The sequence below is a fragment of the Vicugna pacos genome, chromosome 18, assembly GCF_048564905.1.
Source record: "Vicugna pacos chromosome 18, VicPac4, whole genome shotgun sequence".
NCBI classification, from domain to species: domain Eukaryota; kingdom Metazoa; phylum Chordata; class Mammalia; order Artiodactyla; family Camelidae; genus Vicugna; species Vicugna pacos.
Window position 1 is genome coordinate 38,592,587 of NC_133004.1, and position 117,177 is coordinate 38,709,763.

The window sequence follows — 117,177 nt, forward strand, 5'->3', positions numbered from 1 at the left end:
GCACATTTGCAGGGAGGCAAACCCTCCCTTGCCGGGGTTGCTAAGCTGGGACTGCTATGGGGAGCCACTGATTTGTTTTTTTTCTCTTTGTTTTTCTTAAGCCAATTTGAGTTGGTTTTCATCAACTCAAATTGTCTAACTTTGAGTGGACCCCAGGAGTTAGGCTAGTAAAGGCTAAATCTAGCAAAGTGAATGCTCCTGCCTGGTCAGGGAGGCAGTCAGCTCTGAGCTGTACAGTTTTAGAGCTAGAGGAATAAAATGATGCTTATTCCCAGCGTATTGAAAGCCACGGAGACCATGTCCTACGTGCAAAATCAGAAAGACCTGGGGGTTTTTAGCCAGGAGAAGAGAAAGCTCCTGAGGCTGAAGAGAGGTGGGATTTACCACCCACTTGTTGAGAGAACTGGACTTGCATAATAGCTGGAAAGATACAGGAGGAGGGAGGATGGGCCCTATCAAAGTTGTCTGAAAATGGAGGGCTGCCTTGTGAGGTACTGAGATCCCTGTCACTGGAAGTATTCCAACAGAGGTGTAATATGAATCAGGAATAGTGATGAGGCAATTCTTGCCTTGGTTATAACAATTTTCCCCAATAGAGGAAGTACTGCTCTTCCCAGCAGAGGAAATATGTGGGCACTTTTTTTTTTTAATTTGCAAAATGTCTGGGGAGTGCAATTGACATTTAATGAATCTGATTCTTTGGACCAGCTCAGACAGTAGAGATTGCCTTAAATGCTAAGAATGCTGCTTTTGTGTGGAGAAAAGGGAACCCTCCTATGCTGTTGGTGGGAATGTAATTTGGTGCAGCCACTATGGAAAACGGCATGGAGATTTCTTAAAAAACTAAAAATAGAGTTACCATATGACCCAGCAATCCCACTCCTGGGCATATATCCGGAAGGAACTCTAATTCGAAAAGATACATGCACCCCAATGTTTATAGCAGCAATATTTACAATAGCCAAAATATGGAAGCAACCTAAGTGTCCATCAACAGAGGACTGGATAAAGAAGATGTGGAATACTACTCAGCCATAAAGAAGAATGAAATAATGCCAGTTGCAGCAACATGGATGGACCTAGAGATTATCATACTAAGTGAAGTAAATCAGACAAAAACAAATATCATATGATATCACCTATGTGTGGAATCTCAAGAAAAAGATACAAATGATCTTATTTACAAAACAGAAATAGACTCACAGACATAGAAAACAAACTTATCATTACCAAAGAGGAAAGGAGTGAGGGGAGGAATAAACTAGGAGTTTGGGATTAACAGATACACACTATTATACATGTATGTGTATAACTGAATCACATTACTATTTATAAAATAAACAACAAGGTCTTAATGTATAGCACAGGGAACTACATTCAATATCTAGTAATAACATATAATGAAAAAGAATATTAAAAATATATATATTTGTATAACTGAGTCATAATGCTATACACCAGAAACTAACACAACACTGTAAATCAACTAGACTGAAATGTAAAAAAAAAAAAAAAAAAAAAAAAAAAAAAAGAGTGCCTTTATTGAGAAACAGTCAGGGAAAGGGTTAGATTAAAACAGTAGGTTAAAATTGTGTTTTAGTTGGAGGGAGAGGGTAGAACTCAGTGGTAGAGTGCATGCTTAGCATGCACAAAGTCCTGGGTTCAATTCCCAGTACCTCCATTATAAATAAATAAACAAACAAACAAACCAACCTAATTACCTCCCTCCACCCTGCCAACAAAAACAAAACAAAACAAAAAAATGGTATTTTAGTAATGAAACAAATCATACAGAACGCTAAAACAGAACAATCCCACTTTCAATATTTAATAAACAGATAGACTCATACTTGTGGGGAATTTCAGCCCAAAACTGGAAGCAATTTAAATATCTATAAATTATGATTCATTCACACAGTGGTATGCCGTGCAGCCCTAAAAACGAACAAGGTATCCAGTCATAGGTACATATTTATCAGGAATACCTAAGAGAATATTGTTCATCAAAAGTCATGTACTAGAATAGTCACTGCAGCACTAGTAGGTATAACAGAACCTTGGAAGACGCCCAGAAGCCCATCAACAGTAGAAGGGATAATTAAACTGTCATGTGTTCACTCTGTGGAGTAGATCACGGACGTGAGAATGAATCAGCTACAACTACACACAATGTGGATGAATTTCACAGACATAATGTTGAATGAGAGAAGCCAGACATGAAAGAGAACAGACTGAGTCTATTTATATAATAAAGTACAAGGGCAGGCAAGGCTAAACTCCTGGGTTAGAAGTCGGGATAGCGGTCACTTTCAGGGCAGCACGTGCTGGCCTTGGGAAGTGGTCTTCATCTGGGTGCTGGTCAGATGGGTGTGTGAAAATTCATTGAACTTTTTTCCCTTATGTGTACTTTTATGTATGTATATTATACATAAAAAAAGAAGTTGCAAAAAAAAGGAATGAGAAACTTTTCCATGTCCTGGAATGAAGATATTTCTGAGATTCTGAGTTGGAAAGAAAAAAAACAGAGGAGTTTGTGCCCAGTAAAAATAAGTGTGTCCAGGAAGAGAATTAGCCTCCATCTGCTGGGGGAGCTACAGCATAACTGTTTGTGCCTTTTGAATTTTCTACCATGTGAACGTATTTCTTATTTAAGAAAATAAATGAATTTCGGATTGGGCTTTAATGAATGTTACGGAGCCCCTGCCCTAAGCCAGGCACTGGCTGGGCCAGGCTTCCTGCAGTCTTTGTAAGGGCAGGTGGCACTGCTGTCCCCTCACCTGAGGGGGCTTAGAGGGCCCGCACTTGCCTGCAGGTACCCACAGCATGAGTGATGGTGGCCGTGGGGCCTGGAATGGACCGTCCCGCTCCATTCCCGTGATAGGGAATTTCAGAAGTGTCTGGATCTCAGGTTTTCACATATGTGCTTTGGTGCTTCAGGATTCTGGAGAGGGGCTACGGCGGCCACCCCAGCTTTAAGCACTGTGATTCTAGTCTGTATATGTGGTTCTGTGAAGCTATTGTTTGAAAAACAGTTCCGTTGCTAAAAGAAGTTCAAAAGCCCCTTTTCTAACCAAGCCCTTGCCCAGAAGTTCTCAACAGCATCATGGGTACACAGCTCTTTTTACGGGACTGTTGCAAGGACATCGGTGCCCACAGTCTATCAGCAACATTTGCAGTCACTGTGACAACCAAAAGCACTCAAAGTATCCAGCAGGCGTTGGGGGCGGGGTGGTGCTCTAACCTGAGCAAGAGATTCCTCGTCAGTGTACTTGATGGTCCTCGAGCCACCCCTGGAATACCGCCAGTGACCCTCACCACCACGCAAGGCAGCCCGTGCCAGCAATCAGCAGCTCCGATCTCTATACACAGCTTCCTTTTCCCCGTTACATCCACCAGTCAGTTCCAGGTATCAGTCTAAACACGGAGACTAAACTCCTTTCCCCCGTGCACACTGTGCCGCTCAAGAGATGCTTCTGTAAAAATGCTTACCTTGAGCCCAGTCAAGCCTTTATATTTAACTTCCTGTTCCCTTTACAGGAAGTAAAGGGGATGGAGGAACGAGCTAAATGACACCTCAAGGAAACATGACAAATCCAGAAGGTGGGACTTTATACAAGACAACTGGCCTGGGACAAAAAGCGCCAGGGACAAGAGGATTGGTGGGGGAACAAGAAGAAAGACATACAACAAGCAAAGTTGCCCCAGAGCCTTGAATGGATCCTGATGTGACCAACGGAGGAACAACATCAAAACAGCTATAAAATGCTTAGCTGAGAAAACTGGGGAAACTGACTATGGACTAGCTATTAGATAATACAGGGAATTATTGTCAATTGTTAGTTTTCTTGAGTCTGATCATGGTTTTGTCATTTTGAAGAGAATGCATTTTTAGGAGACACATGCTAACATATCAGATGTATTCGGGAAGTGAAATGTTATAATGTCTGCAAATTAACTTCAAATGTAGCTTTGCAATATCCTCTGAAGTCGGGGAGGGTTATACTCCAGCTTAGTTCTTTTTCTTCAGTATTGCTTTGATAAACTGGGAATTCGGGATTTGCAGATACACACTACTGTATATAAAATAGACAACAAGGTCCTACTGTATAGCACAGGGAACTACATTCAGTATCTTGTAATAACCTATAATGAAAAAGAATATGAACAAGAATATATATATTTGTATAACTGAATCACTAAGCTGTACAACCAGAAACTAATACAACATGGTAAATCATCTGTATTTCAATTTAAAAAAAATTTCAAATGGTTCAGCAAAACCAATCAACCAACCCTATAGATACACAGGTGACTGTAAACAATTGTTGAATATAGGTGGTGGGCTAATTACCTTCCCACACCCCCAAAAATATAGATGTGGGCATAAGGAACTCATTAGCCTATTATTTGAACTTTTCTTAATATTTGAAATTTATTATAATGAAAAGTTTGCAAGAAAAAAATCCTTCCTCAAAAGGACACTGTTTTATACTCACGTGTGTGTGTATGGTCCCGTATGGTCATTCTTATGTAAACTAATAGGACCAAAAGCCCAATTATATGCAGAAAGGTTTGGGAAAGCAGGATCTGTTTGGGAATCATGAGACCAGAAAGCTGTGCTTCTCAGGGGAAGAAGGACTGAGGTGCAGCTGGAGAGGTGGCCTGTGTGGAAAGCGGAAGAGCCTTGAATGCCAGGTTGAAGAGGCTGATTTCCTCCGCAAGGACCTGGACAAGCTGCTACATGGCAGGGTCAGCTTTGGTTTCAGTTGGGAGCAGTGAGGATGATGATGGACTGGAGAAGGGCCTTGATTTCAGTGCCTTGAGCGGCAAGGCAGGCTGGCTGGGGTCTGTGATCATCAGGGGAGAAGTGAGTCCCCTCTGAAGGGAACAGCTGCCACCTGGGGACAGCTGCCGTTCCCTCCAAGGGGGTGAAATGCATCTGGGCCCAGCAAATTTCTCAAGAGCAGCCAGAATTCTTTCTTTGCATGTGGAATCTTCTAGTCTATGGTGTTGGCCCATTTGAAAGCAAAAACAAAGAAAACCACTGTTGGAGGCAAAGAAAGTCTGAGGCCCTGATCAGGCTCAGGGGCCACCAACCCTAGACAAGAGGCTGGAGGTGAGTCAGGAGGTATGATAATCCCAAGGGCTGTGCCAGTGACTGACATCAGGTGCTGGTGCAGAGGGAGGGTGGAGGGCAGAGGCCTGATTGCAGACATACCCAGAGGTGGATTCCATTCAGGAGGCTTGGTGACTGAACAGATCCAAAAGGGGGAGGGTGGAGTCCAGGGTGACTCCCAGATGGTGTCCAGCATGGGTTGGATGGGTAAGGATGACACTCTGGAGTTGGAATCACAGAAAGAAGGCAGGGTACTGGGGGAAAGGGGAGTCTTTGTGTCTGTGCACATGAACTTGAAAGAGCCTCTGCAACAGGCTGGAGACTTGGAGAGAAGACGAGTTGGGGGCCCTGGGGTGGGCAGCCATGCTGGAGGAGGAGTTCTCTGGAGAGAGAGTCAGGAAAGGGCTGAGAACAGAATGGAGTGGGGAGGGGATGGAGAAGGAAAGCTGAGGCTTTAAGGGGCAAAAGAGGCCATCCAGGGTCCTGTCACTCAAAGCGACCCTGTGTCATACCCCAAATAGATAACTAGGTGGGGCCTACTACAGGCCTCCTGAGGCACCCCTTAGGGCCTCTCCTCTAGGCTGACTGGCCCATTCAGCAAGCATAGGTGGGTCCAAGTCCGCAGAATGGAATCTAGGCCAACCCACATGCTTCCTACTTGACCTCCATCAAGGTCATCAGAGACCTGAACCAAGGCTGGGATGCAAGTTGTCCACTCTGAGATTAGTGAGGTTAGTCTGACCTGAGCCTGCCAAGCCCATGGGCTGATTGTGAGCTCCTCCACCCTGTTTTAGGGGAAGGGAAAATAATCTTTATTGAGCAGTCACTGTCTAGTTTAATCACCTATCAGACCTGCACAATGGGCGTTATGCTGAGCACAAGGGTCGGTCAGCGGATCATTCATGTATTCATGCATTCAGCACACATTTACCCAGTATCTTTCTCGGGCCATGAAACTGCATTAGGCACAAAAGTCTAACACACCAGGAACTGAATCAGAGCACTAGGGAAGTGAGTTCTGTTGTTTTTCAAATTACACAGGAAGGATCCACACTGCCACCCCATTTCTGGCCCCACCTCCACCCAGATTTTGGCACGCTCCCTAGGGAGCGTTATCAAAATTTTGGCAGGGGAAGAGGGACTATGAAACATGTTCTGAAAAACCTCCCCATATGTTTCTGATTTGGCAGCTAAGATAACCAGAAAACTCTACTAGTAAAATTCTTTGAAATGTTTGATTAAATTAAATTTTTATTTTAAATGCACAGCTGAGTTTCCATGGAAGAAAGAGAAAACCCAAGAGTCCAGAAACAAAGAGAGGACTAAACACCATAGATGACAGTCAATGAATTGATAATGTATCTTCCCTTAGGTGTCAGTCAGGGTCAGCAACCAGGAGTGACAGGAGATGAGGCCCTGCACTAGGGTTGCAAGAAAAAAAAAAACAACAGAGTAATACAGGATGCCTACTGATATAATAATATATGTGCATATATACATTATATACATATAAACAAGTAAATAAATATAAACAAAGCACTTTTTGGTTAAGTATGGCAGCCTGCACCCACCTACAATGGAAACTGTACCCATGATTACAGTTAAGAAATGTCAAAGCCCTTAAACAAGTTTTCACATGTGAGTCTCCAACTTACAGTTAGGAAAACCAGAGCCCCTACATCTTGAGATTAAACAAAAACAGCATGGAAGAGAACATAAAATTCAGTATGTTGAAAATTATTAAAGACATAAAATATGAAATCCAAACTCTAAGAAAAACAAACACTAAACCCCTCAGACTTTGACAAAGAATCAAATAAAGTTTCTAAAAATGAAAAAATGTAGTCACTGAAACAAAGAGCACAATAAAGCCCTCAGTGGATAGACTGAACAGCAGACTGAACACAGTACAAGAGAGGATTAGTGAACTGGAAAAGAGATTTGAAGAAGCACAGAGAGCTGAGAGGATGAAAAAATGAAAAAGAAGTTAGCAGACACAGACAATAGAATCAATATTCAACATATATCTAGTAGAGACTCCAGAAAGAGTATGGAAAAATGAAATAGAGATAACATTTGAAGATACAATGACTAAAGATTTTCCAGAATTGTTGAGTCATGATTCTCAAGAATGAAGGAACATTGTGAATCCTAAAGATAATTTAAAATAAGTCCATATAGATTCCGATGGTAGTGAAAAGCAGAAAAAAGTTTAAAAACTCTTACAGATCCTTTCTGAAAGAATTGCGAATGGATGAACTTCAGGAAGAAGAAACCTTTACCTGGAGCACCATAAGAAACAGTGAGGAATGAGGAGGGGATTGACAGGGGGAAGATCTTGGCAAATCCTCTCCTCCACAAAAGCAGTGATAAAGCTGGCAATTTATCTAACACGTTTTCAGTACTCTGGAAGATAACCAAAGGCATACAACAAATTGAAAGGCATTTATTCGAGAAAAACTCCTGAACCTTGGTAATAACAGTGGGTCTGTGACATTTCATCTCTGGACAGCTTCTACTTCCCTTTTCCCATCCCCAGTGCCATGACACGGTAGCCATGAAGACTGGCAGCCTCACTTCGGCTGCTGGAGGGGCTGACCTGATTTGGAGCTCTGCCAAAAAGCTCATGGGCAGGCGATGTGGAAAATAATATCAATTGGTGGCAAACAATTGGGAAAGGCCAATGTCACAGTTGCCCAAGCCTACAGTGCTGTCTGGGGCAAGCAAGGGACCAGTTGAAATTCTGAAAAGGAAAGGGGATGTAGGGCACAAGAGAGGTATAGGGGGCTTTGAGAGGCTCTGACATGTTCCCAGGGATCTAGAGGCATGTACACACATGTGCATGCAGTTGAGGACTCCCAGCCCAGGTCCCTGGCTGACCATGAGGCCTCGTGTAAGCAGATAGTAAAACCAAAGCTGGTGTGTACCCTGCCTGAACTTTGTGTGCCCCAGTCCACACATAGATCCACTTGGCAAATGGTGGAAGGCATTGGCTCAAGGAGTTTAAGGAAACTTCAGACCAACCATTGGCTGGCCACTAAGCTATGCTGAACCAGGGGTGACACCTAGGATGTCAGGCTTAAAAATGAACACAAGAATTAAACACACACACACACAACAAAGAATAAAACTGAACAGAGACTTTGGTGGCAGCACACTGCAGGGAAGGGAAGACAAACTGTAAAGAATCAATCCAAGCAAGTCACTAAGTCAACCAGTCAGCCAACCAGCAAACAACAACAATGACAAGATCTACAACAGCAGCCCCTGGGAGATCAGAATCCAGAGTTACACAATGTATTACCTAAAATGGTCAGTTTCCAGTAAAAAAAAAATTTTTGAGGCAGATCTCATTTAATTCTCTGAACAGAGGTATCTCTAACTCACGTTTGGGGAAAATGAGGCTCAGAATGATAAAGTAGCTTGCTCCAGACCACACAGCTAGGACATGGCTGAGCTGGCACACAAACTTTGCTCTGCCTGACACGTAAAGAAACAGGAAAGTATGGCCCAAAAGTAGCGGGGAAAGCAGTAACAAGAAACTGTCTGAAGGGGCTCAGATGCTGGATTTAGTAGACAAAGGCTTTAAATCATCCCATTATAAATATGTTTAAAGAACTAAAGCAATACGTTTAAAGAATTAAAGGAAAGTCTGACAATTATTTATCAAATAGCAAATATCAATAAAGAAGTGGAAATTGTTTTAAAAGAACCAAATAGAAATTCTAGAGTTGAAAAGTACAATAACTGAAATTAAAAATTCACTAGGGGGACTCAACCACACGTTTGAGTTGACAGAAGGCAGTATCAGCAAACTTGAAGATAGGTCAATACAGATGATCCAGTCTGAACACTAGACAGAACAAAAGAATGAAGAAAACTTGGCAGAGCTTCAGAGCCCTGTGGAACACCATCAACTGTATCGACATACATGTAATAGGAGTCCTGGAAGCAGGGCCAGCTAAGTAATTTGTGGGTCCCAGTGCAAAATGAAAATGTGAGGACACTTCCTTTTTTCCACGGTCTTTCTGTTGACTTTTCATGGTGTTTTAAAATGTGCTATTTACTGCTGTGCACTCAGTCATAGAGATACTTGTGGAACCTGTAAATGTTATACTGAAGCAGGATCTCTGCAGATTTGGTTAAAGTGACATGGGGAGATCATCCCGGATTATCCAGGTGGACCCTAAATACAATCACATGGATCCTTATAAGGGGAGGAGGGTGCAGAGAGAGACAATGTGACCAGGAGGAGAGTAATCAGAGTGCTGCAGCCACAAGCTGAAGCATGCTGGCAACCAGCAGAAGCAGGAAAAGGCAAGGACCAATTTCTCTCTTAGAAGGACTAGAAGGAGCATGGCCCTGCTGACACCCTGGTTTTGGCCCAGTGACACTGATTTTCGGACTTCCAGAACTGTGAGAGAAAAAAGTTCTGCTGTTTTAAGTCATCAAGTTTGTGACTTACCAGCCACAGGAAACTAATACAAACACTAAATATAAACACTGTAGGGTGTGGCTATAGGAGTGTTCAATGTACAATTGTAAGTACATGTATGTGAAAATAAAAAAATACATATAAAATAAGAAACAGCAAATAAACTCAAAAACTTAGAAAAAGAAAAACGGAGTGAATGCAAGGAAACTAGAAGGAAGGAAGTAACCAAAAACAAGAGCCAAAATGAATAGTAAAGAAGCTCTATAAATAGAAACCTGCGGCAGAACTGTCAAGAAAAAAGAGGCACAGACGAACATTTTCAGAAATGATAAAGAAGTCAGAGGGATTTAAACTATCCATCATTTTCTAACAATAATTTAAAAATCTTAGGCTAACCGGTAAGTTTCCTTAAAAAATGCAAATTATCAAAACTGACTCAGGATGACATAGAAAATCATCAAAGTATAAAACAAAAAATGTTGCTCACCATCCAATGCAAGGATCAGGTCATGAGGCACTGCAGTTGCTGACCTACTGGTCACCCGTTAAAGAATTCAGGATGAAGCACTCTGTGCTTCAGGAAAACAGGCCGAACAGGCCCTTAGATAATTAGATATACTAAAAAAAATTCTTTATGAACCCGGATTCTTACATCTTCCCATACTTAGAAAAGCACTAAAATCATTAACTGAGATATCACTTCCTCGTGACCAGCAGCAACCTTCTACCGAGACATACGCTTAACTGCATGTACCTTTTAGCTAAAATCATATACATACTGGCTTCTCCCCCACCTCTTCAGAGCAATTTTTCAGAGCCACCCGAGAGTCTGTCTCCTGGGCTACAATCAAGGAATTTCACAAGAGTGTAATATATCTTCTTCTAGAGAACAGAAAGAGAAAAAACCAAAAGGAACGGTACCCGCATATTCTATGAGGCTGGTACAAGCTCAGTGCCAAAACAAAGCAAGGACAATAGGAGAATGGAAAGTAGAGGCCTGTCTTCTGAATTATGGGTGTTAAGTATCTTAAAAAAGTCTTACCCAGTAGAATCCAACAGTATATTCAGAAATGAATACATTATAGCAAAACTGGGATTGTTCCAAGAATGCAAGCTTTTTAACATTTAAAAAATTAATGTAACTTACCACATTGTCAGTTTTAAAAAGAAAAAACTATAAGCATCTCAATAGATGAACAGGAAATATTCCATACTTTTCAAAATCTATTCATGCTATAAACTCTTAGCAAATAATGAATAGAAGGAAACTTCTTTAACCTGATACAGAGTATTTACCAAAACTCTATAATAAATATAAATTTTTTTTTATTGCTTGACATTTTATTTGATAAGTATAATTTTCGAAAGAGAGATATTGAAAGTATCCCTTTAAAATTAGGAACAAGAAAAGCCTGTTCACTATCATGACTTCTGGTCAACATTGTAGAGGTGGTACTACTTAGTACAGCAAAACCAGAAAAAAAAACTAAAGGTATTTGAACTGGAATAGGTCATGTTGGGTCACACACACACACTCCACACACACAACAAACTATATGTTCATCTATCATTGAGAATTCTCCTACTTATGGAAGACTTACCAAAATTTGCAAAATTAATTTGTAATTGGCATGTCTGAGCATCTTAATGTAGAATTTTAAAGTTTTTCATGAGTGGTTTTGGGCCAACCTTAGAAGGAAACAGAACCCATTTTATATACATGTGATGGCTTTGCTGTATTAACTCAGCAGCTTACAAGAAGGAATGCACTCTCAAAGAAGGAAATGATATAATTTAAAAAGACATTAATCTGCATAAAACAGCTGACTCTGCTATAAGTTCTGGCGAAAAGACTTAGAAATTTGATTTCATACTTGACTGGTATTTTTGCGATGGGAATTATTGTTAAGGTGATATATGATTCCAACAAACACAACATAGTTTTATTGTATTACAAAGTACTGTATTGATTTGCCAAAATTTTGTAATTGGAAAAGGAATTATCTTCTTTAGGTTTGTACTTCCAAAAGTCTTAACAATTTAGAAGGCTGTGTTATAGGCTGATTATGTTCACTGAGATCTACTCCTACATTTTGCACAACGCTAAACTTAAGCAGAGGAACAGCTGTTCACATCTTTCAACATTTTATATTTGCCTAACTTGTAAAATTGCCATGTGTCAAAAATCACACTTCTGTAATTGCTAAAGCACGAAATATCAGATTATTTTCATATAAGCACATTTTGAAGTAATTGAGACCACAAAACATTCTTTTCAAAAGGAAATGGGCATTATTTGACTTATAAATCGACTCCAGCATAAGTTCTAGGTATTTAATGCTGTAAATAATACAGTGTCACAGCTGGAGAAAAAGAATTGACTTAAGTTAATCACTAGATGCACTGTAGTGGCTTTTATTGATGGGAAATCCTTATTTCTGATTACTGATGGCCAAGCGCCATCTGGAAAACAATACAGTTAGTGAATTTTGTTTACTATTTCAGGGCATATAATTGACAACCATTAAATAGTATTTCTCATACTGGCAATTGTTGCATACACAGTATTTTGCTAATAGGCAATTAGCTTTTGCCTTTATTTTATTTTTTATTGAAGTATAGTCAGTTTACAATGTTGGGTCAATTTCTGGCATACAGCATAATGTTTCAGTCATACATAGACATACATATATTTGTTTTCATACTGTTTTTCATTATAGGTTACTACAAGATATTGAACATAGTTCCCTGTGCTATACAAAAGAAACTTGTTGTTTATCTATTTTATATATAGTAGTTAGTACATGCAAAGCTTGAGCTTCCAATTTATCCTTTCCCACCTTGCCTTTATTCTAGAATGCTTAATGCTAGCGATCAACGTACTGGTTTCCTATCAAAGAGAAAGTTAATTATGCATGCAAACCACAGAAATGGATACTAACCTATATGAAAAGTAGTGTTTTTTTCTACCCCGTGTGATCATCTCCATAGATACAGAAAAAGCGCTTGACAAAATTCAACATCCTTTCATGATAAGAACATTCAACAAACTAAGATATAAGGAAACTTCCTCAATCTGATAAAGGGCATCTATGAAAAACCCACAGCTTAAGATCATACGTAATGGTGAAAGGCTGAACGCTTTCTAAGACCAGGAACGAGACAAGGCTGTCTGTTCTCACCACTTCGGCTCAACCTTGTACTGGACGTTCTAGGCAGGGCAATCAGGGAAGAAAAACAGATAAAGAAAGGCATCCAGACTGGAAGGGAAAAATAAAAATTATCTTTACTTGCAGATGACATGATCTTGAATATAGAAAATCCTAAGAAATCCACAAAAAATTGGTAGAGCTAATAAAAGAGTTCAGCAAGGACACAAGACAAGCAATGAACAACCCAAAAGAAACGAACAATCCAAAAAGAATATATAGGAGTAAATTTAGCAAAAGAAGAGCAAGATTTATACACTGAAAACTACAGAACGTCATTGAAAGAAATTTAAGACCTAAGATAAGTGGAAAGACACATTCATAGATTAGAAGAGTTAATACTGTTAAGATACCAGTACTCCGATACTCTTCACTTGATCTACAGATTCAAAGCAATCCCTATCAAACACTCCAGCTGTTGTTTTTTCTCCAGAAATGGACAAGCTGTTCCTAAAATTCATATGGAAATTCAATGGACCCTGAATAGCCAAAACAATCTTGAAAAAGAACAAAATTGGACGGCTCACATTTCCTGATTCCAAAGGTTAATAAAAAGTAATAGAGATCAAGACTGTTGATACTGGCATAAAGATAAACATGTTAATCAATAGAATAGACTGGAAATTCAGAAATAAACCCATATGTATGTGGTCAATTGATTTTTCAAGGCTGCCAAGGTCATTCAGCAGGGAAGGACTAGTCTCTTCAACAAATAGTGCTGGGACAACTCAGTATCCACACACAAAGGAATGAAGCTGGGCCTCTACCTCCACATGACATACGAAAATTAACTCGAAATGAATCGTAGGCCTAAATGTAAGATCTGAAACTATAAAACTCTTAGCACTTTGAAAAACAGTTTGGCAGTTCCTCAAACAGTTACACACAGAGTTACCATATAACCCAGCAATTCCACTCCTAGGTATGTGCTGAAGAGAATTGAAAACGTATGTTCACACAAAAACTGGTAACAAATGTTCACGACAGTATTACTTGTAATTGCCAAAAGGTGGAAATAGTCCAAATGCCCATCAGCTCATGAAGGGATAAACAAAATGCAGTATTACATACAATGGGACGTTACTCAGCCATTAAAAGGAATGGATGAATCACGCTACAACGTGGATGAATTTTGAAAACATTATGCTAAGTGGAAGAAGCCAGACACAAAGGGCCACATACTGTGTGATTCCATTTATATGGAATGTCCAGAACAGGTAAATCCACAGGGACAGAAAGTAGATTAGTGGTTTTCAGAGGCTGTGGAATGGAGAGTGTCTACTAGTGTGTATGGGATTTCTTTTAGGGGTGATGAAATGTCCTATAATTGGTTATGCTGATGGGTATATAACTTTGTAAATATATTAAAAACCACTGGATTATCTGTAAAAGGATGAACTTTATGGTATGTGAATTATATCTTAATGAAAAATACATGTATAATATATTGCTTTGCTTAAGACTTATGAGTTCATTTGTAAAATCAACTTAAGTACGTTAAATGTTTGATTTTTTTTATTAAAAAATGTTTTTAGATCTTTTTTAGAGGGTAGGGGAGGTAATTAGGTTTATTTCTTTCTTTATTTCTAGAGGAGGTACTGGGGATTGAACCCAGGACCTCGTGCCTGCTAAGCGTGCACTCTACCACTTGAGCTATACCTTCCCTCTGATTTTTTTTTTTTAATTTTTGAAACAGGAGACTGGTTTTACAACACATTTCAACTAAACAAAATGTGGGTAGATACTTGTATTTGGAAAAAGTTCGTTTGTAGAATATGTGTAAGGTAAATGTGTTCTTAAAAAAAGTATTATGTTCTAATGATTATCTATTTATTTCTTAACACCTTTATTGTGGTATGGTTCCTGAACAGTAAACTACACATAGTTCAGATGCACAATTTGATGAATTTTGATAGATGTATATACCCATGAAACCACTACCACAATCAAGATAGCTAACATTTCTATCACAATGATCTGTTTCTTAAAAACAATTAAATAGGTCGAACAACCTAACAAACTTACAGTCCCCACGTCCTCTGGGAATTTTGTTGTATACATGATGGTGGGATTGAGGTTGCAAAGCAGAGAAAGTTGGCATAGTCTCGTGGTGCTCAGATTCTAGGACAATATTAGAGTTAAATATAAAAGTGGAGCAGAGCTAACCTGCAACTCCTGAATTCAATTCTTGACAAGATCAAAGAGATCAGTCCCTCCAAGACGGCAGCACTGAAAGTTAGGGTTTGGCCGAGGGCAGAGAGGTCTCCTTAATCCCATTTGAAAGGAGAGGTGAACTCAATCTAATTAAAGCTGCAGGCCATCCTCAGTCACCTGGGGGAACTGCAATGATCAGCCCCCTTCCCCAACATCCTGACAGGAAAGGGATTGCATCTCCTGAGAAATAATGAACAAATTATTATATATCAGCCTCTGCCTTTCTTTTATACATAATGTCCAGAACAAATGAAAAACTATGAGAAATATATGCAAAGAAGCAGAGAAATGTAACTTATACTCAAGAGAAAACAAAAGGTAGTTACTAGAAGTAGATTCACAGATGCATTGGTAGACAGAGAATTAAAAATACAATCACAAATATATTTAAAAATATGACTGTACTTCAATAAATAAATAAATAAATAATGTTGAAATCAGCTAAAAAATAAAATATATAGGAAAAGATCGGTAAAATCCATAGAAATGGAGAATTTCACAAGAGAAATGAAATCTCTTTTTAAAAACTGGAAATTCCAGAACTAAAAATTATACTGCTTGAAATAAAAATCTGTTGGATGAGTTTGAAAGCAAATTGAACAGACCCTGAAAATTAAGTCCAAACAGGGGGAAAAAAAATTGTAAAACCTATCTGATAAAGGACCTGAACCCAGAATATTTAAGAGTTCTTACAACTCAAAAATATGAAGAACAAAACCAGTAAGAACAAAACCAGTAAGAAAAGCTTTGAACAGATACTTTACCAAATAAAATACATGGATGGCAAATAAGCAAATGAGAAGATGCTCAAAGTAACTGGTCACTAGAGAAATGCAGATTAAGTTCACAATGAGATGTCAGTGGCTAAAATTAAAAACACTGATGGTATCTACTGCTGGTGAGGATGCAGAAAAACCAGAACTCTCAGACGTTGCTGGTAGAAATGAACTTTTGGCAGTTTCTTATAAAGCTAAACATATGCTTATCACGTGACCCAGCAATTCTGCTCCTAGAAATGTATTCAATAGAAATGAAAATATATATCATCACAATGATTTGTATATGAATGTGTAATATCCCAAAACCAAAAACAACCAAAATGTCCACTGACAGAAATATATATAAGCAAATTGTAGTATATTCCTGCAATGGAATACAAATGAGCAATAAAAAGAATAAAGTACAACTATATTCAACAGTATGGACAGACTTGGAAGGAATTAGGTTGAACAAAAGCAGTCAGATATGAAGAGCACATGTTGCATGATTCCATTTATTGAAGTTTAAGAACTGGAAAATGTGTCCTAGGGTGACAGAAAATGTGTCCTAGGGTGACAGAAAATGTAACACGGGTTGCCCATGGTTGGGAGGATTGATGGGGAAAGCTCCAAGGGAACTTTCTGGCGATATGAAAATGTACTGTATCTTGATTGGGGTGGTGGCAATATTGGTGTAAAATTTATTCAATTTCTTCAAATTGCATACTTAAGATTTGTGCATTTCACTTGTGTATAGATTTCATCTAAAAATTATCATGGCAGTTCCTTTTTCGTATTTTATCTTTTCTCTTATTTTTTTCAATGCTAATTAGTGGAATTATGTGGAGTCGGCTTGAAAATGCTGCTAATAAAGAAAATCTTAGAGAAGTATAAAATATGTGCTCTTGTCCTATATACAGCTGCAGAGATGCAGAAATCATTAAGGATCATAAGACTTTCTGGTAAAGTAGTAAATTGAGAGCATTTGCAAAGTATCAGTTCTGCATTCCTACCTGATGTGAGAGTTTGCACACATATGATCTTTGAGAAATGGTATTTGTTCAAATAAGTCTTTTAAGACACTTAGACTTCACTACATTCTGTGAACTGTAACAAATAATCCCTGAAATTCTGGTTATCTTATTTAATAATTTGTTGTCTTTGTAATAATGTTTAATTTGATGAAAGATATACATAATTAAGCTTCTTTTTGTTAAGTCAGGAAAGAATAATTGCCACTTTTTTTCCTTTCACTACCTGCAAAACTTTAACAAAATGCCAAATCGTTTGGATTTCTTATTCAGAGGACTGCAGAGTCTGAGTCTCATTTAAGTTTATCTGGCTAATGGATGGAAGCAGATAGGGGTTGATGGACTGGTTTGATGGAGTGGTCAAGAGGTTAACAGAGACAAAGAGCAAATGTTGAATGATTTAATTATTGAATGAGTAATTTAGTTGGTCAACCAGAGAGTAAGATGGCAGCTGGGAGTCCTAGATCTTGTAAGTTCAATTATGCATTATTTTTATTCATTAATTTTATCCAGCAAATATTTCAGTCCCACTCTGGTACCAAGTACTGTATCAATCAGGGACCAGTCAGGATAATGGAAACCAAAATTTATAACTTACCAAGACCTAGGAGCTCTAAATTGTATCTCCATATAGCTGGTGTTCAGAACCCCGAGGAAAGGGTGCCCTTGGGTGGTGCCCAGACTACTGGGGAGGCTGCATCATGCTGCTGGTGTTTAGACCTGGGAAGAGAGAGCTCTGGTCAGTCTGGGGTATGCTGGTTGCAAGTAGTTGGAGATAGGAGCCAAGTGTTTGCTGTTGCTTGAGAAATACAGACAATCCCTGGAAAACTCCAGTGAAGTCCTATTTCCTCTTTGTCCATCTTCCAAGGTCCCTTTAGTGCTTCCCATTGTCAGAAGTTAGAAGGAAGCCAGCTGGCAAGAGAAATAATAGACCTACCATGGTGGGATTGTGAAATTGATTTGATTACATCTTTGACCTTGAACTCAGTGCTGAGTACCTTGCCAAATGTGAATGGAATTCTGGTATCCCATTTCAGATAATCTAATTACCACTCATGGTTACTTGAAATGAAGTGCCTATTGAACCCAATGCCACGTGAAAAGAGGCTAAGGAAAACTAGAGGAATGGTGAGGTGAGCTGGCTATTTCTGACTGCACTGCAGAGTTACAGGAAGAAAGGGACTAGCTTGGGGCTTTAAATTCTCAGCTTAAGCCATGGTCAAAGAACCAGAGAAGTCTTAATGGTGGCTGTATGAGCTATCTATTGCTGTGTAACAAATTAGTCTAGAACTTATTGTCTTAAAATAATAATAAACACTTATCTCTCACAGTTTCTGAGGGTCTGGAATTCAGAAGTGGCTTATCTGGATAGTTCTGGCTGTCTCTGATAAAGTCTATTTTTTCCTTTCAGTTCTAGGGGTTTTTGCTTTATGTATTTCAAAACAATGTTTTTAGATGCATACACATTTCAGACAGTTATGTCTTCTTGGCTAGTTAATTCTTTTATCATTATATAACTCTCTCTTTATCCCTAATCATTTCCCCAGTTCTGAGGTCTATTTTGATTGATATAAATCTTACCTATCTAATCTAAATATAGCCAGTTCAGCTTTAAAAAAAATTGTGTTTGTGTGGTATATCTTTTCATCCTTTTAATTTTAATTTATCTATATCATTATTTTTCAAGTTGGTTTCTTGCAATCAGCATATAAATATTTTTTTTAATCCAACCTGACAATCTTTTTTTTTTTTTGGTAGGAACACTTACAGGTTATAGGATTCTTTGACTATTACATTTTTTGCAAATATTTTCTTTATGTTGCAAATATTTCTTCTGGCTTGCCACTTGCTTTGGTTAGAGTTTTAAAAATTATTATTTATAAAATTTACATAGAGTAAAACTGACTTCTTTTTCTACTTATAGTTATAGGTGTTTTAACACATTTATAGATTCATATAACCACCACCACATTGTATTTTACAAAGGAAAAGTTTTAATTTTGATGAAGTCTAATTTATCAACCATTTTTTTTTTTGATTGTGCTTTTGGTGTCACATCTAAGAACTCTTTGCTTAACCCAGGCCATGCAGATTTTCTTCTTTGTTTTCTTATAAACATTTTATTCTTTAACATTTTACATTTAGATTTATGACCCATTTTGAGTTAATTTTTCTATGGGTTTTGAGGTTTAGGTTGGGGTTTTATTTATTTGTTTATTTATTTAGGATACATGGATGTCTAATTGTTCCAACACCATTTGTTATAAAGACTATTTTTTCTTTATTAAATTGCCTTTTCATCTTTGTCAAAAAGCAGCTGGCTAGGAGGAGGGCATAGCTCAGTGGCAGAGTGAATGACTAGCATGCACGAGGTCCTGGATTCAATCCCCAGTACCCCCATTAAGAACGTAAATAAATAAACCTAATTACCCACCACCAAAAAAAAAAGCAATTGGCTAATATGTGGGTCTATTTCTGTACTCTATTCTGTTCCACTGATGTACATGCCCATCCCATCACCAATACCTCACCGTTCTTACAGGTCATAAAATTGGGTAATGTGTGTCTTCCAACTTTTTTTTTCAAAATTAACTTCTCTAGTCTTTTTGCCATTTCATATAAATTTTAGACTCAGCTTGTCTATTTCTACAAAAAATACTCTTGGAATTTTTATTGGAATTGTGTGAAATCAATAGATCCATTTGGGGAGAATTAACATCTTAACTGTGTCGAGTTATCCAACTCATGAGAGCACTATGTGTCTCCATTTATTTAGGTCTTCTTTGACTTCTTTAGCATTTTAGTTTTCAGCATACAGATCTTATACATATTTTGTTAGATTTGTAAGCTTTACATTAGATTTTCTTAGATTTATTTCCTTTTGGGATGAACTATTATAAATGGTACTTAAAAATATTTTGGTTTCCAGTTGTTCATTGGTAGTATGTAGAAATACAACTTAGTGTTTTAGGCCTTGTATCTTCAGATTTTGCTAAACTTAGTTCTTAGGAAGTTTTGTTTTTACTTTGTAGATTTGTTAGGGTTGTCTACATGGACAATGATCTCTTCTGAAATAGGAGCAGTTTTATCTCTTCCTTTCCAACCTGGACACATTTTACTTCTTGTCTGTATCCTTGTCTTCCTGCAATGACCAGAACTTGCATTTCAATGGTGAATAAGAGTGGTGAGGCTGGACCTCCTTGTCTTTTCTCCCTGATCTTAGGGAGAAAGCATGCATTATTTCACCATTAAGTAGTGTGAGCTGTGTTTTTTTTTGTTTTGTAGCTGCCTTGAATCATTTTAAGGAAGTTACCTTCTATTTTCAGTTTACTGAGATTTTTTTTTTTCTTTAAAACAAGAACGGATGTTGAATTTTTGTCAGATGCTTTCAGCATCATTTATATGATCTGGTACGATGAATTACACCGACTGATTTTTAAAACTGAGATAATTCACATACCTTAAAATTCACCATTTTAAAGTGTACAATTCAGTGGTTTCTGGTATGTTTGCAGAGTTGTGCAACCATTGCCACTAATTCCAGAATATTTTCTTCATTCCCCAAATGAATTCCATACCAGTTAGCAATCACCTTCCATCTGCCCTTCCCCCATCTATTTTCTGCCTCTATGAATTTGCCATTCTGGACATTTCACGTACACAGAATCATCAACATGTGAATTTTCATGTCTAGATTCTTAGCATAATGTTTTCAAGGTTCATCCCTGTTACAGCATGCATCAGTATTTTATTCCTTTTTATGGATGAATAATATTCTACTACATATATATACCAGATTTTGTTTATCTGTTCAGCAGTTGATGAACATTTGAATTTTCCCACTTTTTGGCTATTATGAATAATGTTGCTATGCACATTCATGTACAAGTTTCATTTCTCCTGCTTATATACCTGAGATTGGAATGGCTTGGTCATAACTCTATGTTTACCATTTTGAAGAACTGTCAAACTGTTTTGCACAGCAGCTACACCATTTTATATTTCCAAGCAGAGAATGTTTCCAATTTCTCCACATCCTCACCAACACATATTTTCTTTCGTTTAAAAAAAATTATGGCCATCCTTGTGGGTGTGAAGTGGTATTTCACTGTGGTTTTCCATGGATTTATTTTTAAAATACTGAGCCACTACTGCATTCCTGAGATAAACCCTACTTAGTCATAGTATATTATTCTTTTTAGATATTGCTAGAATGATAATGGTGTGTAATTTTTCTCTTCTTGTACTGTATCTGATACTGGCATTAGGGAGAGAATGACATAACCGTGTACTAAGGATACTTGCATCTTGTTAGGTGGAAGCATGAAGTTGTTAAGAGTTGTATGGAAGTCAAATATGGTAGCAAGGGGTGATGAGCCAAAGGGATGAACTGTGCTGGTTGCTCATGGTACCTCGGCCCCAAGCCCACTCCACTCCATTTTTTTTTTTCTGTGATAGTGTTGCTGGACCACTGAAAACTACATTTCTCAGACTTCCTTGCAACTGGCTTCCTGTTGAGGTAGGCCTGCTAACAGGGGCCAGCTGGGGAGGCTGGAACGTGAAAGAAGGGAAGGGGCTTTCTTCTGCCCTCAAGTCCAGCGGGAGCAGACTTTTAGCTCTAGCACTGGCTATTTTTGCATCTATCTTAGGAGTTTCAGCACCAAATGGAATCCAACCCTTCCCCCCAGCACACATCAAAAATCTGACCACTGGTCCTCTGAGGCACCTCCCTCCAAATCTCCAGCTGGTTTCCAAGCTGACCCCAGTGATCCCTCCTGGTCCGGGTATTTGGGCCATGTGTAGACACCTCCCACGCTGAGTCATCTCCACCGTGTGACCAGTGGAATATGGTGGACATGACCACATATAACTTCTGAGAGTAGGTCCTAAAAGGCAGTGGAGCTGCTGCTTTTCTCTCTTGGGATGCTCACCCCAGAGGATGCTGTGAGGACACTCCAGGAGCTCTGTAGAGAGGTCTGGAGAGGGACTAAGGCCTCTGCTCAACAGCCAGCATCCACCTGCGGCCATGTGCTTGAGCCACATACAAAGGAATTGGATCCTTGGAGGTGGACCCTCTGGCCCTAGTCAAGCCCTCAAAGGGTTGCAGCCCCAGTCAACATCTGACCACAAACTCAGGAGAAACCCCAGACCAAAACCACCCACCCAAGCTGCTCCCAAATTCTTGACAAAGAAGCTGTGAGCCATGAGTGATCAGTTATTTCAGGCCACCAAATTTAGGAGTGAATTGTTACCCACCACCAGACAACTAAACTAACCTCCTCTTTCCTAAAATGCCCCAGCCAAGGGGTGGCAGCTGCTTCCAGCAGTTCATCAAAAGGGTTATCTCAGTATCCACTTTTTGCCCTTCCACTGTGTCTGGACACCTGTGTAAACAATTCCCTGGGTTAAACACCCTGTGTCTAAAATAACTAGTGTGGTTTCTGTTTTCCTGATTACGTTTAGAAAAAAGAAGGCATGAAAGCCATCCATTCCCTAATACCTCTCGCTTTCCTCCTACTCCTCCCCCCTCCCAAGCCTGGATCTGAAAAAGTCTTCACTGTCCCAGCTGGGCCACCACCTCCATCCCCACCCACCCCTCCATTCCTGGCCTCTCACCAGGCTTCTTCTAAGTCACAAAGTTCCTCTCTCCTATTTCCTCAGGGCCCCCAGACACACATCACCATGCGGGATCTGGGGGGGAGTACGGAATTTATTCTGTTACTCTGCGTCTGGGTTTTGTTCCTTAGACATCGGGATTCCTGGAGGGAGGTGACTGTGTCCCACCTCCCTGAGTCATAGTCCCATGGGCCTGTTTAGATCGTTTTCCAGGTTCAAAGTGCACTGAGAAGGCTTCACAGTTTTAATACTTCCTAGATGCTCAACTGAGGCAAAGTGACAAAATGGCCCCCCCACCCCCACCCGCCAAAAAAATAAAACCCCAAGCCCCCGGCAGCTGCTGCCGCAGCCGTATGAAAAAATAATACAAACTCTTCTTAAAAAATAGATTACACAGAAAGAACCCAGAGGACAGAGAGGCCTGGGGACGGGCAGGGGCTGCTCCAGCCACTGGCAGGGAGCCTCGAGGAGAGGCCCGGGAGGGGGCACTGAGATGAACTTCAGGGGGCTGGGATGCTGGTGGACACCTGCCTCATCCGCTCTGCCCAGCCTCCCTCTGCTGTTCCTCCCAGCAGCCCTGGTCCAGGGACCACGGTTCCCCTCTCCCTCAAGGGACCCTCCCGTCACCCTGAGGTGTGGTACCTGCTTCTCACTAAAGTGGCTTCAATAAAGAAATGAAAAGACCCAAAGCAAGGGAGGGCTGCTGCCTGGCCGGCGGGGACTTCCACCCCACAGGAGCAGACCTCTCTCTGCTTTAGGAGTTTGGATAATTATCAATACCTGCTACTACTTAGACACCCCGAGGTGGGTGATGGACCCCAGATTCCCTGTTTGGCTCCTGGGAACACGTGACGGGCCATGGTCTGAGGCTGTCCTTCAGCCCAGCCTCGGAGGAGCTGCAGACGGGTGGAGTGTGCGGGGCAGCCAGGGTGGCGGGGCACGGGATGGGGCACAACTCACACGGGTCCTCCAGCTCATGCAAGAAGCGTGAGGGGGTGGCCCCGCCAAGACAGAGGTAAGGCAGGGTGAGGTGGTGCTGTGTGTGCAGCCAGGCCAGCTCTGGGGCCGAGGGCAGAGACAGGGCAGGGGCCACGGCCCACAGGGTAGGAGAAGGCAAGTCAGGGCCTGGCACTGGGGATGGGTCTGGGTGTCCACCACCCCGCTGAGGGAGCCACATCCAGCCACCTGCTGCAAAGGAATCTGGTGCAGGGTGGATTCTCTAGAGGTGGGGACAGAAGTGGCTGGGTGGGCTGGGCTCAGTCAGGGACCTCGGGGTGGGCAGGCAGTCCGCTCTCGCCGCGTCGGTAGGTCTCCCAGAAGCCCCTGTCCAGCTGCTCCAGCTGTGGGCCCAGCGGCAGGTGGCCGGCCAAGTGCATGCGGAGGGTCTCCAGCCACTGCTCCAGCTTCACAAAGGAGGGCCTAGGGAGACAAGTAGGGGGACGACGGGTTCTGGTTCTGCCAGGGAACACCCTACCCTAAGCCTCCACCCCAACTCACTTACCTCTTCTCAGGGTCCAGATCACAGCAGCGCACGGTAATGGGGAAGAAGCTTGGGGGGCAATTTGGGGGGCAGTAGCGGTCCAGGAAGCCTCGCACATTGAGGCCAAAATCCATGGTGCGCGGCAGGTAGTCAGGGTCAGCATTCACCCGCCCGATGATCTGTCCAGCAGGAGGCCCAGCAGTTACCCGAGGGCCCCTGGGGCTGGGTGCCACATGGTGGGGCTTAAGGGCAGGTCACACTGGGCCTGCCATCAGCCTGACCACCACACCCCCAGGGATGCAGGTTGCTGTGGGCAGCCCTGTTCCCAGAGCCTCCCTTGCCTGGGGCCCCTGCAAACTTCCAGCCTGCAGCCTGGGAGTGTGGTGAACAGGGCGGAGCCAGCTGCTACCCGCCCCTAGACCTACCTCACAAAGGACGATTCCAAAGGAAAACACATCCACCTTCTCATCATAGCTGCGGCCTGGATGAAAAGACCACGGTTAGCAGGTGTGGCAGGGCCAGGGATGCCAACTGGCAAGGGCGCTGGGCTAGGGACCTGCCCACTGTGGGGATGCTCTGGCCAGGAGGCCAGGACCATGAGGCAGATGCTAGCAACTCTAGAAGGCCTTAGGCTCTGACCCGACCCGAGACCAGCTGGTCAGAGCAAACCTGCTGGGGGTGAGCATAAGTGCCCTGGGTAAGGGGTTCCACGCTCAGCTCAGTCACTGATCAGCTGTGTAACTCTGGGCAAGTCATGGACTTTGTGGTGGTCCCGAAAGAGAACCATGTCAGATCTCTGGAACCTGTGAACGTAACTTTATGGGGAAAAGGGCCTTCAAAGATAGGATTAAGTTAAATATCCTGACAAGTGGCAATCCTGAGTTTTTCTGGGCAGGCCCCAAATGCCATCACAACTGTCTTTGTAAGAGAGACTAAAAAGGAAAAGACACACAGGAGGAAGCAGCTGCGTGAAGATGCAGGCAGAGACTGGACCGATGAGGCCATAAGCCCAGGAATGCCAGGATGAGAACCCCACATGTCAGTGAGAAGAGGCCATGCTGCTGGCCGTGCGGGAGGAAGGGGCCAGGAGCCAAGGAATGAGGCAGCCTCTAGAAGCTGGAAAAGGCCAGGAAACAGGTCCTCCCTCCTCGAGCTTCCAGAAGGAATGCAACCCTGCTGACATCGGACTTCAGCCTGACACTGGACTCCTGCCCTCTAGAACCACATACTGAGTGGATTTTAAGCCCAGAGTGTGATCATCGGCTGCAGCAGCAAAAGGACTCAAGAGCCAGGACTCCAAGGGGAAGCTGAGGGGCAGAGGAGGCCGCTGCCCGGGACCCCGCCTGCCGGATGTGACGGCGGGGCCGCCGACCCACCGTTGATCATCTCGGGCGCCATCCAGTAGGGGTTGCCCACCACCGTGTACCGCTTTTTGCGGTCTGGCTTCTTGAGGCTCCGCAGGTCCTCGGGCTGCGTCTTCTCGTCCACCATGAGCCGCGCCAGCCCGAAGTCGGCCACCACCACGTTCTTGTTCTGGGGTGAAGGTGAAGCGGGGCCGCACTAAGACACGCTCCTGGCACCACCTGCCCGGCCCGCCCCCGGCCCGGACCCCGCACCAAACCACAGACGCCCAGAGAACACGTCTGACACCGGGGCTCCGAGGACCCCCTCTGCTCCATCGGGCACTGGTGCTGCCTCGTTGTGGAAGGAAAGCAGCGGTTCTAACTGGGGACCAGGCCCCACGACTGTTCTCTCTTAATCCTCCAAGGTTCTGGTAAGGTAACATGTTATTCTATCCCTGCTTTACAGGTGAGGTGGCTCAGGCCCAGACAGGTTAAGATAGCTGCCCAAGGCCACCCAACTGGTCAGCTCTAGTGTTTTCAGTTTGTGGGAGCCCCTCCCGGAGCCGGTCCAGAACCCCGCAGCATGGAGATGCTGACAGCCGTGTGTACCCTGAAAGCTGGAAAAATCAGGGAGGGGGCCAAGTCAGGCGGCTGGGGAGGTCCTCCGCAGGGTACAGGGCTGGGCCTCCTAGACACGGTGTCTGGGGCCCTGCAAGTCTGGACACTACCTGCAGCCCCAGGACTGACCACTGTCATGCAGACACCAAGGGGTGGGCACAGGGAGGACAAGGCTGCAGGGCCCCAGCCAGGTGGGGGTCAGGACCAGGCTCACTCGGAAGGGAAGGAACCTGTGCCACTTTTGGGAGCAACACAAACATGGATAGCTCCCTAGAGAAAATGCTACAAAGATGGCACCCAGGGGAGTGGCTGAACATGCGTCGCAGGTCCACCTCCACGGGGCCCCAGGTGACACAGTCCCCACTCAGGGCTCCATTTCCTCAGCTGTAATACCAGTGGCAGGTTGGTGGTGGTGGTGGTGGTGTCTTGACCTAGGATCCTCAGGCCCCCTCAGGGGTGGTTACTGAAAGTCAGGGTCCACCAGGATTGTTTAAATGCTGATTCCTGCTCCATCCCTTTCAGAAGGTGTTCAGGTTTCTGCACTTTTGACGAGTCCCCCGGGGCCTAATGGTACAGGGGTCTGCAGATCCTGCTATGGGAAACAGCTCTAGGGAAGCCAGCAAGAAGTACCGGATTCTCAAAGACTCCAAACTGTAGGCGAAAGTTTAGGTTGTGCAGAGATGGATTCTGGGGACAGGAGAGTTCATAACTCATCAGATTCTCAAGAGGTGGCCCCTGCAGGAGGATCAAGACAGCCATCGGCCACCCTCTCCTTGCCCTACAGAGGAGCCTGTGGCCAATAGGGCAGTCCGAGCGAGCTCCCTGGAGGCCCGCGGATCCAGCCCTGACCATCTCTTTGCTCACTGCCTGCAACTTCCCACAGCCCAGAGGCTCCCAGGGCTCCCCAGACATTCCCGGGGGGCTGAGACCCCACTCCATAATAAGTGACTCAATGCTTCCTGAATGGCCTCCTCCAAGACTGGATCTCAGCCTGCCTGGAGTGTGATGAATAGTGTCCCCCTGAAAACTCATGTCCACCTGAAAAGTCAATGTGACTGTATTTGGAAACAGGGTCTTTGCAGATATAATTAGTTAAAATGAGGTTATACTGGATTTGATAAACCTGAAATCCAATGACTGGTGTCCTTATCAGAAGAGAACACAGACACACACAGGAAGAATGCCATGAGAAAACAGGCGAGGACCAGAGTGGGGCGGCTACAAGCCAAGGAACACCAAGTAGTGCCAGCGGCTGCCAGAGATCAGGAGACAGGCCGGGGACAGATTCTCCCTCAGAGCCTCTAGAAGGAACCAACCCTGGCAGCAGCTTGATTTTGAACTTTCAGCCTCCTGGAGTCCGAGAATACACTTCTATTGTTTAAGCCATGCTATGTGTGGCAGTGTGTGGCAGTCTGTGGCAGCTCCAGGAGGCGAGGACCCACCTCTCCAGTTGGGCACCATCAGTCACTCCCTTCTCTGCCTTCAGGGGACAGCTTGTGGTCCCTCAGTCCCTGCCCCATAGACCCCGGGCTCCCTGCACTACTGCCCCCGACTTCAGTATATCCCCACAAAGCCTCTTTCAGGAAGTCTGCCCTGACCACCCCACCCACATGCACAGGCCGTCCTCCAGGCCCACAGCCGCTGGTACAGCCTGGTGTAGGCTGTGGCCGCCCTGCTGTGGGCCGTTCTCTGTGACTGCCAAATTCACAGCAGATGCCCTGAGCCTGTAAGTCTAGGAGTGCAGTGGGCGGGGCTCCTGCTGGCCCCTCCCAGCCCAGGATGCTCACCTCACGAACCAGGCAGTTGTGGGAGTTGAGGTCACGGTGGATGATGTTCATGGAGTGGAGGTAGGCCTGGGGGTGGGGGGCACAGAGGTCAGGGCGCAGCCATGCTGAGGGACCCCAGCCCCACCCTGGTCCCCCTGAAGTTCCCAGCTTCCCCTCTCCCACGGGATCCCCTTCTGTCCTCTCTCAAAGCTCCCTTGTGTATTCCATTTCTAAATTCCTTGTGGAATTTAGGTGAGCGGTAGAGAACATTTTTACAGGTGGGGTCAGATCACCCAGCCCACACCCACCGAAGCCAGAGCCTACTCACCATCCCCGAGGCAATGTCCTTGGCAAAGCTCACCCTCTGACTCCACGGGTACTGGCTGTCCTGGGGGCGGGGAGAATGGCCAGGATGGGCCGACCAGGCCACAGCAGTGGGACATTAGGTGTGAGACGGCAGGAGGGGTCGAGTGCCCTAGAGGGTCTGATGACTACCCCCCCAACTTTCTTCTGCACCCACAACTGTTTCAACTGTTTCTTCCAAGGGGTGTGAGTGAATAACTGGAAACAATTTTCTAATAGAACTGGTTCCAAACAGTAAGGGAGAGGGGATGCTCTTCTATAGTCCTGATCCGCCTCCTGAGAACAAAAGCTCTATGTAGCTTCCACAAAATCCCATTCTTTCAAGTTTTAAAAAATTTGAACCTACTTTCACGGACAGGCAGAGAGGGATGGGCCTGGCGAGGTTGCCTGCAGAGAACCAGCCTTGAGTCACTCTGCAGAGCAGAGCTTTGGGCTCAAGTCATTTGAGGAAACACCTCATTCTCTCCCTGCATCCCCCGGAGATCTCAAGTGGGAACTTGAGGACGTCAGAATGCATTCAAGATTCAGGGTATAGCCAGCAAGCCTGCGCTGGTGTAGCCCAGGGTTTCCAAACTGTTCTGGACTGCAGAATCCCTTGGGAAGTTACACCTGTTAGGGGCCGGCAGGACCACACTTTGGTGATCCAGCAGGTAATCCAGCCAGGTGGAGTGAGGACTTGGCGGCGCGGGATGCGAACACGGTCTCCTAGTCTGAGGGTGATGCTGGGGTGGGGAGAGCACTGCATCCCCGAGGCACCATCGGCGGCCCAGGAGGGCTGGGAACTCCCCTCTAAATGCTTTATTTCTAAAGGAGGTATTGTAATTTCATCCAAGCCCTTAAAGCAAATTCTGAATTTGACAGACTATGGCAAACAGCAAAAAATGACTTGGTTTTGCCAGAAGCAAAATAAAGGCCACTCTGCGGAGAGGTAACGGAAAGTACCTCTCAGGTGTACCGACCTGTGGCAGCTGCGCGGGGCCCTGCAGGACGGCTACCCCGGAACAGCCTGTGCATCCCCTCGGCCAAGCTGCCACCCTTCTCTGGGCCCCAGCTTCCCTGAGCTCTACACGCAGTCAGCTGATCCTCTATTCTGATTCAGAATCAGGGTTTGGAGGGTCTCTGAGATGCCAGCAGCTGCTCCCCAGTGAAGAACCCGAGGAGACTGGGACCCAGCGGGGTGCCACCAGGAGCGGCGGGGTGGGGCACTGCTCACAACTCACCATGCTCTTGATGATGCCCCGCAGCGTGCCACCCTTGATGTACTCAGTGATGAAGTTGAGCCTCTTGTCCTTGTAGAGCACCCCGATGAACTTGAGCACGTTGGGGTGCTCCAGGCATCGCATGACCTTCACCTGGCGGGGAGCAAACAGGCTGGGCCCATGTCTCCTTCTCCCTCTGCTGTCCCATCAGAGGCCACTGCAGACAGTCCCAGAGATGGGGGAGCCTCCACGCCCCCGGGGGCTCCTGCCACAACACGGGCTGCTGTGCTCTTTGCTGGGGCTGCTCCCACTCCCAGGGACATCCTTGCTCCTCTCGCCCTCCTGGCAGATACTTTCTCTTCTTCAACGTGTGGCTAGAGTGTCACATCCTCCCAGAGCCCTTTGCCACCCACCCTGTCAATGGGCGGGGGTGGTGGTGGTGTGGGAGGCATGGTAGGTCCTAAGAATCTGGTGCAGAGGGTGCAGCAGGCCCCTCACCCACCTCTTTGAGGAACGTCCGCTGGGTCTCCTCGTCAAAGCGGATCAGCTCCTTCATCACCATCACCTCGCCTGTCTCCCGGTGCGTCACCTGCATGGGGACACCGAGGCAAGGAGACTCAGCACCGACAGGGGCTCTGCTCTAGGCGGGCTCTGCTCTAGGCTGGCCCTGCAGAAGTCTCCCCCAATCCCAGGCAGATGGACAGATGGCTTCAAGCCTCTGTAGACTTTTCATGGGGTGCTCCCAGCCCCCAAGGGGATAGGATTTAAATCCTTTACAGGCTCAGGGAGGTTTCCTTCCAAGGCCCACGGTCACCCAGGTGGCAGGGAAGCGGAGTGGCTGGCGTTAGGGTCCAGGACCACCTTTCCCAGAGGCCAGCTCTCTTTTCTCTGCTGGGCTGTCTCCTGGAGGTCAAATGGCAGCTCTACCAGAGATTCTGACCAGGGACAGAAGCTGGAGGGTGGGGCCTGTCTGGATAAGCGGGCAGCCTGGCTGGTACCTTTTATATAATTCTGAACCTTTCAGCCTGGTCACAGCCAGATGACATTAGAGCCAGAAAAGGGCTCATGTCTTGCTCGGGGAGAGTGTGAAGGGGGTGAGCAGCCCAAGTCCCTGAGTGGGTGGACATCAGCCTCAGCAGGACGCCCCTGGGGAGGGGCCTTCAGGGTCAGTGTGGGCTGCCCTCCCATCCCCTGCCCCAAGCAGCCACTTTCCAACAACCTCCACCACAGGGTCTATCTGCAGTAGGTCCCCTCCCCGACTGCTACTAGCTCAAGGAGGCCCAGGTGGAGGAGAGCTGTGGCCAGGGAGTGTGGCAGCCAGATACCCTTCCACTGTGGCTTCCTGGAGGCACTGGTGGTAGGAGGTATGGGTCACACCCAGACTGCCCCCGGCTCCCCCTCAGCCCCGTCCCTGCCTGGGTGTGCCCCGTACCTTGATGGCCTGGCCAAAGCAGCCCTTGCCCAGCACCTCCCCGTGGATGAGGTCTGAAGGCCGGAAGATGCGGTGCGGCCGGCAGACCACACGGAGGGATTCGGAGCGACCCAGGTCCTTGTGCTGGGAGGCCGGGGAGCCCAGTGAGCTGGCGCCTGGAGACCTGTCGATGCTGTAGCTCCTCCTGGGGAGACACACCCAGCAACCAGTGCCACCGCGGGCAGTCGGACACCTGGTCAGGGCCTCCTCAGGGGAAGCTAGGCCTTGACCCTGCCCCCTTCCCCCATCTGCCATGACCCATCGGTGACAGTCTACATACACCCATCCATACAATCAGAAAGGGTGGCACGGGGCAGCTGTCCTGGGCAGTCATAAGCCTCTCACCCCCTCCTGACACCAGCACCCACTGGCCTGTCCCACTTGGACTTCCTGTTTGAGGCCTGGCATCCTGCAGGTGCCCTAGGTAGGAATGTTTGTCCTTGGCCTTCTCTGCCTGGTGACCCTGGATCAGATGCTTTGTCTCCCAGTATCTGAGTCCCAAGCCTTGGGGTGCAGTGGCAGACCACCTGCCTGCCCAGGACGCTCACAACTGCCACACAGGTGGCCGTGCAAGGGGGCCTGAACTCCAGACAAATGCAGGGGAGGAGGAAGCACGTGCCTCTGTCCCCCACTTGACCAGGAGTCCTGAACAGGCCTCAGAGTAAGAGGAGTGAGGACCAGGCTGCTTCTGGACTTCCTCCTCGTGCCCCCCGCCTCCCCTCAAGAGGGCACAGGGCCCTTGGCACCACCCGCCTGGCCCACCACAGCAGCCCTCTAGCTGTCTCTGGTCCTGGGCACCCTGCAGCACAGGGACCAGAGTGGTCTCTGTGAAAAACATCACTGTGCTGCAACACCCTTCAGTAGGGCCCCAGGATGGGCAAAGCCCAAACACCCCCACCTCAGAGCCTGCCCCCCTCAACACACCTGATGCCCCACCCTCCTGAGCTACTCAGCTGCTCCTTGAAGCCAGGGTGCTGGTCCACCCTAGAGGCGCCACCATCCCCAGCTCAGGGCGCTGCTTCTTCCCGTTTACTCTTTCTCATTCTTCCTCCTCTTTCACAGCCCCCTGCACCCCTTGCTGGTCTGTTTTTCCTTTTGCAGGGTTGACTCCATCAGACTGTGAGCTACCAGAGGGTGGGGACCAGGTCCCATCCCCGCCGAGGCCCCGCGGCTGTGAAAGTACATCAAGGTGCAGGGCTGACTTACAGAACAGGCTTCTGCCGGCCGGAGCTACCTGCCTCCCCACTGGGAGTGTGAGCCGGCGAGCCCAGGGGGCTGAGCTCAGGCCCCAGCCCATGGCCCAGTGTGTCGTGGGGGTCATGCTCAAGAGTCAGCTGGAGCAGGCGGCTGGTTTCCTGGATCAGCAGATCAATCTGGGGAGAGCAGGTGTGTAGACAGGTGAGTCCCAGGTGGTAGGGGCAGGCACGAAGGCACTACCTCCAATCCTGCTCACCAGACCCAGGACCCGTACCTCGTCCAAGGGCACGTTCCGGATGGGCGTGCCATTGATTTCCAGGATCCGATCTCCGACGTGGATAGAATTCTTCACATCTGGGCTCATGCAGCCCGGGTCCACTCTGTGGACATAAAGCAGTGGTCAGTCTCCTGCCTGCCTGTCCCCTGGAGCCCTGCTAGGAAACCAAGGCCAAGGGGATCAAGTCAGGGGTGTGAGTGCAAATCATTCTATCTATAGCAACTGGTAGGTGGCAACTGTCCAGAACACTGAATTCTGGTCTGGTGGGAAAAGTTCTGTATTAATTACTACGCCTGCCATGGGTGTGAAAATGGAGAAAAGTGGTACGCCCTCAAGTATTTGCCGCCCTATGCTGGGTGTTTAGGGGCTCCCGTTCAACAGAATGTCGTCTCTGCCATGGAGGACAGACTTCTCTTCCAACTGCCTGGTACACTTGGGGCAGGTGAGTGTCACGAGTCCTCAGAGGGTCTGACCCACTGGTTTCCTACCTGACTCCCACACTTGCCCTGCAGGACGAGGCTAGAGCTCCACTCCTCTGGGGTTGGCAGGAAGGGGTGAGCAGCCTGCCCAGAGCCACGGCTGCAGGGTGGAGACAGGGGCGATGCCCTCGGTAAGTCAGCCATATAAGCTAGCTCACAGAATGGCCAATGTGCCAAACTTACCTGCTTCTTAAAGACTCTTAGGTATTAATTACCTGATTTTCATTTTGTCTTCATAGAAGTTTTTAAAGGAATATTTACTTTGTCTCTGCCCTGAGACAGGGGCCGGCTGGGAGAGGGAGGAGTGTTGGACAGACTGGAGACTGAGAGCTTTAAGAAAAACTGATTCCTAGCAATTTTTTGTTACCATGAGTATACTGTCACATGGGGAGAAGCGCTTCCTTACATAGGAAAGTCAGGTAACAAATGCAGCAGAAAACACAGAGTTAGAAAATCACCATTCTGTAGTCATCATAGTAGTGACTGCTGCAGGTAAGAATTATCCATGGATGCTAGAACCATTTAGTGAAAGGCTGTTGGGACAGGATATTTACAGACTCAAATCTCACATATGACTTACTGATACGTTGCAAAGGGAAAAAAATTCCTTATAGCAGAGAGAGCGGACTGCACTTTAACCGAACAACCAAAGGTGACATCCCCAGTAAAGGGCGCACTTTACGGACTCCCTGAGTCTACAGGAAGATGCGTGGAGGATACAGCATCAGTTATCTGGTCAAAATGCATGACCTAAATCTAAGGAAGAGGAACCCTCTGTCAAACCCAAGTGGAGGCGCATCCTACTTAACAACTGACCTGTACCCTTCACAGGTGTCAAGGATTAAAAGAGCCTAAAGAGATAAGACAGTGTGATCCTGGACTGGATCCTGAATCAAGGGAGAAACGGCCATAAAGGACAGTATTGAGACAACTGGCAAAATCTGAATATGGAGTGGATACCTGATAAAAGTATCCATGTTCAATTTCCTACATGTCGTAATTCCACAATAAGATACAATGGACAATTATGTAAGACAATGTCCTTGTTTCTAGGAGAACGTCTAGAGAATGTGGAGGGGAGGAAGGGCCAACGGTGCCTACAACTTACTCTCAAATGATTTAGTAAATAAGGGCAGTCGTACATAGAGGTGTATGTATATGCACGTAAATAAGTGTACACATGCCCCCCCCCGACACACACGCAGAGGGAGAGACACACATGTAACTCAAATGCGGCAAAAAGTTAAAATTAGTGAACCTGGGTAAAGGGTGTACAGGTATTCAATATACTTATTATTTTAGCAATTTTTCTGCGAATTTGAAAATTTCAATCTGAAAAGTTAAAAAACTGTGAATATATCTTTGTAGACAGAAAATTTCTTGTGAATATAGCCTTGGCGATATATTCCTTAGGTTCCAGGGGGGCTAGGGCACAGATAAATTAAACTTTCCTTAAAATGCTGCTGTAAACAGAATGAAAAGTGGTCAGCTAAGACTCTTCAAACAAAGAAAGAAATCTGGCCAGCAGCCTTTAGGCAAGCTGGGCTGCTTTCAAGAAGCGTGTGGCCCTTTGCAGAAATTGTTGGGAAAGCAGATGTTGGCTGGAAAGAATGCTCGCCTAGTGAGGGAGGCAGGGAGGAGGTGCCATTAGCCCTCTGTTCCTCCAATTCTGCTTGGTTGTCAGGGGCCAGCTGGTCTGGGAGTTTCCCCATCTCTCTCACCAGCCCGTCTGCTCACTTGTATACATAAGGCAGCTGCTGGCCTGGCTGATGCTCAAGACGGGGGCAGGCGGAGATGCAGAGTCAAGCCCAGCCTCCTCCTCTTGCTCCTTCTCCTCCCCCAGCACCATCTTCACTTGTCCGCAGGGTCTAGGCATGGTGCCTGATACCCGGCAGGTACCTGAGAAACATTCACTGAATCCAAAGGAAACGGGCACTTGGCTCCCATACCCAGATGTGGGGGACATTTAAACTATTTCTCAAGAGTCCATAAGGCCCAGGAGAAATCTTAGAAGGCTCCAAGGTGTCCAACTTCCTTGTTGTTCAAAGACCCCAAAGTCCAGAGAGGACAAAGGAGCCACTCAATGTTACACAGTATGTTAGCAATTGGGCCGGCCCCTTAACTTTTATTTTTTTCTGCATCTCAGACCCTTTCTACATCCTTTAAGATGTCCTTTAGAAATGATCTGCTAGTATCAGATCTCATCTGTCTCAACGTGTCTTTATTTCACCTTCATTCTTGAAGGATTTTTTTTTAAATCAAGTATAAAATTCTAGGTTCATGGTTACTTTTTTCTCAGTGCATTGAATATACCATTTCACTAATTTCTGGCTTCCACTGTTTCTGTTGAGAAATCAGCTGTCAACCAGTTCTTTTTTGAAGGTAATTTTTTTCCCCCTATGGCAACTTTTAAGGTCTTTTCTTTTGCCTTTGGTATAGCAGTTTCACTAGGTGGGGTGATCCAAGGGTGGCTCTCTTTTTTTCTTTTTGGGATTTACTGGGCCTGAGTCTGTGGACCGGCATCTTTTATCAGCTCTGGCAAGTTTTCGGCTATTGTATCTTCAAATACTGCCTCTCTCCCATTCTCTCTCTTTTTCTGGGATTCCAGGCAAATGATCAGATCTGCTCACTGTCCCCTACACGTCTTAACCTCTCCTCCCCTATTCTCATCTTTCCATGTTTCTGCTTCTCTCTCCAGCTGTTTAGATCCTACTCAATTACTGACCCCTTGCATTAAGGTTTTCATTTTAATAAGAATTTCATTTTTAGGGGTTCTATTTGGTTCTTTCCCAAGTTCATTTGCTCTTTACTCATTTTTTAAAAGCATCTCTTATTTATTAAAATATATGGAGCAGTTACTTTACAGTGTTTCTGATAACTCCAGTATCTGCAGGTTTTGTAGGTCTGCTTCTGCTTCCTGCTGTTTCTGCTGCCTGTGGCTCACAGCACCTTGCTCCCTTATATGCGCTATGAGTTTTGACGAAATGGCTCATCTTCTTTGGGACACTTATCTTGGGAAATTCTATGAAGCCTGGAGGTGGGTTCCTCTAGAAAGGATCTGCATCTGACTCTGCCAGGGGGATATCACCAGTGGCGAAGTATCTTAAACTTTAACAATTTTGCCTGGAGGTTTTCTGAACCACCCTTCACGTGAATTTAGTTGGCAAACTTGAGTTTATGAATTCTCTCCCTCTTCCCTTTCATTCAAATTCAAGTCAGTTTATTTTTCAGTTCTGGGAGTTGGGTTGGTGGCAGCGGCGCTGATGGAAGGTGTGGTTTATTTCTTGTTCTTCCTCATCCTGAGAGCCCTGTAGGGTCCCAGCTTTATTGGGGGGGGGATCTCTTATTAGACTCACTTCCTTGAGCAAGGAAGGGCTTTGAAAGTCTCAGCCAGAAGATCTGAGAACAGAAGTTTAATTCCCCTAATTTAGATTTGCCCTCAAGGCATGACTGCTTTCTGTGCTCTGCTGACATCCCTGGGCTCCCTCCTTTATTTATTCCTGACCTGGTTACTTCTCTTTCTTATTAGGTTATGTAGGGATTAAAGAAAACATTTAAAATATTTGATCCAGCATTTGTAATGGTTTTGGAGGAATGACTGGGCCAGGAATGACTGGGCCAGGCATCTGGTATACCAGGTTGTTGGCGCTGCGGTCCATCTGGGCCTATGTGCTCACCCATTCTCAGGGACCCCCACCCCGGAGTTGGCCAGCCACTGCGAGCATGTGCCCACAGCCATACCCGCTGCAGCCTTGGCAGGCCAGCCACTCACCCTTGGACGCGGACGGTGTGGGAGTGCTCAGCACTGCAGCCTGGTGGGCCGTGAGGGGGGTCGATGGAGACTGAGAGGCCACGCTTGCCATGAGCTGAGGCTGGGATGGATACTAGGGTGACCGTGTGGGGCAGGTGGGAGCCGGGGGAGTCGGGCAGGATCTGCTCGATGACGGGGGTCACCACGGTCTGGTAGTAGCAGTGCCCGCTGTAAGAGCCCCAGGGGGTGGGGACCCAAAGAGTGGGAAGAAAAGCGTGTCAGGACAGTCACCAGCATCACCATTACCCCATCCCTTGGCCCCAGGCTTTTATCTCCTCCCACCCTTCCCTTACTGCTCCCCGTGGGGGGAGGAGGGTCTCGGCTGTCTGACAGGGCTGGGAGCAAGAACTGGGCATGCCCAGCCCAGCCCCGGCCCCCGCCCCTCTCTGGGGCTCAGTCATGCTGGATTGTCTACTCTGTCTGGTGGCCAGGACAAGGCCTGGGGATACATCCAGCTCCGGAGGAAGTCATTAAAAGTCCATCTGGGATCCTCAAAAGCCATGCAGCCCTCAAATCCAGCTGTATCGGTGTTGCTATAATAAAGAATTTGGTCTTTGTTCCTGACTCCTGGGTAAGAGGCTCTAAATCCTTGGAACAGGTGCATCTTCATTTGTCATGAGCCCTTCAGCACATACCTGAGTCAATGTTAATGAGCTGACTGAGGCAGGGAGGGGGCTGGTCACCAGAAAGACTGACTGTGTGATGAGAGGGCTGTGGCTGTGACCCAGCCTGACCTCGAGCAGACTGAGTTCAAACCCGAGCCCAGTGATTCAATCAAACACACTTACATAATGAAACCCCAATAAAAACTGGTGATGCCAGGGACGATGGGTCACACATCCTGATTCCAAGGGGAGACTGCATGGAAGCTCTGCATTCAAGACCCTCCTAGACCCTGTCCTTTGTGTCTCTTCATCTGGCTGGCCCTGATTTGTAGCCTTCAGGAAAAAACTGTAATTGTGAGTGCAGGGCTTTCCTGAGTTCTGAGTCACTTAGCAAAGTGTCAAACCTGAGGGGGTTGTGGGAATCCCTGACTCTGCAGCCAGTTAGTCAGAAGTGTGAGCAGCCCGGGGACGCTGAACTTGTGGCTGGTGTCTGAAGACAGGGTGGTCTTGTTGGGGACAGGTCCTGAGCTCACAGGGTTAGAGCTAACTCTGATGGTTGGTACCAGAAGTGTACGGCTGTGACGTGTCGGGAAGAAAGCTGGTGTCTGAAGCTTCCTCCGTCTGACTCCTGTGTCTATTTCCCAGCAGTTTCTACGCTGTCACGTCTATGAATGACCGTCCTCACATGAAAAGGGAAAGGGACTGGCCTGGCACAGGAAACCTGTGACATAGGAGGGCACACCAGGCTCAGGGAGGGGTCAGGCACTCACCAGTACAGCTTGGAGTGCTCCACCAGAGTGTAGGTGTCCCCATCACCGATGAAAGTCCCACACGTGAGGCAGATGAAGCATTCAGGATGGTATTTCAGCTCCCCTGCCACCTGGAAAGAGTGTGTGTGTGTGTGTGGTGGTGGTGGTGGGGACAGCCCAGCTCAGTGGCCCCTTCAGCCCCCACAGCTCCTCCCTTTGGCCTCCTCTCAGAAGGGCAGCTCCAAACAAACTTCGGGGGCCTGGCCTGCTGCTGGGCTCCCAGACAGAGGTGGCTCCACCGGGTAGGGGGCTGAGGGATACAGACAGACAAAGAGGCCCAGGAGCCACTAGGGAATCAGAGTCAGTGAGAAGAACAAGAGATGAGGGGGGAGTTGTGCAGCAGGGAAACCTGTGAGGACACACACACACACACACACACACACACCCTCCAAGTGAGGTGTGAGTCGAGGAGGGGCACTTACCATGACAAGCCCCTTGGTGATGTGCTCCGAGCACCCATGGCAAGACTCGCCATAGCGGGCCCAGTAGTCCTTCTTGCAGAAGAGCTGTCCATCCTTCTCGTAGTACTGGTGCGAAAGCGAGGCACTGCATTCGCAACACCTGGGGGAAGGGGATGCTGGAACTCAGTATGGCCTGCCTCTCCCCAACACCTGGGCCTGGCTGGTCTACAGGTACCTTTGTAAGCATTAGAAAAAGGTGTGCCCTCTGGACAGAAGCAGCCTATGTTGGGGCACAGGGCTTGGCAAGAGGAACGGGGGATGGATTCAGTGTCCCCCCTTTCCCTGCCCCGCCCTCGACCATGGTCCCTGGGCCAGAAGCCACAGTGCTGTGTGCTCCACCTGTACAAGCCAGGGTGGGCAAATGCAAAAACATGGGACCCCACACTGACCATTCCCAGGAGTAAGCCCCACTGGGTTCTGCAGATTCTGACTCAGGGTCCCAGTGTGCGCAGATATGTCTGGGCCGAAGTACCCATGGTGCAGAGAACGGCTAGGGAATCCGTCCAGCTCTGCTGCTGTTTGGGGCACTCTAGGTGATGTGCCAAGGTCACATGGGGACAGGAGAGGATGGCAGGAAAGACTGGGACTGGGTCAGAGAGCCCCACGCCCCAGGCAGCCGGGGAACCCTCGGCTCTACTGCAGCTTGCACGTGGCGGCACTCATTGACTGCACTCATTGACTGCTCCTGAGCTAGGGAACTGGGGAGGCGGAGGAGGGAGAGCACAGCAGCGAGAGTGCTGGTGGGACACTGTCCCTTTAAGAGGATCCAGCCAGTTCCCCATTGTCTGGGAGCCTGCGGGGAGGGGCTGGGGACCACAGCTGGGGGTGGGGGCTGGTTCGGGGAACACAAAACGCCTGGGTTTTGAGGCCAGGAAGGGGGGTCTGGTGAACCCTCTTGGAGAGGGTGGGGGCAGTGCGGGGAGAGCCTCTGGACACCGCGCTGGGATGAGAGGAGGAGGCGGCGGAAGCAGCGGCTGGACGGGAGCCATGACGTCATCTGCTGCCCCCGCAGCCTTTCCTGCCCCCACACTCGCGGCGACTGAGTGAGTGGGCATCTTATTGCAGGGTGGGCGACTAGGCAATGAAGGCACTGAGCCAGCAAGGAGGACGCCCAGAGATGGGGAGGTCCCAGCGCAGCCCCCAGGGGGCTCTAAGCCCGAGGGAAGGTGCACAGCAGGAGAGCAGGCTCCGCAAAGAGATGGGAAGCAGGCAGCGCACGATGACCTTGGGGCGCTACCCCAGGCCCAGTGCGGATCAGTGACTCACTTCGCCCTTGCACCGACCAGACGCGGATGGAGTCACAGGAGCGTCACCAAGGGAGTCTCCCCCTCACTCCCTGGCTGCAGGAAGCAGCCCCCCTCCTGGGTGGGCGGGTTGATTGAGGCTCAGGAGCAGCTGCCTCCCTCCAGGGGAGAGAATGCTCTTCTCCTGCCTGCAAACTCCTACTCCTTCACTCACACACAAACATTCATCAGTGCAGCAGCACTGGAGGACCCCACACTGATTGACTCAAGCTCTGAGTGCAGTCAGCTCTCTGAAAACCACTTCCTTGAAGCCTGCTCAGACAGGTCGTCCCACCACCACCATGCAGCCTGCACTGCCAGCCCCTGCCTTTAACCTGTGGGCTCCTTGAGGTCACAGGCCAGGCATCCACAAACGCTGGTCCCCGAAGAGCACAGAAGTGATTCCTGCCAGACTGGCTTGCTCTGTGCACTCAACCTGGAACAGTTCCTCAGAACCGCCTCAGGGTGCCCTCAGAACAGAGACAGGGGACTTCCATCTCAGACAGATCTAGCCCAGGCTCATGCAGCGGCTTGGTGGCTGGCACTCTGGGCCTCAGTGGACCTTTGCTGATAGAAGATACACAGGAGCCCCTGACCCTGTGCATCTCCTCAGCCCTCAGGCCCACATCCTTCTGGGAGTCAGAGGAGGCAAGTGGGGCAGGACAGGCCTGCTCTTAGGGGTGCCCCGGGGTACCCCACAATGCCCCAGCTCCCGCAATGGATGTCAAAAGAGGAATACCAGGTACAGTGTACCCCTCCCTGAGAACAGGTGAAGACAGAGCCAGGCTTGGCAGGAGAGGAGGGCACTGGGGAGGGCATGAATAGGCCAGCCTAGGAAAGAGTGGCGACCTCTGCAATGGCAAGTCCATCTCTCCCAGGGGTATGCTCTGTCCAGAGCCACATCCCTGGACACCAAGAGTGAGAAAGAGCAGCGGGGGACCAGCCCCAGGGGAAACTGCACCAGAAGGGCCTCAGTGGCCTGCTTCCCCTCAACAGGCAGCAACAGTGACCAAGGAGTTTCGGTTCTCCTGCCCCACAGCCTGGCCCCAGGTGGGTCTGTCCCACCGGGGCCTCCAGCCCCAGCCCTCACACCAGGGGCCCTGCCTGAGGCCTGGGATAGGCGGGGAGGGGGCTTTCCACTTACTTGGCCCCTCTGAGGAAGCGGTGTCTTCTCAGGGTCGAGGCCAGCATCCTTTGCAGCTACCTACGGCAGGGGGCTCCGGAGGCCTACAGGGAGTGCAGGGGTGGGCCCGACAGCCTGCTTCCCCATCCTACTCCAGACACTCAGGATTGGAGGCTGCAGAGGGAGGGGCTAGCGTGGCCACACAGCAGGGAGGAGGATGCAGCCATGTGGGTGCAAGGACTTGGTCTTAGCTCACAACAGGAAGCAGCTGAAGGGCCTACTGCCTGGGCTCAGGTGCAGGCAGGGAGGCTTGGCAGGCACTTGGCCCTCACCTACATACCCAAGAAAGGCACCCTCCATGCCTTTCGGCCTCTGCTTTGACAAAGGCACTGGGGACTCTGGGGACAGGGAGCAGCTGCTTCTTTCAGCGCTGCCCCCAAGGGAACAGAGGTTGACTTCCATGGATGGTTCATCCACCTCGCCTGAAAGTCCCCCAAAGACGGGGCATCCCAGCCCAGCCTCTGACCCCCACTTCCAGCCGTGCATTCACCCCTTCTTGCCCAGGGCCAGCCTAACCAGCCTCCATGGAGATGTTACTGGAGCTATGGCAGCCCCAGGGTGGCCCCAGGGCTCCTGTGCTGCAGGCTTCTGGGAAGGGACTTCCCAGGAGGCAGCAGCTGGGCCAGAGGGAAGCCTGACCGCTCAAGGCCTGACCACAATCTTCTGGGAGGCTGGAACAGAGAAAGGGTGACAATGGCACCTAGTGCTAATGGAAGAAGCATTCTGTGGGCCCACAGCAACTCTCTTACTGCCAGGCCTCAGAGCCCAGGGGCTAGTGGTGCCAACCCCACTTCACGGCACTGAGATGCTTCCGGGGAGAACCAAGTCCAGAGCCCGGATGCCTGTTACCCTGGGGCCCTAGACAAGCAGTGATTCCTCTCTGAGCTGCTTTCCTATCAGGGGGTGAGGACGCTGTTGGCCTCACCTAGATTCAGGGGCTGTTGGGAGAACTACACACCACTGGGCCAGAAAGACTGGGTAAGCCATGGAACAATGTGGAATTCGTGGCTCTTACTGCCTGGTGGGCCATCCCTCATTGTGGGAGCCTTACCTGTACCCCCTCACACGGAGTCAAAGCAAACATGCCTTCTCTCTACTGCCCAACCTGGGGCCTCACCCCTCTGCTGGTTAACAGGCAGGAATCCCTCCAAAGCTGGGTTCCATGCATCCTGCCCCACTGCTTCCCTTCTGTGGTCACATTTCTGCCCCACCTTCCATCTCCCAAGGCTCCACTTCCCACCCCATCCTATGCACAGGGGCCCCCAGAGTTCTTCCCTTGATCTCGGCCTCATCTCAAATCCCATTTGCCATCTTAGTGCCAGCCCTGAGTGGGCTATTCTCTCCGGCCTTCCCACTTCTGACTGGTCTCAGATCACCTTGGCCAGCTCCAGGCAGGGCACTGCCACCCTGGTTAGCCCACCACACCTCCAATGCAACAAGGACCGGAAACAACTCATCACCAACCCGGCCCCTAGCTCCACCAGGGCCAAAAGACCACTGCCCTCCTCCTCCCAGGATGAAAAACCAGCTGGCTTTAGATTCTGCCCCTGCCACTCACCAGCCCCCAGCTCCACCCCACAGCCCCTCGGGTCTTCAACTCTGCAGTGACCTGGAGTGAGGCTAACACAGGTTCGAGTCCCAGCTCTAGTTGTTGCAACTCTCAGCAAGTTACTTGACTTTTCTGAGCCTACATTTCTCACATGGAAATCAGACAAATAATGGTAACTCCTACAGTTATGGTGAAGGTTTAACAAAATGACATTACAAGAGTCACCAATAATGGTAGCTAACATGACTAATCCTTGCCAAATATCATCCCTTCTAGACCTGAAGTTCTCCACTCTTAGTCACTGTCCTAGGTCAGGTCTTATGAGCACAGATCCCTGAACTATTGTGACAGTCTCTTCCCAGCCACATGACCACCATCTGCCCACCGGGATGGCATTTTTCAATTGCACTTCTGCCCACACCCCTCCCCTGCTTTCTGAAACCATCTGCTTGCTCCCTACTGCCCTCAGAAGGGTCCTTATCTTCGTATTCAGGGCCCTTCACCAATTGATCCTAACTCTGCCTCCTCATTGTGTCCCTCGACTCATTCTGTTCCAACGAAATGAGCTGTTCCCAGCCCCACCATGGTTTGTATTGCCCCACTTCCTGTCTGTGCATGTGCTTTTCTCTGCCCGTTCAGAGCCTTCTTCCTCCCCAAAGGCCTCCTTCTGAACACCTGATCAGGAACCCCACCCAGGACGTGGAGCCCACCTGTCTTCCGGGTGGGTGCTGCATGTTCATCTCACTCACTGGCTGTGTGTCTTTGGTCAAGAGAATTAACCTTTCTGTGTCCCAATTAATGGAGACAACCCATATCTAACTATACAGAAGTCCTTAAAACAATGCCTGGCTCTTCCTAAATTGCAGAAAATATGAGACACTATTTTTAAGAAAGAACAAAAATCCTTGTCAGAGGCTCTCACTGCTTAAAGTAAACTCCTTCAAGGGCTGGTGGTCAAAGCCGTGACCCCAGCTGGACCTCCCAGCTTTACCTTCCCTCCTTTTCGGTGCTTTCCTGCTGAACTGCTGTTTACCGACTGCACCAGGCCCTGTCACCATTCTACTTTTTGTACCTGCCAGGCCCTCTGTCTGGAATTGCTTCCTACCATACTTCTCCACGGGGAAATCTCACATCCTTTGGACCCTGGCCCTGGCCCTGCAGAGCTATCTAGGGCTGTCCCCGGCCCCTGCTTCTCAGGATGGTCCTACTGGGTTGCTGGGCCACCTCTGGGTCCCCAAGTGCTCGGCCACGGCTCTGATCCTACTCTCCTACACTAGTGTGTCTGGAGGGAAGGGACTGGTCTTACTGGTTATGCATCTTCACAACCAGCCTGGGGCCGGAGGAGGAGGCCCAGCTTCCCCTGAGGCCTGGCTGGTCTCTCTCCTCTCCCTGGAGCACAAGCACCCAGAAGGCAGGCGCGCACTGCCCTCCACCTCCTCCCCTGCCGAGGTGCCAGCAGGCCTTGGTAATATAAGCATAATTGCAGGTCTCCCCTCTTCTCTCCTTAGAGGTCCAGAATGACAAAACAGAAAGGCCTCTAGGGATCTTCTAGTTCAAACACTACATTTTACAGATGAGGAAACTGAGGCCAAGGTCTCGCTGGAAGTCACAACCAGAGATGCCACCAGGAGGGATCGCCATGTCTCCAGCAGGCCTTACTCAGGGCACCCCACCCCTGGCCAGCCTGCCCTACCTGAAGCAGTCTGCGTGCCAGTCAGCATTCAGGGCCTGGAGGTACTGGCCGTCATAGATCCTCTGGCCGCAGCTCGCACACACGGGCAACTCGCTTCCTGCAGGGGTGGAAAGGGCGTTAGGAACAGTTCTCAGGAGGTACAGTTGGGTGCAGGCCTCGCCTGCCCTGCCCAGCCCCACGGGCACCTCCACAAATCCTCATATATGCACGCAGCATCCAGACTGAGCAGTCACTCTGCAGAGCAGAAGGAGAATATAGCTCTGAGAGTCTTGCTGAGACCAGGGCTAAGTTACAAAACCCCTCTGGGCCTCAATTTCTCTAGCTATAAACTGAGTCGGGGAGCAGATGTCTGCCCTCCAGCAATGGCATTCTTCAACTCAGGGTCTGGCAAAGCAAATAGGGAGAAAGAAAGAAAGCAGCATGATTTAGAAATAAGGCAGTGGGTGACACTCCTGTCACAGCCCCCTTTCCTCCACTGCCTGTCCAGGAAGAGGGCCCTTCAAAGGGCAGGGACTGGACAGGGCTGGGTTGGTACATCCTGCACTGAAGCCCCCAGGGAAGGCTTGGCTATGCTCTGACCTAACAAGGGGCGAGGGCTGCAGGGCTGGGCACTCCCAGACACCTGCTCCAGGGAGCCCTGGCACCTCTTCAAGCCAGCCACTAGGCATGCTTAGTCATCCTTGGGGCCTGGCACCCTTGGAGCTGGGTGGGCCCTGGAAGATTCCTCCAGCCTGCCCTTTCCCATTGTACAGATGGGGAGACTGAGACTTGGAGATGCTAAGGCTTGCTGGGTCACACAGCCAGGCTCCAAGGCCACAGTCTGCCCCTCTGTGAAGAGACCTAGGGGCTACCGTAAGATGGGGCTCTCCTCCAAGTGGGCCTTCAAGGACCTGGGGGGAGGGCTGGCAGTAGCCCCAGGGGAGGGAAGGGCTGGAGGGGCTGGCACAGTAGGATCTTTTTTGGACTAGGTAGGGCTACAAGATGGCTCTGCTGCAGAAACCTAGGAAAAGAGACTGCAGGGAGTGAATTCTGGGGGCCTTCGTACCCTAACTATCCTGCAAACCCAAGCCTGGGGACCCAGTAGGGAGAAGGGGTGGAAGAGGAGGCTAGGATGAGAGTCATCCTCCCAGCCAAGACGGATGGCAGGCACTGGGTTTGGTGCAGGGAGAGGGGGTGGGGGGGGGGCCCCAGCATACTGCCAAAGGTTCCCTGGAGGCGTATCTCTGCTCTGCCCATCCGGTCCCCAGACCCCCAGCCACCAGTACCAGGGGCCAATTATGTGGCCCCTAACTGTACAAACGGGGAAACTGAGGCCAGGCAGGTAGCACCTGGCTCAAGGTCACAGAGCCGGCCAGACGCGGGGCTGCGACTCGGACCCAGGGCTGCGGCTTTCCCAGCGTCTCTTTCCTGCCAGGCCGGTTAGAGACTGGATAAGTGGCCCAAGGGCGAGACACAGGGTGGACACAGCATGCAGATGGAGGCCAGGGCTGAACAGGCAGTGCCTGGGATTCCTCCCGGGTTGTCGTCGGTCGGGGGATGGGAGAAGGCGGAGATGAAAAGGAGGGGGGCCCTCCGTCCGCAGGAGGGCAGCCCACCGAGGCCAAGGAGGGGAAGACGGGATGGGAGTGTGTCAGGGAGGGGCCTGAGGGCTTCGGAAGGACTAGCTCATCCCCGAGGAGACAGGGGAGCGGCCTCGCGGCAGACCCGGCCTCCGCGGCGGCCCGGCCCGGCCCCCTCCCGTGCCCCCTACTTCACCATCTCCCCCGATGCGGCGCCCCCGCCCGCCCGGCCCCCACGTCGGCGACCCGCCGGCCCGCTCCCCGCGCACCTTCCTCTCCCATACGTTCTTCCCTCCAGGTGCAACAAAGTAGCGTCAACCTCATGCACTCGGCGGGGGGCGGGGCCCGGCGGGGCTGGGGCTGGGGGCGGCCCGGGCCCCGCGCGCTTGCCCGCAGCCGCCGCCGCCGCGGGCGGCCCGGGAGGCGGGGGCGGAGAGCGCGGGCCGGGCCGGGTTGGGTTCGGGGCTCGCGATGCCGCCGCCGTCTCTCGGACACCGGGTCCGGCACCGGCTCCGCGCCGCGGCTGCCTGGGGAGCAAGCGAAGGGGCGGGCCGGGGCGGGGCCTCCGAGCTGCGGCACGGGGGGGGCGGGGCGCGGGCGAGCGGAGGAACTGCCCTGCGCGGCCCCGCCCCGTGCCCTCGGCGGCGCCCCGCCCCGCCCCGCCCCGCTCTGCTCCTCCTTTCATTCATCTTTCCCAGAGCGACAGCTGTCCACTCTGCGCAGCAAGGCGAAGATGCGTATGCCGAAAACTGCGGCATAGGTGGGATGCATGCTCTGATGGGGCAACCTAGGGGGCCTCAGTTTCCCCGCGGAGAGCTCCTCTGCCCCAAGCTTGCTGGCTGGAGGCCAAGAACTGCGACTGGACCCGGAGGAGACTTTGTGGACCCTGAGGATCATAGTGGTTGCCTCGTGGAGAGGCGCTGGCCAAGTCCTCTCCCTCTATGAGGCCTGCAGTGAGGGCAGGCCCCGGCAGGGAGTGAGCAGGCCCCCACCGCCTAGGCAGGGCGCTAAAGGAGCAGGACCTGGGGGAGACTGTGACAACTGGGCTCAAGGATTTGCTCCTCCCAGTGCTGGAGACCTGGAGCTGGCTCCGCCCTGCCCGGGGTTCTGGACAAGGCACAGCTGAACCGGGTTTTGGCTGAGTAAAGTGGCCAGAGCAACTGGGCGGTCCCGAAAGCACAGATGCTCAGTCCAGCACCGGAAGCGTGGAGCACTGTGCCTACAGGAATCTCAGAATGCTGGACCTGGGGAGGGGGTGACCCTATATCTCCAAGGCCCACCCTCCCCCTTCATCCCACTGCCTGGAAGCCTGCGCAGGGAGAGGTTGAGCCACATACCCAGGCTCCCTCGGTGAACCAGGGGCAGAGCTGCCAATGCTCCAGCTCAAGCCATCAAGGTTGTATAGACATTCTCTAGTCAGGGCTTGGTCCTGTGGCTTGCAAAGTGTGGGTACTCACCCCCGGATGCAAAACAATTACCTGGAGGAGGGAACAAAATATTATAATTTTTCTTTCATTCCATTATTGATCCACTGCTTTGTTCCACAAAGGATGTCTGCAAGGTTTGACTTGTATTTCCCTGATGATTAGTGATGTTGAGCATCTTTGTCCATCTGTATGTCTTCTTTGGAAAGTGTCTATTCAGATCCTCTGCCCATTTTACTTATTTTTATATTAGTTATTTATTTTTATTTTTTAAATGGAGGTACTGGGGCTTGAACCCTGGACCTCATGCATGCTGAGCATGCACTCTACCACTGAGCTATATGCACCCCCACTCCCACCCATTTTAAAAATCAGGGTTTGTTGTTGTTGTTGTTAAGATGTATGAATTCTTTGCATATTTTTTATATCAACCCCTTATCAGATATATGATTTGCAAATATCTTCTCCCATTCAGTAGGTTGCCTTTTCATTTTGTCCACAGTTTCCTTCACTGTGCAGAAACTTTTTAGCTTGATGTAGTCTGATTTCTTCATTTTTGTTTTTGTTTCCCTTGCCTTTGGATTCAGACTCACAAAAACATGGCTAAGACTGATGTCAATGAGGTTACCACCTATGTTTTCTTCTAGGAATTATATGGTTTCAGTTCTTACATGCATGTCCTTACCATTTTGAGTTAAATTTTGTGTATTTGTGAGATAGTGGTCTAGTTTCATTCTTTTGCTCTGGCTGTCCAGTTTTCCCAACACCATTTATCCTTGCTAGAATTTTTATTTCTAATTAGAAAGAAGGTAGGCTTATAAAATACTTAATATTCAGATAGATGCTGGTGCCCTCACTCTGTCTGCGGGTCAGATAGCTCTAAAGCACTTATAGTAAATTGTCCCAAGGAGATGTTGAGGTCCTCGGGGGCTGTAGAGCAACATTTTTGCTTGTTCGTTGCTTTCATATAGTGTACATGTCAGGCAGGGTCCTGGCAGGAAATACTCAGTGGGGATTACTGAGTAGAGTTTAATTCAGGGGATTTTATAGTGGACTAGGCAGAGGTCCAGGGAACCCACAAGGACAGGCACAGCCTCAGGGGGTGGCAGCAGTTACAACCAGAGGTTGTAGGGGCTTGGGAGAGGGCCCCAGTGCAGGGCACAGGGGATACTGAGTGGACCTAGAGGGACCAAAACTCAAAATGAATTAAAGACGGAAATACAAGACTAGATACTCTAAAACCCCCAGAGGAAAACATAGGCAGAGCACTCTTTGACATAAATCACAGCAATAATTTTTTTTGAACCGTCTCCTAGAGTAATGGAAATAAAAGCACAAATAAGCAAATGGGACCTAATTAAACTTAAAAGCTTTTGCACAGCAAAGGAAACCATAAACAAGACAAAAAAACAACCTACGGAATGGGAGAAAATATTTGCAAACGATGAGACTGACAAGGGATTAATTCCCAAAATATATGAACAGCTCACACAGCTTAATATCATAAAAACAAACAACCTAATCAAAAACTGGACAGAAGACCTAAATAGACATTTCTCCAAAGAAGACATCCAGATGGCCAACAGACACAAGAAAAGATGCTCAACATTGCTAATTATTAGAGAAATGCAAATCAAAACTACAATAAGGTATCACCTCACACCAGTCAGAATGGCCATCATTAAAAAGTCTACAAATAATACATGCTGGAGATGGTGTGGAGAAAAAGGAACCCTCCTACACTGTGGGTGGGAATGTAAATCGGTGCAGCCACTATGGAGGACAGTATGGAAGTTCCTTAAAAACTAAAAATAGACTTGCCATATGATCCAGCAATCCTACTCCTGGGCGGGTATCCAGAGAAAACTCTAATTTGAAAATACAACTGCACCCCAGTGTTCACAGAAGCACTATTTACAATAGCCAAGACATGGAAGCAAACTAAATGTCCATCGACAGATGAATGGGTAAAGGAGATGTGGTATTATATATGGCGGAATACTACTCAGCCATAAAAAAGAATGGACCAATGACATTTGCAGCAACATGGATGGACCTAGGGATGATCATATTAAGTGAAGTAAGTAAGACAGAGGAAGACACATATCATATGATATCACTTATATGTGGACTCTTAAAAAAAAGACACAAATGAATTTATTTACAAACCAGTAATAGAGTCATAGACATAGAAAACCAACTATGGTTACCAAAGGGGAAAGAGATGAGGGAGGAGTAAATTAGCAGTTTGTGATTAACATATAAACACTACTATATACGACAGAGATAAACAACAAGGACCTACTGTATAGCATAGGGAACTGTACTCAATATCTTGTAATAACCTATAATGAAAAAGAATATATATATATATGTATAACTGAATCACTTTACTGTACACCTGAAACTAACACAACATCGTAAATCACCTATACTTCAATTAAAAAAAAGAAGAGCTCTGGTTTGGTATGTGTTAAATTTTAGGTACTCATTTACCATCCAAGTGGCAAATATATACATGATGTTTGCTCAAAAATATTTTGCTGATAGGGTTCATGATAAAAGTTTTCTACATGAGGGGTCAAGAACCCTTTGGGAAAGACTCACTTACTCCAGGTCAATGATTAGGATTTGTCAAAACTTGCCAAATTAGTGCCTGGTGAACACAAGCTGCTGACAAGCAAGAGGCTCCATGGGGACACTGTCACAGGATGAGTCCGAGACTGTGACCCAAGGCAGGGGCCAGACCCAAATTGTCCTACCCTAGGGACGAAAAGAGAGCTGGCATCACGGGATCCCAGCTGTCAGACCCAGTCTGCCCCCTCCTCACCCACGGTGGGTGACCTCACCCAGACATGTGGCTCAGGGACTCCCCTGCCCTCTCCTTGAACTGCAGATACAAGGACCCAAATGTCTACTTGGCATCTTCACCTGAATGGCAAATGGGTCCCTCAGTGCAACATCAGGCTCTTCATTTGTGCTCAGAGCTGCTCCTCCTCAGGTGTTTCTCATCTCAGGAAATGACATCTCCATCCTTTAGTCGTTCAGTCAAAACTCGAAGAGGTCCTTGACTTCTTGTCTCTCCCTATTCCTTTTCCTTGCACCTCTTACTGGCTCTCTGTACAAAAGATCCAGAATTTCACCACTTCTCCCTCCTCCTCGGTCTAGCTGTACAGTCCATGTCACCGGTGACCCAGAGCCTCTGAACACGTGGGTCAAAGTGTGACATTTTCTTGTTTTCACACCCAAAGCCCTTACTTCAGCTCTTATGGGACCTAGCCCCTGGCTACCGTTTTGCTTTTATTTCTTCTTGCCTTTGCTCTGTCTTGTTAACCATGGTGCACTTCTCTACAGTTCTAACTTCCCGAGCATCTGTTCATCACAGGGCCTTTGACCTGAGATCCGGTGCCCCCAACCATCCCAAGTAACTGAACATTCTTTCTCACTCTGTCTCCTTCCCTGGCTTTTAATCCTCATAACGCTGATTCACCTGACATTAGAGCTGATTGTTTATTCACTGTATTAATTTCCTATGGATGCTGTCATGAATTACTTGGTGGCTTAAAAACAACAGAAATTAATTTTCTTACAGTTTTGGAGGCCGGGAGTCCCAAATCAGTTTCATTAGGCCAAAATCAAGGGATGCATTCCTTCCAGAGGCTCTAAAAGGTAATCTGTTCCTTTTCCGTTCCAGCTTCTTCTCTTTTTAAAATTGTGGTTAAAAGAAAAAAACAAAAAACACATATTATAAATTTATCATCTTAGCCACTTTTGTTGTTGTTTTTTGTTTTCCCTTAACAGGGGCACTGGGGATTGAACCCAGGACCTCATGCATGCCAAGCATGTGCCCTGCCACTGAGCTACACCCACTACTCCCTCATCTTAGCCATTTTTGAATGTACATTTCAATAGTGTTAAGTACTATTGTGTAAGTTGGATATTAATCTATATCAAATGTAGGGTCTGAAAATATTTTCTCCCATTTCATAGGTGGCCTCTTCACTCCGTTGATGGCTTCCTTTGCTGTGCGGAATGTTTTGAGTTTGATGCCATCCCGTTTGTCCATTTTCACTTTGCTGTCTGGGCTTCTGGGGTCATATACAAAAAATCGTTGCCCAGACCAATGTCAAGAAGCTTTTCCCCTATGTTTTCTTCTAGTGGTTGTACAGTTTCAGGTCTTATGTTGGTCTTAATCCAATTTTGAGTTGACTTTTGTGTATAGTGTGAGATAAGGGTCCAATTTCCTTCTTCTGCAGCTGGATATTCAGTTTTTCCAGCACCGTTTATGGAAGAGACTATCCTTACCCCAGTGATTGATGCATTGTGTGTTTTCAGTACCCTTGTTGAAGATCAGTTGATCATAAATGCATGGATTTATTTCCAGGCTCTCTATTCTGTTCCATTGGTCTATATGTCTCTCTCTCTCTCTTTAAAATTACTGTAGCTTTGTAATATATTTTGAAATCAGGAAATGTGATGCCTCCAGTTCCGTTTTTCCTACTCAAGATAGCTTTGGCTATTTGGGGTCTTTTGCTGCTCCATATGAATTTTAGGATGATTTCTGTGGGAGAATGTTGGCTGAAGACCTCCTATTCTACCATTTGCTGATGTCATTTCTTTGTAGTTTTCTTTTCTTGTAGTGTCTTTGTCTGGCTTTGGTATCAGTGAACTTGGAAGCATTTCTCCTCTTCAATCTTTTGAAAGAGTTTCAGGAGAATTGGTATAAATTCTTCTTTAAATATTTGGTAGACTTCACCAGTGAAACCGTCTGGTCCTGGCTTTTCTTTATTGGGCGGATTGATTACTGATTCATTCTTCTTACTTGTTATTGGTCTCTTTAGATTTTCTGTTGATTCATTCTTGGCAGGTTGTGGGTTTTTCGGACTTTATTAAAGTTCTTGTAGGTTTTTCAAGTTGTTGGCATACAATTCTTTCAGCTTGTTTTAAGGATATGTGTGATGGCATTTAGGGCCCACTGGGATAATCTCATCTCAAGATCCCTAACTTGATCACATCTGCAAAAACTCTTTTTCCATATAAGGTAACTGTTATGGGTTGAACTGCATTTCCCCCTCAAATTCATATGTTAAGTCCCAACCCCCAGTACCTCAGAGAGTCACTGGGTTTGGAGAGGAAATTAGGTTAAAATGAGGTCATTAGAAAGATCCCTAGTCCACTATGATGGGTGTCCTGATAAGAAGAGGAGATTAGAATACTTCTATGTGCGGACGGCAGACCATGTGAAGACACACGGAGAAGACAGTCGTCTGTAAGCCAAGGAGAGAGACCTCAGAAGAAACCAACCCTGCGGTCACTTTGATCTTGGACTTTCAGCCTCCAGAACTGTGAGAAAATTTCTGCTGATAAAACCACCCAGTCTGTGGCACTTGGCTGTGGCAGCCCCAGAAGACTATAAGTAATATTTACAAGGTTCCAGGGATTGGGCCCCGGATATCATTCGGGCTGTTATCAGCCTAGCTCATTTGCTTACCACTCCCATCTCTCTAGCAGAGTGCGTAACTGGTGAAAGCAAGGAGTTTAATCTGTTTTGTTCTTAAAACAGTGTCTGTCCTCAGAGAGTTACATTCTGGTGTGGAGAGTCAGACAATAAACAAAGAAGCAAAAGGTACAGTGCTACGTGGTGACAGGAAGGGTGCTGGTGATGGGTGCTCCGGAGAAGGAGAAGGCAGGGCTGAGTGAGGGAGGAAGGTACAGTTGGCAATTTTCAAAAGTGGGTCAGAGAAGGACTTTCTGAGAAGGCGATGTTTGAGTCAAGACCTAAAGGACGTGAGGGTGCCAAGGTTGATAGCGGAGGGAAGAACATTCTGGGCAGAGAGACAGCAGATGCGGGGTCCACAGAAGAGTGGCTTGCTGCCTGCAAGGAAAGGGAGGAAGGCAGTGTAACTGCATGGCCTGGCCGGGGGCCGAGCAGCAGGAAGTGAGGTCAGAACAGCTGGCCCCTCTCAGGTAGGGGCTCCTCGGCCATTGCAAGGTCTCTGGCTTTGGCCCCGAACGAGACAGGATTTTAAGCAGATGCATGACCTGAGCTGACTTGTGTTTTAAAAGGATTGTTTTGGCTGCTGCGTGGAGAAAAGGCTGAAGGGGAGCCAGGGCAGAAGCAAGCAGCACAGTCAGGAAGTTCTGTCAGTCACCCAAGGCAAGAGCTGCTGGGGGACCTGGGCAAAGCCCTGGCGGTTGGCAGGGGTGACTGGACTCGGGTTATCTGCTGGTGGCGGGGCCGCGGGATTTGCTGATGAATCTGGTGTGGGGTGTGGGAGGAGAGCAGGGCTCCAAAGCTGCTGGTCTGAACTGAAGCTGCCATTTACCGAGATGGGGAAGGTGGGGGGGGAGCACATTTCGGTGAGGGTGTGTGTCGCGGGAACCCATGCTACCCATGCAGGCTTATGAGACTTCCAGGTGGAGATGTTGAGAACTGGCCGTGAATGTGCAAGTCCAGAGTTTGGGGAGAGGTCAATGCTTGGAGGTGTCAGCGTGGTAACTACCAGTGCATACCTGGTATTTAAAGCCATGAATTTTGAGAAACCGAAGAAGGGAGGGCCCAGGGCTGATGCTGGGGCAGGCCACATTTCAGAGGCTGGAGAGCTGCCGAGGGACCAGCAAGGGATTTTTGTTGTTGTTGAACAACTAAATGAATGAATGAATCTCATTTGTCACTACTCTTGGGCACGCTGTCACTCCTCACTGATACAGCACCCCCTGTGGTCTCCATCATCAACCCACCCCTACCGGCTTCTGATCCATCCTCTATCTTTCCTTGGTCTGTCTCCTCCCACCAGGCACTCCAGCAGTCTGTCTTGCCCTCTGGGCGATCAGAGGGTTGCTCTTCCTGCCTGAAAGGACTGACCCTCCTCTCTGCTCTGTTCTTTGCCTGGTAAATTGCTTCTGTGCTCTGCTGTCCTCTGGGAAGCTGTCCCCGAGCATCGCCCCACCCTCTTTTCTCTTTCCAGCCCAACGCCTGGCTCCACGAGGGTCCTTGTGTGCATGTGCAGTCTGCGCTGCAAACTCCACCCACACTTCCAGCAAACGGCTCCTTTGCCACCCGTCTGGCCTCCACATGTGCCCACTGGCCACCGGGTTCACTGTCAGGAGGACAGATGCAGACATGAGACCATGTGGGCCCTGGAAGTGAACTTGGTTTGGGGAGGAAATTCCAGAATCTGATACCCAGAGTGTGCTCTAGAAGGAAGCTGTGGACTCCAGGTGGGCACATCCCCAGACCCCTTGGATTTTTGGCCCAGAGGGGCCGATGGATGGCCCAGGGGGTGGGTGCGTCTAAGGGTCTACTGAGTCTCCTTCTCCTGCTGCCGTCTGCAGGGTGTCAGTTTTTAGGTTTTATAAGAAGTGGTGTCTTAACCGGCCATGTGTGAAAGTGAGTCTCTTTAGCGGAGATGTTTAGCGGGGAACATTCTTAAATGTTTTCTTGGGTCAGGCGGTTTCTTTTCTCTCTGTATGACTGTTCACCAAGGTCAAGAGTTTGGTCTAGACAGAAAAGTCATTTTTGTTTCCTCTACCCCGTCCAGCTGCACCCTCAGTGTTCGAAGGCCAAAGATTTGGGCCCAAGGGATGAAGGCTGTGGAGGAGTGGCTGTAGGGGTGAACTCACCTCCTTGGAGGGAGAAGACCTTCCATGGGTGGGCGTGTTTGGGGCTGGCCACACTGCTTCCTCTGCCAAGGGACTATTCTTATTAAAGGACATGCTAAACTTAGAAAAGGATCTATTCACCAGAAGCCGATGGCATCATTAGAAGGTCCACAGACAAGGGTGCTGGAGAGGGTGTGTGGAGAAAGGGGAACCCTCTTGCACTGTTGGTGGGAGTGTAATTTGGAGTGGCCGCTGTGGAGGGCAGTCTGGAGATCCCTTGAAAAACTAAACATGGACTTACCATATGATCCAGCAATCCCATTCCTGGGTGTATATTCAGAGGAAGCTCTGATTCGGGGGGGATATGTGCACCCCAATGTTCATAGCAGCGCAATTTACAATGGTCAAGACATGGAAGCCACCTAAATGTCCCCAGACAGGTGACTGGATAGGGAGGTTGTGGTATATTTATACAGAGGAGTGCTACTCAGCCATAGAGAGGGATGAAGTGATGCTCTTTGCAGCAACATGGAGGGACCTAGAGGTGATCATATTAAGTGAAGTAAGTCAGAAAAAGACAAATTCATATGATAGCACTTGTGTGTAGAATCTGAAAAAAATGACACAAATGGACTTGTTTACAAGACAGAAGCAGACTCACAGACATGGAGAACAAGCTTGTGGTTGCTGATGGTGGGGAGAGAGGAGGGATGGATTGGGAGTTTGAGATTTGCAGATGCAAACTACTACATGTGGAACAGATGAACAACCAGGTTCTGCTGTGGCACAGGGAACTCTATTCAGTATCTTGTGGTGACCTGTGATGAGGAAGAGTATGAGAAGGAGTGTGTGTAAGAATGTAGGGCTGAATCACTGTGCTGTGCCCGGAGGCTGGCACAGCGTGGGGAGTCAGCTATGCTTCAGTTAGGGGAAAAAAAAGAAGCAGCAGCTGATAGCAGGTGAGTTTGGTAAGCAGCCCCCCAAATATACCTTGAATGGGTTCCCCAAGGCCGAGCCCTGCTCCCCACCCAGCCCAGGAGATAGAGACAGATGAGAGATTACAAAGGAGGTCAAGACACAGTTTCCTTTAAAAGGTTTTCATTTATTAGTCTTTTTTGAAGCAGTTAATTCTCTTTTCTTATTTAAAAAAAATGTGTTTCATCCAGAGTTATACCAAAGTGATTAAAATGAATTTTCTACTGAGGATATAGCTCCCCAGATCAGAAAAGAGTTTTTTTTTTTTAATAAACCACAAAAATAAAACCAAAAGAGAACATCAACAATCAAAAATTATCTCCAAATATCCAGGACAAAAAATAAAATATTTATTGATCTATCACAGCGAGACACAAAGAGATGGGCGGGGCGGGGGGATGCTCTGAAGTACAGTGGCTCGAGGGAGGGACAGGGGATACAGTACTGCGTGGGGGGAAACCCAGGTTGGGGGGAGATTCCTGCTGCCCCAGCCGGCACAGCCCCTCACACCCTGGGATCAGGGCTCCTTCGTAGGGGTGTGTGTGGTGGGGCGGAGGCCGGGCACAGGCTGCCATGACAGGTTAACCAAGTTGATGATGGGGGCGCCCAGCCAGCTAGTGGTGCCAGGCAACCAAATGGGGACAAGGACGGATGGACGTATGGACAGATGGGTGGATAAATTCCACAAGAGCAAGAGGGCTATTTCCAATGGAGGGGGGTGTCTTCCGACCTGAATGTCCCCAGACATTGGGGAATAGCGATTGGTGGGGGAGAGGGGGCCATGGGGGCCAAGAGATGGTGTGACCGAATCCAGCTTGAGGGTTTCGATGCTTGGGTACCAACTGGACCACAGCCAGAGGTGGGTCATGGTGGGCAGGGGGAGGTGAGACTGCCCAGGAAGTGACTGCACCATCTTCAGAGGAGCCCCAGGGAGGGGATTCCCTAAGGGGCTGCCCTTCCCTCCTCCCTCCCCGCAGGAAGATGAGAGCACCAGCACGTAGCACCAAGTTCCCCTGGAGATGGAGAGTGTGTGGAGGGGGAGCTCCTGGGTGGGAAGGGGGTGGGGGTAGGGGGCCAAGCCCACCCACCCCTTGCCTCTGAAGGTGGGGGCCTCCCCGGGCCCACTTGGCCACCATTCTCTTGTTTCCTTGCCCTGTGGATTTCTGAGGCCGCCCGGCCTGCCCCGACCCCTCCCGGGGCGGGAACTTAGGAGGGGGCATGGGACGGAAGGAAGGAGGGGGTCACAAAGGGTTTACATTCTCCACCAAGCAGTAGCACCAACGTTGATGAGGTCGTGAGTCAGGGGTCCTGGGACGCTCACTTTCTCTTCCGGCCACAGGATTTCCCCAGGCAGGCCCCACCTGGGTCGGGGGAGGCACACACAATTGTCAGTCCCGCCCTTGCCCCTCCGACCAACTGCAGGTTATTCTCGCATCCACTTTATCACGGGGAACAGAGGCTGGAAGAAGCCACAACCCCAGGCCAAACTCTAAGGCATTCCATTGTACACGCTCCTTCTTCTGGGGAGGGTCTGGTTGGTTAACCTCGTTTCAGATCATCAAGGCACCGCCGTCTGGTAGTAGGGCCTGGTATTCTTCCCACCCCTCCCGGAGCTAGATGTGGCTCATTACCGCCACCTGGTGGCAGCGAGCAGCCAAGTGGGGCAGGACACCATCTCCGTTAAGCTCATCCCACAAGCATCAGCTGGTGCCTGACTGAGAGCTGGACACCCTGCTCTTGCCTCTGCCTCTCCCTGCGCTGGCCTGGGCTGCCTCATCTGTGTAGTGGGAAGCAGCTGGGGGTGGAAGGGAATCTACAGCCTGAGCAACTGCAGGGGTGGTACTGGGGCTTCTCTGGGTCTCTTGGGCATCATTGGGAGGTGCCTAGGGGTGGTGATCAGAACCCACCCCACACACTTCCAGAGGCATGTCTGCATCTTGGAGCCAGGGTGTGGCTCCAGGCCAGGTCTGCCGACCCTGCCTGGTCCGCCCCACTAGTCCCCCGACTCTAGGGCTTTCTATTCTCTCTCTCCTTCTCTGCCTTCCCAGTTCTTCCCTCCTCCTCCTCCCTTCTCTTTCTCTTGGCTCCTCCTGCAGGGGTGGGTGTGAGTATCAGGAGGGAGGGCTGCCAGGCCTGGCCTGGATAAGCCTGGAGGGTCCTGAGCCCACTCCCAGCTCTGTGTGTCTGTGTTGGGTGTAGAAGAAGGGATGGTTAAGGTGTCTAGCTCCCCAGCCTCCCTACTCTCTGCGAAGCCTTGTCTAAACACGCTGCCCCGTCTCTCAGGCTGATAGGCCCCACCCCTCCAACTGTCTTTCCCTCCCCTCCACTTCCAGGGGCTGAGTCTCTACCCACTTTGGTATCCCAGGGCTCCCAGGGCCCCTCCATAGGGCTTGGGAGGTTTCCCTGTGGAGGGAAGGTGGGGGCTGGGGAGGAGGCCTGGCCTCCCACCTCTCCCAGAACCTCCACCATGGGCCTCCATCCTGTACGGCAGGTTCCAAAGGCCTTTCTGCCGCCAGCCCAACCCTCCTGTCCAGCCAGGTGCCTTGCAGATGGCCTCCTGCCTCTGGAGGTCTGCGCAGCTCTACAGCGCCTCCTCCCACCGCAGTCAGACCCTGGCCTCACTTCCCAGTGGAAGCCTGGCCCCAGCAGACAGGTGCGAGGCTCAGCCTCCCTGATCACCTGCTTGAATGGACCTTGTTCTTTCCCTACAGTCTCTTCCCTTTTCTATGGGACCTTGTCAGTCTCTCCAGTTGGATCCTAAGACCTGGGTGACCCAGGCCCCTGTCTTGCTCCTGGTGCCCAGTCAAGTGCCAGGCTGGGAGCCCCTGGAATTGGGATCCTTGCCCCATCCCCAAATCCCAGGGCTGACTTTTCAGCTTCTGTGATTCCCCTGGAGGCTCCCTCAAGCGCCTACACCAGAGAGCCAGCCCAGGGCCATGTCCATGCTAGCTGCTCCCTCAACAGGATCTGCTCCCCCCACCTTCAGGAAGGAGCTCAGTGCCCTGCTTGAAATGGGACCCTCATTCTATGGCAGACTCACCACCAACTCCCAGGCCCCCGGCTCCAGCACCTGCAAGGCAAGGAGAGGGGCTGTGAGCGTGCCCACCTCTGGGGATCCCGCCAAGCCCTCTCCAGGAAGCATGGGCCTGGCCTGAGATGAGCCAAGTTCTGGGCTTGGGTGTTGGGAGCCCTCGGCTCTGCTTGCTCACTGTGTGACCTGGGCGAGTCCCTGGCACTCTCTGAACCTCAGTTTGCTTCATCTGAAACGTGGTGTTTTGGAAAAGCTGATGCTCCCTGGCCTTGCATGGGAAGGAGAGAAGGGGAGGCCCAGCTCTTTGCTATCTGAGGGCCTGAGGTCCACCCCCAGGTCCTGGCTCAGCTCTTTTGAGCAGGAGAAGAAGCCGGGGAGGAGGAAGGACAGGGCCAGAGCTCCAGGACAGAGATCCTGGCCGTACCTGGGAAAATAGGAGACAGTCCGAAGCCAGGCCTTGCTGCAACTCCTGTGGGAGGGATTTGCAGTTGGTGTGCGGCTGGCCCGACTCCAGCCTCACCACCTATGCCTCTCTGCCTGGGACCCCGTCCTCCCACTGCCACCTCTCCCAGTGTCAAAGCAGCTTTCTTAGCAAACCCTGTCCTGTCTGGTGTCCTGATAGGAGGCCCTATGGCCTCAGCTTGTCAGCCTGGTGTCTGAGGCCTGCCCAGGTGCCTCCTTTCCCAGACTGTCCCCTCCACCCTCTCTCATGTCCTTGTGCTAGATACAGCCCCGGAGTCCCCGCTGCTAGCCAGCCCTCCTCCAGGGCCAGGGACAACTGAGAATTTCACAGCGGAGGCGGCCCCTACCTCCAATTGGGAAGGGCCTAGCAGCTCCTAGGACACCTCCAAGGCCAGCGGCACATGAGAACAGGGCAGGTGGAGGTCAGGGCCAGGCATGTTTCAGGGGCCCTGAGCATCCCCTCTGAGGCCTGGGGTCAAGGATATTCTGGATCAACCTTCAGGGGTATTGTGAGCTGGACTGAGGCCTGAGCTGGGGCCAGGGCCATGGGGCGGGGAGTGCAAGCAGTCTGCAGGTTGGGGCACGAGGAGCAACTCACCGTATTTGGCTGCTTTAGCTGCTGCAGCTGGGGACACACCTGGGGGAGATGAGAAGCATGAGGGCTCAGGAGAATCCCCTCCTCCCAGAGTCCTGTCCCCCTGATGACCTGCTTGCTGATTTACCATCTGCCCACTGACCCATCCTTCCACCACCCCCTACCCTCCTTCATCCATCCATCTTTCCAGAAGTCTTTATTAAGCCCCTACTGTGTGATCAGCCTTATGGAGCACACAGGGAGAGACGTCAGGCCAGGTCAGGTAGGGAGACACAATGATGACCCAAGAAAGAAATGTCACTACAAGGTCTGGCCAAGATGGCAGAGACTTTGGGAAAGTAATTGCCCTCCAAGCTTCGCTTTTCCTCTCTGGAGGGTGTAGCCATCACTACCCTAATGGACTCCCACTTGAAGTGGGTGGGTGGGTTGAAAGAGAGAGGAGAGGGAGAGGATTGGGACACCCACGTGCAAGGGGCAGCCCTAGCCAAGCCGCTCAGCTCACACCCTTCCAAATGCTGCCGGAGCTGAGCTTGGAGAAGGGGGCGGGGCCCACTACGACCTTGAGTTGCTGATCAAGTGGGGATGGGGTTCAGGCAAAGAGGACAGCTTGAGCAAGGTGGAAAAGAAAGTCAGTCTCTCTCACTCTCTCCTCAGTTACACACACACACACACACACACACACACACACACACACACAGATTCCAGAGCACCCCTTACCTCCAAAGGGCCCAACCCCTGGGACAATTCCACCGGCCCCAAGACCTCCAACTCCCAGTCCTCCGACTCCGAGCCCACCGGGTACCCCCAGGCCTGCGGAGAGAGCTGTGTTAAGGAGCGGGAGAGGCTGGTGTGTCCGTGGAGGGTGGAGCTATCATCTCCGGACCCAGGTGGAGTCTGAGCCCCCAGGGCTTGGAGGGCCTAGTGGGGCCAGGAGGTGGGCTGGGCCCTGGGGAGACGATGCTGCCGAGGGCCCCAGGGGCAGGTCAGGGAATATATGCTCCGTGCTGCATTGTCAGAGGCCCCCCCCCCAAGGCCCCAGGGGCCTGGCAGCAGCCCCACCTCCAGCCAGTGCTCACCAAATTGGGCGGCTTTGGCGGCGGCTTTGGCAGCAGCAGCAGCAGCAGCGGGTCCAACTCCTGGGAACACAGAGGGAGCTCAGGGAGGGACTCTCCACGGGTCTGTCTGCCTCAAGGCCCAGCTTGTTCTGGGGTTTCAACTCACCTGCCACACCACCTGGGATACCGGCTCCACCAAGGTCTCCAAGCCCTCCGAGGGCCCCAATCCCTCCTGCTCCTGTGGAGAGAGGACGGAAAGTCAGTCTCCCTATTTCCAAAGGACAGGGTCTCCTCACCCCAGGGACACAGGGCAAGTAGACCGGTGGCCGAGGCCATGTGACACAGACGTCCATTCCCAGACACCCGGGTCTGAGCAATCAGGCCAGGGCAGACCCCCTTAAGCCTGGCCTGCCCATCTCCTCCCCTGCCCCTCGGGCTGACGCTGGGAGCCTCAGGGGCCCACAGTGGTGGCCACAAGCTGCCAAGAGGGGAGGACTAGTCTCAGGTTCTGACAGTTCTGGTTTTGAATCCTCTCTGAGCCCCAGAGCCCCATTTCCCTAAATGAGATGATGGTTGTTATCCTGATCACCTTATAGGTATTTTGAGGAGTAAAAGGACACACTGTCTGTGAAAGTCCTCTGAGTTCAAACCCCTGTCTGGTACAGAGCTGCTAGGAGCAGTAGCAGCAGGAGTAACAGCCGGCGCTTTAGGGAACCCTCAGTCCTTAGTGCTTCACCCTTCTTAGTCTGCTTGTTGTCTCATGCAACAGGAAGGTAAGCACTGTTATCATCCCCATTTTGCAGATGAGCAAACTGAGGCACAGCAGAGGTTAAGCAATGTGCTCAAGGTTCCATGGGCAGGAAATGGCTCCCAAGCCCTTAACTGCTCTGTTTCCCTGACAATGTCTGGCAGACGCAGGCCAGCAGAGCTGCCAGTAAGAAACAGGAGCAGGGCCCATGGGTCACCAGGCCCGCCGGGGGTGGGGAGGGGCTGAGGAAGCTGGGATTTTCCAAGGTGGAAATTGGCCCCAAGTGGACCAGCCAGGGCTGGTTGGCAGTTCCCTGGCAGAGGCCCCGGCCCAGATCCCAGGAGGCCAGGAATGCGGGGGGACACAGACAGCGTGGGTCTGGCCAGGCGGGGCTGCTTGAGTGCCAAGTGGGGGGGGCAGGCAGGTCTGCCACGTCCTCGTGGCTCGCAGCGGGTGCAGTCATGCTGACAGGGAGGCGGGGGCCAGGGCTCAGGAGTCCTGGCTTTCCTGGGACTGCAGCCCTGGCCCCTCTCTGGCTTCAGGCCAAATGAAACTGTCAGGGCCTGAGAGGTCTGAAAGACCCTGGTCCTCACCAAGATGTTACTGCTCCCTCATCCTGGGTGGGGCTGGAAACGTAAGGGGTGGTTTTGGTTGTCCTGGGGCTGGAGGCACGCTAGGCATTTAGTGGGTTGGAGCCAGGTCTGCGAAACCATCATTAATGTGTCCCAGAAACAGCCTTTTTCCATCTTGACTATCACAGCTCTGCGCCTTAGACTCTGGGCATTGGGTCCTGCCCAGGGGCAGAGGAGATGGGCGACCAGGTACTTTCAGGGATGCTGGGGTGTGGGGGGCGGTGTGTGGGGTGCACTTACCATATTTGGCTGCTTTAGCTGCAGCCAGGGGTCCAGGCACTGGGGAAAAGGGCAAAAGGAAAAGTGGGGAGGTCAGCAGCTGAGCTCTGTGCCTGGGGGTTCTGCTTCCCCCAGGGGGCCCACTTTGATTTCCTCAGCCTTCTTTGCTTCTCGCAAAGCCCTGAAGCTGTAGCTCCCCAGCCAGGAGTTCATCCAGCATATAACTGTGCCTCTACCAGTCTGGTCTGGGGGTGCTTGAGGGCTGAACTGTGCCTCCTCCTTCCACCTGTCCTCTCCTGTCTCCTCCAGGCCCAGTGTAGTCTGCCGGAGGCGGGACACATAGCAGGCTCAGTAACCAGTAGGTGAAGAACTGGAGTTCCTAGTGGTCCCCTTGTCAGCACTACGGAAGGGGAGACAGGCTGGCTCACCCAGACCCACTGACCCTAGGGGCCTCCATCCTCCTTTCCTGGGTAGTGGGTTTCTTCTCAATTTGGAGTCTTGCCACCCATCCACTGAGGAGACAGAAACTCTGAAATCTGGCAGCCTGGGGTCCCCTTCGCCTGGCCCTGCCCCCATCTGTCACCCTAGTTTTCTCTAACTGCTCAGGAGAACTTAACAGGGAATTAACTACCCACCTCTGAGTGAGGGAGCTTGGGCATGTTCTGGGAGATCTCCCTCCTCTAAGCTCAGGGGGCATTTCTGCTCAGCCCCTAGAAGACCCCTCACCTGCCCCTGCCCCAAAGCCAGGAACACCAACACCAGCGTCAAATCCAGGAACTCCGACACCAACTCCAAATCCAGGAACGCCAGCAGGAAGCCCAGCGGCAGCCCCTGGGGGAGATGGGGAGTTGGATGGCAGCAGCAGGCAGGGAGCAGGCCCTTTTGGGGGTGTCCTGCCCAGGAAGCTGAGTCAGGCCCCAAGAGAAGGGGCCTCCTCCCCCTGAATCTGCCCTCTACGCTGCTGCCAGAATGGTCTTCCTAAACCTCCCACTGGACCAGCGAGTCCAGCCCCTCCCCAGGCTGGTATTTAGGGCTGCACACTCTGGACACCAGCACCCTTTCCAGCCTAACTTCCTATTCCTCCCTCGTAGATGAACTCATTTATTTTTCCTAACAAGCTCCTGCGGCAGGTGCTGTCAGTATCCACACTTCACACAGGAAGACAGGAAACTTGGAGGCCACCCAGCTAGTATGCGCCCAGGACTCGAACCCGGGTCTCCCTTATGCCACATCTGGACTTTGGATCTCTCTGCCTGCTGCCTTGGGGGCCTAACAAGACTACAGGGAGGGCCTGAGAGGCTGCATATCCTGGGGCCCAGCTCAGCCACACTGGGCCAGCCCTGGGCTCTTGGGGTGTGGATGGCACTCACGGAACTGGGCTTTGGCGGCTGCCTTAGCAGCGGATTTGGCTGCAGCTGGGACCCCTGCTCCTGGGGGAAGAGAGAGAGGGTTCAAGGATGGCACCCATGGAGGATTCAGAGGCTCCCCAGGCCCACTTACTCACACAGCTTACCTATCACACCGCCAGGGCCAATGCCAACGCCAGGAGCCACACCAACACCGGGAGCCACACCAACGCCAGGAACCACACCAACACCAGGAGGCACACCAACACCAGGGCCTAACCCTGTAAGAGAGAGAAGAGCTAATCCTTAACCAGGTCCTGACCAAACTGGGCAGAAGCCAATGCAAACAGCAGTGGACTGGGAGTCAGGAGCCCTGGGTTCTTATTCCACCCAGGCCCAGACTTGCTGTGTGAACTTGGACCAGTTACTTTCCCTTGATGGGCCTTAGCCTCCTCTTCCTTAACATGAGATATGTGCAGGATCAGGAGTTCTTGACCTTTGGAGTTAAAAGGGCCCATCTGAGAATTCTGAGGGTGAAGGAGGCAGACTAATGTAGTAAATGGAGCTCTGTAAAACAGGCAGACCTGGCTTCAAATCTCAGCTCAGCCACCATTTAGCTGTGTGCCTGTGAGCAAGTCACTTAAGCTCTCAGAGCCTCAGTTTCCACATCTGTGAAATGGGTATAAACAGTACCAATTTCATAAGGTTGGTGTAAGGATTACCTCAGCAAATGGTAGTTTTATTAAAAAGGGTTGTTTGTCATATGTGAGTTTAGGGGTCAGCAGACCTGAAGTTAAGACTTCTCGGGCATGCAAGCCCCCTATCCCCCCAGCCCAGGGCCTGCCATACAGTTGGGTTCTAAAGTGAGCTGTTTTGTTGTGCCATTTTTCAGGAAGGTGTGGGAGCCTGGGACTACCCAAGGGCCCTCCGATGAAGCAAGAGATGGAGAACCTTGTCAGGGAGCAAGAATACTGCCATTGCTTGAAGTGGGTGGGAGCCCTGAGGAGCTCAGCAGCATTTGTTCCAGAAGCAGGACAAGGCCCCAGCCAGACTGGGAGGCAGCAGGGGCTTTGGGAAGGGTGGTGGCTGGGTCCTGGAGGGCTCGCCGGTGGTGCCTGCTGTCACTTTGTTTTCCTAATCAGAAACTTCACCCCCACCCCCGAAGTGGTCAGATGGGCCAAAGTCTGCGAGGACGCCCAGACTGTGACAGCTGAGGAGGCTGCCAGACCGCAGAGCAGGGACACGAGGGAGCAGGGCTCTAGGAAGAGGGCTGGAGGCAAAACTGACGGCAGGGACACTCACCAAACTGGGCTGCTTTGGCAGCTGCTTTGGCAGCGGCGGCAGCTGCTGGAGTCACCACTCCTGGAGACGTGAGGAGTGAGGATCAGGGAATGGCCCCCAGCACCCCTCCCCACGCTCCCCCATCCCCTACAGTGGAGAGACCTTTCAGAGACCACCTCTAGGGAACTAACCCCTCTCCTAGACAGCCCTCTCCACACCAGAGGCAGAGAGGAAGGAGGCAGAGCCCAACCTGAGACCGGCCTGCCCTGAGGATGGCCCACTCTGGGCCCGTCCCTTCCCTGAGAAGCTGTTCGGAGACTGCGACCTCCCAGTCCTGCCTGTGATGGAGGGGAGCCCAAAGCTGTGACTGGTAGAGGTGTACCTCTGCTCCTAAACCCCAGTCTTAACGATCTGGGGAGCTTTCTGCTGAAGGTGATGTTAATTATAAAAAGCTTCTAGTCATGCCTGTATCCAAAACTATTGGAGGAAACAGCTCATTTCTTGGGGGGAAACTCAAAAGGGGAATTTCCTCCCAGAAAGAAGAAGGAATGCAGAAGAGAAAACTTCTGGTGGGAAAAAATAACCATGGAAGGTAATTTAATCTCATTGTGATTCTTAATCTCCCTTTCGCCTCTGACGGAGGAGGAGAAAGCGTACAGGGGAACCAAAGGCTGAAACAGGCCCTCCCACCTGATCAGAACCAGAAGGGCCCCTGGGGGGTGAATGAGGCCCCTCAAGCCTGGTTGAGCAGAGTTCTACTGCCTCTCAGGCTGACATCCTGAGGGTCCAGAGAGGGGACTTGCCAGGTTCACGCAGCAATTTGGAATCCCATGGAAAGCTCATCCCTCCAAACTAAGGGAAACTGCTTTCTCTCTTCCCCTGTCTCTGGGCTCAGTCTTGCCATCTGTAAAATGGTGCACTTATCCTAGGTCAACTCCAGGGCGCCTTCCATGAGATAAGCCAAACCTGTCTCTGGGCTGGGGACACAGCTTACCTGGCACCCCTCCAACGCCTGGCACACCGGGTATTGCTCCTGCGGCACCTGGCACCAGTCCTCCCAGGGCCCCTGCAGCACCTGGAAGGGCGAAGAGCATCCAGGCCTGCCCTCCAGGCCTCCAAGTGCCCCTTCTTGGGGGAGCCGAGGGTGGAGGTGGGCGGGGGGAACGAACGACTGTGTATGGGCACCTTTCACTCACTGATTTAGGGTGAGGGTGAGAAGCCAGGCACCAGTGATCCCAATGGTGGGCAATTGAAAAGGGCAGAAAAATTCACTGTGGCTTTGGAATATGGGGCCAGGGGCTTCTGACCTCGGCCCAGGCCACCTCAGCCCGGGAGGCCTGAGTGGGAGTCCGCTCTGCCCTCATGCTGAAGAACTGCTCTGAGCTTTGAGCCTGTGCCATGCAGGAGAGCAGGCCTGGGTGGGGAGGAGGGAGGGCATGGCCCTGGGCGTGGGGACCGGCAGGGCAGGGGCACTTACCAATCTTGGCTGCCTTGGCTGCGGCGGCTGCCTGGGCTGCAGCTATGAGGAAATGAGAAAGAAAGAGACTCAGAAACCTTGCTGGATCTCAGCTGGGCTGGGCTGACAGCACTACTGCCCCAAAGGCACTGCAGGCCCTCCCTGAGCTCTCCCCCAACTCCTCCCTGAGCTCCTTGAAGCCCAGTCCACCCTCCCCCACTCTGCTGTCCTCCAACCCCATTTAAACCTACAGAAGACAAGCTCTGACCCCACCCCCGTCTCCCAGCAATCCCCCCCCCCCCGTTTCCCCACATAGAACTAAGGCTCACGGGAAATGCCAGCTCCAGGAACACCTCCAACACCGACACCGAAGCCAGGAATGCCCCCAGGGCCAACCCCAAAAGTGGGAATGCCTCCAACTCCCACCCCGGCTCTGGCCCCTGCAGAAGGAAGAGACTCAAGTGGAAAAGGATCTCAATGAGAGAGGCTGGTTGACTGGGAAAAAGGATGCGAGCCTCCGCCAAGTCCCGGTCCATGAAGGATAGGAAACCATGGTATACCTGAACCCTCCATCAGCTTGCTCCTTACTGATCCCTCCCAGTGCACCACCAGCCTCTCTTCTCTGAGCACTTGGGGAAAGGCCTCTGTGTTGATGATGGAGACACTGGGCAGGTCCCCTATTCCTAGCCAGGTTTGGGCTCCTCTGAGAGAGTTCTGGCCAGAGCAGGGAGGGTCAAGGACGCTGTCCCCAGTGGGAATGCCATACTGGGGCTCACCTATCACTCAGCCTCATGGCCTCATGGTGAGAGACAACTGGGGGATACATCATCCTGGGACCCAACAAGTCCAGGTCCCAGCACTGCCAGTGACCTGCTGTGTGACCTTGTCCAAGTCACTCCCTTTCTCTGGGCTGTACAACATGGTGGGGTTGGCATAGCAGATGAGGATCCTTTAGTTCTGGCAAGTCAGGGCCAGAATAGGGTGGCACAGAGCCCCTCGTGCAGCACTCACCGTATTTGGCTGCTTTGGCCTCTGCTTTAGCAGCTGCAGCTGGTGACACAGCCCCTGGAGAGACCAAGGGGAACACAAATGCTCAGGAGAGAATGGAGTGGAGGTGCTTAATATACATCTCTCTGTCCACCCATGTGTCTTTTTAGTCCATCTTCTTTCTATCTATGGAGCCAATATAGAGTTATTCATCCATTCACCCACTCATCTACCCACTCCGTCTACCCATCTGTCCATCCCTCTGCCCAGCCACCCATTCATCCTTCTGCTGACCTTCCCATATGTCTGTCCATTTGTCTATCTTTGGACCTTGATCTACTTACTCAACCACTTATCTCTCTGTCCACTCACACATGCATTTGTCTATCCATTCATCCACCCCATCTGTCTATCTATCCATTCATCTAAACATCTATCCAACTATCCACTCTACATTTGCTTTCTATCCACCTATCTATTCATCTGCTCATTCACCCATGTACTTATTCATGCCTCATCCCTCATCCCTCCATCCATCCACCCACCCATCCATCATTCTAACCACTGATCTTATCCCCTACCTGCCTATCCATCTGTCTTTTCATCTACCCACTTATCTTTCCATTCACCATTTTACCCATCTATGTATCCATCCATGTAACCACCCATTCTTGTATCTGTCCATTCATCCACCCACAACCCACTCTCTCATCCATAAATTTGTCTACTCATCCACATGGCCTACCTCCCCAGTTGTCCATCTGCCCAGCCATCCATTCATCTACCTACCCACCCAACTAGCTACCGTTTACTGAGCACATAGTCAGCTAAGGGCTGGAAACACAGAGATGAAAAAGACACGGTTCCTGCTCCCAGGAGCACTCTGAGTGCCAGAAGGTGAATTAGAGAAGATGATTCTGGCAGTAGCTAATTAGGAGGTGGTTATAGCCCAAGAGAGAGAAGATGGTCAAGGGTATGGAGAGAAGAGGATGGATGGGTAAGGTGTTAGAAGGTGTTAGGGAGAATCCAAGTCTTGGCATTTGGCATTTCTCTCTTACACACACACACACACACACACACATAGCTGAGCTCACCTGGTACACCCACGACGCCTAGACCCCCAATACCTGGGACTCCAACACCTGGGACTCCAACTCCTGGGACTCCAACTCCTGGGACTCCAACTCCTGGGACCCCAACACCAGGGACTCCAACTCCTGGGACTCCAACTCCTGGGACCCCAACACCAGGAACTCCAACTCCTGGGACACCGCCTACTCCTGGGACAAAGCCTGGCACCCCAGGCACCAATCCAGCAGCTCCTGTGGAAGGAAAGGATTATTCTCCTGGCCTAGACCCTGTGGGAACCTCAGAGGGCCTCCAGGGGCGTGGCTCTGGGGAGTTACAGGAGTGGCAGGTTCTGAGTGTAGGACCCCAGGTGGGCTGGCATTGCCTCTGGGTGGATCCTACTCATCTGAGAGAAGGGGAGGGAACTGAGGGAACCCCTGGAAAGCTCTAAGGGTTTGGATCTGTGATTGGGTAGAGCATGATCTCCGTCCAAAGCAGAGTCAGAATGCTTCACTGTTGGTGTGTTGGTGCAGCAGCTGTGGGTCAGCCCCGGGGGTAAAGTGGGAGGAGCCAGATGCTCCACAGGGTCCCCACGCTCTGCTGGGTCAGTCAGTGGAGAGCACTGGAGACAGCCTCCCAGGCAGAGTGGCCAGAATGGGCAGAGGCAAGGAGGCATGACAGTGCACATTTTGGGGGGGAACTCTGCCCCAGATAGACAAAGGCCAAGTCCATTCAGCCTTATAGGGCTGGGGTCTCCAAGGCCCATGCAGAGGCCAGGGCTGGCTGGAGCCCGGGCACTACCACCCCTGGGGGCACTCACCATATTTGGCTGCCTTAGCAGCCGCCTTTGCAGCAGCAGCAGCAGCAGCAGCATCTGGAGCCCCAGCCCCTGGAGAGACAGCCACAGAGGGTGAGGCCCTTTCCCTCGGCCTTCTCAAGGATCCCCTGCCACCCCCTGCTGGAACAGACACTACCTGCGATGCCTCCAATGCCAGGAATCGCGCCAGCCACGCCAGGAACGCCAACACCAACCCCAGGGAGAACTCCGGCTCCTGCAGCACCTGGAGGAGGAAGACCACGCAGTTGTGGCTCCCAGGGTCCCCTCCTGAAGCCAGGCAGGAAGGCTCCTTGGATGCTGGTGCTCTCACCAGCACAATCTCCTTTGGGAATGAGGCCCAGGAATCTCTGGCTGGGCCTGCCTGGGAAGGCCCCCACCCCACTGTTCCTTGACTCACCCCCAAAGTGTCCATTTCAACACCCTCATTAAGGGACTCGTATGTTTTCAGACAAATCCTATTCTAATCACTGCCACATACTGAGAAACCACAAGCGGCCTCTCCCGGGCCAGAGGGGCCCCTGCAGGAATGTTCAAGGCTTCCTCTCCTTGTGTTCCGAAGACTCGGCCAAGTTTGTAATCCAAGCGCCTGGCCGCCTGGCTCTGGCAGCCCCTCGCCGCCCCGCTCTCCTGCTCCCACATTCCAACCATCCCCTCCAGTCTTGGGGGCCTGAAGGGAGGGCCTGTGCGGCCTCTGTGGGGCAGGCCGCTGGCTCAGTGCTTCCTTCCACATTCATACCCCCTTGGGCTAGTGGGCGCATGTCTTCTGTCCCATCATGGCTATAGGAAGGGCTCCCCTGGGACTGGGGATAAAGGTGAAGACTTCCACCCCCAGGATCTGACTCTGAACTGGGGGATTACCTGGGGCAGGAGGACAGATGCCCACTCTACCCACCGCACGGGCATAGACAAGGCCTTGCCTCATCTGTTAGCCAAGGGATTATGAACTTGAGGAGCTAGTTAAAATTTTTATTGTACATATTAAATTAATACTAAACTATTAAATTATTTAAATGCTCATATATGTACTACCTAAAATTATCATTCTAACCACCATTGTACCCATTCCCTCTGCCTGTTCCTTCCTATTTTAACCACATGGCAAACTCCACCTTTATTTTAAGTACTGAATCAAATGTCATCTTCTCTGAGAAGACTTCTTGATTATCCCTACGTTGAAATGTCTCCCTCTTCTTGACTTCTACAACGTGCCTACCTTCTCCAGCAGAGCTGTTATCTGTCCCTGGTCTCTGAAACGGATGGATAGATGGAGGGAGGGAGGGAGGGACAGAAGGAGAAGGGATGGATAAATGGATGGATGGAGGGGTGGATGGATGGGGAAATGAATGGATGGGGGATAGATGGAGGGAGGAAGGGATTGATGGGTGGATGGATGGAGAGATGGATGGAAGGAAGAATGAATGAATGGACAGAGGGAGGGAGGAATGGATGGTGTTGAAAACTTGGATAAATGGTGGTGGGGAGGGGCCACCTTAGTTAGTTATCTGTGAGGCAGGCTCTCAGTGGTAACAGGGATGGAGAGGTTGGGGGACTGGCAGCTAGCAGGCAGGGACTCCAGAAGTACTCACCAAACTTTGCTGCTTTAGCTGCTGCTGCTGCCGCCGCCTGGGTGCCAACTCCTAGGGGAGAGGAAGGGGAGAGATTCTAGCAGGTGTGTCCCTGTATCTCCAGGGCCCACCTGTTCCAACCCCAATAAAACCAGCTGGTTCACATCTGGATGTGGGGCTGGCTGATAGAGCTGCCCCACCCTGGATCCTTCTCCAGGTTCCAGGTTGGGATCTGGAGGTAGGGCAGCTGGCCTGCTCTCTGCACAGACCCTGGCCAGCCCCAGGACTCTGGAACCTGGGTGAAAGGGCCCATTTGGTTGGCAGTAGGGTGAGACTTTCCTTACCTGTCCCAGTCGGGTACCCAGCCTTGCCCGCGGCACCAGCCACTCCTCCGGGCCCATAGCCTGCAGAATGGAGAGGCTTAGTGTGCATCCATGCGGATCTCACCATGGCTGCCCCCTCCCCTCCCCTTCAAGGACCAGGCCTCCCAGAGTCTCCACCTTGTCACCCCTAGCCAGAGTTTAATACAAGCATGTGTATGGGATGGTTATTCCCCTCTTTTAGATGAAGACACTGAGAATCAGAGAAGAAACTAGTTCTCCCAGGGCCTGATGATAAGTGGGAGGGCCAGGATTGAGACCAAGGCTATCTGAGTCTAAGTTCCATGTTCCTTCCTTGGGGATTCCCATCCTGAGACTCCACCCTGCCCCCGGCTAGTGCTCTCCTAGCCCTGGGCCAGGGCCACAGCTCCCTTGCCAGAACCCTGCAGCTGGAAAGCCAGAAATCGGCCAGTTGAAGAGGGCCTTACCATAGGGCAGCTTCCCAGTGCTGTAGGGCAGTCCATAGCCACCTGAGGGGAGGGAGGGTAGGCTCAGGGGCAGCCCCGTGGCGGCCCCATGCCTCGCTGGGCTCTTACTCCCTGGGCGAACAGACTGATTCCCACAGGTACTGAGACCCCCAGCCTGGCTGGTGAGCTGCTGGCACAGGCTCTCAGGAGAGCAGAGGCCTTGGTGGAGGAGGGACAGGGCACCCCTGCCCCAGGGCATGATGGGACAACCATCCCTTCTTAGGTCCTGCCGTGGCCACACAGTCTGAGTATCTTCCTTACTCTCCTTCCCATCAGGAAACAGCTCACCGTGTGAGCTGATTGCCAGGGTGCAGGTGGGTTGACGTCAGAGGGGTCTTTCCAATGAATGGTGTTTCTTACCATCAACACATGTGGTTTCCCATTGTGGCTATGGGTCTGTGTGTGTGTGCATGTGTGTGCATAAGTGTGCATGAGAGTGAGACAAACACTGGCAGGATGGCTCCCCCCCCCTCACCGATCCCACTTTCCTTTGCTGGCGATCAGAAATAAGCTTTAATACCCAGGTTTCCTGACCACACCCATCCGCCCCCAGACATACAGGGCCAAACAAGTCCCCTCTCAAGCTGGCTTCTCGGTAGTGAGGCCCGGGGAGCGGTGTCTCTTGAATCCCTCTTTGGACTTACCTGGTAGTTTGGGTGCCTTGATGGGGTACCCCAGCGGGACTCCAGGCTGCTGACCCCCAAAGGGTCCAACTCCTGTGGGAACAAGGAGAGCAAAATCAGGGTCCTGGGAACTTGGGCCAGCAGCCCCTTCTAAGGCCCCAGCCTCCTGCTCTGCTTTCTGCTCAGACAGAATGAGCTCCCACGGCATGTGGAATCCAGAAACCATCCTGCCTAGAAGGCCATCCTGCCTCTCTGTCACTGGTCAGCTGAGCACTCCCCAGGGATTGGCCACTTTCTCCAGGAAGCTGCAGGATGTGCTCCCCTTGGGCTTGGGCCACATCTGGGGCCTGTAGCCTTCGAAGCCTTTGGCACAGACTGCTGGGTTTTCTGGGCTCATTTGGGTGGCCAAAAAGAGGGTTGGGGCAGGGGAAGCAGGCCTATGTGCTGAAGCCACTCTGTGCCGAAGCCAGTCCAAGGCCTGGAGCAGTAGGTGTGCCCAGCCCCTCCCAGGGCAGGAGCCCTAGCCTGGCAGGCCACCCTGCTGACCTGCCCACCCACTATGAGGCAGGGGCCCCAACCTCGCCTCACCTGGGATTCCAGCAAAAGCTCCACCTCCACCTGCAATGACAAGGGGCCATCACTGCAGCCCCACCACCGTGGGCACAGGGCACTGAGGCCCCAGTGGCCGCGCTGATGGGTGGGCTGGCCTGAGCCGCCGCCAGTTCTGCCCAGACCTCTCTGCTCATGCTGCCCTCACACACACTCAGGGACTTCTGAGAGGTGTGCGGCCCACCTCGGCCAGCTGTCCCAGGCCTGGAGAATAAGCAGCGTCCCCCTAGAGGGACCTGAGCCCAAGGTCCCCCCACCACCCCAATCCACGACAGAGGGGACTGAGGGTGAATGGAGATTCCCACCTTGGGTCCCTAGCCCAGTGGGCCACGTACCTGGGGCCTTGGCCTTGACTCCTGCTCCAGTGGGAACCCCAGGAAGAACCCCTATACCTGGGAAGCGAGCTCCTGAGGGGGCAAAGAGGAGGCTGGCAGTGAAGGCAGGAAGGCCGGTCTGGCAGGTCCAGCCGGGGACCACAGCCCCCTCAGTTACACAGCCGGCCTCCTGCGCTGACCGTCAGTGACTGGCATGGCTCACAGGGTGGGGGTGGGGCTCTTTGGTGGTGACTTTTCTTCCCAGTCTGACCCAAGGTCAGAAGAGTTTTAATCCTATTTCCTAGCTATGTGCTTCTGTTGGCCTCTCTAAACTGGAGTTACTTCTCACAGCCCTGCCCACCCAGAGACGCCAGACAGCAGACGCCTGAGAGGGAAGAGCCTGCGGGCTGGGGAGGCCAGTGCCCTTCTAGGGCTTTCGCTGGATGTGATTCACAACCAAGCACAAAGCAGTCATCTGTTATGGCCAGGAAGTACTCTCACCTCTCCTGTCTCCCCTGGGGCTGGGCCACCACGGCAGGGAGGGGCCAAGGGAAGGGACACTCTGCCAACAAATCCCACAGAGCAGCCTGAGTCTGGGCTTCTGGGGGAATTCAGGAGGTCACATGTTGGGTGGGGTGGCCGGGCCCTGGCAGGGAAAGGAGGGTGAGAGGGCAGCTCCAAGGGTCTCCTGCAGGGCGGATGCACTGGGCGGGCCCCCTGGTGACTCATGGCTTTTGGGAAACAGCTGGCCACACTGGGGACTCGGTCCATCCTGGGGGGCCCCCCGCAGGCTGTGACAATGTTCTGGGTGTGGGCCTGGGCAAGTTCACTGACCTCTGTAGGGGAAAGACACCCAGAGAACTTTTGTCTGTAGCCTGAGCTTTGATGCTTAGGGAAACAGCGCCCATTAGGACCCAAGGTTTCTGGTGGCCTCAGCTTGGGGAGATGGTGTGGGGCCACCAGGGAGGCCACCAGGGGCTTCTCTCCTTGCTATAGGATCCCCTTCTCCTCCTTGCTCTCACCTGTGCCTGGGAGCACTCCACCTGGGTATACACCTGGGATCCCCACACCTGTGGCCAAAAGAAGGTGTGTGAACAGCAGCCTGGCCTCTAGGAACTGCTCCTGGCTCTTCCTTCTGTGGCAGCTCCAAGCTCCCAAACCAGCCACCCGGGGCCCCACGGGAACAGCCAGGGACACATATGCAGTGCAGTGGCTATAGCCCTCCTCCCACGAATTCCGGAAGACATCTGCAAACCCTTCTGTGCGTGGATTTGTCTCGTCTCCTGGAGCCTGTTTATAAGGCTGGCCCAGACTACCTCTGGGCTAAAGGCTTCCAGATGTTCCCTCCCTGCTGTGCAGACTCAGGCAGCCTTTTGTTTAACCTGAAGTCACTTCCTCAAGGGCTTGGTGCAGAGGAACGAGCACCAGATGGAGAGACCGTGCCCCTCAGGCTCACCCCAGCTCCACCGTGACCTTGTGGCTCCTTCTGCACTGACTCCCTATGAGGAGCCTCAGTGTCCCCATCAGTCACCTGAATGCCTGCCACAGAGCCTTTCTCTGAGATCTGTTCCATGGTCCTGGAAGAAGGGCCCAGAAGGTAGCCGGGGCCCCTCGCTCCCCCATTTAGGACACTGGCTATCCCCCCTGCCCTGCTGCAGCCAGGCCCTGCCCTTCCTGCCCAGTAGGCCTTGGGGGCTCTTGCCCCTCCCTGACCTCTGACCCCTAGCCCCAGGGACCCCACACTGACCTGGCACTTTCCCAGGCTTCCCTGCAGCTCCGACTCCTGCTCCAAGCTGAGGCACCACCGCACCTGATGGGGAAGGGCTACGTTAGAGCGGGCTCTGCCCCCACCTGTGGCCTTCACCTGGGCCACTCATACCTGTAGACACTCCTAAGCCACCAATGCCGCCAATACCGCCAACACCACCAAGCCCAGCACCTACAGAGCCAGGAGCAGGAGAGGAGAAGGGTCACACCAGGAACAGTGAAAGGCAGGAGGGCCCTCGGCTCAGGTCTGACCCTGCCGTCACCTCACTTTGAGCCAAGCACAGTTGGTGGGACCCCAGGAGACTGGAGCTGAGGATCCACCCACCTGCCCCCCAGGAAAGGTTCTTTGCAGAGTGGAGAGCCCACAGAGGCCGGAGGGCTTATGGCATGTCCCAAAGGGTAATACTCACCAGCCTTGGCAGCAGCTTTATAGGCTGCTGCAGCCGCGCCACCGGGCACCAGAGCCCCGGGGAAGGCGCCTGCAGGAAAGGCCCCGAGCCCTGCAGAGGGGAGGCCTGGTGAGGTCCTGCCTGCAGCCCTGCCCACCCGCTCTGCCCAGGAGCTACATTTGAAGCTCTTCTGCTCTCTGCTGGGCTGCCCTGCCAGGCAGTGACGGCCGCTCCCAGGACTGGGTTTGGCGTCAGAGAGCAGCATGGACCAGGCTGCGCCACTCAGCCTGGCAAACTGCAGGCATCTTTGGGGTCTCAATTCCCCACCTGCCTCCTCCAGAAAGCCTCCCTGAGGCCCCACTGAGCTGGGTAGCTTCTAGGGGCTCCCAGGGCTGCTTCTCTCCAGCTCTTATCACTGTGTGATAATAGCATCCAGGACCCAGCTGTGACTCCCGTGTGCCCTGAGCAGCTGCTCGGGGCAGGAGGTCTCAGCATCACGCCCTACACCAATGCCCAGGACAGGCCCGGCCGGCACCCCTGTACCCCAACTGCCCTCCATAGGGGGCAGATGCCCAGGGCTTGGCTCTGGCCCCCAGAGGGTCATCTTGCCTGGGTGTCAACACTTACCTGCCCCAAGGCCAGCGCCTGCGAGCCCTCCAACACCTGTGGGGAGGAGACAGAGCCAGGTGAGGGGAGGCTGGTGGGGGGCATCGGTCCTGGGCCGGGGGTGGGGGGTGGGGGGGAGGGTCTCGTGGGGGAGGGGCAGGAAGCTGCTAACGCTGGGACTGGCATGCAGTGCAGCCACTCAGGCCCCTAAACTCTACTCAAGCCTTTGGTACTTGGGAGCCAATCCCAAGCTGACTTCCTACAACAAGCTCTGACCTCGCTTCCCTTAGAAGGCCTGCCAACTAACGGGGGACCCAGCAGGGCTTTCTTTGAGGGCTGGAGTTGAGCAAAGTCTGCGAGAAAGATCTCACCCAGGCCAGGCCCTGCCCTGCTCCCAGGTTAGTCCCCACCCCAGGCCTCTCCAGCTCCCTTGCAAAGGTCCCCTGGCTCAGCTCACGCCCTCTCCCCTGTATTTAGAATCCCTTTTGTCCATCCATCTAGCCTGCCCTGCAGTCCGGAAGCCTCCTTGTCTGCAGACAGATGCTAAAATGTTTATGAAAAACCAAATGGGTCCCTCTGGCTCTCTCCTTCCCACATCTGGGCCCTATCTCTCCTTTTTCCCCTCCAGGAGACATTCCACGGCTTTGGCCAGGACCGATGGGCAATCAGGTTGGACTTCACAACCGTGCCGGGTTTGTTTCCAATTATGTGAGAATCTCTCCCACAAGCGCCAGTCCTGGCCACCAGGATCCTGACTCAGGGGCGGCCTCTCTGGGGACTGACCTTAAACGTGGGGGCCTGCTGATCCCTGGAGGGTCCACCTGGTTTTCACTGGGTGTGGTCCTTGCCCTCATTTCCTGCTTATGTGAGCTGGCCGTCTGAAACTCAGCCAGCCCTCTGTAAAATGGGTCTCTAACTCTGGCCAGTCTCCCTTCCAGGCAGGTGCGCTGTGGTCAGGCTGGGCCTAGGGCGTCCCTGGGTTCACGTCCCAGCTTTATAGGCCCAGCCCCTCCCCAGCTCTATCAGAGGTTTCTCTCAAGCCAGGCCTGTTTCCTGAGCTCCAACAGAGCTGGGGACACACTCAGGCCTTTCCTGACCACAGAAAGGCTGGGAGAAGAAGATGGGGACCAAACAGGAAGTGAGAAGAGGCTGGGTGGGTGTGGTGGGGGGGGGGGACAGGCAGCCCCTCTGCCGACATCTGCCCTTTTCCCAGGCTCCCCTATAGCCTTCTGGTCCCAGGGCCACCCTGTGGCATGACCAGCCCCATTCCTGCTCGCCCTCCTTTCTGTGGGCTCACCTAGCTCAACTGCCCCAAGGAGTCCAGCAGCTGGCAAGGAGGAGAGGGGGGTGAGGAGCTGACCATGGCTGGGAGCCCAGGGGTCTGGCCTGCACAACCCTCTCTCTTCCCTGGAGTCATAGAGTTCTGGATTCAAATCCTGCTGCCCCAAGCTACTCCTTGCCTGAAAGAGCAAGTCACTTCACCTCTCTGAGACTCAGTTTCCCCACTTACAAAATGGCCAGCATGTCCCCGACCTTCCTGGGACCAGCAGAGAGCACTGAGTGTCTGCAACCTGCAAGGGCACCCAGTGGGTGTCCCTCCCTCTCCTTCCTGTCCTCTCGGGTGGGCGACTGGCCTCCAGCCCATGCTGGGGGTGTGGGTGGTGCCAGCTCCCAGCTGCCTGGTCCCCCGCGGAGAGCCCAGGCAGGGCCAGCCTGCTGAGGCCCAGTGCCAGGCCACCCATCCTCTACTGGCCAAGGGATTAGTTGTTCCCAAGCATGACATGTGCTGCCTGTGACCAGTTCTAGCCCGCTTGGCAGGCCTGGATGAATGTCCCCACTGCTGGATGTGGGTAGCTGCCTTGGGGTGGGGGGCACCGTGTGCCTGCCCAAGCCTTTGTAGTCCAGAGTCCTAAGACTGAAAGATGACCCCAGGGAGGTCCTCATGGAATTCAGCCATTTTTCATCAGGAGATGCTCTGACTTTCCTCTTGGTCTATTTCTTCACCACAAGCTGGAAGTTCTTTCAGAAGTCTAAACTAAATCTTTCGTTAATAAAAACTTCACTTTAGCAACTATAACTGTATGCAGTTGTCTCAGTCTTCCCTCGGTGTTTAATCACAACCTGCCATGTGTCCCCTGCTGCCAATGGGATCAACCAATCCCCCCCAGCTTTGCAGTCACGACCTCCACTGTTCGAGTCTTTGCAGTTAAGCACGATCCTAATTCCACGCCTTTGTTTACCTAGCCTTTCCCTGCATTCTCTCTGCCATCAAAGACCCCCTTAAGATTGCTCACCCCTCCAGGAAGACAGGAAACAGGTTCTGGTGGGATAAGCAGTGAATCCTGAGGGCTTCCAGCCTTGCAGACCCCTAGAGACCCCAGCAAACCCCTTGCCCAGGCCTCCTGCCCTCCTGCGTCTCTCTTGCCTGGACCCAGCCCTGGAATTTCACAACCCAGATGGGCTTGCAGGGAAGGGGAATCTGGGTCTTGTAGATTCATTTGCACTTGAATCATCGAACATGGGGATTTCGTAAGAGCTGTTGGACATGCAAACTGTCCTGGAGTCTTGGGCTTCAGAGCCAGGGAGACACAGAGCAGCGTGGGGGGGCGCCAAGGCTACATGTGGAGTATCTCATGCTGAGAGGATTTATGGCCCGCTTAGCACGTCCTCCACCTGCTCCTTATCCACCAGTGTTTCCCGGAGGGACCCGCCCTCCCTCTCTCCTAGGGAGCTGATGGGACCCTAGTGGCAGATCTGGGCCCCACGGGCAACGCCAGGACAGATCCAGCCATGTCTTCTTACTGGAAAACTCCATGGTCTGGACACAGCTGGAAGGGGCCTAGGATCAGGAAGGAAACTGATCTGGAAACAGGGTCAGGGTGCAGCTTAGGGTTAAGTTCAGGGCTTGGTCTGGGGTCAAGGTTGGGGTCAGGATAAGGGCTCAGATAGTCCTCAAGGTCAGAGATATCTAGGATCTTGACCTGGAGTTAGAGAGGGTTTGCTCTGGGGTCAGGGGCAATTTAGGCAGAGTCTGGGGCCCACCATCTGTGTCTGAGCCCCAGAATGACATTCACAGGCTTGCTGGCCACTGAAACATCAATTCCTACCTTTGACCCCAGCACCAGGGCTATTTCTGAGACTCTGTACAGAGGGGACTCTCTGGGCAGCTGGGCATATAGACACTTGCAGGGCAGGTACCTAACAGCCCTCACACAGGGAGGACATCAAGCTGCCTCCAGCCTTCTGACCCTGGAAGCCCTGGGGCGAGACCCCAGCCTGGTGGAGAGGAGGTTGACTGGGGGAGGGACTGTTGCCACCTGCCACCTCCCTCCCCCTTCCTGTCTGTTGGCTGGGTTCATAGCTCTGTGGACCCCTTCCTTCCCCTGCCACCCGCCCTCACTCAGTGCTCTGAGGCCAGGGGTCTTACCTGGCTTGGGTGGTTTGCCTCCAGGGCCCAGTGCTGCAGAGGGAAGAGATGGCAGTAAATGGGGAGTCTCAGCCCACCTGTCCTCCCATTTAACCCCCCAGGGCATTGGGTCTCACCCCCCCAGGTCCTAAAAGGGCTGTCAGGAATGGTCCTCCCCTTTGCACAGGGAGCTGCTGGGAGCCCAGCATCCAGACACTTGGGAGGCAAGCAGCTCCAGCCCTGATTTTGGGACACCCTGTCTCAGACTGTTTCTCAGCCTCTGAAGGAGATGATGGTTCCTGCTTTGCTGGCTTTGCAGGGATATTACTGAGGATCAGAAGAAATATGAAAGAAGGCAGGGGCCACCAGGGAAAGAGGCTGGGGGGAGGGGCTTAGGGGCCCAGTGGGTTCCAGTTATCAGACAAGTCCCTCCCTACTGGATGCTTGGTCTGTGAAATGAAGGGGCCCTGGATGCCTGGGCCTGATGAAGTTCTGAGGCCTCAGGACATGCGTGGAATAGAATGAGACCCAGACCCCATCACGGAGGGACCAAGTTTAGTTGCTGAGCTCACCTCCTACTCCCAGGCCTCCTAGACCAGCTCCTGTGTTGAGAGAGAGAGAGAGAGAGAGCAAGAGAGAGATTGAGAGGGAGAGAGAGAAACATTAGTACTTCTGCTGGAAAGCCATCCATCATCTGTTATCAAATCCATCACTTCCTAGCTACGTGGCCTCGGACCAGGCTTAACCTCTGCGAGCCTTTGTTTCCTCATCTGTCTCATCAGGCAAATAGTCTTGTGCCTGTGTGTATCTGAGAGGGTCTGTGCCTCACACCCACGTCGAGTCTAAACACTCAAATACTCAAAAGTAAGTACTAGTTTTGATTTTTTCAGTCTACTTTGAAACATTATGCTTTTTTCTAAAAGAATATAATGCTCCCCTTTCAATGCCATTGAGTTACCATTCTGCCTGTTTTCTTATCAGGGGGGCTCCCAGTCTCCATCTGCACATAATTTATTATATTTTTAAAACAGATTGGTTAAAAAAAATTTTTTTTGAAGAGTGATTTTTTCTTTAGTTTTTTTTTTTTTGGGCAGAGGTGGGTAGGGGAAGGTAACTAGGTTTATTTGTTTTTTTATTTTTAGAGGAGGTACTGGGGATTGAACCCAGGACCTTGTCCATGCTAAACATGCACTCTACCACTTGAACTATACCCTCCCCTCTGGTCCTTGCTTTTTATGACCCAACAGATAACATATTAATACTTTTTAGTAATGTAAGTTTACTTAATCACACACTTTAATCAGGGGGTTTCTTGTTTTGCCTTTTGGCAAGTAACATTCCTATGAAACTTAGTGCAGATGATTCTTTTTCCCTTCTTTTCAATTATTTCCTTCGAATGGATTTTCAAGAGTAGGGTTAACAGTTCGAAGACTGTAAGCAGGGATGTGTGGAAGTGGCCCGTTTCCTACAGCCTCACAAGCACTGTGTTTCAATTTTCAGAAAATATATGCTCTTAATAGATGTAAAACAGTGTCCTGTAAGTCCTGCTTTTTAAAACAGGACTGACTTATGGGTCCTCCGTGGTGGGCGTGCCAATGTTCTTCCTTTTTGCAGTGTCAAAATGTGCATGTCCTATGAACATAATCACCATTTGTCTTATCAGGGCGTGTGAAAATTTCATGTACATTACCTGGGTAGAAGACGCCTCCAGGAACTCCACCAGGAATAGCCCCTGGGACCCCTGGAAGGAAGCAGGTAGAGTCCTCAGTTAGCCAGAATGAATAAAAACATGCTAAGAATAAAGATAATGATGATGACAATAATATTGTATGTCTATAAAGCAATTATGTCGGCTTAGCAATTTATGTTTACAAAGCATTTTCTCATCCATGCGCCTCAAAATGGCCTGGTAAGGTTGGAAGGGCAGCAATTAGTATCTTCCTTTTAACAGATGTGAAATCAGGCTCAGAGAGGTTAAAGGAGGTGCCGGGGGCTACACAGCTGGAAGGAGACGGAGCCTGGATTCAAACCAGGCCACTCCTCTGAGCATAATGGTTTGCACTGCGTTACCTGGAGAGGGCCTGGCAGGTGGCTGTGTCTGAGCACCTTTCCCGGGCAGCCAAGTCCCCTCCAACCCTGAGTGGCAAGGGCAGGGGCCAGAGCTGTGGGAGGGCAGGCTGGGCCGTGACAGCAAGCGCTAAGGAAATGCGGCTGCTGCCAGTAAGAGAGCAGCCATTCCCACACTGATAGGATGGCGTGAGGTCAGCGTCCTCAGCCACTGGGCAGCTGTGGTTGGGTGGGGTTCTGGCTGTCTGACACAGAGCTGTCTAAGGAGGCGCCGAGGCCCGGAGGGGGACACCATGAATGAGCAAAGTGAATAGTTTCCTAAGGAAAAGCTAATTCACTGGCCAGGCTAGGGGCCGTCTGCCCAGCCAAGATCACGAGTTCAGTCCCCACGGACCAGTGAAGCTCTCACTGGGGAACACTGTGAAGCTGGGCCCCAGACCCAGCCTGTGCGTGGTCATGGCAACAGACAAACGTGGTGCAGACCAGGCCCTGACTCCAGCACCACAGGATGGTCCCAGCTTCAACAAGCAGCCTTGCCGGTGTCCCAGCCTAAGCCCAACACCATCCTGCTGAGCGAGGCACAGACAGGGTTTGAGGACAGCATTGGGCAGCTCTGCAGTGTGTCCAGCAGACATCTGGCCTCTGTGGCCTGGCTGTGCTGCACAGCTGGGCCTGCTGGCCCCAGGGCCCTGTCAGCCTCAGCCACGGCCCAACAGGGTTGGGGATTCCAAGCTGTCATGGGCACCCCATGCCAAAGCCCCAGTGCTACCACCCCCCAGGGCCTGAGGCCTCCCAGGCACTGCAGTCCAGGCCTGGAGTGTCTAAGCAATCTGGTCAGAGCTTTGGGGGCTCAGAGCAGTGGCCCCAGGAGGCTGGGCCTGCTGGGAATGAGCCTTTGGCCCTGTCATCAGCTGCCAAGAGCATACATGGCCCGCCCAGGCCTTTGATGGCTTCTCTGTTTCGGGCCTCCAGCTCTGAGCTCTGAGCACTATCTCCTGTGTGCCTTTCCCTGTTGTGCTCCAGGCCTTTCTCTGCCTGGGCCTGTCTCCCTCCTCCTCTTACTCTCCCTCCCACTACCCCCCCTCCTCTCCGCACTGCTCTCCCTGTCCAGAGCAGACTGCAGGAACAATGTGGTGGGTGGAGGGAGCAAGGGGGCTCAGGACAGACCCATCTGGCCTCTAATCCTGGCTGTGCCACTTCATATGATCTGTGTGACTTCAGGCAAGTCACTTAACCTCTCTGAACCTCAGTTTCCTTTTTAACAAGGTGGCGCTGATAACAGCTGCCTTGCAAGATTGTTGTGAGTTGTCAAAGAGTTCAAGTGAGAGACCTGTCCTGCCCTGGACCTGGCACACAGTCACAGCTCAAAAAAAAAAAAAAAGTGACACTTTGTTTCTACTTCACTGCACAGTACATGGCCTGGAGCCAGGTATACAGCAGGTATTCAATAAATGATGGATGAATTAGGTGGAGGGGAGGCAAGGATGTTGCCTGTGGGTCTGGTCCAACCTGTTCCCTCCTCAAACGGCCTGAGGGTCTCCCCATCTCCGGCTGGTCTAGCCTTAACCTCCACTTCCTCTCCTGGTGTTCTGTCCCCGCTGTGTCCCTTCCTGGGCCTGCCAGCTCCTCTTTGCTTCCCCTCTCCCCAGCACCCACCCATCTCTCCCTGGCTTTCTTTTCCCTACTCTCCATCCCCATGATTCAGATATCAACAGTGTTTGCCAAACTCCATGCCTGAACCACGGCAGCCTAGGGAGCCAGAAACTCTGATCCCGGTTTTGCACCAAGGAAATGGGGAAGGCTTAGTGGGTGTAAAGGATCCCTGCCCGGCCTCCTCTCTTCAAGTGTAGGAGAGGTGAGAACAGAACAAGGCAGTGGTCAATCAAGGGCCTTTGAAAAGGCAGCAGCCTCCTCTCATGCCCCAGTGGGCCATTCTTTTTCCCACCCCACTCCTTGGCCTGAGCAGTTGCCTCTGCCAGGAATGCCCTCTCCTCTCTCCAAGTCCTACCCTTCCACCAGGACTGAGCTCAGATTCTGCCCCCGCCTTCTCTGAGCCTGTGGTTCTCACCGCTCAGCTGGCCCAAAGCAGTTGGCCCAGAACATACTTGTCTTGTTTTATGTGGGTTTGGCTTGTTTCTCCGGCTAGCCCAGGGTGGAACTTGTCTCTTGCATCTTAGAATCATGATCCTAGACACTCAGGGATCATAACAGTCTCCTGGCCTGGGCTGAAATTCCTTCTGCAAACATCCTCTTGTGTTCCTGCTTGCACGCCTCCAGTGACAGGAAAATCACCACTTCTTGATGCTGTCAGTCCTACCTGCAGAGAAATCTTCCTCCTTTTGAGATAGAATCTGCCCTCTGTCTCTCCAATTCTGCCTCCCAGAACCCCAGAGACTGAGGCTCACCTCTCATCCACCAAAGCCCCTCAAACATTTACCTTTCTTTCAAGGTCTAACTCAAATGTTGCTTCTGCTGTGAAGCCTTCCTGGATTTACTGGGACTCCTCTGAGCCACCCCCTCCCCTAGTCTTGTCTGCTTCCTCCATCACTGCATCTCTGTTTATACGTGTGGTCCCCTTCCACCAGACAAAATGTGGCATGAGTAGCAAGAGGGAAAATTAAAACTTATAAATGTGCACTAATTACCAGGGTCAATCAGCCCAAGCTAGCAAATTCTGAATAAGAGAATATATGGCTTTTAAAATTCACATTCCCACGGTTCTCTTATTTGATGCATTTTTTGCAGTGTTACATTGCTGGAGCCTCCCACCAGCCCTAAGAGATAAGCAGGGCAGAGAAGTTCCTCTGCATTTTACAGCTGGGGAAACCAAGAGCCTGAGAGATGAAGGGCCTGGCCCAGGACCCACAGCTGACCCCAGTTACATGCAGGGCCTTCTGCCTAGGCCCAGGGCTCCAAGTTCAAAGATCTGGGAGATGGCTGTTTGGGAGTGAGCAGCGGGCCAGCGGGCCAGCGGGCCTTGGCAGAGGGCTTTGCCAATTCCAAGTCCAGGGGGCCGGCCTGGGGAGCAGATAAGACCACACGAAGCAGTTTGTTGTTTGCATGGAGAAAGGCTGCCAAGGGTTTTTCAATAACAATCCATCCTCCAGTGAGTGACTCTGTCCCCTTCCTCCCCGGGGTATGTCTGCCCTCCGGCCTCCACCCCAACAGACGCAGTGGGCAGGATCAACCTGTAAACCCGAGGTCCGAGGTTCTGGAGGCTCCTCGGAGACACTGGGGCAGCTTTACAAGACCTACAGGTCTGGGTCCCTCCCTAGACCAAATAAAGCAAAAAGTCTTAGGTGGGACCCCACATCAGAATTGTTTCAAGTTCCCTGGGTAATTCCAATATGCAGCCAGGATTGAAAGTCCCTGTTCCAAATCATCTTCAGTTCCAAAATCAGGAAAAACAAAAAACAAAAAAACCCCAAAACCCAAAAACAAAATGATAAAATGTCTAGAATTTGGGGGGAGAATTATACCTGATTTAATTTCTCTCTCTTTTTTAAAATGGCATGAGGGTTTGGGGCAGCTGATCTTCAAAGCTACTTTTAACCCATCTTAAACGAGTCTAGACAATCCTTTCCATCACAGAGTCTTCCTGGAATGCCTCTTTCTTGTCTCCACTGGCAACACGGTTCTTTGGAGCTGGGGAACCCATGACAGGGACATCTTCCTGGGGTGGGAGGAAGCTGGGCTCCCCCAGGACAGCTGGGCAGGTGCGTGCACACGTGCGTGTGGGTGGAGGGCCCCTCCCACTCCCGATCTCTCTCGACTTCCTTTGGGAGGCTCTGGGCACAAACCCCAGAAGACCTCATCAGTTCATACACCCCTTATTTGGACCCAGCTACTCTACCACCTGGGACAGAGCTGAGATTTATGTTTGCAAAGAAAGAATAGGGCCAGCGGAGCATTTAGCCCGGTCACTGAGGATGCATTCTTCTTAGGGCAAGCCCACCCCAGAGTGCTCAGCCTTAGGCCTGCCCCTCCCCGGATGCTGATCAGAACCCGGCTCCCACCCCTCATCCTTTCGCCCAGGGCAGAGAGCTGGCTGGTACTAACCCCCTGGGTCTGCCTTAGCCTGTCTGAGCCTCAATTTCCCCATTTGTAAAGTGTAGACAATAATTCTCTACTCTCAGGGATCCTGTGGGGACTGTCTTGCTCTCAGTGGGAGCTCTGTCTAGGAAGGCAGGTGTTCAGGGGCCAAAATCAGGGGAGGAGGTTCAGATAGGATCAGAGCTGCTAGTCTCAGGCACTGGGGCAGCTGATCCTCTGGGATTGTCTCGCTGCCCCTGCTGGGCCCCACTTGATGGTGTTCACGTCCCTCGGCCTCGTCCAGACCCAAGACCTGACCTCTGCACAGGAAGCTCCTGCTCCTGGCTGTCCTTCCCAGCCAGTCAATCTCACGGAAACAGCTGTTCCTGCCCAGCCCCCTACTCCAGCCCTCCAGCCTGGCCCTGCTCCACCCAGTGCCCCTCCGCAAGGGCTGGTTCTCATGGCAAGGAGGAGTCTCGTGGAAAACAGACCCCACCCAGGCTGTCCCACCAAAGGCTCATGAGCCTGACTACACCTCTCTCTTCCCATGGCCAGGGGCACCTTTAGGGACCCCTGGCGGGCCATTCCCAGTGTCCCGCAACGTGTGTAGCAGCCCCAGGGGAGGCACCCTTAAAGCCCATGGCAGGGAACATGCCAGGTGGTCCATGAGTGCTCTGAGGTTCACTCCAGCCCCTGCCACCCACCACATTCCCTCTGCCAGGGAAGGGATACCTTCCCCAGCTTCCCTTTCCTAGTCTGTGTGCCACAGCATGCACACACACACACTTAGACACACTCATATGCACAGTGACAAACCACACCCAGTGACACACCTGGACATCAGATCTCCCATGTGTACATGCCTGCTGGGTGGCTGACTTTTGCATATTAATAGGCACTTTCACATACTCTACAACACCCTCCTCCCAAGCGTGCTTGTGAGCGCGCACACACACACACACACCTGTCCAGAGATGAGCCTGTGAACATTCATCCCCTCCCAGAAACCTCTCCCTCTATTAGGTGACATGTTTGGGCATATACACATGCACACCTGTGCAATAGCAGTAACACTCGCATATGCACACATGTATACACATGCTCAGAAGTCCCAGCCCTCCTCACCAGGGACAGACCACAGCGGCAGCTTTCCAACACGCAACCCTATAATCAACTTAACCCTGACTTTCCTTGGAGTGGGGTGCTGACTCTCCAGGGGACAAGGAACCTGGGGAGGTCAGATAGCTCACTGCCGCTGAGCTGGCCCCTAACCCAGGTCCCCCGCCCCCAGGGCACATGCACATAACCACTGGGTCCACAGGTGTGCAAACTGCCGGTGCCCACAGACCCGATGGGATCCTGCCAGCCCTTCCCAGTGTGATCACGACCCCTAGACTGGGAGAGCCCCCAGGACAGAGCAGGGCCCCTCAGCTCTCTCAGGCAGTAAAACCGGCGCTTGTTTGGGACCATCCTTAGTCGTGGGGCGATCGTGTGACAGGTTTCTGTTCGGCATGGCTGGCTCCCGGGAGGGACAGTTCCAAGCATCCAGTGGCTGAGGGGCTCCTGCCTGGGACCCCCTGGGGGATGGTGGGGTGGAAGGGCGCCCTCTCCTCCGTCATTCCAGCCACCTGACCCGGAGGCCCGAGGGCTGCCGGCAGTTAGGGGAACAGGGTGAGGCCTACCTCCAGGCTGCGAGGGGTGGACGATGGACAGCAGGAGCAGGAGGACTCCTGGCCGCAGGGCTGCAGCTGTCAGACCCGCCATCTCGGGGAGAAATGCCCCAGCCCGCTCTCTGCGCCTCGTTTTATCCCCAAAGCGTAATTGCTGCCTCGTCGGCTGCGAGGGAAGGAGGGAGGGAGAGAGGGCGGGCGGGAGGGCGGGAGAAGGGGGAGGCCTCGGGGAGGGGGCCGCGGGGAGGGGGCAATTACGAAAGGCCGGCTCACAAGCCTCCCAGGCTGGGTCTGACTGGACTGGACTGTGGGCTTTTTTCCTTAAAACACACACACATGCGCGCGCGCACACACACGCACACAGAGTTTTCCCCCATCTCTCTCCCGCTTTCCCTCTGTGGCTGTTCTTTCACTGCTGGCCCTGTTCCCGCCAGAAAGTGCGAGGGGGGCCTCTGCCAGGACAGCCCTCGGGAGAGGAAGCAGGAGGGAGGGCCCTGCAGCCCGGCCAAAAATCCGGCCCCAGCCAAGGCCTGAGTGGCCAGGCCCCCGCCCCTCCGGCTGGGCCCCGGGCCCAGTGTGGGGACACAGGCCAGCTGTCCCGCGCCTCTGCCCCCACCCCAGCCCTCCAGACTCCCCTGACACCCCCCAACCTGTCCAGACACAGGCCCTGCCTGAAGCTGGGGAGGGGGGCTGTGGTCGGATCTGGGGTCCAGGGCCCAGGGCCAGTGTCTGTAGAGGTCAAGGGACTATAGGCAGAATGGCCAGGAAGGTGAGATCATGTTGGTGCTGCCCTGTGGGGCATCTGGAAGAAGGAAGGGGATGCACGCCATTCTTTGTGGGCTAAGGTCGCAGCCTCCTGCCTGAAGCTGGGCAGGGAGTGGTGGGTTGGTCTGGGATCCATGTCTGCAGAGGCCAAGGGGCTGCAGTCAGAAGGGCCTGGGAGTTAATATCATGTTGGTGTTGTTCCCTGGGGCATCTGGAGGACATGTGGGAGACCCTGTCGCACCACAAGGATTCCATTTGTCATAGGTCAACGTGTAGCCCCACGCAGGCCTGTGCATGACAATGTCTGGCGAAGGTCACGTTGGATCTCCAGGTGCCCTGCGGAAAACCATGGGACTGCGGAGCCCACCCAGACCGATAGGTGGCCCAGCCCCCTTTTATCCCTTGGCCCCCACCTGTCCCAACGCTGAGCATCCCTACCATCCAGGCCAGACTGGCAGATTGCAGGTTCTCTCCCTGCCCCAGGAGAACGACAGGGACCAATATTCCTTTGGTGGCCAGGAGGGGGCGACGCTGCGCTGGAACAGCTGGAACCAGCATTTCCACAAGGACTTGGGCTGTTCCTGCCTGCCTGTGTGGGATGTGGACCCTGGGGATTTGGGGAGGAGGTGGGAAACGAGGGGGTTATGCCTCCCCACCCACGTGGGGAAATTTGGCAGCCAGAGGGCAGGGAAACGGGTACCTGCCCACATCACAGCCTGTGAGGGGGGAAAAGTCAAGGCTACAAGTTCTGAGAGCTTTTCTCCACCTCCAGATGGAGAATGAGAGGAGGATGCAGCCACAAGTCTGAGGAAAGGGGTTCAGTGAGTCTTCTTCCAGCCAGGAGCACTGTGGCTGTCTACAGGGCCAGCGGGGGCGGCCAGGAGTGGAGATGCCAAAGGCCAGGCATTGAACTCAGAGGGACCTAGGACTAAATTCTGTCTCTAGCACTTTCTAGGAGGGTAACCTCTTCAGAGAGCTTCAGTTTCCTCATCTGTCAAATGGTGATAAATATTCCTGCCTAGGAGGTTATTGCAAAGATAAATAAGATGTGGTCATATATTTCTGTACTGTGTCTGCCAGATCCAGAGAGCTCTGTCCTCACCCAGTGCTGGTCCGAGTCCTACTTCTACTGCGACTACTGCTAGTTCTGCAAGCACCACCCCTGCTTTAGTGTAGCCATTAGGCTTAGCTCTATGCTGGGTCACCTTGGGACCCCGGGACATCTCTCACTCCTGTGTGCGTTATTTGGGAGTGCTTTGCAGGGAGTTGATGGATACGAAGCCCGCCCCGTCGTGGGAACAGAAGGTGCTCGCTCCAGGTTAGGGTCTGAGGCTTAGTGCCCGGGATGTGCCCGCTGGGGGTGGGGGAGGGGAGGCCAGGTCAGGGGTTGGGGAGTGCATCTGTGTGCCTGCCCTTCTCCGGGAGGGGAAAGGAGTGGGGTGCTGGAGCGCAACTGGGCCCCACTCCTCTCCGGGCAGTGACGTGGGCAGGAACCGGCTCTCAGACTTGCAAACCACAGTCTGCTCAGAGTCTTTATTAATTCCAGGACCGGGAGAGAGGCTGGAGCCAGCGGGAGAGGACTTGCGGTGGTGGGGGAGGGAGATCCAGGAGAGGTGTGGAGGGGCGCTTGCAGGGATTGACTTGAGGCTGCTGGGCCAGGCTTCTCCCCACAGGGCCAGGGCGCGGTGTCCTGTCCCCTACCTGCATCCCCACTTCTCCTTAGCATACTGTATTGCAAGGGCTCCACAAACTCGCAGCCAGTAAGGCTTCTGTATATCTTAAAAGGGGGCCTCAATTCAGAATCAAACCCAGAAAACTGATTATCCAATACATTCAATGCATAAGGACTGGGGCTTACAGTTACCAACCAATATTCATTAATTTGAGAAGCCTAACAGTCCTCAATTGCTGTATGCCCACCTTCCTGCATTGCTGTGCAGATTAAATAAGGTCAAAAATGTAGAATGGCCTGGTGGACCAAATGCTGGAGGAGCTTCGCTGCACCATTATCACTGACAAGCTTTACCTGTCCACTTGCTCCTGGGCATCCAGGTAAGTCATTGACAAGCCATCCCTGTCCACCAGCATCTCCAGGTGCAACCATTTAGGAAGCACAGAGCTGCCAGCCTCCACTCAGCTCTGAGCACGTCATTGCTTTGCTCAGAAACCCTCAGTTGCCTTCCAGATCAAGTTCAGACTTCTAAGTCTGGTCTTCAAGGCCCTGCACGACCCAGCTCCACTGCTCTGCCGCTCTCCTTCCTCCTGGCAGGTGGAGCTGCTCCCTAGCGGCTGGACTTATTCTGGAGGACTGGGTGCTGGACCTTTGTTGCTGAGGTTGCCTGGTCTGAGCTCCCTCCAGGTCTGTGCCCCTCAGCATCCCTGCCCCCCAGACCTCTGTGAGGGTCCTTGGTGTGGGCCCCCTTGGGTTTTGCTTGGTACTTCATCTTATCCCTCACTGGCCTGGCCATCACTGAAGGCAATGTGAGGACATACCCATTTCTATGTCCCTCACTGTCCAAGAGAATTGGATGATAAACACAGATGTGCTCTCCAGGAGACGGGGCAGAGTGCTGGTGGTGTGGACAGACCTCCAGAACCCTGGGAGTTGTGGTTTCTGTTTTATTCCTTGTCTACACATGGTCCCTTTATCCACTGAGTGCAGGATGCGCTGTCTACAAGGGGATCTGTACCAGACAGAGGGAAGAGTGGGCTGCTGGGCTAGCTTGGTGTCAGCCAGACCCGAGACCCCACCGGGGTCCCCCACAGTGAGGGGGCCTCTGCTGTCAGTCATTTACACCTCTGTGTGAGTGAATGTCCCCAAGCAGTCCCACAGAAAATAAGGTCAAGGTTATACTAATAGGCAGAGCATGGATTTCTCATATGAACCCTAGTGAGGTTTGAGAAGGAGATGCATGCTGGTTGGGTAGTGTGCATTCCAGTGCAGACACTCCAGGGAAGAAGAACCAGCAGGAAGGCAAAGTGAAAGCCCTTTATACACACCTTCCCCGGACCCACCCTCTCTCAGCCTCAGTGAGACCCAGCTGCCGACATTAAGGTCTGAACTCCCCCTCCTCTGATTTTAAATTTTCTGGTAGCCACATAAAATGAAAGAAAACATAAGTAAAATTAATTCAAATAATAAGCTCTATTTAACCCAATGTATCTAAAATACTATCATTTGGACATGGAACTGACATGAAAAATTACTTGTAAGATATTTTGTCTTTTTTATATTAAGTCTTAAAACTGGTGGGTAGGTTATACTTAGAGTGCATCTCAACTTGGACCAGTCAGATTTCAAGTGGTCAGTGGACAGTGCAGGTGGAGACCATGAGGGGCCTGATGAGGATGAGCCTGACTTGGGACAAGCAAGATGGGAAAAACCGAGGGTGGTTCCTGCTACTGAAAGGTTGCAGGACAAGAGGACGAGGGACAGGGACAGGGAAGGAGGGATGTCCTTGAGGGCCGGCAGGGGGAAGCCTGGGTCGTACCCACGACTGACAGCCCCAGGGGAGAGGCCCTAGTGCTGATGACCAAGCCAGAGGGGGTGGCTACCTACTGCGGGGGTACCAGGCAGCATTGGCTCAGAGCCAATATTTTGGCTGGAAGCTGAGAAAGGCCTCCTCCAGCTCAGCCCTCCCCAGAGGTGGCTGCGACCCCTCGGGGGACTTCATTGGAGGTAAAGTGTCTGCCACCAAAAAAAGACTGGATACTGCGGATCTGGGCTACTCACTGACTCTCATTTCATCTCCTGGGATCAGCCCAAGGGAAGCACAGGATGTGCTTGGAGGCAGGTTTGGAAGTTGGCGGGAGTTGGGGCTGGGATTCCAGTACAAGGTGCTTCTGCAACCCCCAGAATGGGGTGCTGGGAGCAGGCTGGGGGTGCAGAAGGGCCAGTGGTCATCACTGTGACATGGACTTGGGCAGATCACCTCAAACCTGAGAATAGTGACATCAATAGTAATTAACCCCTAGAGGCCCTCATTTCCTCTTATGGAGGCAGGGGTCTTCAAAAGCCCTTAAGATGGAAGACTCAAGTCTATAAAAGTCTGGTATACAGCAAGTGCTTAAAAGTGGGATGGGGCCCATGACATCACTTCAGACAACTGAAGCTGATGATTGAGGTTGGGGGAAGGGGGAGGCCCAGAAGGAAGCCCCTTTCCCACAAGCACCTGCCCCACCACCACCCCAGGGTGTCCCAGCTCCTGAGGCACACATCCCTGATCCAGAAACCTCGCCTGGGTGTTTGTGTGTCTGAGTCATTTGTCAGTCTGGGTCCTTGGCCCGTGTGAGCTGGGGGGTGGGTGTCCCGGACGGGCCGTTCTGCCCCGTGCTGTTCCCACATTGCCTCACCGGCTGTCTGCTGCAGTCGGGGGTGGGGGGGAAACACTGTGAGCCAGGCGCTCTGTGTACCCCTCCCTGGGGGACCAGGGACAGAGGAGTCCAGAACACGCCTCCCACTGCTTTCACACTTGACAGTTTACAAAGCACATCTCCATTTTCGATCAGAGATATTATTAACCAAGTTTATAAACAGAGGGGTTAGGAGCCCTGTCTACAAACTCCGCCAGAAAGAGCGCTCTCCCTATCTCCTTTAGATCTATTTAATTTTAACTCTGAGCCCCTGTCACACAGGCTGGGGCAGTAAATTCCATTTCAGTTACTGGGTCTCTCTGCCTCCATCCCCAACCAAAATCCAGACGTCTCCTTGAAGGCCTGGAGACTAGAAGCGGTCCTGGCCTCAAGGACCCCCTTGTTGGAGCCTCTGGGCCTTTGTGCATCCCAGTACCATGCTGAGGCTGCGGAGACTGGGGCCTGGGCCATTTCTGGGGATGCTGGCAAGGGGTGATCTGGTCATGGGACCCACAGGGGACTCGCCCATCCCCAGGGTGGGATATCTTCCCTCCGGGCCTCCTGCCCCTCTGGGATTCTGACTCGAAGAGAAGACTTCAGACGGCTTTGGCCGGCAGCCTGGTGAGCTGCAGGAGGGGAGGGATTCAGGACTGACACACACAGGTATTCACAACTGAATAAACTATCCTGCTCCCCTGGTGAGGAACCTGAGTCTTGGGGAAGCATGTAACTGGCCCAAGGTCCCCCCAAGCCATTGTGGCCTGGAGCTGAGGCCTTTGGGGTGTTTCACCCCGCAGCCACACTGCTCTCCAATGGGGCAACGGCCCCAGCTTTGGGGGCCACTCAGCACCTGGACAGCAGGGCCTTCTCTTCTCTGTGCCGGGCACATAGTAGGGCCTGGGGCCGAACTGCCTGCCCCCGAGGTTCCCGTGCAGGTGCTGGGAGCTGGTGGCTGGAGCTGTCCACGCCCGTCGGCCTGCCTATTCCATCTGCCCGGCTCACAGCAGTGCTCCTTCCTGAGTGCCCAGATCACTTTGCCTCCCCCAGCCCACCGTGCCCAGGAGCCCTTCCAAGAGCCTGAACTGGGAACACTGCTGGGCAGGGAGCTTTTTTCCCTCCTGGGTTCTGCCAGTCTCCAACCCTACACCACGTTCGGCCACTCCCTGCCCTGAGCAGACCTCTCCACCCATGCCCTGAACCCTCAGCTTGCCTGATCCCTGTGGCGCCGGGCGGGTCCCACGGGGCGGGCAGGGCAGCTGCCAGGATGCAGGGTGGGAGGCCAGCGAGGCTGGGCCAGGGGCTCCTGCTGGGCCTGAGTTATCTACTCCCTGGTTCCTTCTGTACTTCACATTCCTGAACTGCCTGCTCTGGCTGGGTCTCGGGCCTCTGGAACCAGGGGGACAAACAGGACACCAGCACCAGCAGTCGTGGGAAAGGGGAGCAATCAGGAAGACTTCCTGAAGGAGATGATGCCAGAGCTGCATCCTGCTCCCTTCTCTCAAAGGGAGATGTGTCCTGGGTGGCATCTGCAAATGCAGGAAGCCTGGAGGCACTTTTCAGCCCACCCACAGGCCGCCTGGCTGCCTGGGGGGGGGGCAGCTTCCGAAAGCACAGATCCCAGCTGTCCCCGCACTGCTCAAAGCCACCAGTAACTGACTCTGGGAGGATGCTGGCCCTTCCTGCTCAGCCTTTCACGCTCTCGCAGCACTTTTCAAATTACAGGCTGTGACCCATTGGTGGGGTGTGAAATTGATTTCGTGGGTCAGGAACGGCATATTAAAATGAGAGAATAGAAGAGATGCGAGTGTAATACACGTGACCAACTCAGCCTTGTGTCTTGAATCTCTGTCTGAGTTACATGTGTTTGCATGTGAGTACTCGATGATGATGAATTTTTTTCCTGCATGTCACAGTCAGAGAGTCTGAGAGACACTGTTACAAGGAGTGTTTACAAACTCCTCACACTGTGCTGTGGGCTGTGGTCCTGCTCGTGGGAAGGAGGTCGGCTCTTAAGGGGCACCCACAATGTGGCTGGTGGGGAGGGAGACCCCCCTTGCCTGACCACATGCTGGGCTCCCGCCAAGCTGATAAGAACTGGGGTCTTGGCCTCCAAGCTTGGGTCGCCATTGTTCTTAGGAAGCGCTATGCCTGCTCCTGGCCCCAGAGCCCTCCAGACTCACCGTGGGCCCGCAAGAGGACATCTTGGGAAGGTCAGCAATCTTAGGGCGTGTTCTTCAGAGCCCTGAGGACAGAGGTGGGGCTCCTGGTTGGCCAGGGCTCAGGCTCCATCCAGCTGGTACCAATCAAGGCAGACTTGGTTGTATTTGGTTTATAGTCTAGCATCCTGAGTAATATTTCATTTGAAGAAAGGCTTCTGGGGCTTGAAAAATCACGAAAACCCGGTGGAAAGGCAGGGTCCTCAGGAGACTGGTGTTCCATTCCCTGACCTGCTCCAATCGCTGTGTGACCCTGGGCTACCTCTTCCCCCTCTAGGCCTGGAGCCCACTCTGAGCAATGGGGATGCAGACTGGAGCGGTGCTTCTTAACCCTGGCCATGCATTAGAACGAACCCCTGGGAGTTTCTAAATCCCACTGCCCAGGCTGTACCCCAAACCGGAATCTTTAGGGTCAGGTCCAGGTGTTGGTATTTTGAAAGCTTCCCAGGTGCTTCCAATGCACAGCAGAGCTTGAGAAACACCGGGCTAGGTGGCCCATCTCTGCAAGTGACACTCCCACAGGGAACTCTGGCTGTCAGGCCAGGGCTTCTCAGAATTTAGCGAGCATCATAATGATTGGGTCTCAAAGCAGCATCAGCACCACATGAGAACAAACTTGTTAGAAATGCAGATTCTTGGGCCCTACCCCAGATCTACCCACTCAGAAACTCTGGGGGTCCGACTAGCGCTCTGTGCTTTACCAAACCCACCAGGTGATGCTCATGTCCATTCAAACATGAGCACCACTGGCCTAACCTTGACCCTGAGACACCTCTGCATGAGGGTCACCTGTCTCCCAACCACAGCTTCTGCTTCTGGAAAGAAGGCGGAGCCACCAGAGGTTTCTAGAGGGTGTGTTGGCGTTTTCAGGATTCCCTAACAAAGTACCCAACAAAAGGGACTTATTTTCTCACAGTGCTGGTGGCTGGAGGTCCAAGATCAAGGTGTCCGCAGGGTTGGTCTCTCCTGAGGCCTCTCTCCTTGGCTTGTAGATGGCCATCGTCCCCCTGTGTCCTCGTGTGGTCTTTCCTCTGTGTCTCTAGCCTAATCTCTTCATTGAAAACACCAGTCATACCGGACTAGGGTCCACCCTATTGACCGCACGTGACTTGATTACCCCTTTAAAGACCTTATCTCCAAATGCCTCCACATTCTGAGGTGCTGGGGGTTAGAGCGTCATCATCTGAATTTAGGAGGAACAGAAGGGGCTTATTGAGCCTGAGAGAGGCCTACCTCTTTCCACCCAGGCCTCAAATACAGTGAGGGGACATTCTGGAACAGTCTAAGTCCTCCAGATGCTCTGATTCCTTTCCTGACTGTCAACATGCTCGTTGCACCCTCTCCCGAGCCTCTGGTTCTGCTTCTTGCCTGGGTTTGAGGGGTGAGTTTGAGGAGGTGTGCACACCTCCTGACGCGACATTCTGGATGTCCTGTACAGGAGAGAAGGCCCCTTCCCGGTACTGGCTTCTCCAAGAGGACCTTCCTGGTCACATTATGCCACGAGATGGTCTGAGCATACGGGCAGGTGTGTGACTACTCTCTTCCATTTCTTTCAAAATATTCTTTGATGAAGCTGAGCTACCCACTCTGTTTCCATCAGCCCAGAGAGGTGAGACCCCTGGTCCCCCAGACCCATGTGCGTAGAGTTCGCTGGTGTAGAGAAAACAATCCGACAGTGGTAATGGGGGGCCAGGGGCCGTCAAGCATAAGAGGTACCAGATGGGGTCAGGCTGGGGAGGCTTCTGAGAGGAGGTGAGATGTGGCTTTGGATTCCAGCCTGTACTGTGTTCCTGTCACCTGTCAGGCACCATGCCGGCACAGTAATTCATTTAATCTCCAAATGAATGAGGAGCTGCCATTATTTCCCTTAATCACCTCTCTTTATTCTGTAATTTTGGTGCTTTGCCATCTTGGGACCTTGTTAACTCTGGAGGGACTACCCCTCCCAGGGTTAGCTAATTCCTAGAGATAACAAACCACTTGCCTGGGAGTGGGCCTTTCATTATAAACCAAACAATCCACACCCCAAACACCTCCTTTATGGAGCTCAGGGCCACTACCGACCTGCCCTAGTCGCCCCACGCCAGGTATCAGACAACTAGGGACAGCCCTATACCCTAGAGCCGCTGGAAGTATTCAAAGTAGCCGCCCCTCACCCTGCCATGCCTGCTCCTCCCCACGGAAACCACAGCAAAGGCTCTTGCTCGTTCTCCCCCTCCCTCTGCCTCCTGACCCACATGAGTGCTTCCCCGTGCAGCCCTGCCTAGCCGTCCTCTTCTCTTGGGATCTGTGAGTGTTGCAAAATACCTTTTTAATGGCAGCCACCTCCTAATCTGTTGGCCTCACCATACCTGTATAATAACAAAACCTGTATTTTAAAACATTTTCTTCTCATTTTTCAAATGACTAAACCGAAGCCCAGAGAAATTAAGCAACTCACCCAAGGTCCCACAGCCAGTAATGGCAGAGGCAGGATCTGAACTTTATTTCAAGTCCAGCGTCTGTCCTCAGCCCCTGTCCTCAGACAGAGCAGGCCTGGGCGGAAGTGGGGAGAAAGAAGAGTGGGGATGCAGAGGGAGCTGGCCCTTTGCACTGAGGGTCTGTTCCTGCTGAGTCCGTGACCCTCTCCAGGTTGGCCCATCACTTCCTCTGCTCTCTGGGCTCTGTCCCCTCTCTGGGTTCTTGAGGGGGTGTGGAGGGAGGGGGATGAGGCACAAACTCCCTTAGACTTGCCCTAGAGCCTGCCCCCTCCTTCTGGATAGCTGGAGCCTTAATTTCACAGCCAGGAGCTTTGAGGGGCTGGCGCTTTGTCACACCTTCTTTGTCCCCAGCACCATCATGGCCCGGCTCAGAATACACATGGGGAGGTGAGGAGAGGGGTAGGAAATAAACGAATGGATGGATGTCCCCTTCTCCTCACCTCTCTTCTGCATCTCTGTCTTGTTCTCTCCCTGTGTCTCTGCCTCTTTCCCTGTGTGTCTCTCTCTCTCTTCTGCTGGTTTCTAGTGTTCCTGCCTGCATCTTTCTCTGCCTCTTGGGGGTTTACTCCTGCAGGGCCTGAGGCTCTCAGGTCCCCAGGGTGTTGCACTAAGTTGCTTACTGTGAGCAGACCTGGCTGCCTGAACTCATCTTCCAGGCCCCAGAGGAGGAAGTGTGCCCTGTGGGGTGGTCTCCAGGGCCCCCGAGGGTGGGTTTCAGCTTTCAGCTCTGAGGGAGAAGCATCCTTCTCCACCTTGGCTCCACACTCCCGCCAACCCCTGCCGGGTGACAGAGGAGGAAACCAAGTCCTGTGGGGGAGGTATCGGTGGGACCGTGTGTGTGCCTCCGTGCCTCCCTGTGTGTGTGCATCGTCACACTGACTTACACGATGACATCTGCTCACACAACATGTAACTCCGCAAGGGCATTTTAAAGTAAGAATCACACACACAGAGTCAAGTGCACAAAGGGTAGCTGGGTAGCCTGAGGACTTTACACGCTTACATATCCACATCACCACCACCCACATCAACATACAGAACATTTCCCACCCAGCAGACTCCTCTGTGCCCTTTCCCAGTCAGCACCTGCTACAGGTAGCCACTCAGCTGACGTCTCTCACCACAGATTAGTTTTGCCTATTCTTGAACTTTGTGTTGGGCTAAACTGGGTCCCCCAAAAGGTATGTTCAAGTCCTGACCCCTGGTACCTGTGAATGTGACCTTATCTGGTAATGGAGTCTTTGCAGATGTAATCAAATTAAGAGGAGGTCCTATTGGACTAGGGTGGGTCCTACATCCAGCGACTGGTGTCCTTACAAGAAGGCCACGTGAAGATGCAGGGACACAGAGACCCACAGGGAGAAGACGGCCGGGGGAAGATGGAGGCAGAGCTTGGAGTGAATCACCCATAAGCCAAGGAGCACCAAGGATGGCCGTTAAGCATCGGAAGCTAGAAAGAGGCATGGGAGGACTCTTCCCTAGAGCTTTTAGAAGGAGCATGGCCCTTCCAGCACCTTGATGTTGGACTTCTGGCCTCCAGAACTGTGAGAGAATAAATTTCTGTTGTTTTCATACCGTGTGTGGTAATCTGTTAGCTCAGTAAGCGAACACAAACTTCACGTAAATGGAACCCTGCATTACGTACTTTTTGCATCTGGTTTCTCTTGCTCATGTTGTGACTATGAAATTTATCCATGTTGTTGTGTGTAGCTATGGCTCATTCTTCGTCATTGCTATGGGACATTCCATGTTATACTACAATGTATTTACCCATGGTAATGTTAATGTACATTTGGGTTGTTTCCCTTTTGTTGGTATTATGAATAAGGCTGCTAGGAACAGCCCTGTCTTTTTGTAGAAATATGTACTCATTTCTCATGGGTATACAGCCAGGAGTGGAACTGCTGGGTTTTATGGTTAAGTATGTGTTTAATTATTTGAAGAACTTCTGGACAGCTCTTAAAGGCAGTACCATTTTACATTCCCATCAGCAGTACATGAGAATTTCAGTTGCTCCTGAATCTGTCAACATTTAGAATTGTCATTCTTTCAATTTCAGCCATTCTGGTGGGTGTAGAGGGGTATCTCATTATGGTTTTAACTTTTGTCTCCCTAATGACTAATGACGGTGAGCACCTTCTCATGTGCATTTGGGCATCTGAATATCCCTGTTTGTGAAGGGCTTATTCAAATCTTCTGTCCATTTTTGAACACTGAGTTCTTTGATCTTTTCCTATTGATTTGTAGGAGTTCTTTACATATGCTGACACAATTCTGTGGTTAGTTATAGGTATTAGAAAGATCTTTTCCCCCTCTGTGGCTTACCTTTCTTTTAATATTGTCTTTTTTTTTTTTAAACTTTATTCCATTTGGGCAGGGTAATTAGGTTTATTTATTTATTTTTTGATGGAGGTACTGGGGATTGAACCTAGGATCTTGCGTATATTAAGCATATACTCTACCACTGAGCTATATACCCTCCCCATTTAATGTCTTTCGATGAACAGAAGTCCTTGATTTTAATGAAGTCATATTTATCAATCTTTTCTCTGGTTAGTATTTTTTTCTGTCCTCTGTAAGAATCTTTGCCTACTCAAAGGTCATGAAGATATTCTCTTATGTTTTCTTTAGAAGCTTTATAGTTTTATCTTTCACTTCTAGGTCTCTGATCTACTCTGACACAAGAGCATTTTAAATCTCAGCAAAGCCAGGCCTCAGCCAGACCACTCAACCCCTCCCCACGCTTGGTGGCACCCGCATTTGGGAAAACTTCCCTCCTGAGCTGCCAGCAGCACCAACTCTTTTGATAGCCCCTGCCCTTCCCCCAGGCCCTGGATTTAATAAAAGCTCTGAGCTGTTTGTGGTTTTCAGGCTGAATGCTGGTCCCAATCTCTGCCAGGATTCAGGGAGCAAGTGGGGTCCCTTATCCCCTCTCCATGTGCATGTCTTTTCCTAGCCGGTGTAGGACAAGCTCACCAGTTTCTACAATTCTGAGCCTACTTACCTGATCCTTCCTTACCCTTCCCTAAACCCACCCCACGGCCTGGGCCTTCCCAGTAGCTTCTCTCCACTTGTTCATAGATTTCTGGGCTGGAGGAGCTGGTTCTGCCCCAGGATGGCAAATAGGTTCCATCACCAATCATGCTGCACTGGCAATGGCTGTCTGCAATGGTATTAAAATGGATTCTGAGGATATCTATTTTCAGCAGGTGAGATTCGTACGGTCGCTTGGTAACGTCTGCCTGGAAGCAATAGATGGGCGTTGTGCCCTACACATTGTGTTTTTAATGCCTCTGAGCTAGTCTCAGGCTCTCACTAGGATTAGTCCAAAGTAGAGTTTAAATGACTCATTCAAGGGCACTCAGCTAGTAATTAATAGAGAGGGTTGGAAGCTCGGGTATTATCCATTCAGCAAAGAGGCACTTATTTATTCACCAAGTATTGACTGAGCACCTACTATATATCAGGCCCTGTGCTGGGCATTGAGGATATAATGATGAAGGAGCCGTGGTCTGGTATATCCGTGGTTCCATGATTTCTCTGATGCCAATATTCAACATACAGAATTAATGAATCAGGGATTTCATGTGATGGTCATCTCCCATCAGACGAACCGGCCATTGTGTCCTCCTTCACCCTCCAGCCCCAGACCCCGGGGTGGGAGTATACTATAATTTTTAAAAAATGGAACTTGGTGGATACCTGGGGTTTCACAGCTGAAATGTTTCTCTCCAGACAACTTTCAGGAAAGCAATCCACAAATGAGACCTGTAACAAAAGGATATGAAATTTCTAACAGAATAGACCAGGGGGACTCTGGGGTTTCTCAGGGACTGCCTGGGCACCATTCTGGGACAAATCCCCTGGTCCTGACCTGCTGGACCACTTTTCTCCCTCTGAGCCAACTTCAGGCCTCTCCACTCTTCCCCAGATGTACACACACAGATATGTACGCAGACACACAGACACGCATGGGGACATACACACACAGACACACACGCAGACATACAGACACACACAGAGGAACACACAGATACGCATGGGGACATACACATAGACATTAGCATATGCACTGACACACATTCCCTGCCCCACCAGGTTCTGGGCTCACATATCCCAAGTTCAAGTTCCCATTGTCCTACTTGGAGCTATTTGACCTTGGGCAAGTTAGCCTCCCTGAGCCCAGTTTCCCTGTCTACTAGAGAGGATGGTGGTGAGGAATCAGGGAACACGTTGCACATGTCAGGCGTCGGGTAGCTGGTGAGCAAACGTCAGCTGGAGTTCTCCTCAAAGCCCCACTCGGAGCACTGGCTCACGGCTATTCCGAGAAACTGGGGCAGTGAGGCGGGGTGTGGCCCGGCCCCCGGGACTCTGCAGCAAATTCATCTGTGCCCCCTACCCAGAGCTTGGCGTTGAGCTGGGGACATGGTAAAGATGCATTCAAGGCCTGTCACAGGAAGGGGACGGGGGAAGGGCAGATCAGGGTTTTGCTCTCACTCTTCTGGTTCTTTCCCTCTGGGAAACCCCCAATTTGTTTCAGAGCTGTGAAGGAACAAGGTCTATCTGTTTTCTGTACCAGGTAAGTGGGGAAAAGGCTGCTGCAGGCTCCACTGGATGAGGGGGGCCCCAGGAGCTGAGCCCCAACCCTGCTGCAGAGCTGCTGACCAGAGCCCAGCTGGTCCCCTGCTGCCCGCCTGGGCCCCATGTTCTGTTCTTTCATCATGTCCACCACCCTGGCTGGGCCCCTGCCAAGCCCTCACTCGCTGGTGAGGGCCAAGCCGGGGCCGTGCCAGGCTCAGCGGAGGCCCTTGGCCAAGAACAGCAGAGCTGTTCTCAGGAAAGCTGGGGGATTAAGCCACAGGCCAGCAGGGACTCAGGTATCCGCCTCTTGCCCCAGCCTGGAGATGAGGGACAGGACGACCTCACAGCTGCCACCCTCCCCAGGACATGGGGACACAGCACGACCTGGGCCAGCTCGCGCTGGAACCACTTTCAAAGAGGAGCCCAGGCCACATGCCCCCTGCCCTCTGCCCCAAAGACGCCCAGGTCTCACAACCTGGAGCTCTCTCTCCCCCAGCCCAGGCCGATCCCTGACCCCACACCAGACCATGGATGAGACGGGCCTAGCTCCTGTCCCTGACCCCAGGCTGAACCCTGCCGCAGACTTGGGAAGTCACCTCCTCTGAGTCTCCTGGGGTTGGGGCCCACCTGGAGGGATGGGTAGGAGGACGTGGATGGCTCAGGGCAGGTGGTCCCTACTGCTGGGGCCACTCTGTGCTCGGCTGGGACGGTGTGGGATCAACATTCTGGCCATGGCTGCTGGGTCATGGTTTGAGGGGTGGATTCTGGCTATAGGGTCAGAGTGGGAGCTGTCCTAGACTACCTGCTTCTGCCCACGGAGGGGTGAAGGCACCCCACTTGCCCTGGTATGTGTCCCCGAGTGTCCGGGGCTTCTGCTCATTTACTTCCCTGTCCCGAGTGTGTTTCCCCTGTCCCTGTCCTGCCCAGAGCCAACTCATCCCTCAGGACTTGCTTGCCTCTTGGAGCCTCCTCTGATCCTAGACTGGGTTGAGCGCTCCCTCCTGCTTTCCCAGCCCCCTGCTTCTCCCTCTGCTGTAACCTGGACCACATGGGACTGCCACCATCTGCAGGCACTCCTGTCTCCCTCAGACAGGAGCCCCAGGGCAGGGCCTCTTCTTCCCTCTACGCCCCAGCCTCCCTCTCTTGACCCTACAGTCCTGCTGCCCTCTGGGCTGTGACTGCCATTGGCTGCGCCCCTACTGGAGCAGGTGGCCACTTGACCTGGCCCAGTCCCCTGTCTGGGCTGCCTCTAGGCCCCTCCCTGTGGGCCCAGGCGGGTGGGGGTGTCTGCAGGGACGTTGACTCAGATGTTATTTTGGGCTCCCCTAGGGCCCTGCGAGCTCTGGGGCCTCAGGCCTGTTTAGACGGCTGGGCCGGATGTAACCGATTCCAGGCGCTCGGGCCTCCATGGGGCTGGTGAGAGGCAGGCCAAGGCAAACGCCAGCTGAGCACAGGGCAGGCAGGAGGACAGGCCTGGCAGGTGAATGGATCCAAAGGCTGACCTAGGCCTGGTTCTCAGCTCCAGGGGTCCCAGCTGAGACCCTGAGCTGTGGGGCTGCTGCAGTAGGCCCTGAAAAGTCATTCTCTGGTAGATTTACAGAACCAGAATACCCCAAACCACAATGCCAGTCAGAGAAGGCCAGGCCTCCCAGGGCATAGTCTGGACACCCCTCACACAGACACACACCTGTACGACCACGGCCAGGGCCTGAGGCCCAGACAGGGAGGTTCAAATCCAGTTCAAATGGAGAGGCCCTTCCCAACCTGGGTCTCTGGTTCCCAGAAGACACCCCTCTATAGAGCTGCCACCTCAGAAACTGCTTTGCCCCGGGCTCCCACCTGGACTCTGCGCCCTATGCCCAGTGGGCCTTGGCTTCTTCATCTGTGAAAGGAATCGTTTGGGCTCCACCACCCATTGGACCCTGGTGCCCTGTGAGGTGTGGGCCTGGTGGTGCTGACAGGGCCTTCCAGGAGGGGGCAGGTGGTGCCTCACTCTTCTCCTTGAAGTCTCCCTCTTCAGCCCCTGTGCCGGGCCCCGGCCCAGAAATGTTTAAGGAAACATGAAAATCCTTAAGTTCTGTCCACCACATCCAAATTGAAAACAGAAGGGGCCAGAGCACTGCTGTTAACTCTGGCAGAGCCAGTGATGGGCCTGGGGCAGGGGGCTGGGGTCTAGGTGCACCTCTGGGGCTGCCAGCCAGATTCATGCTCTGGGCCCAGTGCCACCCAGAACCGCTGCCTTAGTGGGAGGCCCTTCTGAGGGAGGGTAGGGGGTGAGGGAGGGCAAGGCTGACTGCTGTAGGACTTCTGGGACGCTGACACTCTCTCTCCAGCCACCCTGACATCCCCAGGGAAGCATATCCATCCCAGAGGTGTTTCAGAGCCACCTCAGGGCTGGGCCTGGGTTCCCCACTGGAGAGGGGAGGAAGGCAGATAGCATAGCCCACTGCCCCCACCTTGCTTTGTCACTTGCAGTTCAAGGGCAGGGACAAATATGAGGCTAAAGGACCCTGGACGAAGGAGAAGCTGGGCATGTGGTCAGAGGGGGCTCCCAGGGAGGGCCCTGTGGCTGGCCTCTGTGCCCCAAGCGGGAAGGAGGGACACTTTTGCAGGTAGGATGCCGGCAGGACCAAAGGCTGGTGCCCCTGTTGTCATGGGGTGTGGGCGTGGGGATACTAGTGGGCCTCTTTCTATCCTGGGTGTATCTTTAGACCCCTGAGAGTTGAGAGGGCCTTGAGGAAGCCCATTGTCTGGAGGGTAAGACTGAGGCTCAGAGAGGGTTGTGGCTTGCCCAAAGTCACATAGGTGTGGCCAGTAAGGGAACTGGCATCCATTGCTCTGTCTCCCAGACTCAAAAGACAGTGCTTGGCCAGCAGGGCCCTGACCTGGGTGCTGGGCAGTTGCTTTCCTTTCCTCACAAACTCCCCTTCCTTCCCTCCACCCAGATCCCAGCCCTGGAGTTAGTCCCACCTGGTCTCCCAGGCAAGTAGGGGGTGGTGGCCTCCCAGGGGCCAGGCATCCCTAGACTGAGGACACGGCTGGCCCCAGGCGGCCCAGTGTTCCGGCAGCCGCCCAAATATGCGGACAGCAGTGTGGACAGCCGTTTTTGCCACGTTCCCAGAGCACGCACCAAGGAAAACATGGAATGTTTCTTAGATGACACATTCTCCATCCAAAGTCATGCGTTCCTGTGGGAGGGCAGTGAGGAGGGGTCGCCGCTGTCTGCAGAAGTGGGGGCTCTGCTGAGGCACGCAGCCCTGTCTGCAGATGTGGGTCCCTGGGCTGTGCCCACAGCCAAGGGAGTCTGCACTGGATGCACCAGCAAGGGGCTGTGCCACCGGCGGGCGGCTGCGGTCCTGCCGGTGCAGCCAGCCAGCGGACTGGCCTTGTCACCCAGCTGACGCCCTGCTTCTGCGTCCTGCCTCAGGCCCTCAGCTGGTGTATCTTCCTGCTTCAGGTGGACAACTGATATGACCCTGCCCACGTGTGTCCTCAGCCCTGAGCAGGCAGCCGGTGTAGCCTCTGCTCTTGTACCCACAGACCTGTCCCCATTAGTGTGTCCTGCCTGGGGTACCAGCTGGTTTATCCTCTGCCCTGTACTTAGAGTGGGTGTGTTTTCAGCCTGCTCTGGACACAGGACCATTTAAGTCAACCAGCTTGCGCTGGTTCAAGTATGGCTTGGATATGTATGTTCCCCTGACCGCTAGCCCCAGTTCCCTCCTCTTTCAAGGGGTCTTGTCATTCCCTTCACATGACCGCTGTGATTAGGATGAAGGGCAATGACCAGAACACTTTTTGTCTCTGGGCCCAGGACTGGGTTGGGGGAACTACAGAGAGAGAGAGAGAGAGAGAGAGAGAGAGAGAGAGAGAGAGTGTGTGTGTGTGTGTGTGTGTGTATGAGGGGGGATTATGCTGGAGGCCTGATCCTTTTGTCCTCCTTATAAAGGGAAGGAGCTTCTAGCCTTGAAGTTGGAGATTCTGTCTTCAGCAGCCCAAGATGGAGGTCAGGGACCAAGAGAGGGCACACATGAAGACTCTTCTCTAGGGAACCCCCTCAAAGGGAGAGCAGGTTGGCAAGAGTGCTGAGTACTCTGATTGAGGACTGGGATGGGGTGAGGGGCTGTGGGAGCGAGGGTAGCCTCTACTCTACCTTAGGGAGGCAGGAATGACTCTGGAGGAGGGGACCTATGAGATGGGTTTTGAAGGCTGGGTTAGGAGTTTGCCAGCAGACCACAGTGAAGAGGGACTTTAGAGCCAAGGCATCATGTATGCAAAGGCCCCGAGGTGGCAAGAAGTGTGGGGCACACTCAGCAAGTGCGGGAGGTCGGGAAGGCTGAGCTTGAGGATGGCCAAGAGGAGCCATGAAGGAGGAGAGACTGACCTGACCAGGGGCAGCGATGAAAGAGAGTTTGGAGAAGTCAGGGACGAATCTGGAACAGGTTTGCTTTGAAAGAGGATGCAGAATTGGGAAGGGTCAATGACGAAGTGATGCGCGGAGGTGTCAATCTGAGGAAGAATGAGGGGTTGAGGCCAGCTTGTGGGGAGAGGTGGGTCCAGTCCTGGAAGGTACCGATGCTTCCTTCCATCCAAGGTGGCTGCCTCCACCTGCCCCAGTACCAGTGTCTCCAGCTGGTACGGGGGAGCTGGGGTGCCCGCCCCCTGCTGTTTATATCACTCACATATTTCTGAGCCCTTATCTGTAAGGATCTGTCGTGTGTGCCCACCTTGCCAAGTGGTCCCATCACTGCTTGCCTCGTAAATCAGGCCTGCCTCTCCCCCAACACCTCCCTGCTCCCGCCATACCCTCCCTTCGCTGCCAGCCCCTCCCTGAGTCCCACCCAGCTTGGGAGCAGAAGAGGGGCCCAGAGGTGAGCCTAGGGCCTGTCCAGAGCTCCCGGCTCTGCAGAACAGATGCCCTGGTGACCTGGTTCTCAGGAAGCATCCCCAGAGGTCTCCAAAGGCTGCTCCAGGGGACCCCCTTTTCCTGGCTCCTAGAGGGGTGGTTAAGCCTACTGCTCCCTGCAGGGCACTGACCTGTGGCAGGGTGGGAAGCAGGCAGATCCTGGAGGCCGGAAATCAGTCCACACCCTCTTAGAAACTCAGAGGCCTATGTCTGCACTCCACAATGGATCAGAACCACCGTCATTACTCTTCTGGGCCTCATGTCCCTTGTCTGTAAATGGGTGCATTCACTCATTCATTCAGTGAACATTTACTGCATGCCGGGCCCCAGGCATGAAGTTGCACCAAGCAGTGCCTCAGCCCTGAGTCCACAGTCTAGAGGGATGACAACAGACAAGCCCAGAGGGGGCCCTCAGAGTGTCTCAAGCTCTAGGACAGATGGTGCGGAAGGGGGTATAGGGGGATGAAGACAGAGGGGTCTGTTCTCTCCAGAGAGAACAGGATCCGTTTAGAGTACCTGAGGCCAGGTGGAGGGTGTAGAAACTGCTCTGGGCAGAGGTAGCACAGTGAGCAAAGGCTCGGGGGGACAGTTTAGGGACTTTGGTAGAGTGAAGTGCTGGGGATGAGGTGTGGGTATTGAGATATGAGGCTGGAGAGGTCAGCAGACCAGGGGAGTCCAGCCAAGACTGCCCCAAGGCACTGGGGAGCCATGGAGGGCTTGAGACAGGGAGCAACATGCTCAGACCTGTGTATGAGCAGATGCCCTTTGGCTACATTGAGGAGAACTAGCTGGTGCAGGTGGGGAGCCCTGTTAGGGGGATATTGGATCCTGGGGGCAGATGGGGGGTCACAGGAGGCCCAAATCAGAGGTGCTGTCCAAGACTGGCTTCTAACCCAAAGGATCACACTGCCTTCTCTCCTGCCAAGCCAGCCTGAGGAGAGGCTGGCTCATCCCTGGGGAGATGTTTTTCATTTGGACCACCTGGCCAGGACCCTCTGACATCTTCCCGCAGCCAGATGCACCCAGGGCCTGTGCCAGCCCAGGTTGCATAGACTGATACTACTGAAACGGAGGAATGGGTTACTCTGAGGGGAGCATGAGGCCATGGGAGCCCAGAGGAGGCAGTGACCATGCCTTGGCAGTCACAGAAAGCTTCCTAGAGAAGGGGACATTTCAGCCAAGTCTTCAAGGACAAGGAGAAGTTTGCTAGTTTAAAGGGAGATGGGGGCATTGCAATTAGGGTAACCACAATTCAGAAAGCACAGAAGCCACCAATCACAGGCTGGGCTTTGAGTTGGGGGCTTACGAGTGGAGAGTGGAAAGAAAAAGGTGGGGAGGCCAGTGGGGCCAGAGCCTTCCAAGTGAAATATCTGATGGAGGAGTCTAAATATTTTTATGGAGGTAAATGGGAGCCATGGGGGGTACAAAGCAGAGGGGCCACATGATCAAATCTGCATCCTAGAATGACTTTTGGGGTATCACATCCCATGTGCAGAACACCACCCTAGGGGTACTGAGGAAAGGGCTGCAGGGTCTGGGGGGGCCCCCGACAATGGGTCGAGGTAGCTTCAGAGGGGAGGTGTCACTCAATCTGGGCCTCAAAGGAGGAGAGGAAGGGCATCTGGACAGTGTGTCTGACCCATCACTGCATCCTTGTGCCCGGCACAGACTCAGGGCTTGGAGAGGGAGCATTGTTGATTGAATGGCCCACAAACACATCCTTTCTTGGAGAGAGGCAGCAGGTGGGTGGGGTCTCCCACTGTACCTAGGATGCACTTCCATCCAGACCCAGGTTGCTTTCCCACTGCACACTTCTGGAAGGCTCTGGTCTCTCACTCCCTACTGCCCAGCACTAGGGGCATAAGTCTAGGCAGTTTGGTGGATGCCCCCAAAGGCCATGCCTGTCACTGGGGAGACAGTAGTTTCAGGGGGTCCGAGGTGTTTGTTCTCTTGAAAAGGCTCTTTCTGGGATCTTCCTCCCAGGGCTGGGTTCCTGAGAGCTCAGGGGGGAATGAGGGCACAATGAGGGGAGACATAAGCTATAGCCCGCATCAAACATGCAAAAAGTACACTGGCAGCTACAAGCGACAGCTTTGATGGACCTCAGATGTAAAAGAGTGCTTACTCTAGGATTCCAGGAACATCAAGTTCAGAAATAGGCAAAACTCTATGGCGAGAGAGGCCAGCAGAGTGGTTATCCTAGGGAGGGTGGGGGGGCGAGTCGTGACTGGAAGAGGGTGTAAGACAGCTTTTGGGGGGCCTGGTAAAGGTCTACATGTTGACCTGGGCGCTGTCAACACACGTGTTCACTCCGAATTCACAGTTGATTTGATGAGAATTCACATATGATTTGTGTGCTTCTCTACATAAATAATATTATACTGTGATTGAAAAGTTCAAATTAGTTGCAGTATTTTAATCTACATGCATGTCTATATGTGTGTGTATACACAGGTCTCCGTCTGTCTGTCTATCACCATGTAGCTCTGTATGGCTGGGAGAATCAGGCTAATGCTTTTTCTCTATGCACAGCTGGGTTTCCTGCAGGGGTGTGGGTGGAGGGAGGTATGGACTACAGAACAGGTTCCCCCTCCCCTGGACAGAGACCCCCACATCTGGCACCCCCGGGAAGAGGAAGGGCTCTGGAGATGGGGGGTTGGGCAGCCCGAGCTACAGACACGAATAACAGTGCTGGCCAGAGCGGACGACTACATCCCCCTCCCACGTCCTGCAAGCTGGCAGACGGAGGCAGACCAGGCTGGGAGCCCCTCAGGGCCGACCTATACACCCCTGAATAGATATTTGTTGATCCAGACTGCCCAGCTTGCAGACTGCTGCCCAGCACTGGTCAGGATGCCCAGAGGCAGGTGGAGGGCACACCACCCTGTCCCACCTATCATCAGGGACCTTCTGAGAAAAGGGCACAGCTGGCACAGACTGAGGAATAACACAAGGGGGACAGACAGCTGGACATTTGCACACACATAATCACAGATACATGTGGATCCACATGCACAGACTTGAACCTGGGCACCCAGATGCATGCTTATCCTGCTGCTGTGAGGGACCTGTAGTGCCTTGAGGACAGGGCTGGTGCTGGGTGACCAGAAGGGTGAGACACAGACACATAAACTGCCCCAGAGAGACCCCCCGGCAGAGCGCAGTCACACACTGTGGGAGGCAAGCACACCCTTGCTTGTTCTCTCAAGGGCTCCTCAGTCTGGCTGGGTCTTGGCTGGAAGAGCTGGTCCCAAAGAGCCATTAGAGAAACTGAAGAGGATGCTGGGAGGTGGGGAGGGGTGCAGATAGAGTCCTAGATTGGAGACCCTAATCCAGGGCCCTCTGATCCACTAGGCTGCCACATGTGTCCCTGTTCCCCTTACCCCTGCCACTCCCTGATGACATGAGCCTTGCACTGTCCCCAGCCCCAGAGGCTGGCGGGGACCCTCGAGGCCTGCTTTGTCTCCCACTCCCACCTTGAAAGGGCAGCGGCAGGTCTGACAGCGACCCAGACCTCTCCCTGACCCCTCCGCTGTCTCCTGCCTCCCACCCTCATCACATCCCCAGCCCTGACCTCATGTCTGCAGGGCCTGGGTGAGGGCGAGATAAGGCGGGCATTGCACACTGCTCCCTCCTGGGGACGAACGGGAAGGGCGGGCCAGGCCGCCAGCCTCGAAAGCGAGGGAGCCCATGACTCACCAGGTGGGCAGGGCCGAGGCTGGCATCCGGGAGGAAATGCCACTTCCTCTGGATAAGGCTGGAGGCCCGCCGTTTTTGCCTTATGGTTTGTGCTTTGGGGGTTTTGTTTTAAGAAGTCCTTTCCCACTCCTGTGTTACAAAGATCTTCTCCAACAGTCACTCTAGCAAATTGAGAGACTTACTTTTTACGTCTAGTTCTGTCTTTACTCTATCTGTAGTCACCTTTTTACGAGATATTAAGTAGGGATCCGGTTGTAATTTTTCTCCATAAAGTGAGCGCATTTCCTCAAACCTATTAACCAGTCCATCCTTTCCCCGGGGACCTGTGATGTGTTAAGTTCTGTCTCTGAGCCTGCTCATTTGTTCCATCACCCGTTTGTCTGTTTTGCACCCACACCACATTGTTTTCCTCCCAGCAGCTTTGTCGTATGTGCTAAAATGGGGCAGGGCAAGTCCGCTCTATTCACGAATTTGTCTTCTATATCCACTTTAGAGTAAGTGTATCGAGTTCTTCAAAAATCTCCAGCTGGAATTAGGGATTTTGGTTCAGTGAAGGACCCCAAAGTGACAGATGGGAGGATGATGTTATTTGTGGTTTTTCAGCAACAAGGAATTGTGACCTGGAATATACAAAGAATGCTAACAAAGCAAGGGGAAAAAGACAGCTGCCTCAAAAGAAAAATGGCTAAGGGTATGAACTGGCAATTTTCAGAGGAAACAGAAACAACTAGAGAACACAGGAAAAGAGCCTCAAACTCAGTTATAAACAGAGAAATGCTAATTAAAACAATGAGTTATTTCTTAACACCTATCAGACTGCTGGGTATCAGAGAGCCAGGTAATGCCAAATGGCAGCAGGAATGTAGGCAGGAGTGGCTGGCCCCGCTGGAGGGCCATCTAGCAGGGCTTTGTTAAATTAAGTGACTATATACCTTCAGACCCAGCAATCCTCAAATGCTCCCACCCAGGCCCACAATGGGACGTCCATGGCAGTACTGCTTGGGGTGGTAAGGAATGGGGCCCCCTCGGTGCCCATCACTGGGGTGTAGGTGTACAATGTGGCCAACCCCCAACCTCTGAGGGTCACCAGGTAACCATGTGGAGCAGCAAGCCTGATACAGACAAGACTACGTTGTTAGAACTTAAAAACATCCCCAAGTAGAAAAAGTCAGAAAGAAATTTCCACTCACGGAAATGAAAATCCCCCTAAACAGTGACACCCAGTTTTTAAACTGAGCTAATGTTCATATAACCTAACATTAACCATTTACCATTTTAGAAGTGTGCAACCCAGTGGCATTTAGTGTATTCATGATGTGGTGCCATCACCCTATCTAGCTCCGAGACACGTCATCCTCAGACCCAGCCACTAAGAGTCCACGTTTTACAAGAACACACGTGAATAAAAGGACATGCATTAGAAAGGCTGACTGAGGGGGCAGGGCAACGGGACTGAAAGGGACAATGTAAATAAACCCTCTGTGCTTGGGGGACCAAACAGAGATTTACAAAAATAAAATACAAGCAGGAGGTTCAGATTCCCTGCACTCAAGGTACCCAGGGAGCAGAGACTTTGGGGATCTCGGGAATTGTCCCCCATCCCTTCCTGACTCCTGGTACACACAAGAACAGGCTAAAGGTGGTAATTTGCCTTAGGAAGGAGATGGTGCGGAGGCAGAAGCAGGCATTGTGAGGCTGGAGCTGAGGGTGTGGATGGAAGTAGGGGCAGACCCCCTGGGGGCAGGCAGGCAGGGTGATGCTGCTAGGAAGGCAGGACAGGCTGGGGACTAGGAGCCTGAGAGCTGGGTCAGGCCACACACTCTGTTGGTTCCTGGGTTCCAGGGACAGAGCAAGGACTTGTTCTCTGAGCAAGAAACCTATACACATGGTTTGCCAGGGTTTTTGGGTTTTGTTTTGTTCTAGGTTTGAGAATTTATTTATATGAGAAGTCTTAACAGGGTATAAATGTTCTGGGCCTTTGCACATACTGCGGACTTAGCTGGTATGTTCCTTTGAAGCCCCCTTCCTGCCCCCTGTCCACCTGGTGAACTCTGACCACCTGCTGGGGACACCTTCTTCAGGAAGTTTTCTCTGACCATATCCTTTCTCCCAACCCCAGGGGGTCACTCTCTCCTGTGGGGATCCACAGCCCCTCACATGCTGGTCACCCTCTATTTTCAAGTCAGCCTTCCCTCCACTCTGACTTGGAGGAGATTCTCCGAGGCAGGAGGCTGCCCTGTTCTTTCTTCCCATGGGACTCAGCGAGTGGCAGGTGAACAGGTGATGCATGGACGTTTAGTCACACTTTCAGGGGCTCATGGCCAGGGTTGGGGCTGCCTGGGCAGCACTGAGTCATTGGGGTTTGAATCAAGGTGGTCTCCAGGCCTATCCTCACCTCCCCTCAGCTTCCCCAGGAATAAGCCTGTTCTCTGCTGCCAGAGACTCTGGGACAAAGCCTGTGACAGGGAGCCATGGCCCCGGGGCATAGGGCATTAACTGTGGGTGGGCAGTCAACACCCCAGATCCCAGAAGGCAGAGAGGAGACTGGGAGAGTGAGGCTCTCACCTCAGGGGACTTTGTGACAGGGCCCAGGGCACCTGTGTTCAACTCAGCTGTTCTTCACTGACCAGAAGGAGGGGGTACCATGGGTAGCCCGCCCACTACCCCTAGAGACCAGATGGGGGCTGCTGTGCTTGGACTCAGCAATGGGGCCACTTTCAGACCCTCCTTGGGCCCAAGGGCCCAACAGCGGCTCCACAGACCCTGTCTCTTGAGTGGGGTGCTTTTCCCAGACAAGGGGCTCATCTGGGCCAGACTGGGGGACCTTGTTTGAGCCCCCTATTTGGGAACGTGAGGGAGAGAAGGGAATTTTTTAAAAGCATGTACTTTGGTTTTCTGGGCTCCCCTCCTTGCTTGGCAGCGCTGCCCGCCTCGTGCTGTTGACCTTGGCTGTGGGTTTGCGGGGGCTGGAGCTCTCACACCATAAATTCCTGTCTTCTAGGAATCCAGCCTGGGAAAGAAAGGAAACACGGAGGAGAATATTTGATTAACATTTTTCCAACGTGACCACATCACAGAGACGTGTGGCCGGAATTCTCACCCTGGACTGAGTTGGGCGGGACTCGGCTTGTGTCCAGCTGTGGGGAGGGGGAGCTGGACTGGGGGGCCCTGCTGGCCCGAAAGAAGAGTGGAGTCTGGGCTGGTATCGCCCCTTGGGGTGGAGGGTTCTTGGATGGGAATCAGGTCAGGCCAGACACTTGGAGTTTGAGTGACTGGGAGAACCCACTTTTGACCTCAGTGGCCCCTTGGAGGCACCCTGAGCTTGGGATAAACCCCAGGGGTGCATGAGGGGCTCTGACTGTGTTTTAACCATCGGCTCCCTACTCTGGACAGAGCCTTCGCTGCCCCTTGATTTAATCTTGACCCTAACTTTAGACTCGGAGCTGGCTCAGGGTCCACAATGACCTCTGACCAGTGCCACGCTGATTCTGGGCTTTTCTCTGTTACTCGGCTCTCACGCAAAACTCCTTCGTGCCCCCTTCTCGCTCCCCAAACTCTGAGCCTTCGTCCTTGGCATGAGGCTAGTTCCATGGGACTGTCCTCAACCTGCCATCTCCAAGCTTCTGGCCATCTGCCTGCCCTCCTCCTCCCTGTCCAGACAGAAAAGAGGTCACTTCTACCAACGTGCGCCTATCTGTGCCTGGCTCCCCTCCCCTCCACCTGCTCCGCATCTCGGCCCATCCACCACCTGTAGGTTTCCAGCACTTCTCTTTTTATCAGCCCCTTCTCATTAGCATTTAGACATTCCAATGACCAAATAAAAAGAAAACCTTCCTTGAACCCCTCTTCTACCTCTGGCTGCCCCCTATCTCTCGCCTCCCTGTCATAGCCAAACTCTCCAAAAAGCTGTCTGCACAGTTGTTTCCACTCCTTACCTCCCTCGCACTCCTCAGCCCACTCCTGTCTGGCTCCTGCTTCCACCTCGCCGCCCAAACGGCCCTCTTCGAGGTCAGTGGTGACCCTGTGGAGCCCAGCCCACCAGGCACCATTGTATTTTTTAACTTATTCACCATCCCGGGAGCATTCAACACTGTGTACCACCCACTCCTCAAGATCCCCTCTTTCCAGGCCCCTGGGACCCCACTCTGCCCTCCTTGGTCCAGATAAGCAGTGTCATCTCTGCCTGGCTGTCCCTCAGCACCTCAATCTGAGTAGTCCAAACCTAGATTCCTCTTCTTTCCCCAAACTGCTCCCTCTGCAGAGCTCACGTTGTCCCATCCACTCAAATCCGAGTCATTTCCCACACTTCCCTCTTCTTTCCCATCCCAGGTCCAAACCAGGATGATGCCCTGGAAATCTGACCTGATGAATATCTCTCGTATTCGTCCACTTGTCTGTTTCTACCCGCTGCCCACCCTCATCTACACCCCATCACCATCCTCACTGTGACTCATCAGCCCCCGAAACCAACCCCATCACCCTACCCCGACCATCTTCCCATCACCACTGCTCCACCACCACTCCCATCTCCCCCAGTGCCATTCTTCCCTCACCTGCACATCACCACCACTCTCCTCCCTCATCATCCCCTCTCTCCCCCAGACCAAGCTGCCATCACTTTCTCCTGCCTTCCTGGGATAGCGTTCCAACTCCTTTACCATCATTCACTCCTGCCCCCTTCTAATTCAGCTGATCTTTAAAAATGCCAATCTTGTCATGCCACATGCCACTAACCCACCAATAACTGCCCACCCCCTGTAGGATAACATAAGAAATTCTTTCCATGCCCACAAGGCCCTATGTTATCTGGCTTCAGCCTACTGTACAGATCTTCCCTTGCACTCTCTAGTTCCAACTCTACGTTGGCCATCCTGGACACACCCGAGTGTACCATGCTCCCCTTTCAACCAGAACTCAGCGACTCTTCCCCTCAAGCCCTCTCTGCCTCATCTCTTTCCAGCCGTACCCATGACAGCCATGCTTCCAATCCCTGCTGGTCACCCCTGTCCTACACTTGGATTAAGACGCTCCCCCCTCAGGATCATTTATATGTTGATGTAGCAACTATTGCAATGGTGGGGGTAGGGCAAGGGTTGAAGGGAAGCTTTTTTTCCTTAGAATATCATCAAAGGATCCTATATTTCATCTGGAAAAACACATAGTGACAGATTTTTTTTTTTTAGATATTCAAGACAAAAGGAGAAATGAAATGGAACAAGACTGCGTGCATATTGATAATAAGAGTGGCACTTACTGTGTGTCATGCACTGTGCTGAATGTCTCACAGGCATTATCTCACCGCATAATCACAAGGGCTGTGTGAGGTTGTCACTTGCGGGGGGGGGGGTCTCCACTGCCACCCCACCTCATATTTCTACATGAAGGGACTTCAGCTAGAGGACATTCCAGTCCTCTCTCCACTCTTACTTCTCCTCCCTCAGGACACCTGTACTTTATATTGTGCTCTGTAGTAACTTTATGGGGGAAGGCTCTGCCTGGCATGGGTAAAGGGAAGACCTGGAATGTCTAGCATTGCCCATGACTGGGGTTCAAGTTTATCTAAGTCAGGAATGAAGGATTAGGATGCCCGCCGAGGCTTTGTTTTTGGCTTGTTTTTTCTAATCATCATACCTTTTATTTATTTTATTTTTCTTGCCTTATTGCATTGGCTAGGTCCTCCAGTACAATGTTGACTAAAAGTGCTGACAGTGGACAGCAATCCACAGTAATAAGGCTGATGTCTCTCTGACCAATTCCTATAGCTATCTCTCAGTCTGTTCTGAATTGTGAGGGAGATGTTATTTATAGGCCTCCTAATACTTCATTTTATAGAGGAGAAACTCTGAGGTAACTTACCCAAGGTCACACATCTGTTAAGTGGCTAAGTTCCTATATAAATCCCACTCCATTTGATTTCAAAGACCATAATCTTAATTACTACACTATAAAGGCTTCAATAAAACATGTTCTATAAGAACAATAATTTAACAGTGTGGTACTGGAGTAAGATCAGAAACATGCACTGTTGGAATAGAATACAAAGCAGCAATTATATGTAAGAACCAATTATATACAAAAATGCAATACACAGTAAAGAAAGAATTATAAAATGAATCAAATGGTCAGCAACTTGGGGTAGGAGGAAACTAGCTAACACTATATTTAACACTAAAATAATCTCCAGGCAGATGACAGCGTTAAAACTTACATAAATAAGTAATAAAACTCCACAGTAGCTAGTAGGAAATATTGAAGATTTTCTTACTCTCTGGAAAAGCATTTATGTTTTCCTTAAATTCTTTAACTTTTCTTAAACTTCCAGAACGATTTATAAGTTTCCAAGCAATAGAAGAAATCACAAGGAAAAAGATGAATCTTTCTGGCTATGGGATGGGGTGGGGGGTAGAGGGCATTCCCCTAAGAGGGACCACGGGGGACGAAGACAGTGACCAGCAGTGTAAACCATCTATGAAGACTGAGAAATAGACCAACATATGGCTGCCATGTTGCCAGTGCCTGGAATCCCCTGGCCATCCTTGGATGTTCACCTAGGCCACACCCTCAGGGCAGACTCACGTCCTTGGCTGTGTACTACATCCCTGGTTTGTACCCTTACATCCTTGGATTTCCATAGATGTACCTTCTCTTGGCTTCATGCACCACTGGTTTCCCACAAAAGTGCTCCTGTGGGGAGTTGCTTTGAGATGTATGGGCAAGTGCACATCCACTGGGGAGATGCAGCCAGTGACTGGGCACAGACCAGGCCCCCACTGTCTGCATAGTCTGGGCCTCCCTGGGTAGCCAGCTCACTCCAGAGTGTGGCAGCTGAGGGCATGGCCCGAGCCCCACCAGGCAGGGAGACCTGAGGTCGACCCAGACTGGACCCGTGAGAGCCTAGGAACAGCTCATCCCTCTGCTGCATTCCAGCTCCTACTGCCTCCCCTATAACCCCATCTTGGACGCCTCTGCAGCCCAAGCAGCACTGCACATCTGTGCCTGCTCTGATCGCTGGCTGCAGGCCTTGAAGGATAAGTGGTATTC

General features: G+C 51.8%; 2 protein-coding genes, 1 long non-coding RNA gene and 1 pseudogene across 8 annotated transcripts; all 4 read right to left on the reverse strand.

Annotated features, from left to right (window-relative positions):
* Positions 1-11,926: 11,926 nt before the first annotated feature.
* Positions 11,927-22,146, reverse strand: LOC140687010 (uncharacterized). The gene is made up of 3 exons (XR_012061007.1): positions 22,040-22,146; positions 17,362-17,483; positions 11,927-12,014 (listed from the first exon to the last, which is right to left on the reverse strand). It is a non-coding gene; the product is annotated as an uncharacterized lncRNA (long non-coding RNA).
* Positions 22,147-22,455: 309 nt separating this feature from the next.
* On the reverse strand, positions 22,456-46,046 carry LIMK1 (LIM domain kinase 1). 3 transcript variants are annotated; one of them, XM_072943098.1, is made up of 16 exons: positions 45,795-46,046; positions 43,967-44,063; positions 38,220-38,358; positions 37,759-37,868; positions 36,345-36,551; positions 32,091-32,196; positions 31,826-31,992; positions 30,581-30,764; positions 29,651-29,737; positions 29,170-29,301; positions 27,915-27,974; positions 27,608-27,673; positions 25,236-25,392; positions 24,285-24,340; positions 23,881-24,038; positions 22,456-23,798 (listed from the first exon to the last, which is right to left on the reverse strand). In XM_072943098.1, the coding sequence occupies exons 1-16, from the start codon at positions 45,847-45,849 to the stop codon at positions 23,636-23,638; spliced, it is 1,944 nt and encodes a 647-aa protein (XP_072799199.1). In that variant the 5' UTR covers positions 45,850-46,046; the 3' UTR covers positions 22,456-23,635. The 3 variants fall into 3 exon arrangements, with proteins under 3 accessions (XP_072799199.1, XP_072799200.1, XP_072799201.1); XM_072943099.1 differs by lacking the exon at positions 45,795-46,046 and adding an exon at positions 40,686-40,768 and having other exon boundaries at positions 43,967-44,055; XM_072943100.1 differs by lacking the exons at positions 43,967-44,063; positions 45,795-46,046 and adding an exon at positions 39,877-39,947.
* A 9,815-nt stretch (positions 46,047-55,861) lies between these two features.
* Positions 55,862-87,308, reverse strand: ELN (elastin). Of its 4 annotated transcripts, XM_072943101.1 has the most exons (34): positions 87,152-87,308; positions 81,061-81,111; positions 79,943-79,972; positions 79,392-79,424; positions 75,986-76,021; positions 75,380-75,469; positions 75,082-75,141; positions 74,950-75,012; positions 74,225-74,272; positions 73,224-73,295; positions 72,868-72,897; positions 72,301-72,372; positions 71,618-71,659; positions 71,154-71,213; positions 70,831-70,881; positions 69,381-69,467; positions 69,227-69,295; positions 68,466-68,660; positions 67,363-67,416; positions 66,681-66,791; positions 66,373-66,414; positions 65,890-65,970; positions 64,917-64,976; positions 63,782-63,895; positions 63,639-63,698; positions 62,995-63,099; positions 62,290-62,328; positions 60,836-60,907; positions 60,691-60,750; positions 60,332-60,424; positions 59,618-59,656; positions 58,982-59,026; positions 58,567-58,596; positions 55,864-56,887 (listed from the first exon to the last, which is right to left on the reverse strand). In XM_072943101.1, exons 1-34 carry the CDS (start codon positions 87,231-87,233, stop codon positions 56,844-56,846), a joined length of 2,220 nt encoding a protein of 739 aa, XP_072799202.1. In that variant the 5' UTR covers positions 87,234-87,308; the 3' UTR covers positions 55,864-56,843. The 4 variants fall into 4 exon arrangements, with proteins under 4 accessions (XP_072799204.1, XP_072799203.1, XP_072799202.1 ...); XM_072943103.1 differs by lacking the exon at positions 58,982-59,026 and having other exon boundaries at positions 55,862-56,887; XM_072943102.1 differs by lacking the exon at positions 71,618-71,659 and having other exon boundaries at positions 55,863-56,887.
* LOC107033304 (uncharacterized) lies at positions 55,888-56,746 on the reverse strand (annotated as a pseudogene).
* Positions 87,309-117,177: the final 29,869 nt, after the last annotated feature.

Excerpts from the sequence above, each read along its gene's own strand:
- LIMK1 (XM_072943098.1), bottom strand. The coding sequence starts at position 45,849 with ATGAGGTTGACGCTACTTTGTTGCACCTGGAGGGAAGAACGTATGGGA. Across the intron at positions 27,975-29,169 it reads GGGGCATCATCAAGAGCATG|GACAGCCAGTACCCGTGGAG; the intron begins GTGAGTTGTGAG and ends CCCCGCCCCCAG. Across the intron at positions 24,039-24,284 it reads TTGGAATCGTCCTTTGTGAG|ATCATCGGGCGGGTGAATGC; the intron begins GTAGGTCTAGGG and ends CCTGCTGGACAG.
- ELN (XM_072943101.1), bottom strand. The coding sequence starts at position 87,233 with ATGGCGGGTCTGACAGCTGCAGCCCTGCGGCCAGGAGTCCTCCTGCTC. Across the intron at positions 71,214-71,617 it reads CACTGGGAAGCTGCCCTATG|GCTATGGGCCCGGAGGAGTG; the intron begins GTAAGGCCCTCT and ends TCCATTCTGCAG. Across the intron at positions 69,296-69,380 it reads TGGCATTGGAGGCATCGCAG|GGGCTGGGGCTCCAGATGCT; the intron begins GTAGTGTCTGTT and ends CTGTCTCTCCAG.